At 45.7% G+C, this 144,179-nt stretch overlaps 1 protein-coding gene, 3 long non-coding RNA genes and 1 pseudogene across 8 annotated transcripts; 3 read left to right on the top strand and 2 right to left on the bottom strand.

Annotated features, from left to right (window-relative positions):
* Nucleotides 1–1,623: 1,623 nt before the first annotated feature.
* Nucleotides 1,624–77,798, bottom strand: Slc44a3 (solute carrier family 44, member 3). 5 transcript variants are annotated; one of them, NM_001439428.1, is given in 15 exon segments: nucleotides 1,624–2,059; nucleotides 3,060–3,296; nucleotides 6,606–6,743; nucleotides 28,854–28,937; nucleotides 32,255–32,411; nucleotides 40,421–40,586; nucleotides 52,623–52,809; nucleotides 53,451–53,575; nucleotides 55,272–55,361; nucleotides 56,813–56,973; nucleotides 69,917–70,010; nucleotides 70,799–70,935; nucleotides 72,191–72,333; nucleotides 77,024–77,128; nucleotides 77,524–77,653. In NM_001439428.1, coding segments are annotated over 15 exon segments (1,956 nt in total). In that variant the 5' UTR covers nucleotides 77,551–77,653; the 3' UTR covers nucleotides 1,624–1,954.
* Rps26-ps10 (ribosomal protein S26, pseudogene 10) lies at nucleotides 59,161–59,544 on the top strand (annotated as a pseudogene).
* LOC134485681 (uncharacterized) lies at nucleotides 77,698–86,579 on the top strand. Its single transcript, XR_015676840.1, has 2 exons — nucleotides 77,698–78,518; nucleotides 79,651–86,579. It is a non-coding gene; the product is annotated as an uncharacterized LOC134485681 (long non-coding RNA).
* Nucleotides 86,580–113,197: 26,618 nt separating this feature from the next.
* LOC147996516 (uncharacterized) lies at nucleotides 113,198–115,559 on the bottom strand. The gene is made up of 3 exons (XR_015676845.1): nucleotides 115,488–115,559; nucleotides 114,246–114,333; nucleotides 113,198–113,430 (listed from the first exon to the last, which is right to left on the bottom strand). It is a non-coding gene; the product is annotated as an uncharacterized LOC147996516 (long non-coding RNA).
* A 3,801-nt stretch (nucleotides 115,560–119,360) lies between these two features.
* On the top strand, nucleotides 119,361–123,411 carry LOC147996517 (uncharacterized). Its single transcript, XR_015676847.1, has 2 exons — nucleotides 119,361–119,485; nucleotides 120,133–123,411. It is a non-coding gene; the product is annotated as an uncharacterized LOC147996517 (long non-coding RNA).
* Nucleotides 123,412–144,179: the final 20,768 nt, after the last annotated feature.

Below are 144,179 nucleotides of genomic sequence, written 5' to 3' on the forward strand. Positions count from 1 at the left end.
TTGGGGATTTAGCTCAGTGGTAGAACGCTTGCCTAGGAAGCGCAAGGCCCTGGGTTCGGTCCCCAGCTCCGAAAAAAAGAACCAAAAAAAAAAAAAAAAAAAAAAGAAAGAGAATTACATATTAATATGCTCTGAGTGTGTTGTAAATTGATCCTGAAGCCCGGCGTGGGATGTGCTGTTTGATCAGCTGGGGGGGAGTCGAATCCATCAGCCTTGACTTAGTGTGGGAAAAGGACAGTGCGGCCACCGAGGGAAGCTGCTTGGTCACCCCTCTGACCTTGTCTCAGTGATTTCTTCCGATAGGGCTGACTGGTGGCCTTGGGTGATTTTTGTCTGGATGTTGAACCCTCAGAAATGTTGGACTCTTCGCTCTTCCTGGGATGGCTGGCTTTGATGCTTCAGGGAGTGCCCTGTGAGTCACTGTAGGAGACTTAGGAGCTAAATGAATTCTGTGGTGCTATTAAAGAAGAAATTTGCATCTAAAGTGGTCCTGAGCTGTCAGGCTGCTTCTTGTCAAGTTGCAGAGGTGGCTAGGAAAGGGAAAGGAGGGAGCCTTGTCTTACATCAGGCACTGGCCTGCCAAGTTGGTCAGATTGCGCCTCCTATTAGGATGGGAGCTCCACACAGCATCTGGGCCAGCGAGGTGCCTGCCCTCATTCGTGTTCAATCTTTTGATTTGTTTAAGGCTTTAAAAAGGAAAAGCTCTTCTGTTTGGGTGTGTTTAAAAAATCATTAAAAACTATGAGACAAGTCTCAGTTTGGTCAAGGGTTGAGCAACACTGTTCTGGTTGCTGACTTGTGAAACTCCCGCCTGCTTGCAGCCCTGAGTCTCTTGTTCCACACAGCCTGTCCTGTGTGTGCCTGCTCCATACCTTCCCTTCCTCACTAAGCTGTAACTCCAGTGCTGATAGCCTCTTAGCAGGTGTCCAGGCTAGGAGAAATAAGAGACTCCTGCCCTGCGTAAGAGCCAAAGATTAGTTCCATTTCTGCTAATGAAATCTTCCTTTTAAAAGAGTAAAACTGGGGGTTGGGGATTTGGCTCAGTGGCAGAGCGCTTGCCTAGGAAGTGCAAGGCCCTGGGTTCGGTCCCCAGCTCCGAAAAAAAAGAACCAAAAAAAAAAAGAGTAAAACTGGAAGAAGAAAAAAGTAAAACGGATTAATGACCTCACAAACTTGTGTGTGTGTGTGTGTGTGTGTGTGTGTGTGTGTGTAAGAGAGAGAAAGAGAGAGAGAGAGAATATGAATACACATGTGGAGTCTAAGAACTTGTAGCAATTGGTTCTCTCTTTACCATTGGGTCTAGGGGTATTCAGTTCCTCGGATTGGCAAAAGGTACCTTATCTAGTGACCCAACCTACCTACCTTCCTTCCTTCCTTCCTTCCTTCCTTCCTTCCTTCCTTATCTATCTATCTATCTATATCTATCTATCTATCTATCTATCTATCTATCTATCTATCTATCTATCTACTTGGTCTCTATGTAGCATTTAGGCTAGCCTTTAACTCCTGAGTATGTAGCTCAGGCTAGTCTTATACTGGTGGTCTTTGTGCTTCAGCCTTCTCAAGTTTTGAGTTATAGATGTGTGTATAGATGTGTGTCCCTGTGTGCACAGCCATATCATGCCCTTTTTTAAAGATTTATTTATTTTGTCTATGTGAATACACTGTAGCTGTCCTCAGACACACCAGAGGAGGGCATTGGATCCCATTACAGATGATTGTGAGCCACCATGTGGTTGCTGGGAATTGAACTCAAGACCTCTGGAAGAGCAGTCCCTGCTCCTAACCGCTGAGCCTTCTCTCCAGCCCCAAGTTGAGCCTTTTAAAGCGGTGCATATAAACATGGCTTTAACATTTGTCTGGCTCTAGTTCGTGAAAACAGCTGTAGACTGCTTTGGTGTCATAGGTGGTCAGAGCATGATCGAGTTCTCCAAGTGCAAATGTCTCTTGGCCTCTATCTCACAATGGGCCGGAGTTCTGTCCCCTCTTCATTTGGTAGTGAGTTCTTGTGTCCTTGAGACCTGGCATTGTTAAAGTGGTCGGTCCGTTTTACAAAACTCTGAAAAACAAAAGAATATAAAGTACTCCAATGAAGTGACTGCAGCGTAGCCCTAGAGGTTTAGGGAGTTAAATTTTAAAAGTTTTCCAAGTGTATTGAAAATATTTATGTGCAGAGTAGGGTAGATTTCAAAGCAGGTTTTTACCTGTTTACAAATCAAGGAGAATAAACCAAGTTCGCTTTAATGCGGCCATCAGAGTAAGATAGGTAGAAGTCATATCTTACGTTTCTATGAATGGTGGGCACTTTCATATTTATTCATTCATAGGAAATGTTGAAATCCAGTACCTGCTGAAACGACAGTGCTTTGAATGTTTAAGGCCCAAAGAGCTTAACACTTAATGTTTGTGGCAACCAGATGAAAGAAAACTACTAAAATATTACTTGACCTCCCTCCCCTGCCAAAACAGCCAGAAAGGAGTGTTGAGATGTGCCCTGTCTGCAGAGGATAAGGCAGATGCTCAGCAATTTACTGGGTGTTGCAGAAAGCTGTTGGAAGCGACTGCCTGCTAGTTCCAGATACAAGCCGCTTTGCTGAGGGTGTGCCTGGCCAGCAAGGGGCCCAGGGCCATAGCTCTGTCAGTATTGGCACAAGAAGTGAGCTGTCTGCAGAGCGATGCTCTATCCAAAGCTTTGTGGGTATGCTCGGAGTTAAAAAATGCTTTACATAAACATCAACTGTCCGAGACTATCCTAGAGGCCTGATCAGGCTGTTGGTGTCAAAGATGTACCGGCTACTGCTGTGTCCACTGCTATGCTACTGTGGAAGAGCCCACAGACCCCATTTTAATCTCACCACTCGAGAGGGGGTTTCTATAGGGAAGTGGTCCAGCGTCTGAAAGCCAGGCTTCCCACCTCCCTGGTGGAAGTAGAAACTCTGGACCAGAAATGAGGCTGGGCGTGTCTCCCTCGTGTGTGAGTCTTCAACACTTGGGGAAGGGGCGCGGAGGAGAAGGGAAAGGAGGAAGGACATTACAACAGGAGATGAAATGTTGCTTACCAAAAACCCTGGGTCCATAAAGTACGGTTTCTCCGACGATCCATCATTTGTTTCCAGGTCGACAGCAAAGCACAGGAAAAGTGCATCCAGCACAGTTTCGAACACAGATAAGAAACTGTGAGCTGCTAAGTAGGCGAAAAAGGCAACCAGCAGCAGAGGGATGGCCCATACCTGGAGCGCACGGTTGTAGTTAAACGCCATCAGGCCCCCGAAAACGCTGAAGCACACCACCAGCACCTGGGGAAGGGGAGTGTTGAGAACCTTTATAAATAGGGCCGGTGAGCTCTCTTACCAAAGGGTTTGGGGTCTCCCCGCCCCCACCACACCAATTACAAGTAATGCTATTGTGTGTGTGTCCTAAAGAGAATTTGACAGGATGAAACAGAAGAAAAACAGGAAAACGGATGGAAGAAAAAAAATAACCCAGTTAGAGCTGGAGAGAATATGTCCTTTATCTGTTCCTGCCTTCGTGTAAATGTTATAAATGCGTCAAAACTTTCATTGTACTCCTCACCACAGTATGGCAAAATCATTGGGATCCTCGCTTTAGAAGTGCGTGCGCATGCGTGCGGTGTACGTAATCCTGTGGATGTGTGCGCTGTGTGGAGGCCAGAGGCCAATGTCAGGTACCTTCCTTGATTGCTCCCCACCTTATTTTGTGAGGCAGGGTCTCATTGAACCCGAAGCTCTCATTCATTTGTCTAGGCTGGCCAGCGACCTCCAAAGATTCTCCTATCTCTACCCACCTTCCACCTTCCAGCACTAGAATTAGACACGTAACATCACAACCATCTTTTATGTGGTGTTGGTCCTCATGCACAGACACTACCAACTGAGTCACAGCCGCTTAAAAGCTTTCTCTAGCTCTCTCTTTTGTTTTTGTTTGTTTGTGTTTGTTTTTGTTTCTTTGAGACAGGGTTTCTCTGTGTAGCCCTGGCTATCCCGGAACTCTGTAGACCCTGCAGGCCTCAAACTCAGAGATCCACCTGCCTCTGCCTCCCAATGCCAGATTTAAGGCGTGTGCCACCATGCCTGTCTTCTTCCTTTTTTTTAAATACCCACTTTTATACTACAAGCAATTGAATTAATTTCCTAAGTGATTGGTTTTACCCTCTGGGCACTAAATGGAATGGCTTCTCTTTGCTAGTGTGCAAGATAATTGGATTCTCCGAGGCTTTTGTGACATGTAATTACTGTTTCCAGGAACACACTTCTAGGGCATGATATACCCAATTTCTTAAAAGATGTGACAGCCCACCTGGGGCCGCCGTTACTCCTGGATGCCTGTTATGGTGAATATGGAATTCCGAATGCTGTTTCCTTCAGAAGCCTAAAGTCATTGATTATTCCATATAGGGATGATATACTTATGGGAAATCTAAGAAAATCCGCATTCAAAGTGAAATGATAATAATACACTAAGAATTATGAAACTGCATCCAAGAGATATTTTTGGAACTAGAAAATGCATCGCCCACGGTTGAACTAAGGTAATAGCATTACCAAATTGCATCCAGTCTTACCTCATTTGACTGTTTTGAAAGGCATAATTATATTGTGCTTCTGTTACTGTTGTCACATGAAGCATCTCTGGGGCCAGGTGAGCCTTAAATGTATGTGTAATGAGCACACACACCTGTGAGAGTCAAGCATGTCTTAACTTGCTTGAAGCTAACTATGACAGTCATGCACCAGACTGCGCACGCAGCAGCATAGGATCCTCAATGGGGCACACTCACCATATATGGGATTGTCCAGGTCACAGCTGGTGACTAAGATCTTGTTCACTTGTGGGCATTGCCAAAAACTGGTGATTACATCAGAGAGGGAGGAATGGTTGAAAGAACTGAGGGTTTAGCTTTGAACACAGAAGACATGGTGGGAAGGGTCAGAGTCAAGAATCTAAACAGCGTCTAAGTCGGAGAGAGAAAGAAAGCCAACGCAGCGGTTCAGAGCCTTTGCTGCGCTTGCAGAGGACATATGTTCCGGCTCCAGCATCCAAATCAAGCTGCTCACAACTGCAGTTCCAGGGACTCTGGTATTTTCTTCTGGTATCCATGCACATGATGAACATAAACATGGACACATACATAGGCTAGACAGATGATGGGTGGATGGATAGACAGATGACAGATGGATAGACAGACAGATGATGGATGGGTGGGCAGACAGATGACGGATGGGTGGACAGATATTACGGATAGATGGACAGACAGGTGACGGATGGATAGACAGACAGATGATGATGATGGATGGATGGATGGATGGATGGATGGATGGATGGATGGGTGGGTGGATGGGTAGGTGGATAAAGATAGAGATGGGGAAGAGGCTTCCTTTCCAGTTTCTGAGATTTTTATCTCACTAATCTATACATACTATAAATTATTTCTTCCTAAGGTAACACATATATGCCTCTAGGACTGGATGGTCTCAGCACATAAGCATGGGTCAGTGGAAGAGGGATCACACAAACTGAGCCATGTAGAATCAGGTAGGCCCACAAGATGAAAATTACATAGAAAAAGGTATAGAGTGTAGCACAACATAGAGAGCCTTCTAATTTGAGCCACGACCCATCAGGCTGGTACATCGCCTTCATCAACATTGTGTTTATAACCCCTACACAAGTGACACCTTGGAGGTCTCCTCTGGCCTACATCATAACCTAGCACATTTTTTACTTTTTATTCTGGAGACTAGGGTCACTAATTAGTTCAGGCTAGCCTTGGCCTTGAGTGCTTCCTGGCTCAGCCTCAGGGTAGAGTGTGTCACAGCATAGAGAGGATTACAGACCTGAATCACAAGACCCTGCAGTTCAAAGCTTCCAAGTTATGGGCTCTGTCCTTTACACTGCAAGCTACTGGAGCATTAGGGAGCCTCTTTACCGCACAAGGCATTTTAGAAAGATAGTCAAGTAACTTCAGAAATACAATTAGCTCCATTCAATTTGCTCAAATTCGTTTTTCTCTTTTTATATTTTTGAGACAGGATCTTGCTATGCGGCTCCAGCTATCCTGGAACTCACTCTGTAGACCAAGCTGTCTTCAAACTCAAAGATCCACCTGTCTCTGCCTTCCAAGTCCTGGGATTAAAGGTGTGTGCCACCATGAGTGGCTTTCGGATTCCATTTTGTAGATTTACTGCCCTTAAATAATGTACAAACTAATCAAATTAATACAACCTCTATGCTGTAGGACCAAGAGGCAGTCCACAAAGCCTATGCATTTCTGAGGTTAGTAGTGTTCTTATTTTAGACAAACAAAATCAGGGATTGGAATAGCAGAGTTGGTCAGAGGCAGAAAGATAGACTGTAGGGGCTGTGGGACCCTGAGAACATGAAACCTTAGCTTCATCTGTGAAACAGGAAGCCTCACAGGATCAAGAATGGGGGACTAAATGAGGGGTGAAGCATGACAGCTACCCCAGAACAACAAACATGGATCCCCTTTCAAGTCAGCCTCCATATTGTCTAATTTGTTGAATTCCAGGTTCTGGTATTTATTTAGTCAGTTTATTTATTTAGTATTATTTAGTCCATCTCACCTTTCCCAGGAAAATGATAAAGTTTCCAAAGCAGTTAACAGACGTGAGGTGACTTGAATTCTTGGATATGATTGTGTGCGCGTCTTTTGCTGATGTACAAAAGTCCGTCCCATTAATGGCAGCTGCGGCATACGCGTCCTAGAACAGAAGGCAGTGGTTACAAATACAGTGGTTCGTGTCATTTTAAGGTAACAGAATGACAATACAGAGTATGTGACTGTATTGTGATCATAGTCAAATGTATTTCCATACCGTTTGGAAAATGGAAAAGGACCTCACGTCAATACTGCAGGCTGCGTGTCCTACCACACACATGGAAAGAGTGAGTAGGTAGAAGTTATTTTTTAATACACAGTAGAGTTGGAGGGCAGGAAAAGGGGTTCAGGTACCAAAAAGAGAGCAGACCCTACTGACTTGTGAGCTGAACCCAAGGCTGCATCTGCTATGGAGTTAGTGAGGGCTTCTGCGATTGAGATCTCCTGTGCCCAAGAGATAGTGCTAGTTGTTTCTAGAGAGCTGCATTTCCTGTACAAATTAGGGTCGATGATTTGAGACCAACCAGCCACTTGGAAAAGCACTTAAAAAATAACCTACGATGTGCCAAAGAGTATATCTGGGGTCTTGGCAAGAACAAGACAGAAATCATTCCACCAGGCATGGTGGATCCCCACAACAACTGGACTGACAGAATCGGGCTCCCCAGAGCAGGACAGAGCCAGGAGGATGCATAGCAAACAGAACTCTGCCCTGAGGACAGTGGGGAAGATGGCTAAGAGGCGGGCTGAAGGCACTCAGAGGAAATGGGACACGGGCCCTAGGGAACAGCAGGATGGTACGAAAAAAGGAAGAAACAGATAGAAAAACTGAATAGGACTGAAAAAAAAAACCCACACAGTTTAAAGATTATTTATTTGGCTTTTGCCTTTAAGTAAACATTTTATGTTGTTACATGGCTTCTAAAATTTTATTTTTTGATAACTCAGTTTTATGGGGGATGTGTTCTACTTACGTGCAGGAAGATACACTTTGAATTTAGCCAAGAACTCAAGAAGTGAGATGTACCTACTGGCTATTTAAAATACTCTGTTATAAATATGTAGCAAACATCTTAATTTCGTGATTTTAGATAGGTTTGGCTTTTTGTTTTAGTTTGTTTGAGGCAGGGGCTTACACAGTGCGAGGCTGGCTTCAGACTCACTCGTCGCCAATTATGGCCCGGACCTTCTGGTCCTCCTGCTCCTCCCTCTCAAATGCTGAGCTTCTGGGCCTAGGGAGTCACTCAGAGTTTATGTGGTGTTGGGAACTGAAATCAGGCCTTCTCATAGGCGAGGCCAGCACTCTACCCACTGAATTCTTTTTTTTTTTTTTTTTTTTTTTTGGTTCTTTTTTTCGGAGCTGGGGACCGAACCCAGGGCCTTGCGCTTCCTAGGTAAGTGCTCTACCACTGAGCTAAATCCCCAGCCCCTACCCACTGAATTCTATCCCCAGCTCAGACTCATTCTTTCAAAGACTGGAAACCAAGATTAAGGGCACTTTCCCAAAGCCCCCTGATGAGTCAGGAAGACAAAGAATCTTTTCTTTAAACTCCAACTGTCTGGATTTCACACTTCATCAGTTTTCCTTAGGCCAGAACTCAATTTAGAAGCACAGGGGTTACGGGAAACAGGGAAGCACAGGGCCTGTAGGCCGGCCTGTCCTTGGGCTCAAATCCTGACTCTTCCAGTGAGGAGACACCAGGCATGGGCTGTGACCAGCCCCTCAGCTCCTTTTCCTTATCCAAGCGGGGAAAGAACACCTACTGATGGGAGGTTTAAGGACACATGCCCGAGGAACCCAGCATCTGGCATTACGTACTTGAAGACTGATCGCCCTCACATAGCCAGAGCTCTCCAAAAATGTCGTCATTTACCACGGAGCACAGAGCAGCATCTTAAGCCTCTTGGCAGGTGGGGGTCTGGGGGTGGGGGCAGTAAAGCTCTGTGTTGTCTTCATCCTCACAGGAATCCAGAGGTGACCAGCCTTGTGTCTTGGACCTATCCTGGTGCCTTCTTTTCTCCCTCTCTCTAGTCAAGTTCTGACCCAAGCCCACAGGCCCAACACCTTCACCTTCTACCGATTCCTAGGGACATACATCCTGGTACCTATGGGGGAAGGGTAGTTGGTTTTTGTTTTGTTTATGTTTTCTTTTTGAGGGAGGATTTTTCTCCCTATTGCCTCACAGTCAATTTGGTGCCATCCGTCACTCATAAGCAACAAAAATAGATTTTGTTCCTCCGCTAAGATGATTAAAAGTTAAATGGCACATGTGTCGGTTCCACGGCTTTCCAGGAGGCTCATAACCATTTATCTTTTCTTTAACATCTCATGGTCCACTGAAAGAGAACACTAAAACCACATCGACAGGGAAATTATACATGCCTTCCTGAAGTGACTACAGTAATAGCATTTTACCGTGAGATCCCACCCTCCCTGCCACATCGAGACGGAGATTAATGGCTGGCTGAACGAGGGGTGGGGCAGCATGGCCGGAGATGCAGGGTACAGACTGAGCATCCTGCTGTTTCAGTATTAGTGGTCCACGTGGATGCCTGAGCAGAAGTTGTTTCCTTGGCAAGCATCTGGAGGATGCACCGCACCAGACTGTCCACAGCATGTGCACCATGTCTGAGCTGACGGCCTCAGGGCCATGTGCTAAGGGAGCTACAGAGGTCTTGTATGGTGAAGGCCAGGAAGCAAGCACAATGGGTTGTTCATGAGAACAATTAGGGGCGGACCTCCCCACCCCGACTCCCATGGTTAACCTTTCAGCAAGGAAAAGAGGGTAATGGTTAAACCGCTCTAAGTCGATGACCATGTAAAATTCACGAGTGAATTTGATATAGGGTCTCATGTACCTGATCTCAGATTTATCTTCAGCTACGACAACTTTGAACTTCTGATCTCCTGTCTCCACCTCTCAAGGGCTGAGGTTACTAGCATTGTCTGGATGGGTAAGCACTCTACCAACCGAGATATATGTCTAGTCCAGGTCAAAAGATTTAAGATTTGGCTATCTATGTTGTGCTTGCTTTAGAGAGGAAAAGGAAAAGCATGTGAAATAAGGGCAGGGGAAGATCACAGGGAAAATTTGTTTTCTGAGGCCTAAAGCACGTTTTGTTTTTATTCTACGTTTTCTCAATCACTTAAGAGATAACAAAGAGGGGCTGGAGAGATGGCTCAGCGGTTCAGAGCACCAACTGCTCTTCCAGAGGTCCTGAGTTCAAATACCAGCAACCACATGGTGGCTCACAACCATCTGTAAAGAGATCTGATGCCCTCTTCTGATGTGTCTGAAGACAGCTACAGTGTACTTATATAGAATAAATGAATAAATCTTAAAAAAAAAAAGATATAACAAAGGTAGTAGTTCTCAATCTGTGGGTCACAACCCCTTGCAGTGAGGACATATCAAATGACCCTTTTCACAGGGGTTTCATATCATACATCTTGCATATCAGATATTTACATTACAATTCATTACAGTAGCAAAATTATAGTTATGAGGTAGCAACAAAGATAATTTTAAGGCTGAGGGTGAAGAACTGTATTAAAAGGTTGCAGGGGGTTGGGGATTTAGCTCAGTGGTAGAGCGCTTGCCTAGCAAGCGCAAGGCCCTGGGTTCGGTCCCCAGCTCCGAAAAAAAAAAAAATAGAAAAAAAAGGTTGCAGTATTCAGAAGGTTGAGAACCACTGCTATAGCCAGGAATTAAGGCTGAAAACCATCATATCAGAACTCTGCAAGACGTTCCCACACAAGCCATAATGCCCACAGGGCCCTACTGCACTTAGGGTCAATGCGGTGTGACGACACATCCACCAAGTACACTGGTGAAGGGGCCGTCACAGACCAGAGTCTGGCCCGAAGTCAAGAAACTGCTCTGAGCACAAATGCCAGGACCAGGAGCCGTAATTCTTCCCAGATGCTCTGGCTCCTGAGCCCCACCCCACCCCACAGCAGATGTCCTATGGTGTGTCCCAAAACAGTTTGACACAAACCCAAAGGGAGCTTCTTATCTCATCGCTGTGGCCTTTAAATGGTTTCTTCAGTAGGCAGGGCTGCAACTTCTTTGTGGAAGTAAATCCTGACACAAGTATTCACTCAGTACATACTGTGCTCCACGTTCTAGACAGTTCCTGAACGCGCTGATTCATTTAATCCTCCTCGCTCCCAGCCAGTAGGGAAGCTCAGAGCACCCAAGCACAACGCTAGATGGCATGCAGAGTCACCCACGTGACACTGATGTCACATCACTCCGGACCTCTGACTCACCTAGGTCCATCTGCAGGAAAACATTTACATTGATGTGTGTTTTGGGCATTTCCTTCGAAACAGCAGTGTGGTGTGCTGTGAGATCTTTCTTTGTGACCTGGCAGGACGGTTCTGTAGGAGGCGGCTGGGTTTACCACTTATCCCCTAAAGCCTGCGGAGTAACCTCTGCCAGGTCTTGCTCTCCTCATGAGCCCTGTTTTTGGTCTTCATAAAAAGACGTTTCAGTTGGCTTTAAAGTTTTGCATTAAAGACTCTCATGGTTGATTTGGGGAGATGTTTCAGCAGCTAAGAGGGCAGCATGAGGGCCTTGGTTCAGATTCTCAGAACCCATACAAACAGCGGTGCGAAGGGGCTGCAGAGGTAGCTCAACGATTAAGAGCATCTACTGGCTTCAGTGAGAGGAGGCGCACCTAACCCTGGAGAGACTTGAGGCCCCAGAAGTGGGGAGCTCTGGTGGATATGGGGGTGGGAGGAGGGTGGGAAGGGGTGGGGTGGGGAGTAGGTGGAGTGGGAGGGTGGAATGGGATGAGGAACAGTGAGAGGGTGGATGGGGGTGGATAATGACTGGACTTTATAAAAGATTTAATAATAATCATAATCATTTACTATTCTTACAGAGGACCTGAGCTTGGTTCCTGGCATGGACATGCCATCCCACAACCCTCTGTAACTCCAGCTGCAGGGATCTGATGCTCTCTCCTGGCCTCTGCAGGCCCGAGACATGCATGTGGTATGCGTACATATATGCAGGCAAACATTCAGACACATAAGATAAATAACTCTTTAAATAAGAAAAGCTGAGGGTGGTCACACAGTTCTGCAATCCCGATGTGGGAGAAAGCGGCAGAGATAGGAGGGTCACTGGATCTTGCTGGGTACCAGACAGCTCCAGATTCAGTAAGTGACATTGTCCTGTAGGGGGAGGGTGGAGAGCCATACATCAGGATACCTGGTGTCCTTCTCAGGCCTCTATGAGTGGATATGTAAGTGTGTGCCCATGCACACACACATACCCATGTGCACACACACACACACACACACACACACACACATGCATGCATGCATGCACACATGTGCCCACGTGTCTATGAAGTGGTTCACAGTGAACCGGGCACCCTCTTCTGATCATATAACTTGGGCTTAACTCAGTAAATTAATCACAGTAGGCACTATTATTCCCATTTAATAGAAAATTTTAATCATCGTGCTGTTAGGTAACAGAAAAGGCTAGATTAACTCTTTATTTTGAGAGAGTTCTCCAAAAATATTAACCTACAGAGAGGTTTCATTTTCCCCCTCCTTAAATCAAAACTGAAGCTTGCACAGCCTGGCCCTTAGTCCTCTGTCCCCTGAGAGCACCCATCTGTCCTCCCTGCAAACTGAACCTGCAGCGACTTTTGATGGCAGAGCTGTGAACTTGAGCCGCTATTGACTCCTCATAAAAGTAAATAGAGCTTTCCTCCATGGAGAAGAGAAGGGATTCGCCCCAAAACCCCCGCCATGAATAGCCAGCTTTATTTCTGGAATGGCCTCTCTGAGTTCTGATTTTATTCACTCAAAATAAAGTAAGAACTCCTAAAACAAACTTGAGTAACCAATACACCCTCAGACCTCAGAGATGCACAGGGGTAGCTGAGTCCACACGCATCCAGACGGCCTTCTGAGGCCCCTAGAAAAACTTGCAGGAACTAGTCCAAGCCAGCTTCATCTCTGATTTTATCACAAACACATGGAGAGGAAGTCAAGGCACCCGACAAAGGCGCCCGGGCCTTCCCGGGCCTGGCATTTACCAGCGCCTTCAAGAATTCACTGTTTACCAGGCTGCAAACCACCAGCAAGGAGACTGAGAGGGGAGCGCTGCCAGCTCCGTCCTCCTCAGGGGTCCTGCCAGGAGGGAGGCTGAGAGTCACTCCTGCCAAGACAGCCAGAAGCAGGCCATACAGTCTTGTTTGCTTTTCTGAAATGTATTTGCTTTTGGGCTTAATGTCCAGAATGGCCTTGTTCTCTCCAAGCTCATCATTGGAAAAAAAAAAAAAAATTAAGCATCCCAGAGACAGGAAAGGAAACGACTATGAGTCTCAAGACGCCTGGGGGAAGGACACCACCTCCTTTGCCACCCCACATTCCTTGGCAAATACGCACAGTTGAAAGGACGGGCAGGCAGGCAGACAGACAGACAGATTAGCACAAAGGCAGCAGAACTGATTTCTACGAGGTTTTTCAATGGAAGTAAAATGTTGCCAAGTAAAGAAAATGACGTTCAACCCCCACTGAAGGAATATTTGAGTTTCTCACAAATATTTTCACACACAAGAATTAGCTTTCTGAAACCCCTCTTCTATGAACTTATTTAAATTTTATTTATTATGCTTGTGTGCGTGCATGTGTGGGCGCACATGCACGAGCTCCTGTGTGCTCACACGGGCATGCGCATGCGTGTAGACAGGTCCTATGGCATGTGTGTGGAGGTCCAAGGACAACACACAGGTAGTCAGCTCTCTCTCTCCACTGTGGGTCCCAGGACTGGAACTCAAGCCGCCAGGCTTGTATGTAGCAGGCAGTGTTCCCCAGTAAGCTACCTTACTGTTCCTAAAACCCTTTTTAAAATCCATAGAACTCATGTTAAAAATCAAACACAATGAACCAGACCTAACAGCTCATGCCTTTAACCCCAGCATCTAGAGGCAGAGGTAGGCAGATCTCTGTGAGTTAAAGGCCAGCCTGATCTACAGAGTGAGTTCAGGGCCAGCCAGGGCTACATGGTGAGACCTTGTTTCAAAACAAACAAACAAACAAACAAACAAACACAAACAAACTTGGCACATGAGTTTTGTAATCACAGCATCGAGAAGGCAGGGCCAGGTCGGTCCCTGTGGCTCACTGCCCAGCCAGCCTGTCCTTCCCGGTGAGTTCCAGGCCACTGGGAGACCCTTAACAAAGGCGGACCGTGCCAAGGAGTGACACAGAAGGTTGTCCTCTGGCCTCACATTCTGTGCGTATATGTGTGCTCACACCTTCAACACACACGCATTAAACCAACATGAAAACTGTTGCTTTAAGATAATATTTTTTAGGCTTGTTAATTTTAGGAGTTTGGGGGAGGCATCAGATTCCCTGGAACTGGACCTATAGACTGTTGTGAGCCACTATGTGTCTGCTGGTGTTCCGACCTGGGTTCTCTAGAAGAGCAGTCAGTGCTCCTAACCTCTGAGCCATCTGTCCAGCCCCATAAAAACGATTATGAGGGTTAAAAGATTTATTTTCCTTAGCACTGTGTTTTAACTTTAGGGAGCGTTGACTGTGATAGTTCTCTTTCTCTCTGGCTTCTCGACTTCATGGTTTTTGGTCTTGTCCTGTCTCTGCCAGGGTCATGAACATGTAGGACCTCTTAAATGAGAGCCTCCATTTCTGACCTGAACCAGCATGGCCCCAGGTAGGCCATCTCCAACACCCATGCTCTAGCCCTCAACCCTGGTCTGTTGCAGAACCCCACAGTCCCTCTGACAGGATGCCTTCCTGAGCCCTATCCTGTCTGCAGGGAGGGTTGTCCAATTCTACTGAGAAAAAACCATCGTCAGTAGGCTGTGGCCAGGGAGACATGGCCAATGTGTAGCATAATCAAGGAGCAGACATCTCGTATTGTGAGAGTCAGATCCAGGGCAAGCCAGATCGGATAAACTCATCTTGCTGTGCTTGACCCTTGGCTGATGTAGGAAAACTCTGTGCCCTGCACTGCAACCATGTGACTCGGAGTGGCCAGGCAGGTCCAGAAACGAAGACTGTGAAGTCTGTTACCGGCACCCCGGGTCCTCCCTGTGATGGCAGCCGTCAATCTCATTTGACCTGTGCATGTCAGTGCAGTAAATGGGCTTTCGTAAGGACCAGTTAAACTGTGGGAGTGTGAACTGGGAAGTGTGGGGGTGGGAGGCTGGCATGGCTGCTGATCTCAGGCTTTATTATTAATCAGGCTGGGCCCTGGGTAATGGAACCATGGCTCACCTCCTCCTCACCCTCATCACTGACAAGGAACTCGGGCTTGGGGGTGTCAAAGATGACCACATCTGCTGTCATTGTCATCCCGGTAGAGCTCCTCAGCCTCCCAGCCCCCGTTTTCTCACTGTGACTGACAGCTACCTAACACTCAGAGTCCCTAAGAAGATAAAATAGATGGTATGTGTAAAATGTTTAATCCTGATGTAAATACAGTACTTGTGTGTGAAACACCACCACCACCACCACACACACACACACACACACACACACACACACACACACACAGAGATGTTTACCCTGGGGCTTGTTTGACTATGCCACTTCCACAGACACCATGGAATTCATGGGCATTACGTGGTTGGTTCTTTATGTAACACTGGTGAGGTTTGGTCTTGTGCTGTCTTGTAAGGCTCAGTGCAGGCCCCAAGAGCTGGCTGTCCCAGAGAGTCTGTGTGTTGACCCAATTGACACTATGTGACCCTGCCCCCAAGTAATTTCTGACTGGTAAATAAAGATGTCAACAGCCAATAACTGGGCAGAAAAGTCATAGGCAGGTTTTAGGGTTCCTAGGCCTTGGGAGCGGGGGTCAAGAGAGAACCAGGGGAGAGAGAGAAGTGGAGAAGTCACCACGAGTTAGAGTCCTCAAGAAAACATGGCCCTGAGGGGAAGGGAAACTTCAGTCAGGATATAATATGTGAAAGAAGAATCTAAAAAAGAAAGAAAGGGGCTGGAGAGATGGCTCAGCGGTTAAGAGCGCCGACTGCTCTTCCAGAGGTCCTGAGTTCAATTCCCAGCAACCACATGGTGGCTCACAACCATCTGTAAAGAGATCCGATGCCCTCTTCTGGTGTATCTGAAGACAGCTACAGTGTACTTATATATAATAAATGAATAAATCTTTTAAAAAAAGAAAAAGAAAAGAAAGATGGATTTTCTAGAGAGATATAATACATATTTACCTCTTCTTTTTGTTATAATAAAAATATAACATTCAATGTGTTGCCTTGATCAGTTTCTGGGTATCAGGTTAGCAGTGCATGCGAATGCTTGTGCACAGATCTCTAGAACCGTTCAGCACAGACAACACCCATAAAACATGGATTCCCCAGCCCTGGGTAATGGCTTTGCTACCTTCTGAATCCATGAGTTTTAACTTCTTTATATATCTCATATGATGGTGTGATTATTTGAATATCGGATGCCCTCTCCACCCCCACCCCAAAGACTCGTGCATTGAAGGCTTGGCCTACAGCTGGTGATGCTTGGCCACACCTCATCAGTGGATTACCCTGGGGGCTAAATGTTCTACGAGGGGTTGTGGGAATGTCTTTGAAGTACATAGCTTGTCCCTAAGCTCTTACTCCATTTTTCTCTCTGCCTCCTGTACATCATAATAAACTGAACAACTTTCAAATACTCCCCCATGATGTTCTGCCTCACCTAGAAGGGATAGAACCTATGATGGGCTGAAAATCCTGAAACCATGAGCCAAAATAAAACCTTCCTCCTCCTTAAAGTTGTTTCCCTCTGGTATTTCGTCACAGTGATGACAAACTGATTCATTCAAATGAAATGACGTGGCAGTTGTCCTTTTGAAGTGGATTATTTAACTTAGCATATGCCTTTCAAAATTTATACTTTCCTTAGCAAATAACACTGAACTTTCTTTTCTTTTCTTTTAAAGGCTTTATAATATTTCACTGTATGTGTATAAACACTCACTCACCAACCTCATGGACATGAGGTGACATTTCGTGGTTTTGACTTTTATTTCCCTAGATGTTGAGTATATTTTCATGTGTAGTGTAGATTCTTCGGACATATGTCTTTTCAAATCCTTTGTCCATTTAAAAAATTAAGTTATGTGACCTGCTGAGCTGAAGTTCTTTTTTTTTTTTTTTTTTTTTTGGTTCTTTTTTTCGGAGCTGGGGACCGAACCCAGGGCCTTGCGCTTCCTAGGTAAGCGCTCTACCACTGAGCTAAATCCCCAGCCCCCGAGCTGAAGTTCTTTATACATTGATGATATTACTCCCTTATCACATGTGACTTGTGGCAATGTTTTCCCAGTCCAAACATGGGTCTTTGACTCTGTGGATCACTGCAGACTGTTTCGTAGGATTTGCAGTTCTCAAGTTTAAGGTGGACCCTTCCTTTTTTTGGGTCTGTGTTGTTGTGTCATGTATGAGCAACTGAGGCCCAATCCAATGCCTTCTGCACCCTTCCTGTGTTTTCTTCCAGGGGTTTTTGTTTTTTATCATTTAAAAAAAAATAAATCTACTTGAATGTATACGGACACTTGGCCTGCATGTAAGAGCCCTGCACATGGGCACCGCTGAAAGGGGACCAAAGAGCATCTAGATCTGGAGCGACAGGTAGTTATGATCGGCCGTGAAGGTCCTCGAAATCAAACTTGGGTCCTCTGGAAAAGCATCCAGTGCTCTTAACCTCCGAGCCATCTCCCCAGCCCAGGGATTTACAGCTTCAGGTCTTACTTTCAGGTTTCACTTTATTAAGAGTTGGTGTTAGCATGCTGCCCGGTGAGAGTCTTCTGCATGCAGACCGCAGTTTTCTCAAGAACGTTTGTTGGGAAGCCTGTCCGTTCTCTATGATATCATTTGGTGTGGCTAGCCATATGTGAGACGATGTATTTCTAGCTTCTCTGTTCTGTTGCAAAAGTCTACCTATGTAGCTAATGTGTACCTTTGTTTAGGCAGTACTGTGGCGTCCAAATTATGATGCCTATTTGTACGACATGTTTTCTTTCTGAACCCCCGACACCTGGCGGCTGGTCCTCTCATTTCAATGTACCCTCTCCACTGCTACATCCACTCTAAGCTGTTCCCCCAACATTCAGTCCTAGATAAGGGCAGTTCTTTTGAACTAGTACTTTTTCTTCTCTTGCTTTACACATTCCCAGCCACTCTCTGTAAACGAAATAGTTACACAAAGGCAGCATGAACCCAGGGCTGGTGTTGAGACCATATGAACCTCCTTCAGGCCGCAGACAAGTCTGGAAGGTCTGTTTGGGTCAAGCTCCCAGGTACACACTAGAATAGGGCACTTACGAGACTAGCCGCCTCTTGTCCCTTGGACCTCCCCACCTTTCTTTGCTGTTCCTTTTATGGTGAGAAGTGTGGCATGGCACGGCAAACACCCCAAGAGAACCCTTCTCCACGTTCACACTGGGATGCACCCCGATGAAGTCATTTAGTGCAGCTGTCTCATTCCCCAGCAATCTCACTAAGGCTCTCTTTACCCCACCCCTGTGCCAACTGAAGCGGTCTGTAAAAAGCAAAGAAAGGGTAGATAAAGCCACAACGGCTGTCAAAGGCTGGATCCAACTGCCAAAGCCTTCAGAGACTCCCTAGCCCCACCTACTTAAGACATGCAATGGAACTAAATTTATCCACACCACTCCCCCGCCTGCTTTTCAGAGAACTTGTTTCCTGTGCCTAGAGCAGACGTCCTCAACCTGTGGGTCTCAACCTTCAAACAGGAAGTCACCTAAGACTAAGAAAACTCAGAGATTTATATTACTATTCACAACGGTAGCAACGTTACAGTTAGGAAGCGGCGGCGAAAGTAACTTTGTGGTTGGGGGTCCCCGCAGCATGAACTGTATTAAAGGGTCACGGTATTGGGAAGAGAGAATCATTGCTCTGGAGAGATGAGTCTCTGAGGGGAAGGGCTGCTGCTGTCTCTGCCGGGTGCAGTGTTACGCAGTCTCTTTCCAGCGCAGCATGCTCTCTCCTCCCTACAGGACTCAGACTCTACTCATCCCCTGAGGTGCTAAGTGTGGAGTGAGGGTGTATGTAGCACCACCAGTTTAAGCTTCTCCCCAACCAGCTTACTAAGAAATGAGGTGGTGAGACTCGGACTATGGTTATTTTATTTGGCTTTGACAATTACTAGGGGGCAACACCCAATCTACTCGTTCTAACTGCTGGCCTGGCTACTTCTCCTCATGGTGGCTTCCTTCTCTCACCTTTCATTCTTCCTCCTTCTCCCTATCCTCGTTGCCAAAAACCTGTGGAGACTTCCTGGGAACCACAGCTGTGGGAGGGGAGTAGGAAGCCGTCATGAGGGGAGACGGACCATGAGCATGTGGTCAGGAGAGACAGCAAGTATCAGGGGTACACAGGTGGGGAGACAGCCAGGCCAGCAGTTGGAAGAGAAGATTAGAGGTTACCCCTCAGTAATTGTCTTTTCTTTCTTTCTTTTTTTTTTCTTTTTCCAAAGTTGGGGTCTGAACCCAGAGCCTTGCGCTTGCTAGGCAAGTGCTCTACCACTGAGCTAAATCTCCAGCCCAACCCCTCAGTAATTGTCAAAGCCAAATAAAATAACCATGGTCTGAATCTCACTTCTTTGTAAGCTAATCGGGAATAAGTTTAAATCGGCTTGTATGAGTTACATGAGGGCAAAGAGAGAATCCATCTACCCCTTTTACTAACCTTCTCCCAGCTTTTAACCCTGCAATGTGGAACGTGGAGGGAAGAGCTTCCCAATATGACCCGAATGTCTTGGAGCAGAAGGTGTGTGGTCAGGTCTTTCTTCACCTGCAGAAGGAAACCCCGCTAGGCTAAGGGACAAGGGAGCAGACCCGGTGGGATCTAACCAGTGGTTTCGGTTACTATTGTCTTAGCAAAAGAAGCATAGGTAAGAGCCTGCCTTCCATGACCACCTTTAGGGCTTTGGTTTATCTAGGAAGGAGGAAGTTGCATAGATGTGTTTTTTAAATGAGCTGGTAAGCTACTGTTCACAAATTTGGACACATAAGACCATGTAGTGTGGCTTTGTAAAAGAATCCATTTCCTAGAGAGGGCCCACAGAGCCATGAAGACAAACCGATGTTTTTTTTCCCAAAGGCAACCTGTGTTAACTGATACCTGGGATCACCTGAAACCTTGCACCCTCCCAAAACAGTGATTCACCTTCCTGCACGTCTAATAAAACCAGAACTCAACGTCAGACATGATACACTGTTCCTCACACCTCTGAGTTTTGGTCTTTGATCAGAGATGAAGCTCAGGTGGTGGGAGTCTTGTGGGATTCCAGCATGGATTACTGACAGCCAGATCACAACTTTTATTTCTTAATCATTGTGACTCACCCCATCTCTTATTTGTTCTTAAGAGTGTGTTCTCCAGCCTTGGGCAAACCACTTCCGTCTCAATGTCTGAGACAGAGATAACTGGAGGGAGTGCTGGGGAACGCACCCACAGTGGATGCCTTTCTCCTTCCTCAAAGGCAGGAAAGGGAGGGTTGGTAAGGACTTTGGAGGAGTCTCAAGGAGACTCTGATGGTCGGTTTTTCCACCCCAAGAAAAAGACCCGACATGGAGATATATGAAGAAATCTACTTCCTATCAAAAAGAAGATTAGATTTGTGATAGGAGCTGCTTAGTTGTTTAATTCCATTTTCCAAGTCAAACGGATTTGGGAGACATCAGCAATCTAATCTTTACATTTCTTTAGTATTGTTGGATTGCAGAATGCTCCTCTTGCACTCTGAGCACCCTTTTTTTAATCCTGACCTATGAACACAGGAGCTCTGTCTTTTGATGCAAAGAATCAAGGCGCCTGCCACAGACACAGAGCTGTTTCAAGGAAGCATGTAGGAGATCAGTATGTGGCTGCTAGATCCTTCCCATTCAACACTGCCACAGCATGTCCTTATTCATGAGGAAATAGGGATTTGCTGACTCCAGTGGTAGTTTTCATAGATCAACATTTAAAACCCAAGGGTTCTCATCTGCTATTCCCAGCATATCTAAGACATGTTTTGACAGGAAGGTAAGAGCATACGTTGGTGGCTTTGTGTTATACATGAAGCTCACAATTAAGAAATGACAGCCCCTTCGATAGGGTGATGGTTTTTAGACTTGTGTTTCTAGAAGCAGTCCTAGTTACTCTTGTTAGGCCATGTCACCAACCTTCCTGAAAAAATGGGAAACAAGAAGGCTTGATGGAGAAGAGACAGGGTCAGACAAGCCTGTCTCCTAGAACTGATGGCTGGCTGGGCCTATTTTCTCAATCAACAGGCATAGTCATACTCTGTCCTGAGCTCGGGTTTGGATGTAAGTACTGGACCTGGAGTTGGGGGAAACATCAGTCTGCTTTGGGTTGTGAGAAGCGAAAGTGCTACTCTGAACATTATTAATTCTGCTCTCCTAATGAGTGAGGAATTCGGTGCTAGTGCCTGGGTCTGGGGACCAGAAAAACGGCTTAGGTGAAACCCCCCCCATGGGTACTGATATCCCTCAACTGAGGGGATTAGATAAACAACCTCATGAACTCAGCAGTCTTCCGAGTACCACAGGATACAACCAAGAGCTTACAACCAGGAGTTCTCACACACTCAGCCATGGGTCAGTGATGGTAACGTTAATGGCTTCTGTTTTATCTCTGTGTTATCCATAGAGCTAAGAATATTACAAAAGTGCTTTCGTCAACTGTCATAACCCTGAGAAACAGGCACTTTAACCATCAACTTCTCTGGCACACTGACTTCCTGTATTTGGTGATTTGGTAAGCAAAAGTCACTGAATCCTCCCTGTCCCTCACTGAATAACAAAGCCAGACAAATCTGGGTGACCCCTATTCCAGGATTCAAACTCGTATTTTCACTAGTTCTCTGAGGTCTTTCCTTCCACAGGTTATGTTCTCAGGGTCCTAGCCCTCAGCCATCAGTAGATACCGTCTCTCTGTTATAGCCAAGAACATTTATGGAACATGTAAGGAGAAGCAGACGGCACACTTAAATATTGGTGTATTGGCTTAATCATCCTTCCTGTCTGTGAGGTAGCCATTGGGACTTTTGTTTTATATTTGAGAAGACAGAAGCTAACAGGGTGAAGGGTCCTCAAACTCAATTCTTATTCTCATCCATTGCTGGGGAAATGGAAATGTGGATTCAGGTCCCAAGAGGGGTGAGGGACAAGGAAGAGAGAATGCTGGTAGTTGGGGGCACCCGTCTTCCAGAGGGATGGAGAGGAGAGGTAGGAGGGGCGTGGAGCAGAAAGCTGTGAATCTCATCCTATCATTATAGGGAGATCCTGGCCCTCCGAGGACCAAACATCCTGACCCTTCTGCCCTAGCAGCACAAATCTGTCTTCCATGTTGCCCCTGTGAAGGGTCAATGTGCATATAGTTCTGATCACCTCACACTGGATAATGGGACACACTTACCCACCCTCTGCCTCTCAGCAAAGTATAGAAGGCAGGAGAAGACACAGGATAGAGATGAGGGATGGAAGTACTCTGCCCACCTCGTACCCTTGGATGAGGCACTGAGTTCTCTGTCCTACAGATTTTGTTGTAATGAAGGAAAGGTGTCTCCTGATGTCTGAATTGCTGGGGGACCTAGCCTGTGGAAGGAGTTCTCCAGGACTGGTAAAAACCCATGTTTGAATCACGGAGCCAGAGTCACCCAGATTCTCCTGGTTTTGTTGTTTAATGGTCAAGAATCTCCTTTCGGAGAATAAGTCATTTCTCCTTGGGGAAGAGGCAGACTTCAAGGGTCAGGGTGCCTGATGGGGAGCAGAGCATTGGCTTGCCCAGCCCTCTCCTGGCTCTCTTGGAGGGGTGTGCCCTGCTGTTACAGAAACTGAACTCTCATCTCCAGCTTCCGCTCTCTGGGTATAAGACCTGTGAGACAGTGGCTTGGTGCCTGTGATGTAGGGTGAACCATTGACAAGCAGTTTATGGGATACTTTCCCCATGAACCAGCTGGTCTGGTGTTCGAGGTGGTGTTTTCAGGCTCCAACTCTTGTGTCTCTCAACAGTAGTGAACATTTGACAAGGAAGAAGGAAGGCCTATTGTGTTTCCAAAGCTCAAGAGGCAATTTGCTTTCCTTTTGTCTAAGTCCTTAGAGTTTAAATGTTATCATCTGTTCGGAAGAGAATCATAACAGTTCACCCCGCGAGGGCTGATGGGTGAGGCCCACTGTGGTTAATACAGGTGAAGTAAGAGTGCTTAGCATAGCATCTATAAGAAACCAATACACAGCAGGCATCCTTGGCTCTGGGGGTAGCACGCTTGGGAGGAAATCAGAGTCATTTATGCGGACTTGCTTGGCTGGGTCCCTCTGTATCACTCCACCTCCCTCCCTGACAGTGCTGCAGTCCTTCATTTAATAAATCTCAATTGTTTCTTCCTCAAAGTAGAATCTCAAGTTGGGAAGGACTTCAAGGAGTTCCCCAGGACTGGTAAAAACTCACATTTGAATCATGGAGCCAATGTCACCCACATTTTCCTGGTTTTATTTAATGGTCCAAGGTGGCAGCTGTTTCCTGAGCCTTTCCCCTAGAACTGAGGGTGTACCAAGGTCCACTTAGAGAAAGGCACCCTGGGGCCTCACCCTCTTAAGCCCTGACACTTGCAGTGTGCTCACAGCAGGTGCGAGCTGGTCTGGAACCAGCACACAAAGCCCTACCCACTCAGCTGCAGATCCTGAGCTGCACACCGGGATGCACAAGGATTCAGTTCCTCTTCTTCCAGACAATCCGGGGCCTCTGACAAAGAGGAGCCTTAATTCCTTTCTATCTAAAGCAGGGGTGATAACATTTGTCTCGAGACAGCTGCAAGCGGGGGATTATCACTGACTATATACAAGCCTTCATGCGAACTGTCAATATGGTCGCACATGTGCTTTCCCCTCCAGACCGAGCACACAGGAGGCACCTCCCTAGAGCTCTCACAACAGCTGGCTGCCCAAGGATAGCTCTGAGGCAGCCGGCAGGGGAAGCAGGAAGCCTGAGCCACCTCCGCCTTACAAAGAAAGGCTGCCTGGATGCTCTATGACCAGAGTTACTATTAGGGTCACATTGCTTTCTCTTAGGCCTCTTTCCATCATTCACAGCATCTATTGAAAGATGTTTCCCGCTGTTCAATGTATCCTTCCCCTGAGATGCATGTGTTGCTCCAGAAAAGGGGAAGAAGTGTCAGTGGAGATCTGCCACCCTTGGCTTGTGATGACCCAAAACCTGATATGGGGATGTCATGGGTGGAGAGAAAGGCAGACATTGAGGTGGCACTCACTGCACAGACCAGGGACAGAGGCTTTAAGATTTCGAAAAGTCAAGTTGACTATAAAAGCTTGGAAGACAGGCCAACTTTATGTTTATTGATAAAGTGACTGGAAGGCAGACAGGGAGGGAAGAGTGGATAGGAGGAGGGAGGGGAGTAGCAAGCTCTACTCAGCACTGTCTGAACTTTTCTGACAAACCTGTTGGTTGCTCAGGAAGGGCAGAGCTGCCCCATGCTTTCATGCAAATGCCAGGAAGCAACAGTTTTTGCACTGGCTTAGCTTGTATCCAGATGGATGGCAAAGGAAGGGAGACTGCACACTTGACAGTCAGTCTGCTACAGAGTACGCTAGTGCACCTGTCCCCTCCTCGGGGAGACACACTTGTCTTCCTGTGTGATCACCTATAGAGAGACAAGACAGGTACAGTGCCGGGCACACTAGTACTCGCCCACTTCTAAGGCTGCCCATAATGGCTACTGTCTGTCCCGAGTGCCACTCTTGGTCATATATGGTGTTTTTCATAATCCAGACGCACTCCTGGCAGAAACCCTCTCTAAGTAGACCCAGAGATGTAGCTTTGTTTAGTTCTCAGATATGCTGGAGAGCCCCTCACCCCAAGATTCCAAATGTCCAGCACAAAGATGTTCACGACCCCAGGGTCAGCCTTGCCGTGGATTAAGAAGCATTTGGAGATGGGGGTGGGGTGGGGGGAACCATGCTGACTTGGAACCCAGGAAAATAGTCAGTTCCTAATCTGGGTTCACAGGCACCTGACAGAGTGGGGTGGCATCTCCGGTCTGAGCTAGGTATCCCAACAAGGGTCAGGAGGCTCTCTATGGATGAGGGAGTTACTTAACCGAACCCTTTCAACCCACAGACTCTCCTGAGGCTGGGTGGCCAGCTCAAGTTACACAAAGCAGGAAGGGGCAGAGGCAGACAGCTGCAGGACAGAGCAAGGCTAAGGAGCTGCCCTTTGCTGGGAGACTGGACGCTTTCAAACAGTTTGGGCATCACCCGGAAGCTCACTTTCCACACCCACTCCCACTCCTGCTGGAAGAAAAAAATAGAAGAGGAAAACTGCTTAAAACAACAACGAGTAAAAATTTAAAAAAAGTCAGAACCAGATACCCAACAAAGGCTGTACGTGGACCCCTGGAACTGGACAACACTGGTGATGTCTCTCCCAATTTGTATCCTCTCAGCTCTCTGCCGACCTAGGGGCCCAGACTTAGAGAGTTGCCAGGCACCACCCCGATAGTTAGATGCCACAATAGACGAGAGAAAGCAAAGTAACACACGAGTGGTGGTTCATAAAAAGCAAAACAAGCAAACAAAAAAACCCAACAACTCTCCCCCACCCCCCACACATGTTTTAAACAATGGGATCTACTTTACTTGTTGGTTAAAAAGCCCTTCCTTGTACACAAGAATAAAAATCTAATGAAATTTTGTAACTTTCCTCTAAAATTTGAAAAAAAAAAACTATTCTAGCATGTTTTCAAATTAAGAAGCATCTGTGGAAGTGCTGTGGACCCCCAGTGTACTTGGACTTAAAGGGGCAGTGATCTAAATAAGGGGGGCGGGGGCAGATGCTCCGTGTGGGAGTGGGAGGCATTCCCATAATAAATTGGGTGAGGACAGTAAGAAACAGAAGGCAGGCTTTCTGGCTGAGTGGTTAGCAGCCCGGATCCCTGGGGAAGAGTTGAGCTGGGTCCCTGGAAGGTGTTGGTAAGGGAGCAGGAAGCCTCTGGGCTTTGTTGCCATCCCAACTGAGATGAACTGGCCTCTGGGACCAGAAGCCTGGACCACACTGACTTGCCTGAGGAGGACAGGAGGTGGAGTGGGCCACCCAGACAGCGTAATAGCTCAAGTGGTGGTTCTGGGACTGTGGCTAGAAAACCTCCCAGTGGTAAATCTTGGTTGTGGAGGCCAAATGACTCCTAGTTCTGACACTGACTGTGGGCCTTATTCAATGGGCCTCATCTCCATACTCTATGCCATTCAGGATCAATCGGCAGTTGGTGCCAATAGCCTGCCGTCAACATTATCACTGTTTTATTAGCTGGTGATACCCACAGATACTTGATTTACCAAGTTGTCCTTCTCTGAGCATCTGCAATTTTTAAAAAAAAATTCTTACCATTACATACATGTCTCATGCATGTGTTTCTTTCTGCTACATATCCACATGGTTCCCCTATTATGTCCAGGCTCAAATGGTTGCACACAACATACGTGAATAAATGACTTTTGCACAGATGAATGTGCGAGGCGACACAACTGCCTCACACACATTTGGTATTTAGGAAGCAGAGAGAAGTAAATGACAAAAGATGAGTTCTACAAATGAAGCACCATGAGGCCTTAGGCTGGGTGTCTACAGAAGGCAGACACTCTACCTGCCCCGGGTCCCCAGTCTTAGTGAAGACGGGTGAGGCTTAGGAAGGAGCGATGAGTCACAGCGGCCTCCCTCGGAACTGCAGGGAGAGCATCTGGGTGCTGAGCAGGACAGATGCATTTGATCCTCTTCCAGCTTCCCGAACCTCCTCCCCATCAAGCAGAGTAAAGAAAACAGGCTTTGGCTGTTTCTGTATCTGATTTCCAGGCACAGAGATGCCCACGCTTCTCCCTGCCCCCATCATAGCCTAGCCCAATGGGATTAGACTATCTCGCAGTCTAATCTAAATTCATTTCTTCACTTTGAACTCACTTTCCTTTGTTATGGCCAGATGAGACTGACAGCCCATTTTATCATCGTTATCTCCCCGACTCCCCACTCCCCTCCTCCCTCTCTTCTAGCTCTTGTGTAACTCAGACCAGCCTTGAACTTTGAGCAGCTGAGTCTAGCCTTGAATTCCCCGATCCTCCATCCTCCCACCTCCATCTCCACAGTGCTGGGACCACGGGGTAGCCCCCGCCCCTGCCCCCCGGTGTAGGCAGTGCTGGGAATGGGCTGCATAAGCTAGGCTAGCCCTCTATCAGCTCAGCCTCCTCTGTGCCCCTTCTCCTTGGTATATTATGATCTCTGTGCCATAGGTAAGAACTCCTCTGCCCAAACCCATGGTTACTGACAGGATTTGGGTCTGTGCTCCAGTTTGAGATATATATATATATATATATATATATATATATATATATATATATATATATATATATACATATACACATATATACACATATATATATTATTTATAGTGGGAATATATATATTATTTATAGTGGGAATATATATATTATTTATAGTGGAAATATATATATGTGTATATATATATATATAGTGAGAGAGCTTCCTTTTTTTTTTTTTATAAGATTGCCCTTTCCCATTAACTATGGCAGTGTCTGTATTACTCTTTTTGAGTGTCGATGTTCTGTTTTTATTTCCCTCTGTAGCTCTGTCTCCTGTGTCACATGATGGCTAATCTTCACTACCCCTGCCTTCCTTCCTAAGCGTTTAACTCACTCTCATAAAGCCATTTAGGTCCTTCCAAACCCTTCTCTCCCGTCAAGACTCACTTCCATTTTTTCTTTCTGTTCCATTCCTCCCCCTTCAACTCCTCTTTCCCAACCTCCTACTCCCAACGGTTCTGATGCAACGAAGCCATGACAGTCAGTGGAGGCCATGGCTTACAGCACAGACCCTGAGGTCGGAATCTCAGAGAGCCACTCCTGCTTGTCCCACTGACTCAGAGCTGAGCAAGACCAGCTTTACCCTTATGACCCGGTACAACCACTTCCACTGTGGATCTGACGAGAGGCTATCTTATCTTATATCAGTGGGCCACGCATCTCAAAGCCTTTATGCCATCACCCAGTGTTCAGATTCATCCACACAGCTTTGGGGAGAGGCCTGGCATTTTAGTCCTTGAGTATATCCACCAGGCATGGCTTGACTTGCTGTGTGCCCCACCTTTCTGAAAAGGACGGCATTGTCTTATTGCATTTTATATATAGTGGCTTGTGGTATTTAGGTCCAAATGCATTCTAAAGCATACACCCAGATTCAGACTTAAAAATAGAACAGGGCTTTAAAAAAAAAAAAAAGAATGCCACACTTTCCCTGTATAATGAAAGGTATTCTAAATACCACTTATAAGACATCAAACATAGATGGCCTAATTAGCCCCTTTACTTCTGGTGGAGCATCTGTTAGGAAGAGAGATCCTTGTGCACACTGAAATCATAAAACAGCCTGCTGTCTTACAAAAGGCACAGCTTTGTGTAAATGTGACTAAGGGTTATTAAATGCTCCTAAATGAGCTACAGAAAAATAAAACATCTACTTAAGTCTCCACCAACTTGAAAGATTTTTAAAGAGAATATTTGTAGCTTGAAGGGAAGGGCTGGTAAACGATAGAAAAACTGGAAATAATCTTCCTTGTTTAGAAGAATTGTGGTTCCCGAGACACTGACATTTGCTCTTGTGTGACAGATATTCTTTATGCTCAAATGTCAAAAGGCTTGTGCCCCTTTTTTTATTTTAGAAAAAAAAAGTAATTTGTTCAGAATTTGACAAGCTGTTGTAGTATCCTACAGTTTCAAGGTAAGGTGGGGGTCTGTAAACCACAGCCCTAGGGAGGGGATTCACTCAGTCTAACAGACTCCTTCTGTGCCTTCCTCAGGCTGCAGTTAAGAATGGCGTCTACAACATTAAATGAGTGGAAAAGGCAAAAGAAAACTATTTCTTGGCATGAGGAATCACACGATGTTCAGATCTCAGAGTCTATCAATAAAGTTTTATTGAAACGCAGCCATGTGCGTTTCTTCACATTTTGTCTGTGACTAAATGATAGCAGCATTGAGTGGACTTGACACACTGCTTGACTGAAAAGCTGAAATAATTATACACTCTGCCTTGAAAAATCAGCCGATCTAAGCAATAGAAGCCACCCTCAGACCCCCGGGGGAAAAAAGGAACTTACCTGATTGAGATGGTATGGATAATTGGTGAGACACCAAAGCCCACAGTAGCTGCATCTGAATTCACCTCTTGGCCAAGCACTGTGCTGCTGAGATCAGGTAGGTCCAGGCCACAAGTCATATAGGGAGATGACAGAGAGAGAGAGAGAGAGAGAGAGAGAGAGAGAGAGAGAGAGAGAGAGAGTAAGCAGCTTGTCCGATGTAAGGGCTGTTTCCATTTGTGGGTCTATGTACGGGTGAGTGTGTGTGTGTGTGTGTGTGTGTGTGTATGTGTGTGTGTGTGTGTGCGCGTGTGTGTGTGTGTGTTGGGGGGTATCGGTGGTGGGGTGCAGGGTGGGGGTATGGGTGGTAGGGTGCAGGGTGGGGTGGGGTGGGGTGGAGTAGGGGGTTTCTAGAGCATTTCTCCCTCTTATGCAAGCAACTGGACTATTTGCACTTGCTGCACAGAAAGGGAAAGGGTTAACTGGTATTCAACAACAAAAGAAATTCTAATCTTTTTTCTTTTTTCTTTCTTTCTTTTTTTTTTTTTCCGGAGCTGGGGACTGAACCCAGGGCCATGCGCTCGCTAGGCAAGCGCTTTACCGCTGAGCTAAATCCCCAACCCCTAAGAAATTCCAATCTTATAGTTCTCTTTACTCTTCATCTGCCTCTAAGTGTTTTAAATGGTATAGTGTGTGTGTGTGTGCGTGTGTGTGTGTGTGTGTGTGTGTGTGTGTGTGTGTGTGTTTTCTGATAGCCTAAGCTGGCCTTAATCTTACTATGTAGCTGAGGCTAGCCTTGCACTCCTCCTGTGTCTCCTGCTTCTGCCTCCCAAATGTAGGTAATTTAGGTATGAACCACAATGCCTGCTACATTATTTTGTTTTATTTTTGAGACACAGGTGTTGTTGTATAGCCCAGACTAGTCCTGAGCTCTCATTTCTTCTGCTTAGTCTTCAGAAGACTGAGATCAGAAGCATATGCCTTCACACCTTGCACACTTTGATTTTTGAATTCAAAGTTTCCAAATTATTTATTACCAAAAGGAAATCCAAATCGTATATTGTAGATACTAGTCATGTGTCCACATAAATAATCACGTTTAACGTCGGGGAAAAGTAAATCCTATCGTGAAGTTTTCAGACTGAGTTTCAGAGGCAATCAACCTTCTGAAATCTGAGTGTGCAGCTTGAGAGTGAATTAGCTGGGGAAGGGTGGCTCTGAGTTCTGCCTACTACCTATTGTTTAAAAAAAAAAATCTCAGGTTAGAGAGCTGGCTCAGGAGGTGAAAGTGCTCAATACCACGCCCGAGTTAAATTCTTAGGACCCACAGCTCCTTTCTCCAGATGACAGACAGACAGACAGACAGTTAAATTTTGAAGATTTAAAAATAAAAACCAAGTGAACTAGCTGGGCAAGGGTCGTTTGCCAGGTCTCACCTACAGCCTGAGTTAAAACAAAACAAGCAAAACACCCATAACAGCTAACAGCTCTCAACTGGCCTACTCGGTCTTACAGACATTTTTATCCCAGTGTTAATTCAACTGGGAAAAACGACAGGTTCCAGCTTGGCAGCGAATGAGACTATTTACATAGGGGAGATCACAGGCGAGGTTGTGAGAGGCGCTGATGCTGTAGACATAGAGCAGACCCGGAAGGATGCTGTGAAGACCTGTGAGAGGTCATATTTTACCTCAGTGACATCACTGGGAGGGCGTTTGGCTGCCTTGCACACAGGACTCTGGGAAGCGATGAAGCACCCTTTAGACCTGGGTCAGCGAGACTTCATGTCTCCCACAGATTTCTCTTTGGGTTAATGGAGGCTGTTTTCCCAAAGGCCTTAAGATGCCTTGCTCAGTAAGGGACAGCAAGCTCTCAGATGTTCATTAATTTATTATTACCAATTACTAATTCACATGTTAAATAAATGAATACATGCATTATTAAATATATGTATTAGCAGCCAATAAATTAGTATACACACATGTCATAAATATATAGTAATAAAATATATATTCAGATGTGCTACATCTGTACAAAATACCTGACATGAGTGTATTTAAGATAAAAGTAAAATATGATTCTGTGCTTCTAGAAACCCTTTGCTGGGGCTGGAGAGATGGCTCAGCGGTTAAGAACACTGGCTACCCTTGCAGAGGACCCAGGTTTGATTCCCAGCACCTACATGGTGGCTCAGAACCATCTGTAACTTCAGTTCCAGAGGATCTGATGCTCTGCTGGCACATATACTCAAACAGGCTCACACACTACATATAAATAAAATAAATAAACCTTAGGAAGGAAGGAAGGAAGGAAGGAAGAAAGAAAGAAAGGAAGGAAGGAAGAAAGGAAGGACTACAGTAGCATACTTAGGTTTGCCCTGGACCAGGTAGAACTCTCTTTAAGTCTCCCAAATGTAGCCAGGCAAGACTTGAATAGGAACCACAGGAAAACAAGTCATAGTCAGCTGCTCAAGCAGTAAGGTAAGGAGGCCAGTGTGCTGTTCAACTCATTGTTCCTAATTCATACTCTAGGCTGAAATCTTGATTGTCGACTTTAAAGTATGGATAATTTAGATTTCTGTTTTTAAAAACAAAAATACAATTAACTTCGAGCCAAGCAAGCCGGCATGAATCTTCCCCATTTATTAAGGCCCTGTAACTATACCCAGAGGGCTGGAATCAGGTCGGTGAAATTCAGAGCAGGTCACAAACGCTCAAGGTGGGAACAGAGGCAGAGAAGGATTGGCATTGTGTGAGTGCAGGAAAGTTGGGGAAAGTCCAGGCCTCCCTTGTGTGGCAGCTTAGAGACGCCATGAGAACAGCTGTTTTCCTGGTGTTCTGGTTTCCACCGGCTTTCACAGCTAAATGCGCATGGAAATAAAAGCCGAGGAGGAGAAAACGCCAAGTACAAAAGCCCTACAGTTTTCTGTCCTGTGAGCTGAAATGTAGGTCAGCTTGTTCATTTCTCACTCTCAAGTGTGCATGAGTGAGCGCAATCATGTGTGTATGTGTGTGTGTGTGTGTGTGTGTATGTGTGCGCACACACACACACACACACACACACACAGTCTTCTTTCCTGGCTCACATCAATCACTTCCCATGGCATCCACTGGAAACACAGCAGGCAGGGAGTATCTTGGCATCAAAACAGAACAACTGTCATTCCTACTTCTTAACGCATCTTACTTACAAACAAGCCCGAGGAAGAGTCACAAGCATTAGCAGAAATTGCTCTACCGGATTCAAGCATTTACTCAGCGTTTTAATGAGAAGGACTCCAGCTAACACACAACTAACTACTCCTTCCTCAGCCGGAACAAAAAGCAGAACTTGGGAAGCGGGGTCTAAGTCCCTGAATGAGGCCAGCACGGGGACCTTAAATTTCCAATCCTTAACTGGTGGGCTTGAGGGTGTTGTCTTACCCGCTCTTTCACGGTGCTATAAATGTACATGAAAATGACTCTTGGGATCCTTGTCACAGTGAGTAAAAGTGACCCTTTCACTGCAGTTCCTTGATGGTAGCAGAAAAGTGTGGAGAGAGATGAAAGGATTGGACGGGCAGGAGGGTCATTTTGATTCCTGGGAACAGAGGAAAAGAACATTTAAAACTCGCAGTTTCAAAAGCAACAGGAAGGGTCTCTCTGGTTCAGATCCTCATTGGCATTAACAACCTGTAGAGCGGTGACGCGGCGAGCACTTGTTGAGATTTTTATCCTCCTTGGTAGCCAAGGTTATCTTACATCTTGGGCTAATTCACTTTTTTGGGGAGACAGGGGGATCCGTGTGTAAAAAATATACAAAACAGAAAAAAATATCAGTGAGCTAAAATATATGTGTTTCTGTCTTGTAGTTCTTGGTCCTTCCCTCTGTCCTCTGGTTGTCTGTTGACATTATTTTCCTTTGCAATAGATTGTCTGTCACATGTTCACTGTTTAAATGACAGAGGGACCTGTGCAATTACTGCCAGTATTAACTTGGTGATGATAGCCATCAAGTCACATGATCAGGACCCAGGCCAGCAGAGGTAACCAAGAGCTTTTGGTTTGAAGGGAAGAATCGACAAAATTGGGCCGTTTAGCTTCTGCACAGCTTCGAGTTCCTTTAAACCAGCTGATTTCTTCTCCATTCCTTCAAGGTCACTGAAGTGTGAATCATTTACTGGACGTGTAAAACAGAGTCCCTAAGAATGAGTGCAAGTCACAGAGCAAGAAGGGGGAAGAAAGACCAGAATGGGAGCAGCCCTCCCTCTCCTTCAAACCTGAAAGCGAAAGAAAAGAGAGCTGACATCACCCTTCTGCTGACCTTCTCCATGTGACCCTGAGTTCTCAGCGATGCTGTTCTAGAAAAGGAGGCTGGGTTTCCCAGAAGTAACTACGCGGGCTCCAAGTAAAGCTTGCTTTCTTTAGGAAAGATTCCTCTACAACCGGCCTGGCCTGCTAAGTCACTATGAGTTAGGGTTTTGACAATGGCCTGGGATCTGAGGGAGGAGGAGGCCTATAGCCAACAAGGTTGCAAGAGTTGGCATCAGCCGAAGTTTGCTCTGAAGTCATCCAGGAAGAGAAAGGGACAGGGCAGCAAGCCGGGAGCAAAAGTGCAACCCGGCTGCCTACCCAAAACGCTCTGTGTCTCCAGGTGGCTCACTTGGTAGAGTACCTGCCTCACATGCACAAAGCCCCGAGTTCAAGAGTTCAATCCCCAACTACGTATGACCGCTGAGTGGTGGTCTATAATTCCAGCAGTCAGGAGGAGGTAGAGGCAGGAAGATCAAAAATTTAATGTCATTCTCCCCTACAGAGTGAATTTGAAACCAGCCTAGGCTACAGAAGATCCCGGGGGTGGGGCAGGGTGAGTACAAATCAATTTTGTCATTTTGATTTGATACTGGAAGACTAGGCCAGGAAATTCTGACACATTTTCCCCATCTCCTCTTTCTTTTTCCTAATGTTTACTTTTCCACTGAGAGTTGTAAGCTTTCGAACTTACTGCAGCGCTTAAGAGAGCGAGATGCAGAAGACGACACCTGCTTCCCATCTGCCTAGGAAATAAATGACTCACAGGCCACTGTTACGGGGCCTTGAGCTCTGGTCCTCCAGGTACTGAAGTCTGGGTGTAGGCATCAGATTTCTAAGCAGGTTTCACCCGCAGTGGGGATAAACCATTTGGGACAGAGGAGTGAGGGACCCTGCCTTCCCTCCTGAGTCACAATGCTAGGGCTGAGCTGGAGGAAGACACAGAGGTTTGGAAGCTGGGTTATCACATGATGAGAAAGGGAACTTCAATAAAGGTCCTTTTAACCCAAGCCAAGAGTCACTCAATACCTGCTTTCAATCTGAAGCAGTCCTGCAAAGGAGAGACTAAATAGAGTGTCTTTGAAGTCACCCCCCTTTCCTATAGTCACCAGGGATACTAACTGCTATTTCTCCCCACTGCACGACTGGCTAGAATGTGGCAGCTCTGTCTTCCTCGCAGCCAACAAAATCTGCCTTTAGGAAGAGGATCAGATTACTTTCCCCTGAAACTGAAAATAATACTAATCTCTGGACCTAAGCATAGTTTGAGAACCGGCTGGTGGCGCAATGTATGCTGGGTAACCAGTGATACCTTTACAGGAATCTGGGGATGATTGAGAGTACCTTTAAGTCAGGGTACACACATAGTGCTTTACAGCCACACCAGCCCCTTCAGGGCCCTGAGAAAAATAGTTTTAGACCAAGCCTAACACTCTAGAGAGACGCTCCAACATTATGCAAAGCCCCCAAATCTGAGTCTCTGGGCGGCATAGGACAGACGGCCTCCAGCAAAGCTGGTAGGCAGTAGAACACAGTGTGGCCACAGCAAAGACCATGTCTCTTCCTTGTATTTCTCTCCCTCTCCCTCCTTCCCTCCCCCTCCTCCCCTGTGTGTTCCTACACGTGGAGTTCAGAGGTTAACATGGAGTAGCAGCGGGGCGGGGACCATGTTGTTTCTTAGGTGCCATCCAAACCTTGTTTCTCGACTCAGGGTCTATCACTGTCCAAGGATCTGCCTATGCGACTGCCTATCTCCCTTCCTAAGGCTGGGATTACAAATCTATACCACAGGGCTAGAGAAACAGCTCAGTGGGAGAGTTATAGCTAAAAGCTGGATGACCTGAGCTTCCTCCTTGAAAGCCACAGTGAAGGAGCAACCTCAGCAAATTGTCATCTGACCTTCACACCCATGTGTGCATATGCGTGCATGTGCCTCCCCCGCCACCCAGTACATGGAAAGTAAATAAATACCAATGTGTGATGTGTGGCTTTTTCATGTGGGTTCTGGGGTTTAAACTCAGGTCCCCATGCTTGCATGGCCTGCACTTTATTGACTGAGCCTAGTTCCCCACTACCCCGACCCACTGCCTTTTCTGAGACAGAGGCCTATATGCCCAGGTTAGCTAGCATCAAACTTATCCATGATTAAGGATGGCCTTTAAGCTCCGGATCCTCCCCAGTGATGAGATTACAGTATGTGTTACTACTCTTGGCTTCCCAAAGACGGTCTCTACTGATGCCGTCTTCGGGCAAATTTTTTTTTTAAAGCAAGTGCGTTTTAAAGATGTAGTTACTTTTATTTTATGTGTATGAGTGTTTTTGCCTACATGTCTGAATGTGTATCAAGTGCGACCCCGAGGCCAGACGTAGGATCCTCTGGACCTGGAGTTAGATGCAGCTGTGAGCTGCCATGTGGGTGCTGGGAACCAAACTCAGGTCCTCTGCAAGGGCCACAAGGGTTCTGGAGTGCTAAGCCACTTCTACCACTGCACAAAATGGAAGCTCTTTGAAGGTAAGTTTTACAGACTGCCCATATCCTCACGCACAGTGCTCTCTTCGTGAACTCTTCAGCCCTCTTACAGCTCCGGTAAGTGACAAGGGTCAATGCCCAGGGTCTGTATTACAATTCTGCCCAGTGTAGAAGTACGGCCTAAGTGAACTGTGAGCGGTAGATGAGGAACAGGCTGGAGGCATCACAGTGAAGCAGACTGCCCAGAGGAGAGTGGGCTCTCTGTGTCCTTGTTCTGAGACAGGATTTCTCTGTGCAGTCCAGGTTGGCTTAGAACTTGCTATGTAAACTAGGATGTGGTGATCCTCTTGCCTCTGCCTTCTGAGTATGCCACCATGACTGGCTGAGAAGACTCTTTAATCATTGAGTAATTGTAGTGCTAAAAATGAGTTATCATGCATTTTACTTTTTATTTTTATTTTTAATGTATGCGAATGTCTGCCACACGCCTGTAGGTTTCTAATGGAGGTGAGAAGAGGAGCTGGGGTTGCAGGCTGTTGTGAGCTGCTTGTCACCACTGGGCCACTCTTCAACCCATTCATGAATTTTACTTTAAATTCACTTAAAATCAAAATAATAGTTAAGGAACTAAATAGTGCTGGTAGGCTTCAGAAATCAGCAGTTTGCTTCATCTACCCTTAATTCTCCCTCTCTCGAGATGATAGGACTAACCTCCACACTTTAAAACTATAGGACCTTTTTTAAAAAAAGGTTTATTTATTTATTTATTTATTTATTTATTTATTTATTTATTTATTTATTATATATGAATACACCATAGCTGTCTTCATGCACACCAGAAGAGGGCATCTGATCTCATTACAGATGGTTGTGAGCCACTAAGTGGTTGCTGGGATTTGAACTCAGTGTTCTTAACCACTGAGCCATCTCTCCAGCCCCAGACTATAGGCTCTTACTGACTTGCTTTTTCCTATGGGATCTTGCCTGTTTTTTTTTTTCTGGTATTAAGGATTGAACCCAGGGTCCCACGCATGCCAGGCAAGTGTTCTACCGCTGAGCCACCCATTCAGGCCCTCCTAATTTTTCAGCTCACGGCTCTGCTCCCATCTGTCTGCCTTACTCCCCTCCCTTCCCCCAGATAAACCTCCTTTATATTACATCTGTGGCATAGCATGCTTTCTCAGGGGGACACCTTGGTATGGGCCCGCCAGGTATCCTCCCCTCCCTCACGCCCTCCCCCTGATATCTCATAATAGATGTCCCATACATCCAGCCTCCCCGACATCACCTTCTCACTATTCCTCAACGACACTAATTTTTTTATATCATATCATTAGTACATAAATAAAATGTACAGTGAGGAAGGGCCATTCCCAGCTGATCCGAGTAGCAGTGGTCGATTATGTTGTCTTTTCTGTACAACTCCAGGGTTTCCCTGCCTAGTTTACTCAGGACTATCAGTGGAAACATCTTTCCTAGGAAGGAGGTGCCAGGGAAATCTTTGGGGATTTTGTGTGAGCGTGACTGTATTGACCCTTGATCGATGGTGGGTGGGAACCGGTACAGACCTGGAGGTCAGGGACCTCTGTGTTTAGACAGTCCTCCTCTGATGTTTTCTGGGTTCAGAGCTGCTGCTGACTGTCAGAATGTTAGACTTGATTCTGAGACTCAAGGCTGTGTCTGATCTTTTCTCATTTCCTTTGAGAAACTTCTGGAAACTTTTAACTTATGAAACTTCTGGAAACTTTTAACTTATGACCTCACCTCCTGAGGTTTCTTTGACATTCTTGCATCATCATCATCATCATCATCATCATCATCATCATCATCATCAAAAAGATCTATGTCGTAGTGTATGTCTGAAGTCAAAGACCGTCAGTGGAGGAGGCAAGTAGGTCAGAGAGAGTCAAGGTAGTCCTCGAAACACAGCACGTTTGTTGATTGGGCTAGATGAGACTCCACCTCAAAAACAAACAAACGCCAAAACCCACCCACCCACCCAAACTACTTTTTCTGTTTGCTCTTTCTAAATCTCATATCAGTCAGCTGGGGGGCTCCTAAATAACCCTAACATTTTATCCTATCTCGTATGTTCCGGTTTGTCTTTGTTCGACTTTCAGGAAGAGCTCTTCAGCTTCACAGTGAGTTGAAGCATTCAACAGAAAATTCCTACTTTTGAAATTGTTCATTATTAAAGGGTCTTTCTCATTCTCACAATACTCGTTTTTGTGTGAGGAACTTTAGTTTATCGGTTCCGTATTTCTTCGCTCCCTATGATGACATCATTGGTGCATCCCGTGCACTGCCATTTTCCTTTGCAGCTTGCATTGTGTTTGTTTCCCCTACATTCCTTTTGTTTGGTTTCTAATCTCTTTCACTTCCTTTGTTTGCATAATAACCACTAAAAAAACAGCTCAAAACACACTTGGATGCTGTGCTGGTTTGTACATGTTTGGCCCAAGGAGGGGGCACTATTTGGAGGTGTGGCTCTTTTTGAGTAGTGTGGCCCTGTTGGAGTAGGCGTGCCATTGCGGGCATGGGCTTTAATACCCTTGTCCTAGCTGCCTGGAAGCCAGTCTTCTCCCTGTTGCCTTTGGATGAAGATGTAGAGCTCTCAGTTCCTCCAGTCCCACATCTGCCTGGACACTGCCATGTTCCCACCTTATTGATAATGGACTGAACCTGTAAGCTAGCCCCAGTTAAATGTTGTCCTTTATAAGAGTTGTCTTGGTCACGGTGTCTGTTCACAGCAGTAAAACCTTAACCACGGCAGATGCTCAGTGGGAGAGAACTTGCTTGTTGCTGGGGAGTGCCACTGCTGGTGTAAGAGTCTGGAAGTCTGTTTCTCTGGGGATCACTCCCTCATGTGGCACCTGACTTGGGTTCAAAAGCTTTTCGGACCTGTCCCCGTTAGAGGACAAACCTGGCTGCCATCACCCTAGGAACTGAGCTGTGGGATGTGGGGAGGCGTGGTTATAGGGTCGTCATCATCAGGGCTTGGACTTCCCCTTGCTCTCCCTGCTTTAGTACATAGCATTGCCCCAGCCTCTGCTGGGCCAGATACCCCACGAGCAGACCCTCTTCTGGGTTATAGCCCTGGAGAGCAAAGGCCTCTTCTCTTTCGATGGAAGAAGAAGGATTTAGAAACTGAAGATTTAACATCTTTGGAAGCACATTTTGTTTTGTATTTATTTGTATTTTTAAATCTGTCTTTCTAAATTTTTATTTATTACTGTTGTGTGCCTGTGTGTATGCTGTGTGTGTGGAAGCATGAGGGTATGGGACGCCCTGGTGGAGGTCAGAGAACAACTTCTGGAAGTCAGTTTCTCTTTCTAGCATGGGCTCTGGGGATAAAACTCAGGTCGGTTGGCACTTTTACCTGCCGAGCCATCCGGCTGACCTTACAGCACATTTTATACTTGGATCCTGCTGCTCTGGCTTCCGTGTTCAGCCAGCATCCTATTTGCATGGCTGCACCCAGCCAATACCCACAAGCAGACCTAGCTTTTCTTAGTTCGCTTAGTCTTGTTTTCAGTTTTCATCACTCGGCTGAAATTTATTTTATTTTTTAAATTGTCATCCAAAGTCACACTGTTCAAGGCTGATAGTTCTCATTGGCTGTCATTGCTTGTCCATTTCTTATGGCCTGTGTAATTCTTTAATGATGGAGTGTGGAGAGAAGGTAAGGAAAAAATCAATACCCAGGAACCACCGGGCCTCCACATCCAAGTCCTTGCTGGAAATGTTTTGGTCTGGTTATACTAAGATTACAGTCAATCTCTCTCTCTCTCTCTCTCTCTCTCTCTCTCTCTCTCTCTCTCTCTCTCTCTCTCTCTCTCTGACAGATATTACCTGTGGGCCAATTTGGCTGGACAGATCTTTGTTCTTTACAGGAGATCAAGCAACCCCCATCTCCTGCTGCTTGGAGGCTCTCAGTGCCAACCAAGGGCAGCTGTACTTTGTGAGTTCTCCGGAGTTCCTAATGATGTGGTTCCCAAAGGGTACCACCATATTAAAAGCCCACACAGTGGCAAGTGTTCAATGGCATGAATCATGGCTGCTTCGCCTTTTTACTTCAGAAAGTTCATGTTTATCTACTGATGTTTGGTCTGAGAGATTCCAGGAGGGTCAGCACAGCCAGGAGTAAACTGCCTGTTCCGTGCAACCCTGTCATTGTCTTGGGCTGGCTCTTCTGGCTATAATTTGAGGAGAGTTATATTCAAGAGATGCACATGGCCCAGGTATAGGTGAGTGGGGGGTGGGACGGGACTGGAGGAACAGTAGTCTCAATTATTTTCCTGAGGCAATGTGCTAAAGATACTAAAAGTAAGTAATTAGTTCACTAGTACTTTAAGGACATGAATTATAGTTTACAGTTCCTTCAGGGTGTAACATTATTTTCCAAGTAAATATTCTTCTGATTTTTTTTACAGAGATAGAATAATTGATATAGCTACTGGCATGTATTTAAAACAGACCCACAATATTTAAAGTCTGAAATTAATAAGAATGGATATTTACAGGAGAATACAAGCTTTTCTTTTAGTATTTTTAAATTCTAGGCAGTATGATTACTTTGCTGTCTAATTTCTTTCTACATTTTGTAGTTTAAGCAGAAGAGCCTAGAAATGTGTGAGGTTTAAGGGAGACTATTTCCTCTGACCAATAAGTGAGCCTAGAGGCAAAATTTTAGCTGTCTTTTTTTTTTCCTTTCATAATTCTTGTTACTCTCTTTTAAGACTTTGAGTAAAATCTCCCGAATATCTTCAGCGATGCATATACAAGCCAAAGCACCCAGACAAACCTCAGGGATGAAAGGCAGGACTCACCTGTTGAAATAACAAGTGACCATCGCTCCTGCTACAGTCATCCGCTGGCACGTAAGGATGAATTCACTAGTCCAGATGAGGCCAATTAAATGGTACCACCACAGATACCGAATGCCTGAGAGAGGTTCATATTCCACTTGGCCACCTTCCATCACCTGGGCAGTACCTAAAGTTTATAATACAAACACAATTTACACCAATAGCTCCCTCATCCTGGAAGATGGTTCAACGAACCATGTCTCTTCACGCTTGGTCTTTGGCAGCATGCAAAAGGCAGACGTCGAAGTTTCAGTCCACACACCAAACACTAGGAATTTAAGTAGTACAAACAACAATATTGACAGTGGCCACAGGGAATTTGTAAGACAGTTGACATACACCCTAAAACTCATTCTCCTTTGAAGGTGTGAAAATGGGCTCTGAAGAGTCTAACTTTAGTGATGTCCCATGATTAGTAGAAGGACACCTCGCATTTTCTTGTGCGATGTGGGCCAACTATGTTACATTGACAAAAACACAAAAAATCAAGACTATATTATAGAACTTTTCACCAAAACAAAACAAAACAAAACTGTAGGCTCTATAAAAGAGACCCTTTAGAATCTTCTTTACTCAGATTCCATTTACAGTTTAAGAGTAAACCCTCTTGGCACACGTAAAATGCCTACTTTCCTTGGTTCAGATCTCAATGTTAACCTTGTAGAAGCCTGGGACACCCTATATGGCTTCTTAGAATCTTAGTCTTGCCTGCGTACTAATTCCTTCTTGGTAGTTTGAGCATGAAGTGATATAATCTGGAAAGTTTCTGAGATAAAGCCTGGCCCACAAAAGTCGCCCTCCATGGGTGATAACAATTATTACTGTTGTTCTTATATGATCATTATCCTGTAGTCCAGGAGCACAATAGTGCATTAATTTAAGGGCAGTAAGGGTACACTGATAATGCTCACTGTTGACATGCTTTCCTTTCCTTTCTCCTCTGACCTGAAGCATCCTTAGATATTGGTAGATATTACAACTCTTTACCAACCCTGCAGACATTGGTACACCAACCCCCAGCTCTGTGCCTGTGTTGATTTCTACGTGTTCTCCCATTAGCTTTTCAAGTAAACTACTGTAAGGAAGAAACGAGTGCTTTGATCTTGGGTGACACCTACAACCCACCTGTGATTTAAACATGTTTTTGTAGTTCTTGTCGAAGCTACACGTGGACATTCAGTCCATCCATTCTTTCGCCTTTAGACATTCACAGTAGAGTTCACATAGCAAGGGGAAGGCTGAAGATAATTATGTGTTAGGCAAAACCGATTCCACAGATGAAGGCTGGTCTCCATTCCTTCCTCTCTAAGTTCTGTCAAACAAGATGGCCACCGTGGGAAGTAGCTGGGCAGCTTGCTTTACAGAGAGAAGCCAACAGTGGTCTACTGACTGTCCGGTTCATTTGGCTTGGAAGCAGATGCATTTCAGGTGGGCTCAGAAATATGTCTGTGTCTTTCCAAAGCTGCCATGTTTTAGAAAGGCGTTCCCAGCAGCAAGGAAATGACCCTCGTGATGACAATGCCCCCTAGATACATCAGGCCAGCAGGCTTTGAGAACTACACTCTGACCATCGGAGGTACACAGGGCCTGAGAAGCAGCGTGCAGTTCCTTTTTTGTAAGACCCTGAGTGCCAGCAGCAAAGTATGCTTTGGGTACAGAATATTTACAGAGAGTGGAGTGGGAGGGTCATTTTTCTCAGACAGACAGAAGGCCAGTAAGGATGCTAAGAAGGGACAATCTTTCCTCTTGGCTGCCCTGCATGGCCATTGCTACACATTTCCCAGCTTGTCACACTGGTGACACCAGTCAGCAAGTGGAGCACCTGAAGTGATAAATCAAGATGCACTCAAAGACTTGACATCTTCCAAAGAACCCAGAGGCTGTCTTGACGAATTTCTGTGGTTTGAAGTGTTAAGTCTCCCCTTCTCACCCCTTGTGCGCTGCGATTGGGTATGCTTACGTGTGTGAATGTGGACACATGTGCCATGCCTTGCATGTGGCAGTCAGAAGTTAACCTTCATGTATTGGTCCTTGACTTTCTACCTTGTTTGAGATAAGTCTCTTTATGCCTGCATAAGCCAGGGCAACTGGCACATAAGCTTCCAGGGCTTTGCCCATCTCCCCCTCCTCCCTTTTCCTATGGCATTCTGGGATTATAGACACTTGCACTACCATGCCCAGCCTTTATGTGGGTTCCTGGGATCCAATCACAGATTGTTAGGTTTGCACAGCAAATGCTTGCACCCCAGGGCCATCTCCCCATCTCCTGAAGCTATCTGTTGTTTGCGCCTCTGTAGCTGTTTTGCTGAGCTGTTTACAGATGCTCATCAAGATAGGCTTGTTCAGCTTCTCATGGCACTTGTTGGTATTTTGGAGCAGATATTTCTGTGTAGAATGTAGTGATTGTTTAATGGCCTCGTGGGTGTTTGGGAGTATGCTTTGCCCCTACTCCTCATTTATGATAATTCAATAAACCATCATATGATGCCCAAATGCCACCTGGAAGGAGACCACTGCAATAGAGCCACTGCTTTTACCAGATCTCTTAAAGGATCAGGGACTGTGGCTTGAATGAGAAAGCCCCGGAACAGAATGACTGTCACAGTCAGTGGTCCAGAGCCTGAGGGTGGGGCGGGCATGCTTATGCATGCAGGGCTGCCCTCTCCTGGATGGGCCTTGTTGGTGCAGGCAAGATCCCTCGAGGCTGACAAACCAACCAACCAACCATGGAACCTTCTAGAAATCTGCTTTTTACTGTTTGCTTAAGGATAGTAACAGCTACTTCTCACTCTCTTGTGATTCCATCACATCTCGACTCTAAATGCTATGTACTAGCAAGTATGACCAGCAGATAAGGGGCTAAGACCAGCAAGTGCAATGCAGGGTGAGCTACAAATGAATCATAGGTAAAATGATCCCAGTGCTGACATTAAACACTTACAGAATACCGTGCTCGGGTCTTTGGATGGACATTAGCTATTAGAAGCAAAAATGGAAGAGACAAAAGAACCCCAGGTACCTCCTTCGGAGAGTCTGAGGGACTTACAAGCGACCATGTTTGTTCATTCATTTTGTCTTCTAGACAACTGCTTTCTAATCTCTTCTCCAACCACAAAGCCAACAACCTCACTTCCTGGTGCTCAAGGAAAAATGAGGCAATCGGAAGACTTCTCCTCATGTCACCTCCCCAAGCGTACTTACCAATATGTCTGGAATTTAACCCCAGTTCTTAAAATGGTAAGCTGCCCTTGAGCCTGAGGCCAAACCTGCCACTAGATCTCCTGCCCCATCCAAATACTCCCTTTCCTGAACCATTATTAACTGTTCTCCATTAAAAAAAAAACCAAAAAAAAAAAAACCCAAAAAACAAAACTACTTTGGACTCTTTCCTTTGTTCTGCCTCTTTCACAGTTAAATCCTTCCAGATCCATTCTCTATATTAGATCTTCTAACTCCTTCCCTCCTACCCTTTCTTAAGATATGCTGATCAAAGCCTCTCTACAACGATCACAACGGTCTGACCTCCGAGATGCTGTAATAAGTCATTGCTGGGATCTTCATTCCTGCCTTAGACCCTGAACCACTCAGATGCCCGGCAAACTCTTTCCCAGAATACTGCCTTTGTCTTCTAGCTCTGGCCTTCACTTTCAACCCACCTTGCTGTCCTTTCTCATCCCCAGAGCCCATGTATTAATTTTTCAAGAGCAAGGCTGAGCAAGTGCTCTACCACTGAGCTACACTCTGGTCTTCCAGGGCATCTTAACAGAGAAATGTCACCGTTCTCCTACCACCTCTCCTCCACCTCATCAGACTCCTGAACATACAGGTAAACGTCCCTTCTCCCTCCCATTTTCCCTGCTCTCTGAGCCCTCTGGGCCAGGCCAAGCTGCCCTGTTCAGCCTGCTAGCCCAGGGGGACCTCCGTTCTCCTGCCACCTCTCTGCCCGCATTCAGACCAAAACCATTCAGATGGCTAACGGCCCTCAAAAGAACACAATCAATAAAACCCAGTGAAGCATGACACCTGCAAAGCACAGCTACCCGACTACAGCTAGCCCTGGACATTCTAACATAGCATATCTCAAAGCATAATCCTTTCTCTATCTACTCCCAAATCCTGTTTATGTGCTCCTTCTGAACTTCAGACGCAGATAATTGCTTATTAGAAATATCCATATAGTTATTAAAGGCAACTTCCCAAATTAATTTCTACTCATGAAATGCCCTACTCAACCCTTCTGCTCCATCTCAGCTGATGCCCACCGCATCCTCCAGCTGCTTGAGTGGCCACGCACACCAACTCAAAGCTTCGACAACTCCTCTGCCTCCCTCCCCCACCTATCACATCGTCACATACTACACCCTCTAAAGTAGTCTCGGAGCCCAGTGGGTCACAAGGCCCTACACAGACCTGGTAGCCATTCACCACTCTCTCCCTCCACCCCGTGTTACTGCTGTTAAAATGAACATCGGGTCCTGTCTCTGTTCTCTAAACTTCCCATCTCACAGCCCAGAAGAACCCCATTTCTTCTCTGACTACCTTCATGAATCTGTCTCTCTTTTAATGACACCATTCTAGCTAAATGTGCTCCCTTCCTGTCCCCAGAACCCTGTCTTCTTCATGGTCCTCTACTTGGGATATTCTTCCTTCCCTAAGTCAGCCTTGTGGCCCTCTACACTGCTTTCAAGTTTTTGTTCAAGTGTCTTTTGTTCAACCCTAACCCTAACCCAACCCTAACCCAGCCCTAACCCTAACCCAGCCCTAACCCAACCCTAACCCTAACCCAGCCCTATGGCCAAATTAAAAAGTTCCAGTCTCCTCGGGTATTTACTGTTCTCCTTTCCTCTTACCAACTATTATAGCCATATATATATATATATATATATATATATATATATATATATATATATATATATATATTGTGTGTGTGTGTGTGTGTGTGTGTGTGTGTTTCTCTGTCTTTTGAATAACGAAAACTGTGTTGTCCATGTGTTTGTTTCTTTTTGTATTTTTCAAGACAGGATTTCTCTGTGTAGCCCTGGCTGTTCTGGAACTCACCCTGTAGATCAGACTGGCCTCGACCTCAGAGATCTGCTTGACTTGTCTCCCAAGTGCTAGGACTAAAGGTGTGCACCACATAACCCGCTGTGTCTACATATTTTAACAGGATTTTTAACTTACAGTAAATGCTGAATGAGTGGATAGATGTGGAGATGGACAAACAGACATTCTTTAAATGACATATTCTATTTTTCAGTTTTAATTTCATGTGCATGAGGGTTTTGTCTGCATTTATGTCTGTGTACCACATGTATGCCTGGTGCCCACGAAGGCCATAGAAGGTATTAAAAATTTCTTGAACTGCAATTACAGGTGCTGGAGTCACCATCTAGGCTAAGAATTGAACCTAGGTCCTCTGGAAGGAGCAGAGACATTGTTCCAGTTCCCAGCATATTCTATTAAAGATCTTTGAGATAACTCTCTAAGATCTCTCTGAATAAAATTTATCAAGTTACATAGCCTTGTTGTTGTTGGCAAGTTTTAAAGCTTTTTTTTAGAGTCTATAGTGGTACACTGATCATTGTGAATGGTGGATTCTTAAGGGAGACAGACCAGCTGGGTAGGACAATTTTCAAAAAGGAGCAGACACCATCCCAAAAGACTCCATTTTCTAACATGTTCTGTATATTTTCTTGGAGATTTTTCAGAAAATTGGCCCACGGGTCCTACTGACTCTGGCCTTCTGACCCTCAGCCTGGCCTCTGCCTCTGCCTCTGCCTCTGCCTCTGCCTCTGCCTCTGCCTCTGCCTCTGCCTCTGCCCTGGTTGTAGGGCAACTAGGGAAAATAAGAGGAAAATTCCATTGTCTTGAATGTCCAGCAGACAATTACCCACTCAGATATGGCATACGGAGACAAGGGACAGAGAAAGAAAAAGGTGTCCCTTGTGGACTGCTGTCTATCTGCAGGCAAGGGCAGGCACAAGACAAGGGGAAAGCCTGTGATTGGACAGTGGAAAAGGAAGGCGGGCTGAGTGCAGAGAGCACAAAGAGACAGAAGGAAGATGGAGGAAGAGAAAGACGATCTAGATTCCAAGTGGCTTTAAATAGCCACAGGCAGCTATGAGTATCTTATAAGGGATGGATAATTACAGAACAATTTGTCTTATCTAGGTGGGCAGTTCATATCAATATCAGTTTGCTCTGAGTTCATATATATATATATATATATATATATATATATATATATATATATGTACATGGTGATTGAAATGTGAGGGTTCACCTCACCAGGGAAGTACTGCTGCTGACCTGGTGGCCTGGGCACTATAGGAAAGCAGGTCAAGTAAATCATACAGCCTCAGGGTTCTCGCCCTGTTTGAGTTTCTGTTCTTACTCCATTGTTTTGGGGTTTTTTGTTTGTTTTTTTAAATATTTATTTATTTAATGTATGTGAGTATACTGTAGCTGTTTTCAGACACACCAGAAAAGGGCATTGGTTGTGAACCGATGTGGTTGCTGGGAATTGAACTCAGGACCTCTGGAAGAGCAGTCAGTGCTCCTAACCGCTGAGCCACCTCTCCAACCCTCTTACTTCCTTTAATGATGGACTATAGCCTGAAAGCATGAACCAAATAAACCCTTCCCATGCCAAGTTGCTTTTGGTCATGGTGTTTTATCATAGCAATAGACATCTTAACTAAGACAACAGCACGCTTTCTTTATAGAACTGAGTGTTTTGGGACATATGATATATTTACCCCTTTTGCTGAAATAGACTATTAACTTACCACAATATTTCAAGTACTCAAAAGCATACAGTAGGCACACATAATATGTCTCCAGAGCTAAGCACATAATGGACAATGAGTATTTGTTGGAAGAAGCAAGAATATGAAAACCATGCCCAAGAAATACTTAAGTATGCATGCCCAGGGATCTGTAGACAACCATCTAAGAAACAGACTACTAGAAACAAGTTCAAGAATACCTAGCTTCTGGTTGGGCAGTGGTGGTGCATGCCTTTAGGTCCAGGCCCTTGTGGGGCTGAGGCAGGTGGATCCCTGTGAGTTTGAGGCTGGCCAGTCTACAGAGCAAGTTTCAGGACAGCTGGGGCTACAGAAAAACTCTGTCTTCAAACAAACAAACAAACAAACAAACAAACAAACAAACACCTAGTTTCTGAGACAGTTTGTGGTGGAGAGCTGGGGAGAGTTGGAAAGGGAGCAGATTCCAGGACAGATAGCCCTGGAGCAAGGCACAGAGTGGGGTCAGCTTTTCTCTGCAGCGGTGAAATGACCCGCACTTCTGAAGGACAAGGGCTACTGCTGCCTTTCTGACTTCTCTCTCACCTCATGTTCCTGCAACAAGGTCAGCCACCTGCAGGCTCAGTAAAACCACTTCAATTATCTTCTACATCTCTGATACATTTCTCTGATACTATGTTCTCAAGTACGCCAAGCATAGCAGAGGTGGGGGGGGGGGGGGACACAAATTCTGCACACAGCTTAGGCTAGCGTAAGACATTCCTACTCCGTGCTAATTCCTACCATCAACAACAGATGGTCCCGCATTTGCAAGGCAAAGCTCTCCTTCAGTTCAGCCTCACATCATTTTTCTGTTGAACCAATGCAAGGGGAAAGAAGAATTAATTCCCCAGGGAATCTGAAGCAACCTGGATCCCAGATCCTTTGAAGGGAAACCCTGTGTGAGCCTTCCAAGCACAAGCATTAGAGGTTGTGATTGCCCCTTTCAGCTGGGGTGTGGACTTGGAGGTACCTGCTTCTCCCCACAGTGGGCCTTTTCTAGTGTTGTCCACTCTGGGCTTCTAGACCACCTTAGTGCTCACTGGCCACCCAGACCATCAGACCTCTTTTCTATTCTCATCAGCCCCTGCTGGATAGCTACATTGTTCACCTTTTGTTCTATTTTGAGTTTTGGTTCTTATAGCCCAGACCTTGTGTTTTGTTCCTCCAGCTTTAGCCTCCCGAGGGCCAGAGTGAACAGATGTGCACCACATCAGTCATCTCTATTTTGTTGGCAAGTCCCAACAGACAATAGATGTCACCAATGCTAGGGGTGTTCATATGCTCTGCTGAGAAGACCCTCAAAAAGCCAGTCTTGTGAACTAGTTAACAGATGAATGAAGACGCTTGGGAAACAGCTGATGTGAGAAAACATGACCTGCCAAAGGTCACTATATTTTTTTTTCACATTTTTAAAAAGATTTATCTAACGGGGTTGGGGATTTAGCTCAGTGGTAGAGTGCTTGTCTGGCAAGCGCAAGGCCCTGGGTTCGGTCCTCAGCTCCGGAAAAAAAAAAAGAGAAAAAGAAAAAGAAAAAGAAAAAGATTTATCTACTTGGGCTGGAGAGATGGCTCATATGCATAAAATAAGTATAAAAAAGGTTTATTTACTTATTATATATAAGTACACTGTAGCTGTCTTCAGACAATTACAGATGGTTGTGAGCCACCATGTGGTTGCTAGGAATTGAACCTAGGACCTCTGGAAGAACAGCTAGTGCTCTAAACCCCTGAGCCATCTCTCCAGCCCCCACATTAAATTATTAACTTATTCAATCATTAGCCCCAAAGAAAACTCACAAATATTTACCTGCTCCCCTCCCCAGGACACACAATTTCAGTGTGGATCACAGGAAAATCCCGTCCTCTTATATCACTGCCTGAGAGGACATTAAAGGACACAAGGAGGCACTGTGCACTGCCCGCCTGCATTCTCTGGTGAGCATCCTTTCCTGAGATGTGGAAGTCGCTCGCCCTTCTCAGAGGCACGGCTGGGGCATCTTCTGAGAGTCAAACATTGATGCAGTTGCTGGCCTGCTTGGCTCAGGGCCGAGCCACTGACACTGGACGAAGAGGCCTTGGGGAACAATGGGAGACTGTGCTCTTGGGCAGCCATGAGTGTGAGCCGGGAGGGCAGGTGGTAGCTCTCTGTGGTACCTGCTCTTCTGTGAAGCCCAAGATCAGCTTACTTGGAGACCTACATTCGGTTCTAAATGCTCAGTTTTCCTTTCTTTCCCTTAGGCTCCCCTCATCCACGTCAACTGAGCTCTTGCACTGACAGAAAACTATCATGTTCTGATATCACTTGGTGGCTGAGGGGGAAAAGGCTGCTTTCAACCAAAGAATGACCTCCTGCCTTCACTCTGGGGCCTGCGGACTGAGGCTCGTAGCTCTCTTGTTTGGGCCCACGCAGGAGAACGTCACGGGATGCCAAACTAGGAGCTCAATTCCAAGTTAGTGCTGTAATTCCATGATGTCACTCTCAACTCTCAGGATTGGGTCTCTTCCTTCTTCTCTGGGACCAGGCCCTTTCCTCACCTGCACTGAGCCTAGCTTTGCTCTTTCTGTGTGTGCTGATATCCTGGCAATTTCCAGCCTATCCTCTTGCACAGTGGGGTGGGTGCTTTGTTCATGAAGTGAGGCAGGTAGTGGCAGGGATATAGGTGTCATTCGAGAGAGCTTCGAAGTCAAGAGAGCCGTGGCTCATTCTTGCTGCATGATTAGCAACTGATGAACTATTGGATCTGGCTTAGAATTGGAGAAGAGCAGACAAGTTACAAGGGGGTTGTGGTGCTGGAGAAGGAGAGCATAGGAAGTTGCCTGGTGTGGAGTTAGCTAAGGGCCTTTCAGCACAGAGTTTGTTTCTTCCCTTTGCGTGCCTTGGCCACCACCCTGTCTTCTCACAGATCCGAGACTATCCTGAGCTAGAGAAAGGCTCTTGAGTCCCCCTGTAATACAGACAGGGTAATAGACCCTGTAAATTTTTAACTATGCATGGCCGGCCAAATGGAAACTACATTTCCCATCCTCCTTTGCAGATAGGGGTTATCACGTCCCTTGGATCTGCTCACTGCAGGTAGGTAGTGCAGCTGTGACCTCTGAGAGAGGATGCTCCTATTCCTTCCTGTCACTTTCCTAAAGGCTAAAGTGAGACACAGTGGTTGGAGCTCACGTGGCTCTTCCAACTATGAAGTGGCGAGGAAGAGCTGAGATTGTGACCTGTGAAGGCACAGGGGTCTTGGGTATGTTACCTTACTTCTTCCAGCGTTCTCTCCTTTCTAGACAAAGTTCATTCTGATTTTTTATAGTCTGTCTGTTTGACCAAGGTTCTTCTCTGGGTAGTTATTGGTCATTCACCGAAGGCCTTCAGAGGCCTCCAGCAGAAGAGGCTGCTTCTTACCACATCTTGGAAGCTGGATAAGTATGTCTCTGAGGGCTGCGACTCCAAGGAGCCTGTGCTCATCTTAATTCCGAAGAGCCACTCAACTTCAGGGGAGAGGGAGGGGAGCCAAGTTCACTAAGAATCCAGTATACTGAAGTTGTGACATGAGCCTGCGGTCAGTACTACAGAATTACCGAGAGCATGTACTTTGCCTCACAGAATGGAGTAAATAAGGGAGAAGACATGACTGAGAACACATTAGGGAATCGCTCCAGCCGTGTTGCCGTGACATCGACCCCAGCTCTTGGCTGTCTGGTAACAGGCTCATAAAGGCAACTTATTGCTTGTCCTTGCTGCAGGGTGTGAGTTGGGCCGTCACCAAACCAAAGAGCGGAGTCAAGCATTTTCAGGATGATCTCACTGAAGGTGTGGTCAATTGCTAGTCTTTGAATCGTTACTACCCCGAAAAGATGGATGGGCTTCAGCTAAAGATAAAGGAAGGTCATCGGGGCTGGGGATTTAGCTCAGTGGCAGAGCGCTTACTTAGGAAGCACAAGGCCCTGGGTTCGGTCCCCAGCTCCGAAAAAAAGAACCAAAAAAAAAAAAAAAAAAAAAAAGGAAGGTCATCACTGAGCAAGTTGTTTCTTCTAGCTGACGTGTGTGTGTGTGTGTGTGTGTGTGTGTGTGTGTGTGTGTGTGTGTGTGTGTTTATGGAGGTCCACACGTGTGTAAGCAAGCACAAGCAGAAGCCAGAGGCCAGCCTCAGCTGTTACTCTGCAGGCACCATCTAATTCGTTATTGAGACAGTGCCTCTCATTGGGCTGGAACTTGACGGATAGGACATGATCAGTAGGCCAGGCTATCCACCAACCAGGGAGTCTCAGCTCCGACTGGCTTTACCTCCCCAGTCGGGTTCTGGTGATCAAACTCAGGTCCTTGTGGTTGCAAGGCAACCCCCTAAGAGACTGCACTGACTCCCAGCCCGCTACATTTCCTCTGCACGGTAGGACTTCCTCAGAGAAGGCAACAGCTGAGCGACACGCCTGGCATAGGCTCTCGGCTTGGTTTCAGATGGCACTTTGAATGATACTGACGTAGAATGTAAATACCCTATGGGGAGCATGACAAAATGTATATCTTTGTATCCGTGACCAATCTGTCTGCTTGTCCACCTGTCCATCCACCCATGTACTTTGTCCTGCCCCAAGTCAAATAAAACGAGAATCTCTGATTGTCTGGTCCACATAGTAATGCAGTGAAGCTGATTCTGAGAAAGAGTGGTGTGGAGAAGCAGCCTTGGGAAACAGCAGGAGAATCGAGGATACATTGTTGCCTTTCACAATCCTAGCAATTCAAACTTAGCAAAGAACTCGTTTTTAAACATAAGCTGGCCTTGCTGAAAATAACTCACTTAGCAGAGTCTACCCTGGATTCTGTCATCTGTGATGCTAGGAGCTGGCAAATCATCCTGGAAAAGGTTTAAACCTGGAGACTTTTCTGTTGTTTGTTCGATTGTTTTGAGACAACTTTTTATATAGCCAAGGCTAGCTCAAACTTCCTAGATAGCCAAGGATGACCTTGAACTTCTCATTTTCCTGCCCTCACTTCGGGAAAGCTAGGATTATAAGCATGTGACATTTCATTCCATTTATAAGGTGGTGGGATTGGTCCCAGGCTTTCATGCCTGCTGGGGAGAGTCTCTACCTACTGAATTATATTCTCCAGCCCCAGATTTGAAGACATTTACCTGAAGTCTTCCTATTGGTTTTGGTTCGTGTTATACAGCTTTACCTAAGTGTTTACCTAAGTGACTGAATCTATTGTCTCATGAAACCCAGCTTTTCCGAAGCCAATACCAAAGAGTTCCCCCAAGACAGATGCCCTGGCTCCGTCACTGTCCCTACCAGATGCCTCTGGTTGCACAAGAGATTTGGTGCTCACAGGAATCGGCTGACCATGCTAAAATGGTGACGCTTACCTGCGGTTCCCAGACTCAGCAGCACAGCCACCCAGAGGACCCAGAAGAAAACGAGGATGGCAAATGTCCACAGTGGCTGCAACAGCAGGAAAGGACATCTGCTGATTGCTTTATTTGTGACTCGGAGAAGCTCAACCGTCAATTTCACTCTCTTTCTGAGGGTGAAAATCAGGGCCAGGAGAACGACCTGGTGAGAGAGGGAGGACGGAGTGAAGGGATGCACCAGGGTGAGGAACTGGGCGGGGCTGGACAGGAACGCTGTAACTGTCTCGAGCAGTTCTCCTTGAGGACATTCACCACTTCTGTTATAACTGAAATGATACATTCCTAACCACTAACCGAGCCCCTACTATGTACGGGTCCCTGTGTGAGATCCCACAGTCATAATCGTGAACGAGGCCTGAGACCTTCCTAAAGGAGCCAGCCAGAGTGGGAGGAGGTGAGACTGAGGCTCCTTAAAGCTCAAAAGAAATCTATTTTTTCCTCTTCCTCGTCAAACACTCAGAGACGGGTTAGAAATAGGCAAGAGAACATGAGGTAAAAGGTCAACGAGTACATCTCAAATCTGCTTGCTATGGCATCTTGACTGGGTTTCCCCTCTCCCCATAGAAACAGTTATAAGTCCCCAGGTCCAGGAAACCACGGCCTTCCACCCATGCATTGCTTAGCCTTCTCTACAATTCATTCCATGGTCAAGTCACTTGGTTTGTCTCTATCACCCCTAACCCCTCCATTCTAACCCCCAATTCTCTCCTTATCTACCACAAATCCTTTGACCTCAGCTCTCTCCGGAAACAGTTCTCCCCAAGGTTGCTTTGGAATGCTCACTGTCACGACGGTGGTGATGACAGCAAAGGCCAGCATGCACTTCATATTCTCCTTTTCTGTGTCCAATTCTGTACTGAGGTCATTGGTGTAGTCATAATACAGCCACCAGAAGACACCACAGACAACTAGAAAACAAAGCGACAGCAGACTTGGCACATGTCCTGAGATATCACACTCACACACACACACACACACACACACACACACACACACACACACACCAATATAACCACTCAAAGTCCAGCCTGAGCCAGTAACAGTGTTCAAACAGTGGATCCTAGATCCTCAAAAGCTTTGTAGCCCATCACTTATGTCTGGGTGATCTGGAGAAAGCCAGGTTAGCCCGCAGAGAACCTGTCTATCCTGGGGTAGCTCTGGTCTTTGGCAGACACAGGGACCTAGCCAACAGGATGAGTCAGAGAATGATCAGGAAGGGATGGCACCAAACAGAACACCATTTACTCTAAAATCTAAAGTGTTCACATAATGTCTGCTGGTGAGAGCTCTGGGGCTAGGGAGCTGGAGGCTGGCTTTGAACTCACAGAGGTGGGTCATTTAAACAGCCCATGGAAATAATGTTATCAGTGTCCCCCTGTGAAGACACACTGATGCAGCAAACACTCTGCATTTGTGCAAAGACATGACCTTAACACATTACTGTTGTAACTCTCTCCCCAAAACTCCCAGGGATATTCACAGTCCATTGACTGGTAAGGAAAGAGTACACAGAGTCCCCTGGTTTTTGTTCCTTCTCTGCCTTGCCCCGCAGATAGGCCAGAGCCTTTGTGTGATAACCATGGGTTCTCTCAGGCCCAAGGGATATGTGTAGCATAGAATAAATCCTTCAAAATGAAATTTTAATAAAAAGGAAGTTTGAATTTCTTCAGTCTCCCTGCACCAAGCTTTTTATATTTGTTTGTTTGTTTGTTTTGAGACAAGGTCTCTCTATGTAGCACTGGCTGTCCTGGAACTTGCTATGTAGACCACACTGGCCTTGAACTCATGGATATTCACCTATTTGCCTCGGCCTCCCCAGTGGTGGGAATAAAAGTGGGCATCACCACGACCAGCTGGAATTCTTCCTTACAGTGTATATGAGTACCAGAAAAATACATTTTGGTCTTGTTGTTCGTTTGTTTGCAGCTCTGGGGATTGAACATAGGGTCATGTACATGCTTGGTAAGACTAGCACTGAGCTGTATCTGCAGCCCAGCGAGATGGGCTCCAGCACCACTCAGTTAGCAGGCTGGTCTCAGGAGCTACACAGTGGGGTAGAATCAAGGCTAGATGGGGCATTAACTCTTTGGGAGGCAGAATCGACTCCCATTGTCCTTTCTGGGCCTGGATTTCCTTATATGTGAAAGGATGAGTCTAGACTGTGTCCCCTTTTAAGACTCTAGTTAGTTAAACAAGAAAACCAACTGTGGTGGTTTGCATATGCTTGGCCCAGGAAGTGGCACTATTAGAAGATGTGGCCTTGGAGGAAGTGTGTCACTGTGGGGGTGGACTTGGAGACCCTCCCCCTAGCTGCCTGAGGATGCTCAGTCTGTTCCCGGCTTCCTTCGGGTGAACATGTAGAACTCTAAGCTCCTCCTGCACCATTGCCTGCCTGGATGCTGCCATGCTCCTGCCTTGATGATAATGGACTGAACCTCTGAACCTGTAAGTCAGTCCCAGTTAAATGGTGTCCTTCATAAAAGTTGCATTGGTCATGGTGTTTGTTCACAGCAGTAAAACCTCAACTAAGACACCAACCAACCTTTAAATTCTATACTTAACAGAAAGGCATTCCAGTTACTTAGAAAGAATAGAAATACTTACACAGCAATCCCAGAATGACCAAGGAGATGATAATGTGGACCAGGAGCGTTGAGATGAATCGGAAGGTGAACAACATGGCCAGAGACAAGGCTGGAAGGTAAGCAAAGCACATGAAGCCCTAGGACAGCAAGGGCGGAGGGCAGCTGGGGAGGAAGGGTGCTGAACAGCAAAGGGATCAAGCCCAGAAGAGTGACCACTGACAGGTTTGCTCAATATCAGGGAAAACTACCAAACACCAAACACAAAGGCAAGCTATACCCAGGGAACTCGCCTAGGCCTGTGACACATTCACTCTGCCATTGAAAGCAGGTTCTGAAAAGGCTAGCGTTCTTTGAAAGTTTAAATAGTTAAAGATAAATAAGTAAATGAATTATTCCAGGGGCTGGAGAGATGGCTCAGCGGTAAGAGCACCCGACTGCTCTTCCAGAGGTCATGAGTTCAATTCCCAGCAACCACATGGTGGCTCACAACCATCTGTAAAGAGATCTGATGCCCTCTTCTGGTGTATCTGAAGACAGCTACAGTGTATTTATATATAATAAATAAATAAATCTTTAAAAAAATGAATTATTCCATAGTACCCAGAAATTATATTTTCCCTACAAGTCCAAATTAACGATTCAAAAATCAAGTGTTTTGTCTTTGGTGCTGGGCTATGTATGGTTCTAACTCTCAATGTTCTCATGAAATCTCAAAGAAAAATGCCTCAACAATGAAAACAATCAAACTTATAAAAGTATTTATTTTTTCTTGAGATGGGGTTTCTCTCTGTAGCTCTGGATGAACTGAAATTTGTGCTGTAGACCAGGCAGGTCTCAAACTCAAAGATCTGTCTGCTTCTGCCTTCCAAGTCCTGGGATTAAAGGCATGCACAACCATCACCCAACACAACTTAACTTGTAATTATTAAATAAACTGGATATGTAAGATGTTGCATTTTATTTTCTAACTGTTGGGCTTTTAGCGTGTGGGGTTTCTGAATATTTCTGTGACTATGAACACTAATTCTCCCAAATAAAACAAGGTATTGCTTATAGATGCGTCTGTAGGGTGGGTACAAACAACAGGATTTGGAATCAGACCTGGGTCAGAGTCTCAGCCCTGTCAGTAACGCTGGGTGTTGCATCCGATACCATCAGGGATACTCGCTCCTACCCTTCCCCACCCAGCAGCCTTCTGGTCTAAGGGATCAGTGGAAGGCACATGGGCCAGCAGAACCAGTGTCCCCAGATACTCATACTTGACATGGCAAATACACGACAGTATTTATTTGCCTTTCTCTTAGGTAGAGTTAACAAAAGACAGGAGCGGGGCCAATATATTAACTCAGCTCTACACGGTAGCTTCCTGGCTGAGAGTCCACTGGTCTTCTGTTCTTCCAGCCCCCTGTCTATACCTGAACCTTAGAACGGATGTAGAAAGGAAACAGATCAGCTCTATACTGAAGTCAAAGCTGTCGAGTTTCATTATACTTCGTACTTGAGTGCTAGAACATTCAGCGTTGGACACACAGTTACTAGATAAGATCAACCGCGAGTTACCGAATACAAAGGCACACAAGCCGAGGATGGTGTCTCTTCCTGCCATGATTCCACTTAGAATCCGATGGAGAGCGTCGGCATCGTTCAGCAAGACCGATGCAAACAAGGAATAGCACTCGGGGGTCTGAGGGATGCACCGGTTAAATAAGGGGAACGGCTTGCTGAGAAGAGAAGGCAGAATCCGTGGTAAAGTGCTTCATTATTTCTAAGAAATGTTTATATTAAAAATTCCAACCTCCCCAAACCATAAGCTCAGAATTTATAAAAAGGACTTTATGACCAGTGACACGGCTCAGCAGGTAAAAGCACTTACTTGGCTCTGAAGATGATCAGGATGTCATTCCCTGACTTGCACATGTGTAGTATAGTGTCTGCCCCACATATGCATGCTTGACTACAAGCACACGCAAACACACACACACACACACACACACACACACACACACACCACACACACACACACACACACACACACACACACACACACACACACACACAGACAACTTAAATAGTAAAAAGTTTAGCAGCCTTCTTACAAAGCACATGTTAGAAAGATAGGCAGCCAAAAAAAAAAAAATCATTGTTTTGCTAGAGTGATTGCCTGATACACATGATAAGAAACCAATTAAAAGAACCTACAGAGGGCTGGAGAGATGGCTCAGCAGTTAAGAGCCCCGACTGCTCTTCCAGAGGTCCTGAGTTCAATTCCCAGCAACTACGTGGTGGCTCACAACCATCTGTAAAGAGATCTGATTCTTTCTTCCGGTGTTTCTGAAAACAGCTACAGTGTACTCATATGTAATAAATGAATAAATCTTTAAAAAAAAAAAAGAACCTACAGAAGCCCAAACACTAACAACCTCCCTCTCTGTCTCTCTCTCTCTCTCATCTTTGTGTGTGTTATATGTGCATGATTGTATATATGTTTACATGTACATGTGCATGTGCTTCTGTGGGCACATGTGTGTGTAGGTCAGAGGAGAGATATTGTCTCCCTCTCTCATTCCACCTTCTTGAGACAGGGTCTCTTCATGAAACCTAGAGCTCACCAGTTGTTTCGACTGGCTGGTCAGTGAGTGCTGGATCTTTGTCTCCCAGCTCAGGGTAATACATGCACAGCCCTGTGGCTAGCCTTTATGTGGGTGCTGGGGATTTGAATTCTATCCGCACACTAGAGCAGCAAGTACTTTACTCCCTGAACTCTCTCCTAATCCCAATAATTGTGGGACCATGAAAGGCAGCCTGGCTCCTGGTTGAGCTAAGGCTTGAACCCCCGGTAACCCTGAAGGAATGGTAGGTGTTTCGACTGACTCCTAGAAAACCAGGCCCCTGTCACTAGCCACAGCCCCTCCACAGGTAGAGGATGTGACCACATCCTCAATCAAGATCAATCAATGGAGATCAAGATAGATCTCCATTTTAATGAGGTACTTAAGGGCCTGGAGGCTTAGCCCATAACCTTTCCTTCCCAGACATTCTTCCCTGCAAAAAGTATTTAATCTCAGGCCTACCGTGAGAAGGGGGTATGGTTTTACTCATCCACTTTCCACCATGACAATAAATGTCTTAAAACCATGGACTGCGCCTTTTCACCGCAATCTGCCTTGGGGAGCCATAGAGAAGACCTTCACCTATCAGAGTCCTTGTCTAATTTCCCACAGGCCTCTCTGCACTCCCAGCCATGACCACAGCAAAGCCAAGCCCAAGCCTACAGCCCATCAGCCAAAGGACTCCTCTCCTGTTCCTTCCCATGGGACCAGCTGGAGCTCCCTCTTTCCCCCTCCTCCCTGGGCTCGCAACCCCAACTCTGTTCTCAGCTTTTCTGTGGCTTCCAGTGGCCCCTGGATGCCCAAGAGCCTAAGAACCCTACAGCCTGGCCTCCTTGCAGACCCGGAGACCTCCAAGCCAGCTCCAGCTGTGTCCCGTGCCTCAGATTGCCCTTCCCCACCCCCAGGGTGGTCAACTTCCTACATCCTGCCTTCCTAAGCATCTGAGCCCTGTGGTGGAACAGACGTGGGGACACCCCCACCCCCATAACCTTACAAATAATGACATTCCTTTAAGGAACAGTTCGGGGATGGACTGGGTCAACCAAAAGCCACACTAATGACAGTAAAGACTCTCTTCTGTCCTCTTCAGAAAGTGAAGCAAAGCTTGTGATTTGGACCTTCAGTCAGTGTGAAAGCTAATCTTTTCTGGGATCCTCTCTCTAAAATGTAAACACACATAGGAAGATCTAAGGAATCTTCAGGAACCACAGATACCTTCCTAGGTTCTTCCACTGCCCTATGGGCCCTAAACAGTGGGGATAAGACTCTGAGGCTAAGAAGTGTTAGATTGCTCTCTTTCAAGTCTTGGCTCCAAGATGACCATAAAAAAGAGAAACAACAGTCATGCCAAAAAGGGCCGAGGCCATATGCAGCCAATTCGCTGCACGAACTGCGCCCGGTGCGTGCCCAAGGATAAGGCCATTCCTTATCCTTGTTTGTCGTTCGGAACACTGTAGGAGCTGCTGCAGTCAGGGACATATCTGAAGCAAGCGTCTTCAATGTGTATGTGCTTTCCACGCTCTATGTCAAGCTGCACTACTACGTGAGCTGTGCCATTCATACAAGGTCGTCAGGAATCGATCTGGTGAGGACTGAACACCCCCACCATGATTCAGACCTGCTGGCGCTGCACCACGACCTCCACCAAAGCCCATGTAAAGAGGTGATTTCATGAAGGCAGAAAGAAAAATAACCTTGGAAAAATAAAACGGAAGTTATACTTAAAAAAAAAAAGCAGTGTTGGATTATTTCACAGATTGTTGAAAACCAGGCAGCCGCCATTTTGTGAGATGTATAAAGAGGAAGCAGGGAGACAAAAGAAGAGCTTCTGAAGCTCCTATTGAAGTCCAACATGGACCTGTGGGAGAACCTTCCTTGGGTGGTCACACTATTATAAGAAGAGTTCTTGAATCACCCAGTAGTGATTTAGCAGAAAAGTAATACAACAGGAAAATTAAAGTTGAAGTTTTGAAGGGGTAAAACATCACATGGTTAATTCTAGAGGGACCAATGGACAAATCTTTCTTGTGCGGAGCCACTGAGTACAATTCCTCGCAGGCAACCACTGTTTTTAGTCTCATGCACTTTATTTTAGAGACATCTGAAAGCCAATGGAAATGTGATATGGAAATCCAAATGGAAGTTTGCAATTGACCTCAAGATAACAAAAATTATACTTGAAAAAAGAGGCCAGGCTGCACCGTGCTGAGCTGGCCAAAAACAAAGGCAGGAGGGGGGCGGGGGATGAGTTAGCCTTTTCTTAATGCCAGCATCCACATCAAAGGCATAAAAGGGTTGGAAGTTGATGAGAAGAGCGTTTTGAAAGATAAATGTTTAATTTTGGAATAATTTTAGAGCTTCGGAAAAGCCTTAAAGCTGGAACAGAGAGTCCTGTGTACCCTTCGCCTGCGCTCCCCCGATGTTAATGCTTTACGTGCCCACGGCACATTCCGGAGGGTTCAGCCTTAGCTTTGGCAGTGTGCAGTCAAGGAAACTACAGCTTTTGTTTTGATTCTGTCATATTCCACCAGTGTCCTTTCTCTGTTCCGGGCGGGATCTAACTCAGGACATCAAGTCATATCTGGTTATCATGATCCTCTTTGGTCTGTAACAGCTTCTTGTTTCTCATAACTTTACCATCCCTGAAGATTCTCGGTGGCCGATTTGCCAACTTCCTCTCCACTTGTAGATTTTCCCTGCTATTCTCTTATAACTAGACTGCTGTTCTGGGTTAAGAGAAGGCATCGCCGTAAGATGACATGCCCTTTTCGTAAAACCCCATCAGCGAACTTAGCCGGTCTGGCAAACGTCACTGTGAATTGCCCTTGATAACTTCATTAAGGCTGTTGGTGTTTTTCACTCTCCAGTCTTTGGCAATGGGTCCCTAAGGCTTGCTTGCTCTCAAGGGTAGGAAACTCAAGTCCTGCCTCCTACAGAGAGAAGTATTTACATTATCTGTGACTATTTACTTGTCGATCACAAGATCAGCCTACCCCTTTCTCTTCCTGTCCTTCTTACCCTCTCCTCTCCTTCCTGCATCATTTCTTTATATTCTGGAGCGTGTCAAGTCAGGGCCCAGGACCGGGGAGGCAAAGGCAGGCAATCTCTGTGAATGAGACGCCAGCCTGGTCTATGTAGCAAGTTCTAGGGCCCTGTCTCAAAAACTAAAACAAACCAACCAACCAACCAAACCAAATAAAGCAAACCAAAACAAACCAAAGCCCACCATTGCTAGTTAATTTTGGTTAACCCCCCAAATGGCTTTCCTGGTGACATGCTTTCAACAGAAGGACTTTGGTGGGGTGAACAGGATTGTGACTGAGTAGACAGAGTTAGACTAAGGGCAAATTTCTGCTTATGAAGAACCTCTCCTGATCCCCCTGCCCTCAAAGATTAAAAACCTTGGGCAAAGGCATCAGTTCCTGGTCAGTCCACACGGCATGTATCAGATCAAAACCATCCCCAACCCCCAGTCCTGACTGCATATAAACTTGTTTTGCTTTTCTGACATTTTGGTCTTTTCTTTGCCCTGCTCCCAGACCCAGAGACGGCCTTGGCAACTTGATCCCCAATAAACCTTTCTTTCTACCCATGTAGTGGTCCAGCTCAGTTGTCTTTCTACCCATGTAGTGGTCCAGCTCAGTCTTTTCACTATGCCCTTGCTTACTGGCAGGACTGCTGTGATCGACCAATTCCAGCGTGCTCTTTAGGTGCAACCCTCCTTGCCTTTAGTCTACACTACTAGTGACAAAGCTGTTTCCCAAAGTTACTTAGAACAGTTCCTTCCACCCCCTCCAGTGGGGCTGCCATATATTTATTTATTTTCTTACTTTTAGACAGGTACTCTCTATAGCCCTTGATCTCATGGAACTCACTGGACAGACCAGGCTGAGCAGCGCTGGTTTCACGGTGTGTGCCGCTGTGCCCTATCATGCATCTGTAATCCAGTTAGGATCAGTTTTCACAGTCCATACATTCTGCCCCGGGATATCTGACCCCCTTGGCTGATTTTTTTCACTTGCATAAACATAATTTCTCTCCTGTTCAGGTGTCGATAAGGACAGCCATTGTCAGATCGGTGCTTTTGTTTGAGTTTGTTTTGTTTTGGGGAACTGTCATGAGACTTCATGACAAGAAGGAGGAAAATGAGAACCACTTCTAATTCTCCCACGTTGCCAGATATAGAGGATTTTAATGGAGTTCAGTGTAGAGAATCCCATGGGCTGAGCTGTGAACCATTCTGTAACATCTGGAGGGCAGCGGCTTTGATTAAGAATTCTATGCCACCATGGCATTTATCAGGGACAAGGGACAAATGAGGGCTTTCTGACTCTGGGTCTACATAGCTGGATTTTATTGACCCTGTCAAAGGCTACACGGAAGGTAGTGGAGGCTTCAGAGTGAGGCTGCAGACCGAAGAGGACTTCCCAAATGACTAGCGGGAGTGGAGAATACAAACCATTTAGTACCTAAACGTAACCAGAGAAGATTCAGGAACTGCCCGTGTTTGGTTCAAGAGCAAGGACTGTGGAGGATGGACTGGTTTCACTGAGCAAATTTAAATACAAAGAAGGGAAGAAAAAAATCCAAATTCTTCCTGGCTGTGTCTTGTGTTTTGTTTGAGTGATATAATGCCTCTGGAGCGATGTACACACGAGTATAGATTTGTGCGTTACCTATCTGTAAACATAAATCATACCGCATTTCTCCTTTGAAATGAAAGGCAGTACACTACACAGTGATCTATTGTTTACCTTTAGTAATGTGCCTTACAGTTCTATACATATCAGAATATGAGGGCTTCCTAATTTTTTAAAAAGAAATTTAATTATGTATATGTGTGTGCAGGCGAGTACAGGTGCCAGACGTTGGATCCCTGGAACTAGATTATAGTTGCTTGTGAGCCACTCAGTGTGATGCTGGGAGTTGAACTAAGGTCCTTTGCAAGAGCAATATTCACTTTTAAACTCTGAGCCATCTCTCTAACCCCTGGGATTTTCCGGTTTTACTGTTGTAAAATTTGCAACATGCAGTGAGACTTTTGGCAATTACATACCACTACCCCCACTATCAAGGCAACGATAGGCCCACCCCAACGCCCACTAACTGCCCCTCCACGTTATTATTTCATTATGTAGCCAATGCTGGCCATGGCTGCAGGGTATTTAATCACGTTGGGAATCCCGGATTGTGTTATTTACTGGAAAAAAACTTGTTAGTAGTTGTGGCTCAGCCCTAGCACACACCTTTAATCCAAGAGCTTTCTGCTTATTGTAAAGAGGATTAAATAAAGCCAACCAAGAGGTGGAGCAAGCAACCAGTTCACAGGGGAATGAACCATAGAGAAACCAATGATGGTGGTGAGAGTGGGCTGGGGGACCACAGAGAGTAAGAGGAAGTCAGGAGGATGGATAGAGAGTCACACAGGAAGTAGAAAGGATGGGGCTTCATTCTGAGGGGATTTTGAGACTTCGTGGAGGTCGGGAGTTTAGTTTTGGAATGTCCAAGGAAGTTCAGCTTTTACCCCAGCACGTGGCTCCCAAGTCTTCACTGGTAAAATCGAATGTGTGAGGTTTTGTTAAAACCAATAGGCATAAATTTGTAATTTTTCCGCCTGCACCTTCCGTGTGCTGGGATTGCAGGCGCGAACCACTGGGGCCTGATTAGGATGCGGACCATTTTGATAGCCGCAGTAAGTCCCGTCATTCTCCTATGGAGCTGGTTGTTCCGTTCGATTGTTTTCAGGGAAAGGCTGCTGTCAAGGTCATGCGGCCGAGGATGATCATGCGTCCCTGATTCTTCGGCTTGGTTACGTTTTGCACCATTGTGCCTGGTTTACACTGCGCTGGGGATCTGTACCAGCTTCATGCCTGTTAAGCAATGGCTCTACCGACTGAGCTACTGATACAACTTGGGTTTGATTCTGGCGTCGATATTGTGGCACACACCCTTGTGTCAAGTTCCTTCCATCAATGCGCTTTCAATTCCCGAGCCCATCACGGGTTGCGCCTGCTCCCATCTTTTGCCGGGTTCTACTGAGCTGTGTGCCCTTGTGTTACTACTTGAAAGTAGATACCAGTCAAATGTGTCTCGCTGCTTTTGTCTTTTCTTTAAAAACCTAAAGCTTTATTGAAAGACATCTTGGTCCTTTCGTTCATGCATTTTAAAGGTAATGTTTATTCTTTAAGACGTTTAGTGTATGTGTGTGCATCGTAAAGTCTAGGGGACAGCCTCAGGTCTTGTCTTAGACATGGCGTCTTGGTAGGTTTCTGTTGCATTCACCAAGCTGGCTGGCCATACGCTTCTGGTATTCTCCTGCCTCTACTTCCCATCTCCCCCACAGAAGCACTGGGATTACAGATGGACGCTCGTCTGCATCCGGCTGGACACGGGTTCTTTTTTTTTTTTTTTTTTTTTTTTGGTTCTTTTTCTCGGAGCTGGGGACCGAACCCAGGGCCTTGCGCTTCCTAGGTAAGTGCTCTACCACTGAGCTAAATCCCCAGCCCACGGGTTCTTAAGATTCAAGCTCACCTTCAGATGTTTATGCAGCAAACCTTTCTCCACTGAGCCATCTCCCCAGAACTGTTCATGTGTCTTCTTAAGCTTCTTTCTAAGTTTCCTTTTAAAAAGTTTTGATAAAGATGGACTTTAAAACATTTTTATTTTGCTACGAGAATCCAAAAAGATGTTTATTTGAGACTGGAACTTACAGTGTTGACCAGGTTGGCCTCAAACACAGACATCCACCTGCCTCTGCATCCTGGGTGCTGGAGTTAAAGACGCACCACTATGTCTGGCTCGGAAAGACAGTTGACCCGTGTTTTGTTTCTTTGCTCAATTTGCTAAATATTTTATAGAACCTCTGGACATTTCTAGACCACTGTTACTCACTTTAAAATAAACATGCTTTTTCTTTTTCCCTTCTGTTTCTTTTCCTTGCCTGTTACCTTTCCTAGGCCTTCCATTTCAGAGATGAATAGATGTGTTTGGAATAGACACCCTTTCTTCTTTCTAATCCTAAGATTTCTTAGATTTGTTTTTCAAATTAAAATTTTATTTATTTCAGGCTGGCCTCCTGCCTCAGCCTTCTGAGTGCTAAGACTACAGACATGGGCTTCTACGCATGGCATGTCTCTTTGTGGCTTTCAGTAGGAGTTACTTTCAGACTGAGAGAATCCTTGTCCGCTTCTAATGTGTTCTGGTTTCTTTCTCTATAGAAAAACCATCCACTGGATGTCTCCCTGATTGATCTAATCCCACTTACCAAATAGTTCACATTTCCCCATCGATTCACAATGTTTTATCATGCAGTAAGTTCCCATATTTGGATCTAATCCTGTTGGTCTGTCCATTGACGTAATGATAAACTAATAGACCAATAAACAAGGATAAAGTCCTTTCATGTTGGACCGCGTGATTGACAGAGTACTTTCCCATCCCATTTGTTTTCCTTTCAGCGTACCTAAGGTGGCACTGAGGTTTTCCTCCTGTGGTTCGCATATCTTTCTTGTTAAATTGGTTTCTAGGCACTTTCATGTCTTTCTATGTGATCTTTGTTCCTGCTGTAGCAAATTAGAATTTTTTTTAAAAAACCACGAACACGGAGATTTCAGTGCACTAGCCATCCCACACCCAAATGTGTTCTGTTGTTGCCCACGGGGGGGCTTTCCAGTTGGTTCTCTTAGTTTCCCAGGTCTATGATCATCTCCTCTACAGACCAGTAATCACTCCTGGTTCCTCATTTCTAAACCTCTAATTTCTTTTGCTTTTCTGCCACCAAACGATTTCACAACACCAATAAATTGGAAGAGTTTTAAAAGCAAATGTATTCTTAAGTCTCATTAGGGTTTCTTGGGGCTGGGGATTTAGCTCAGTGGCAGAGCGCTTACCTAGGAAGCGCAAGGCTCTGGGTTCGGTCCCCAGCTCCGAAAAAAAGAACCAAAAAAAAAAAAGTTTCATTAGGGTTTCTAAAAGCTAAGAACAAACATGGACTTAATGCTTTTTCACTCATTTGAGGCAAATATTATTCTACTCCAGACCTTAATTTTACACATGTGACTTTGCCAACATGTGTGTGTTTTGTGTGTGTGTGTGTGTGTGTGTGTGTGTGTGTGTGTGTGATTCATCTAATCCTGTGCTGAGAAAGAAAGACAAGAAGCCACATCTTACCTTGAAGGGGGGCACCGAGAAACATGTAAAGTTTGGGTCTTTTATGTTGGGTTCCTTCCTAGCTGTCTACTGAAAGTGACCATCATTAACTTGGCCAGAGTTGCATTAGCCCACAGCCTGAGGTTTCTTCCAAATTTCTGCATTTCATCACCACCAGCAAAAACACTCCAACTTGCAGGAAGTAATCTGGAGGACTGCCCAGATAGATGTGGGTACGTTTGTATGCGGATTTCACTCAAGCAAATGACACAGTGTCAAACAGGAGGCTAGAACTAGGACTCAGTTGGGGGCAAGAGTGTGGGGAGCATCTCAAATCTTTTTAGATTTCAAATGCATGGGAGACTCAAAATATGGCGCTATGCTAACACTACACTAGTCACCAAGGCAAAAAAAAAGAAATTTTTGCTTGTTATCATCTGTAGTACTTTTTCATTGCTTGTCAGAGCTCATGCACAGGTGCACACGCCTTCTTGAAGCTCACCCACTGCTCTAAAAGGGCGTGTTGTACCTTCCACGATCGACACAGGCAGAAGGAACAATTGATGTAGTCAGAAGAAGTATTTAGAAAATGTTCTTTGGCCTTATAGCCACACTTCTCATGTTTTGTAGCTTTTAAGGCTTGGCACAGCTCTTCCACGATAAATATGATAATTTCCATCTTAAACAAACGCTTCCTTGTGTAGGAGAAGGAAACGGCGCCCCCAAGCCTATTTTTGTCTCTCTTGCTTTGTCCAAAAAGGGCTAGTCAATCCCTTCTTCTGTCTGCACTTGGAAAGTTAGTGTTGGCAAAAAGTCTGCCCTGGAAGGTGAAAAGGTTGGGGCTGGCTTCAGAGGGAGAGGAGGGGGTGGCTCCAGGACATGTGATACATCTTTCCCTCCCAGCTTGGGGTGAGCTTAAGGAAGCCACTTACTAGGTTGTCCACGCTGAACTTGATTGTTTGTACTGAATTACAGAAACCAATGTGGGCACTGCTTGGTTTTGAATGCCAGCATTTCTACTTGCACATTGGATGGGCTCAACCTTTCTCTGATCAGTCTTCTCATCTATTAGATTGATGCTTAAAGTTTAGACACCCTGTGAGGCCCCAGAGAATCAGCACATGTCGGAAGTTACAAAAGGAAGCAACAAGGAGGAAGAGCGCCACCAATCAGCACCATGTTCAGCACCTGTGTCATCATGTAAGCCTCCCATGGAATCATGGCTGCCATCCCAGTGACACAGAGAGGACAGTGGATCCAACTGTGTTTACATGGAAACTTCGGAAAAATTCCATTCTTGGGGCTGCGGTATATAGCTTAATCCACAGTCAAGTGCTTGCCTTCTAAGAGCATTGAAAAAAATTGAAAGAACATGTGCCAACATGGTGGGCTGGTGGGCACACACTTGTCATCCCAGCACTGGAGAAGCAGAGGTCAGGTGTCTCATTGGTGAGCTCTAGGCCAACAAGACCCTGTCTCTTAGAAGTGGATGGTGTTTCTGAATATGACTCCAGAGTTTCTCTAGCCTCTGCATGCTTACATTCAAGGGTACGTACACACACACACACACACACACACACACACACACACACACACATTCTCTGTTACTGTCTTTGACACTGTCTCTGTCTGTCTCTCCCCTTTCAATTCTAGCTGCAGGCACACTTTACAGCATTGCTAAGAAACAATATCCCCGTGTCCAAGCATTACATAATCTCTAGCCCATTAAAATGCTCCAGATTTTTTTTTGTTCAGTTGTGTTTCATTAAGACAAGCAATGATAACCACATTTTAAAAAATAAAATACTGTGGAAGTATTTCTGTATTGAGTACTTATCTCTTCACATAGTTCCTTCCTGTCCAAACTACCTTACACTAGCGTTCATTTTAGGAAAGAAGGCTACAAGATGGCGGATTACACCTGGACTCCCATGGAGTTAAATCCTGCTTGTCTTTAGGACTGGCAAGATTGATATTTATCAAACTGTATTTAAAACCAGTTAGAGGACTGTCATTAATTTTAGTATAACATTTTTTATTAATTCTTTGAGGATTCCATGCAATGTATTTTGGTTATACTTCCCCCCACAACTTCTCACAGATCCACCCAACTAGATACATAACTTTGTCTCATGGTTTTCTTCCCTTCCCTTCCCTTCCCTTCCCTCCCTTCCCTCCCCTCCCCTCCCCTTCCCTTTCCTTCCCGTCTGTCTGTCTTAAGGTCCACTGCATCCAATGCATGCTGACCATATACTTCTTGATGTGGGACCACCCACTGAAGTGTAGCTCTTCTATCAGAAGCCATGCCCTATTGAGAAAGAATCCTCCTTCTCCCCACGCTCTCAACTGTCAATAACTCCACAGCTAGAAGTGAGGGCTCTTGAGCCTCTCTCCTCCTCACAGAATGTTGACTGGCTATCTCTACAAAGATATTTTTTAAAAAGTTTATTGGAATAGGAACTATCATAGAAATCACATATAATAAAAGGAAGTCTTTTTGTGACCTTTCTATTTGTTTTACACACCTATGTAGGAAGTTGTGTGTGTCCTGGGTTGTGACAGAGTTGTAACAGAATACTCTTTACTATGTGGTTCCCAAGCTAAAGTATCATCAAGCTGTGCAAGCTGGTCAGGGCAATGTCTTGTTCTACTGAAATTATTGTTTCTCATAAGATTTTTTTATGGAGTACTTATTCATTGTAAACATATTTATATTTTCCAAAAGAATGGGTATGAATGGGCATGCAAAGTCAAAGAACTTAATTAGTACACCAGAGCATCCTGCCTGCCTGGAGCTGTAGCCTTGTCCACTGGGCAAATGTGAGTCCCTCACACCAGCACTGCTTTGTTACAGCTCAATAAGCACAAGAAGCCTGCAGCATGCCAGGAGCAAGTAAGACACTGGAAGTTCACCCAGGATGTTCATAAGGACCTGTGCTTATGGGTTCACTGAAAGAAAAATGATGACACCTGCTTGGCCTTGCTCTTCCAGGTCTATTTCTTGATATATATATATGTGTGTGTGTGTGTGTATTATATATTATAATTAATATATAAATTTAATATGTATATATAAAATAGCTTTTAAAACTTCAGTGTACAACCTTGTGTAAAATTCTAATAAACTTAACTTGAATACACAGAAATTTTTTTAAAAATTATTTTTATGGATTTTTGCCTGCATGTTCATATGTGCAGTCTATGTGTGCCTGGTGCCAGCCCAGGTCAGAAATGGGTGTTAGATCTCCTGGGACTGGAGTTATAAGTGGTTATGAGATGCCATGTGGATTCTGGGAATAGATCCAAAGTCCTCTGCAAGAGGGACAAGTACTGAGATGTCAAGAAACCTCTGAGCCATCTCTGCAGACCCTCAGGCCTAGTTCTTTGGCATAGTCTGAACAACAAAGACTGTTGTTGCAATGGAAAAGTAGATGTTGATGGTTTCTCTTTAATAGTAACAAAGAACTGAGGAAGGACGAGTGTACAGTAGCCTTGTCATAAAGTCGTTCATTTGATAATAATGTATGTATTTGTTGTCACATTTCTTACGTGTGTGTGTGTGTGTGTGTGTGTGTGTGTGTGTGTGTGTGTGTAGAAGAGATGGTTTTCAGGAGTGGGTTCTCTCCTCACATTGTGTGTGTCCCACACGTCAAACTCCGGTCACCAGGCTTTGTGGCAAGTGCCTTCTGGTTGTGCCATCTCGATAGCCCAGCACTAGTATTTGAAGACCACAGGGACCTTTACTTTTCGCCTTACTTAGTCATTGTGTGTATTGTGCAGAGTAAATAGCCCCTCCTTGTTTGTCCCCGGTTGGGAGCGCAAACTGTATCTCCCTTTTATTTTTACAATGTATAGCAGAGGAACAGGCATCATCAGGACTGAAAGCCTTTGGTCCATCAGCTCTTACCTCGGAGGAACCGGGAGCCTGGGACACAGTCTATCTGCACTTGGACTCTGAGTGTAGTTGAAGGAATTCAGACTATACACACACAGGAAAGAGCCTGGAAGCAGAAGACACACACACACAGGCTGTTTTCATGTCTTGCATCCATCTTCCTTGGAAAGCCAGTAAAGAGACCACAGCCATTCTACCATATCAGGAAGGAGTTTGAAGGTATAACCCCAACTCATGGAAAGAGCAGGTGTGCCGTCCAGGGTAAACTTGGGTTCCTTTCTCTCCCAAGCCCCAAATTCAACACTGAACTGTAGGGCTGGCACTAGAATGACTTGAAGGTTGCCTGGAGGTGATTTATTATAGGAGCTTGAGGTTTTTAATCCAGCTTTGGAAATACTCTTAAAGATCCCGCACTCCATTTTATAGACAAAGCTCACACGTTGTCTTGTTTTGTTGCTTTTGCTTTTTCATTAATGTAAGTCTGAACCGTCTGGACCCAGCGGTTGTAGGACAACTTCTGACTCTCTTTCTGATCAGGGAAAGTGCCCGCTGAGCTTCACAACTTCATCAAAACCCCCCAACACCAGTGATTTGTCTGTGAACCTGGAACCTTTGTCTCCTGTCCCCCTTTTAGTCTCTAAGGGAGACCTTTTACTACAGGGAGCTAGGAGCACAGTCAGCAACCAGGGGTTCACATAAGTCCAGAAAGACTCTAATGACATTGAACAAGCTCATGAGAAAACAATTCTATTCCTTTCCACATAAGGGGTGCAGCAGGGGTGTCTACTTTGTCTCTTTTCAGGGAAAGTAGCTTCAGGATAAGTTATGTTATCTGGGACTCTAAGGGTTGCTAGTCCAGGTGATGTGGGGAAAGAATGGGCCTTCAGCACCTACCATTGATGTTGGCGAAAAGCTGGACCTCTTCCAGGGTGTCCAGCTGCTTCTCGGGACAGCTGGATACACAGAGGGCCATGGGACCACGTCCCCTGTCTTTGACTTCCAGATTGCAGGCATTCATAAAGAACACATGTCTAGAGATGGAGGAAATTAAAACATGTCTCAGGGCACTGGCTCTCATTGGTTTACCTGTGGGCTTTGAAAATATAGCCCATACCACCACATAGGGGGCACAACAAAGGCAAACTTTGTAGCCTAGTGCTTCTAAAGAACTGAACACTTAATTAGCCAACTAGGAGCATCTTGTGAACCACGTTCAAATGTGAGCGAACATTTCGTCTTTAGACTCTGCATCTGAGAGGTGGGGGAATAGAACGAGAGTTACCTGAACACGGAGGAAGAGAAGAGTTAGTCAAGCTGCCCACGGTGTGCTAGAAGCTGGCACATAAATGCCTTAATGGAAACTGTTCCAAAGTGTTCCAATATGTTTCAGAGAATGGCTGGCAGAACTCAGGGAAGTGACCAGTGGGAAGGAAGGGAGCTGAGGTTGGGAAATTAAGACAGCATAAGAGCCAGGGCAGCCTGGAGAGCTTGCCTGTGGCTACTTAGTCACAGAGCTGGCTGTCATCATCAGTTGGCAGCTTGACTTCCCAGCTCGAGGTTGATACAGGCTGCTAAAGTCACAGGACCGTAGGGGAGGAGCCCTGGGAGCTGACCGAGACGGGGGCACGTAGTGGAGGGGTCTAGAAGCCTCTCTCCCTCCACTGGGGATGGGAGGAAGTTTGTACAAGAGAAATAACGGGACAGATTTTCTGGGTGGATGACGCCCACAGACTTCATTTTGTTTAAAAATTTAAAATTATGTTAAAATATACATCCAGTTTGCATCCTTAACCACTTCCAGCACACAGCTCAGGGCACTAAAGGCACAGATGGTTCTGTGCAACTGTCCCTGTCCCCAGGCTCCAGAAACGGTTCCAATAGACAAAAACTACTCATCCCTCCTCTTCCCCCAACCCCGGAAACCACCAGTTCATTTTTCTTTTTTCCTCCAAAGCATAATGCACACTACCTGTCTGAGTCTGAGACACTGTCAGGGGAGCTAAGCCTTGATTCATGCTCACTGGAGCCTTAGAACAGCCCGGAATCATAGGCACAATTACCAGTTTAAAAAGATGAAAACTGGTCTCCGAGAGGCTCGAGACTCTGACCCAGATCTCAGAGGCTCAAAGTGAGCCCAGGACTGGCTGGCTCTGTAGCTGCCTGCTTTCATTTTAAGACAGGCTGGCCGCGGTTTCAAATAAGAAGCGTTGCCAAGCTTTTAAACGAGCACGAAGTTTTGAAATAAAGCCCCTCTCCAGGTTGGAGACCTAACTCCAAAAGACTTACTTTTTTAGAGTCATGTCCTGCCCAGAGAGGGGGGCGCCTTCCACCGGAGAGTTCCTCTTGCCACACACATTGCCAAAGCTGTCATATCCAAAGAGGAGTCTTCCTGCCGCCCCGGCCACCACCGAGTAACCCATGATGAACACCTGGCAAAACCCAAGGGCATGTGACTGCCGGGCCACAGAGAAAGCCACCACCCCTCACATCCCTAAAGACACCAGTGTGAAACAAGCAGATAAACATGGAGCCTCTGGAGCTCCACAGCCCCCCCCTTCCCCAACAGCCATTCCAGCCAGCCAGGTAGGGTCTGGCTCTGTGAATGCTGGAGTAGCCGGTGTAGCGGGTGGGCAGCAGGGCGTCCTAGCGCACCCAGATTCCCCTCCTCTTTATCGTCTTCAAGAGGCTGCTGATTTTTTTTTTCCTACCAAACTTGACTGGGACAACTTCATTTTATCCCTTCCCCATGTCTGGGTTATCTAAGTGCATTGAGGCTGTGCTAAAATTTTCCTGTGTGCCTATTTGTGTGGTAGGTATGTTCTCATGTGTGGGTGCACCTGTGTACATGCATGTATATGTCAGAGGTCAAAGGTCAGAGGCCAGAGGTCAGAGGATAACTTTGACTATTGATCTGCAGACAATATCTACTTGGTTTTTTGTTCTTGTTTGTTTGTTTGTTTGTTTGTTTGTGGAGTCATGGTCTCTCTCAGGTTTAAAACTCACCAAGTAGGCTAGGCTGGCCAGCCAAAAGATCTGCCTTCGCCTGTCCCCACCTCTGATCAAATTCATGTCCTCTTACCCAAAGTAGCCACACTTAGTGCCTGAGCTACCAAGCATCCCGACTTTCTTTATAAGGTGTTCTTTTCATCTAATTTTAGAAAATCCTTTGCAAGGCTACACAGTTGATACAGATCAACGCACTACTCACAGTCCGAAGGAGTATTTGGGTTCTTGCTTAAATTTCACAAAATAAAAAACTTATAGAAAAAAAAAGATTTTCGGGATTTTTCAGTTTGGCGATGGGCATCTTGCAATCAACAGGTGTTTTTTGTTATTTTGTTGGTAATGGTGTTTTTGTTGCTTTGTAAGTCCACTTTTATAGGGAATTCAGAATCTTTGAAATTTCAGTCCAAACACCTGTACCATTCATACACATCTGATCGTCCTCTGCCAAGATTTCTTAGGAGCGTGTGGTAAGTTTACCAGCCTTTTACATACAGAATGCCACCTGAAAGTATATGGTACTCCTGGCAGGCTTATTCAGGGACAGAGGCTGTGGGACACTATCCATTCACATGAGGAATGGTCATATATTCCAAACCTAGGCTCCCTTAAAGCCAATGTATTTCAGAGGCTCTGCATTCTTTGTCAATTTTGAAATAAAAATAACCAACAAGCCTGAGCAGGTGTAGCCTGAGCAGGTGTAGCCTGAGCAGGTGTAGCCTGAGCAGGTATAGCCTGAGCAGGTGTAGCCTGAGCAGGTATAGCCTGAGCAGGTGTAGCCTGAGCAGGTGTAGCCTGAGCAGGTGGAGCTGAGCAGGTAGAGCCTGAGCAGGTGTAGCCTGAGCAGGTGGAGCCTGAGCAGGTGGAGCCTGAGCAGGTGGAGCCAGAGCAGGTGGAGCCTGGGCAGGTGGAGCCAGAGCAGGTGGAGCCTGGGCAGGTGGAGCATGCTGGAAAGCCCAGCTCTAGAGGCAGAATAGTGAGGGTCAGGAGGGGGTTATGACCAGCCTGACTTCAAGGCCAGCCCAGGCTGCACAAGACCCTGTCTCAAACAAACAAACAAACAAACAAAACAAAACAAACAGACAAAAAACAAAAAAAATCAAAAACAAAAAGCCCCCAAGAGTATTAAATAATCTCCAATTGCTCAGTGTATACCAGAGACTGTTACCAGGGAACACAAAGATAAACAGAACCTAGTGCCTACCCTCAAAATCCAGCCCCCAGGGTGGTGGTGGTGGTGGTGGTGGTGGTGGTGGTGATGATGATGATGATGATGATGATGATGATGATGATGATGACTGGTGACTGTACTCAGTCAAGGTTGGACAAAGAGGCTCAGCGGAGGATACCAGACTTAGTGGACCACATAGGGGAGGAGACCCTTGTTCCTTCCCACGTCTCAAGTTCCTCCTCAGTTTCATTATTGAGAGTTCTAGGCTAACAGGTCACCTTTGCTAAGAGGAAAGATTGCTCCTTTTCTACTTCAAGGCAGTGTACGGAAGTGTGGCTCAGTGTGTCTATGTGTGTGGCTTGCTTGATAAGTTGATCCAACCTCAGCAACCTCTATCTTCCTAGGCTAGAATATGAGTCTTGATGTCATCTGGACTTGGGAGTGGTGTGTGTATGTGTGTGTGTGTGTGTGTGTGTGTGTGTGTGTGTGTGTCTGTGTGTGTGTGTGTTTGACTACCTCACCGGAGATTTTTCTAATAGCAACATTATATTTTCTATGTATCATGACTTCACATGTGACATCTCCTTTGGGAAGTTTGGGAAGGGTGAGGGTTAGGGTTTACTTGAGTTCCCTCCACACTACTGTGAACCATCGCTGCGGTTTTAATTCCACACAGGAGGTAGCGAGCAGTGTAACGAGACCCTTGAGAAATGGACCTCAAAGAATTAAAACTTTCTCAGGGGACCCCAGGTACTCCCCGCCACTACAATCCACATCTCCCAGGAAGAGCCTTCACTCTGCACTGATATCTGTCACACAGCCCAAGCCACATAGGAGCATTTCCTGGCTGTTTTCCTGGCTTCTAAAACTCTTAACAGAAAAGGTGGAAAGAAACTAACAACTTTCTGCCTCCAGTTCTGCCCAAAGCTGTAAATGAACACACTTTTCTTCACCAATGCCTGGATTTCTTTTATTAGGCTGAGGCTGGCCAGCTCCTCAGGGTCTGGACTCCAGTATAGGAAGTGTGTGTGTGTGTGTGTGTGTGTGTGTGTGTGTGTGTGTGTGTGTGTGCTGTGGGCTCAGATGCAGTCACTCCGAGCTGGGTCTGGGTAAACGGGAGTATTGAAAGATGACTGGGAAAGGGTGAGGTGGGAGAGGACACGGGAGGGTAAGTAGAGGCGGGGAGCACTCGAGCTTCAGACTTGCTTTCTGCTTCTGTGTTTCACACAAGCATAAGCACAGGCTGGTGCTCTTTCTGTTTGCAGGGACCAGTTCTGGTGGCAAGCCTGACATCCTCCCCAAGCCTCTTTATCCAGCCCCAGCCAGGGGTAGCACCATCAATAATCCTGTCCTACACTTGGCCAATCGGTATATCCACTGAAAGACCCGGAAGTGGAGCAGTGGATGCACTCATGAATGTGTGCACACACGAGTGCGGGTGGGCACACACACAGGAACACACACACACAAACACACACAGGAACACACACACACACAGGCATGCATGCACGCAAGCACCACACATGCATGCACGCGCACACACACACACATTGTGTCCTGCTTTAAACAGGTATTGGAAGCTAAATTTTCTTTGCAGACGATGAAAGCAGCCAGTCAGCTAAAAAAGAACTCTTTTGCCCAACACAGCAAAGAGAACCTGGGCATATGGAAAACTTTACATTTATCTTACAAACAAAGTATATACTTTCTCTGCAGCTTCCAGCTCAGGGCTTGCAATGTCTCAGCCAGCTCATAATTCTTCAGGCTGGGAAGGGCCATCTATGATCTTCTCCCTAGGCAGCTGCTAGCCTGAGAGTTTGAGCGGTTAAGGGGGCAAGGGAGGATCATTAAATAACATTAACAGCCCAAGGTCAAAGCTGTAGACACAGGAGGGACAGCTGCTCCCTACATGGACATAACAGCAGGACTGGAGAAAAACAGCAACCGTTGATAGGGAAGGCAACGAGGCTTGGTAGGTACACGGCCTTCTCTGAGCTCCTTAAGGAGAGTTTGGAGGGCCTCAGTACGAGCAGAAGCAGTAGGAGCAATAACACATTCAGGCCCAAGCTTCCACTGTGTCTCTAACTGCATCTACGCAAAAACCATTTGGAAAGTTAAAAATTAAATAAACGTGTTCTTTACTTGGAAAGAACAAATGTGGTTTCCACAGTCAGTTCAAACTAAAGTCGTTTTAACAAAGGTAATTACTATTAGGCAGATATTATAGGGCAATGCGAGTTAATCATTCACTATGTAGCACACAGCACGCCCCAATATGGCATGGGCGACTTCATTAGCACAGCCTTTGAACAAGGCGAATGAAGCTCTAAGAACAAGAGTGGCAAGACTCAGCTCCAAGAGACTTCCTGGGCAGGGTCTGGTGGGGAGCAATCACGTATACAAGTATGCTATGGGAGGGTTGCATCGTTGCTAAACACAGTAGATCAAGGACGTGTGTGTGTGTGTGTGTGTGTGTGTGTGTGTGTGTTCGAGCATGTGGGTGTATGTGGGTTTGTGTGTACATGGTTTAAAAAAATCTCTTTCTTGGCCTTTCTTGATTTTTCCCTTTGTTAGAAAACAGCAAACGTTGAGAAATGCTTGACTTGGGTATGGCTGATGTGAAAGGACTTCTGCTCTGAGAACTTGGAAAGCAAAGGAATGCACAGCCCCCTTACTAAAGAAAGGCCTTGCTGCAAACTGTGGTTCTCCATATCCTAATGGAATTACCCAATACATCTTTGGTCTCTGGCAGGAAGACAGTCTTCTCAGAGACTTTAGGAGATTGTGAAATCCCAGAATAAGAATTTCTTAACTCATGGTCATTCTAAACCAATCGCAGGAGTTTGTCCTTGCAGCATAAACTTTAAACCATTGGCATCTAAGACACACTTGTATCTGGACTCACAAACACCGGGGACTTAGGCCTGCCAAGCAGCCAGACTTACCAAACCAGTCCAAAAGAGAAAGAACAAGACTAGCCACGCCGTATCTGTGCATTTTCTATAAATTTGGGGTCGCCACTCTCTCTGCCTTGTTTTCTCTGCAGAAACCTTCCAGGAAAATGGAGAGTTGAGAAAAGCAAGAGAAATAGTCAGGTGAAATCAACCGAACCCAATCCTATCCAAACGCTGCTTAAAGTAACTTAACTTTGTCACTGGATGCTTTCTCCTGGGGAGACCTGCTCTCTGCAGGATGAATATGAAATCCCCCGGGTACCAAGTTCTTACTGGAGTTAAGACACCCCCCACCCATAGTCCCTTGCACCTTTCTGGCCCTGGCCCAACACTTGTGTCAGGTACTGTGTCGCCAGGACCAGGTGTCCTTAAAGGAATAGTGTCGCTGAAAAAGTGACTGGTCTCCCAAGGGATAGAAGAGCCGGAAGCGTCCTGTCTGTGCAGGTGCCTGCAGAGGACGCTTCCCTCAGGGCCCAGGTTGTCGCCCTTACCAGGTACTCTGCGCCCAGGCACTGCATGGTACACTCTGCAGCTGGGATTGGCAGCGGTGGTGGTCGTGGTGCACTCGGGATAGAGGTGCGGCGACCAGGCCAGGTGGCCCAGGAGGGGCGGGCAGGGCGAGCAGGGCTCCGCGCCACCTAGCGGTCCGGGACGCTGGTCCCCCTAGGCCCGCCCTTTCCGTGGTGGCTTTAGCTGGGAGGACCTGCTTAGAGCTGGGGTGGCACCCGCGCAGCCCCGGTTCCCAGGAAGTGCACCTGACCACTGTGCACCGCCTGGGCCGGTTGCCAGTGTCTGGAGTTAGAAGTAGGGCCTCAGGGATCATTCCTGAGGGCGGGGAGCTTGCAGGGGTGTGTCCCACACAGGTAAATGGTGCTTTGTGTGTACAAAATCCTGCCCTGAAAAGCTTCACCAGTTTTCTGCGAGGCGCACCGAATTGCCGTCTGTTTTTATTCTTGATCGGGGAAACTGAGGCACTGGACAGCAATGGCGTTCTGAGAGACACTCTGCCAAAGGGCTCACCATTCCAGCTGCTATTTCCACAAGGCTGAATCTTCTGCAGCGTGGGCCCTGAAGAAGTTTGAGTCCCAAGAACACAAAACTTTCAGATGACTGATTTGATATCTCCCTCTGTCTGTGTCTCTGTCTCTGTCTCTGTCTCTCTGTGTGTCTGTCTGTTTTATGTCTCTGTGTCTATCTCTATCTCTCACTCCTCTCCTGTCTCTGTCTATCTGTTTGTCTCTGTGTCTCTGTGTCTATCTCTACCCTCTTTCCTGTCTCTTTCTGTCGGTCTGTCCATCTGTCTCGGTGTCTGTCTATCTCTATCCAGTCTCTGTCTGTCTGTCTGTCTGTCTCTTTCTCTCCCCGTTGTGTGTGGGACACTCACTTCCCCTCCTCTTTGCATCGTCATCTGACTGTCCAGTGAGCATCCTTTGAAGCATACCGGGCGTTTGTGTTCCTGGCGACAAGTTTTCTCTTCAGCATTCAGGTGGGTACCAAAGCACTGCTGAGGTGAGGAATTAGACGACTGCAGAAGACCTTCCTTCTCAGTCCTCTTTCAACTCTTCTACCTGCCCTTCCACACCCTCGGTCTGCTTCACCCCATAGGGTAGCACTGGATTGAGCAGCAGTCAGTAAAGCGTTAGAACTGGGGGCGCGAATCAGGTCTGTGCAGTTCACGTGCGTATGGTTGTGAGGCCCTGATCGACAGGCATGACCGACCACCCACACCTTTAAAGAAAGTGGCTGTCTCTCCTGCCCAGCACCCACCAACTGTCAATAGCTCCTCGGCTAGCGGTGAGGACTATCGAGTCTTTCTTCACTCCACAGGGCAGCATTGACTGGTTTGATCTTGGGCAGGTTCTGATCAGGCAACCGGAACCACTCTGCATTCCTAGGTGCAGTAGCCCCGTCTTGTTTCAGAAGATCTTATTTTGCTCTGGATCTCTCTGACCTTTGACTCTTACAGTCTTTCTGCTTCCTCTTTTGGCATGCTCTCTGGGTCTTGTGGGAGTAACTAGGTGGAAGAGTTGGAGGTGAACAGCATCAGAATATTGCATGTGTGTATAAAAATATAAAAGGATCGTATAAATATTATATTAAAAATAACCAGGGGGTGGCTAGAGGGTAATGATACTTAATAGAGCTCTGGTGGGTGGGGCGGAATTCCTTCTATCTTCCTCCCACTCCTAGCTCTCAGGACCTTCCTGAATGCATGCTTCTCAGAAGGAGTAGCTGGAACTCCAGGGGACCCTGAATCCCCCCCACCCCCGCATCCCCCTGCAAATAGACACTGCAGAACTACAGAAAGACCACAGTTGTCACAGCGTATCAAACACATCGGTACTAGAACTGATGGATGGAGAGGCTTAAATACTCATGGGATGTATAATTATATTTACAGCGATGATCATCAATGAAGCAGGAAAATAAAGAGGAAACAGAACAAAAAGAGCTCTGCTAGGCACAGAGAATATAAGGATCAGAATGAAAGCCTATTGGCTCCATTTTGTAACCGTGTGGGTTAAGCTGTGGAAGAGACGTGGCTGAAGCTGAGTGAGTGAATGGAGAGGCTGCAGTGTTTGTGTGACAGTCACATCTCTTGTCTCTTACGTTTGAAGGGCCCGTGGAGGCATGAGCGGCCTGGTGAAACTTCCTACTTTCATCCACCACGTATCTGCGCCCGTCTCTTAGATGTCTCTTACGTCTCTTATGGTACACGCCGCTCTTGAGAAACCATTTTCTTCTTTCAAAGTGTGAAGGCAATTCTTTGTGGATCTCTGAGACCTGGTCCTGAAGGGTGTTACCTGGAGATGCTCATTGGAGAAAATGCCGCCGCGGGGTAGATGTGTTTCGTTATATATAACACAAGTCGTAACGCTGAGAAGTGCCACCGAAGGACATGCCCAGTGCCCTCTCTTATGAGATAGGAAGAGGGAGAAATAATTTCCAAGGCACCTGGAAACCCCCCTTCCCTGTGTCTTCTCCACTGATCAATGTCTTAGTAGGTAAACCAAAATAAAAGTTTGAATATATACAGAAGGAAAACTTAAAATACCCCAAAAGAGGACTCGTGACTAAAAACTCCGTCAGTAGCTGTGAATGCCCACTACTGGATCCTATCTGAATCAAAGGCCTCGGAGGAAGAGCTGAAGGAGGGTGTTTGAAGACTGGGAAATGGCATAGGACAGAGAGAGACCTGAAGGACAGATGTCAGCCTCTTAGTGACTTCAGACTGGTACTCATTGTCCACTTGTGTAAATGTCGTGGTTGGCGGAGCTCATTTGTCTGCTCTGAAATGTGAGAGTACGCTTGCATTTCATGATTCCAGAAAACAAGAATGACATCTGCGTTTGCTTCGAACCAGGACTCTCATATAAATCTCAGTAGTGATTAATATATATGGATGTTTCTAGAAAAACAACCTAAGTTTTATTTCCTGAAGTCTTGCTGCATTTGATGATGTTTCAGTGGGCCTTTCATGACAGTGATAAATACCACACAAACATCACCTTAGAGAAGGAAAAATTTACCTTGACTCAATGCTTTGAGGCTTCAGTCTACCATGGCTGGAGGATTTAGGGGACAGAAGAGCTCTCTATGATGGCCAGAAAGCAAAGAGGAAGAACCAGGTGCCTTCTCCTTCTTCATGCTTGTCTCATCTGAGTCCCCTGCCTTTGGCTGGAGAAGTCGACATTCAGAGTGGGTGCTCCCTCATAGTTAATCCTTTCTGCAAGCAGATAAGCCCAGAGGAGCGCTTTCCTACTCCTAGGCGTCTTTCCATGCTACCACGATGGCAAGGTTAACTAGGACAGACTCCCTATGCCATCTTCTCCTCCTCCACCCAACAGTTAACGTGTCCGTTTGGAGATGTGTAGAGTTGCAAAGTCAGGAAAACCACTACCCACCCTCACAATTGGCTCTGATTTAAAAATTCTTATATGGAGATCTTCTCAGGAGAATTATCTTGAAGCCTGTAATCCAACAACTTTTTCCCCGTTCTTTGTGAAGTGAAGCCAAAAGAAAACAGAAGGAAGGAGGCAGGGGACACGTTGGTGTGCACAGAGAAAGAGTAACTAATTGTTGTGAGTGAGAAAACCTAGGCTAGAGGGCTTTTCCCAGCTCTGAAAACCTATGATGTAAAAACACATGGTATTTGTATAAAAACTAAATGCCGGAGGCAAGTAAACTTCAAGTGAAAGAGAAAAAAGTGGGAGAGAGCTGACCAATTAAAGCTAACACTTCTGGCTCAGTGGTAAAGAACACAGACTGCTCTGCCAGAGGTCCTGAGTTCAGTTCTCAGTAACCACACGGTGGCTCACAACCATCTGTAATGGGATCCGATGCCCTCCTCTGGTGTGTTTGAAGACAGGATAAATAGATCTTTAAAAAAAGCTAACACTTCTTCTTTGAAGAAAAAAACTAGGAAAGAAAAAGAGGTAGGACTCTGTCTGGTAAGATCAACAGAATAGGGATAAAGTATGCATAATCTCTTATTTGGAAGATTCTAGATGGCTTCTAACCACAGGGCAGCAGTGCCATGTCTGTGCTTTGTTTTTTCTCTACACAATTATTTTCCTTTGGCTCTATAGCATTTATTTCCCTCTTAGTCCATATCCATGTTTTATGCGAGCTATATTATAGCACGAATTAGATTCTTTTTTTTTTTTTGGTTCTTTTTTTCGGAGCTGGGGACCGAACCCAGGGCCTTGCGCTTCCTAGGTAAGGGCTCTACCACTGAGCTAAATCCCCAGCCCCACGAATTAGATTCTTTCATAGGCCAGCATGTACTGTCTTCAGGAAACCTTGAAAAACCTTGCCCCGGAGGGCTAATGTAATTATCACTTTCTAACAGCAGATGGCACTATAGGCCAGTAGATTTTATTTTTTCTTCATTGATTCTGCACTAGTCATCTTCTACGTTTTGGTTATTCACCTATTAACCATTATTATTTTTAAAAATTTAAGGCAGATTATATTCCATATATATGTTTACTTCAATGCTGTACGTGCCTTCAAAACCTGTTAAATTGATGCTCCTCATAAATCCTTTAAGTTGCCTAACATATTTAACATATTAGGAAACTTAGCATTCCTAGTGGTTAACTGATGTGTTACCTTATTGCTAATGAAGATGGAGGTTATGCAGACTCAGGTGTGAGGCCAGACTCTAACACATGCCAACTGTCTGAGCTGGGTCAAATTTAACATATCCGTTATCGGCTTCAGTTTTCTTGTCTTTTAAAATGGCCGACTTGGATGAGTCTTGTTTTTCTGCAATGTAAGTGGGCTCCAGACAAGTTCCGTGACTTCTGGCTGGTGTTGAATACTTCTTGAAACATTTAGTTAACTGCGTGCAATACCAAACAGACCCTTTTAATTGGTAATAATTGGGAGAGTTTTTCTAGACCATTATTTAGTGAATTAGCTTGGGAGGGGAGCTGTGTTTATATAAGACCAAAGTTATATAACTTTGACTCCCACCAAAGTATCTGCTCCTGGTCTCTAACGCTGTGGTTTCAGGGAAGAACTTTCTGGAAGGGCTTCGAATTGGCATATTCCAGGGCCACCCAGACTTATCAATGTGAAACCTCTGATCCGAAATACGACCTCCCATAACCCGCTGGGCTTGTCTTCATTGGCTCAGTTCCTACAGTGCTTGCCTTACGGTGATTCACGTATCGGGTAGGGGAGAAAGAAGCCTGCAGAGAAGTCCCTCTGCCCACTCTGCTTTCCAGCCTGTCGTACATCTTCCATCTGAGGTGGTTTCCACTTACGTGGCAGCTTCCCCCTCATTGTCAGGGAGGAGACATCATCTGCACGGTGTGGAATCGCAGAGGCGAGAGAGAGCTCCAGACGGGTGAGCGCGCATTCTGGATAACTGAAGTTTACTTAGCTGAATTCTGCCCCTCCCTGAAATTCACGCATAGACACCCCAGTCCCCAGGGTCTCAGCGTTTGGAGATGGGGCTTTTAATTCAACCCTTTACATTTCGGGGTTAAAGTGGGGTACTTAAGAAGGGCTTCTGCCTATCTCCTGTGGCGCTGGACAAGTAGCTCAGTCGCAGGAGTCCCTGTCTGGCTTGCAGGAAGCCCCAACTTTGATTTCCAACACTGCACGCTCCTGTAACCCCAGCACTTAGGAGAGGAGGGAAGGGGACAGAAGTCCAAGAGCAGTCTTGGCTCTAAGGTAAATTGGAGTCCAGGGTGGCACAGGTGAGACTCAGTCTCAGGGTTTTGTTTGTTTGGGTTTTTTTAGTTTTTCACAGACAAAGGTTTTTAGACGTAGCACACACAGAACAAAGGCCTCGTGAATTCATAAGGGGAAGGCATGCAACTCAAGGGTCTGGGAAACAAACAGGCATTTTGTACTTCAAGCCTCCAATGCTGTCAAGAAGTACCTTGCTGTTGTTTAAGCTACCCAGCTTGTGGGGTTTTGTCACGGAAGCCCTAGAAAACACACCAAGCACTATTCGCCGTTCATTCACTCAACAAAAGCACTTTGACAGTGTCCTGCGTTCTAGCTCAGACTTAGTGCGCCTAATACTGTGAGAGGTCCATGTATGCAGTGGTGGACCTGAGCAGTTCACGAGGCTGGAGAAACAGGCTTGGGGTCCTCCCCACACCAACACATCTACGAGCAGCACCCAGGGATGTCCCATCCCCTCAGCCCTGACCTGCGTACGGGCACGCATCACTCACCAGTTTCTGGTCACACTTTCATGGCTTCAGTGACACTTACGATGCCCGCTTGCTTGATGACATAACTTTGTTCTTTTTCGAACATGTGTCTTGAAGGCAGCTTAGGGTGCCAAAAACCTTGAATCTGTGCATCTATCCATCCATCATTCATTCATCCACATTTCTATGTACTTATTTGTGTCTACATGCGGATATGATCTAGCCATACAAGCACGTGCATATGGGATTATATATGAATATTTGTTGGCAGGCCTAATGTTACTACTTCTGTAGGTTCGATCGCCCACTCTGAGTCTATTTTTCTGGACGTATATTAAATATGAGGAGACAAGGCCATGGTGAAGTCAAACGCAAACAGTGGTGGATGTCGGCTCATGATGGAGCAGGGCAGGGTGCAGAAGTGAGACCATCTGCAGGTGTGAGTTAATGCCGAGCACAACTGGGGTCCCAGAGCTTAAAAGAATCTTTGAGCGTAAGGAGATACAGACCGTGGCCTCCTCTATTGACACAGTGTGGTAATTCAGGGGCAAATAGCATTTTGATGAAACAGCAGAATGGCTTCTTTGCACAGGGGATAACGTGCTCTTTTTCCATATTGACAGAGCGGGTGTTAGAAGCATTCGTGATGCCGGGAGATCATTTTGAGGGTTACCGTGAGCCACATCATGGTCACTTACGATGCCCCGAGCCTTGCACTGAGGCATGTAGCTCCTCCTGGCGTCTCCATCCCACCCTAGGGCTTTCCTGTATCCACCACTGCCCCTGTTGTACACACCCTTTGGTATTTTCTCCTATTAGTTAATTGATTAATTAATTAATTAATTAGAAACAGGGTCTCATGAATCTCAGGCTGGCCTTGAATTCACCAAGTAGCAGGGGATAACCTTGAACTCCTGCTCCCAAGTGCTGAGATTACAGACATGAGCAACCACGACCATGTACGCAGCTCTGGGGATAGAACCAAGGCTTCACACGTATGGAGACAAGCGCTCTGTCAACTGAGTGACGGCTCCACCCCCCTTTTCTCTCTACCTGTTCCAGTATCATTGTTTCTGTTTTCTTCCACCTCTCATTTTGAACTGTTTTCTCTTACAAGTTTTAAAATTTAGAACCATTTCCTTTTTTGAGTATTTTTATTACACACACACACACACACACACACACACACACACACACACAGAGCGTGTAAATGCCTGGTGCCCCTGGAGGTCAGAAAAGGGGGTCAGGTCCTCAGGGAGTGGAGTACAGATGGTTGTGAGATACCATGTAGGGGCTGATAAATGAATTTGGGTCCTCTAGAAGACTAGAAAGTGCTTTAACTGCTTAATCATTTCTCAGCCTCCTTAGAGCCATTTCCAAACAAGGACACGCTCTCCCCTTTTGTTAACTAAGACAATTAATGGATGATTCCTCACCCCACCCTTTCTTTCTTCATAGTTTGGTGATTTACTATTCATTTTTAAAAGCTTGTTGCTATTAAAAAAAATCACGATATTGAATTATCTGCTAATTAGAAACAGCACAGAACCAGAATAGTTTTTCTGCCTGCGCTCAAAGATGTTAGAATAAGATCTCACACATTCAGCTTTCCCAGATGAACGATTTATAGTTTTTAACTGCAGTCGTTCTCATCTGTTCACGTTCAACTCTTCTTGCTGTTGTAATGGCCCTTGTCTGAGGCTTTGGTGGGGCCTCCTGAGCTGATGGCAGACAGTGGACTGCAAGTCTGGACAGTGAACAAAAGGAGATACGACAGTGCCGGTCACGACCCCACTGACTGATCGGAGAAGACATCTGATTGGCAGCAGCTGGCCCAGACAGTCTCCTGAGGTGGGCTGGGTGACAGGAAAGGAGTCTGGAGCTCCTGGAATCCTGAGCCCAGGCACCTGATTTCACTCCCTGAAGTCACCAGCCCTGCTCTGTGGACTTTCACCCAGTCCTGCCTCCAAATACTTACAATTTAACCCAGAAGATGTAGCCAGATGACTTTAAACAGAGCACATGAGCCTCAAACTCTAAGTAATTATTTACAAGACAAAGTGAGCAGCTGGCGAACTCTACCCTGCTAGGCGGAACGGGGTCCTGCTAGGCGGAACCGGGTCTCTCGGGCAAAGCTCTTGCTAATCGGTTGATTAATGAGAGCTGAGCCACGATTTCTCTTCTACACTAAATATACAAGGCATCTTGTGTTTTGTTTGAGTGTTCTGGATTTTTTGTTTTTTCCTCTGCGACAATGGGATCCAAAGAGAAACCCAGGAGGAAGCGAAGGATGAGAAAACGGATGTTAGGATGTGATCACAGAAATCGTGGGGAGAGAAGCCCCGCTGTGATCGGAAGGATGAGCCGGCCAAAGTGTGACTTCTTTGAGATATAGTTAATCAGCTCCAAACGGAATCTAGTGGAGCATTTCGTAGGCTGGAAGCCTTGGAAAACAGCATCTTAAAACTGTCTCTTAAATGTATGTTTAGGCAAAACGTCATCGTCTTCCTTGGTTTAGTGCTGGGGACTGAACCCACGGCTTTAATCACCTGAAGCATTTGTTCTGCCACTGAGCTCAATTTGTTGAGTAAATAATCAAACTTGAAAGGGAATATTATGTTAGAAAACGTATTAGAGCAACAGTGAGGACAAGGTACAGTTCCGGGTAGCAAATTCAGGGGCCTCGAGATCCTGTATATCGCACAGAATGTGTTGTAAAGTGAAAGACTATGTAAACAAGAAACAGAATTAATTATCGTTAGAGCAAGTTTTCACATAGAGACAGGAATAGAATAAATTTACAGCAAACAGTGAATTAGATTGCAAATAATATAAATAAAATAAATATCAACAAAATAACTATAAACAAAGAGAGTCACTACATGTTTGCGCTGAAATGGTAGCCCCAAACAGGTTTCCATTCCATCACCAAAAAGCCTCACGTATATAAAGGGAAATGCCTGTTAGGTTACTAGAAGAGCCTGCATGGGATGAGCTATGAAATGGTACAAAGACTCATGACTGTGGGACATAAATTCAGAGCTCTCTGAATCCAAAATTAAAAAAGATATTGCATTTTCTGTGAATACGTTCAAAATTATTCTTAAGTATAAATTTAAAAGCCTTGGGGGAAAATACAGAAAGATGGGCAATGACATAACTCTCAACTTCTCCAACGAAGACTCCTGGACTTGTAGGCAGTGCCAACATCGAACGGCCCCACCCCAGGTTTATTTGCTTTATTTTGGAGATGGGGTCTGGCTAAGTTGCCCAGGCTGGCACTAAAGAGGTCTCCCTGCTCTGTCTGTAAACACCTTGGATTACAGGTATTCTCTGCCCCATCCTGACTTCAACTCCAGATTTATTTTTAAAGACTTATTTTATGTATACAAAGGCTCCATCTGCGTGTACACCTGAACACCAGAAGAGGGCGTCAGATCCCATTACAGATGGTTGTGAGCCACCATGTGGCTGCTGGGAATTGAACTCAGGACCTCTGGAAGTGCAGTCAGTGCTCTTAACCACTGAGCCAGCTCTCCAGCCCCTAACTGCAGATTTAAAAATGAAGATCCCATGGAACATTCCATTCATGGACACAAAACACTGTAACCGTTGATATTTCAAACTAAGGTGGTCTAGTGTTGGAGAGTGTGAAGACTTAGGTATGCTGACGTCTGAAGTGATGGGTTGTGTTTCTCTTGTGAATGGCGTCATCTCCATACCTTCACCTCCTGTCGTAGGTCAGTAGGAAGCAGTTCACCTCTAGAAAACAGACTATCCTCTGCCCTTTACTGGTTTCATAACACAGGACTATTGACTAGCTCTTCAGGCCTCAGTTTTCTTATCTGTAAATTGGAATAACAGTACCTAATGCTTTGCTATGGGGATTAAATGAAATTATCTGTGGTGGGCTTGCTGCTGGTGCACACCAAGCGTGCAGTAGATGCTAGCTGCTGTTTTTCTTACTTTCTCACTGCTAGCTGCTGTTTTTCTTACTTTCTCATTCTAATCTTATTTTTCTAATTAAACCTGTGTATCTGTTCATTTTTGAAAATGACTTGACTTCATTTTGGTATGTAAGTATAGTGAATCCATACTGGGAGTGGGCACGATGCCATCCTTAGCTGAGGAGTTACCTCCATTCACTAGCTTCAGGGAGAGGAAGGTCAGTTTTCTTTAAGGGTGTGACCCCTGGTAATTGACCACAGTCCAGGACAGGCCCAACGCTGAAGAGTTTGGGGCAACGCAAATCGGACTAGATAGGTTTAAAGATACACACCACACACGCGCACACACACACACACACACACACACACACACACACAGAGAGAGAGAGAGAGAGAGAGAGAGAGAGAGATAATACCAAGTTGAGTTGTTGGGGAGGCAGGAGTAGATCTAGGAAGGAAATATCAAGATACATTGTATGAAATTCTCAAAAAATAATAAAAGCTATATTAATTTGGGATGCCAGCTTCAATGGAGGTGATTAGAAAAACGGAATCAGATGTACTTATCAGTAACCATCTCATCACTAAGTGGACTCATCAGGTTGTACTACACACACACACACACACACACACACACACACACACCACACACATACCACACACATACACACTACACACCACACACACATCACACACATACACACCACACACCACACACACATCACACACACACCACACATACCACACACATACCACACACATACCACACACATACACACTACACACCACACACATCACACACATACACACCACACACCACACACACATCACACACCACACACACACACATCACACACACCACACACACCACACACACACCACACACACACACACCACACACACCACACACATCACACACACACCACACACCACACACACACACACACTACATACCACACACACACCACACACATACACACCACACACACACACCACATACACACACCCCCCCACCACACACACACCACACACACCACATACACACACACCCCCACCACACACACACCACACACACTACACACATACACACTACACACCACACACATCACACACATACACACCACACACCACACACCACACACACATCACACACACACCACACATACCACACACATACCACACACATACACACTACACACCACACACATCACACACATACACACCACACACCACACACATATCACACACCACACACACACACACCACATACACACACCCCCACCACACCCCCACCACACACACCACACATACACACCACACACCACACACACACACACACTACATACCACACACACACCACACACATACACACCACACACCACACACACACACCACATACACACACCCCCACCACACACACACCACATACACCACACATACACACCACACACCACACACCCCCACCACACATACACACCACACACCACACACACACACCACATACACACACACCCCCACCACACCCCCACCACACACACCACACATACACATGTCACAATAATAATTAAAGAAGACATCACTGGGCAGCAGTGGCTCATGCCTTTAATTCCAGCTCTCGGAAGGCAGAGGGAAGCAGATCTCTATGAGTTTGAAGACAGCCTGGACTACAAAGTGAGTTCCAGGACAGCCAAGGCTACTCAGAAACTCTGTCTTGAAAAACCAGAGAGGGGGCAGGAGAGAAGACATTACAAACTCGAGAAGGAGTTGGTTGGATGCACACGAGGGGTCAGAACAGAGAGATGGTGGAGTGGGAATGATGTAAATATACTACTCATGCATGGGAACCTAAAAACAAACAAATGTTAAAAAAAACCCACAATCATTTCATGATTTTAGATAGCTTCTTTTCCTTTTTTAATTTTACATATGGAAAAACTGAAGTAATTTTATACACACAAAAACTTTGGGCTGGGAGATGTGCTGGAGAGATTGCTCCATCAGTAATGCGTGTCACAGATGTTACAGAGCCACGTGGAAAGAGCAGGCCCAGGAGCACAGGCTTGCAACTCCACCCTGGGGAGGTGGAGGCAGAAGGGTCTCGGCGTTTGTCGGCCAGTCCATCTAGCCTACTGCGAACTGGATGGTGCTTGAGGAAGGATGCCGGAGGTTCACCTCTGTCCCCCACACGCATGCACACATCTGCACTCGTGTACACATCAACCCCTCCACACACATGCCCAGCAAAATTTTATGTAGAAAATGTTTAGAATTATGTCTATTCATGATACCCAAAACTTGAAAACCCTGTGCATATCTTTTAAAGTATGTTACTCATACTTTAGTTACTCACGTGTTTTTGAAAATACGATAGCATGACGCATGTTTATGTCCCCGTCCCAGGGGAAGGACAATTTGCTCATTTGTGTCTATACCATGACTACCACTACCTAAAATAACGCTACAAGAAAAACTCTGGAAGGAAACTTACTAACATGTTAATAATGGATTCTGAATGGAGAAACAATAGAAAACCATCCTTTTCCCATTCATGTCTGTAATTCCCATTGTCTTTAACAATGACTCCCCCTACCCACCCACAGTGCCAGCTGAGGTCCCTGTTTGTAACTCGTGGATAAACAGAACAGCTCAGTTTGAACTGTTTCCTTTGGACAGAATGCCATTATCAGTCTATGAGACCCACAACCCCAAGGTCTCATACAAGGACAGGGAGTGGCTCTGAGCTTTTACAAGAGCACAGTTGAAGGCAGATGGTCCTCAGGGCTGATGTAACTGATCAACTGGGAACAAACAGGACAGCCTGGAGAAGGAGGTGGGGTCTTTGCAGGAGTCACAAAAGGTACAGAAATTCTAGAATCAGGGCAACAGATTCCAGAGCAGAGGTCATTGTTTAGTTGGGCAAAAATCCCATAACTTTATCTCTTTAAAGACGTAAGCAAAATCCGGCTAGAAAAGGTTGCTACTGTTAATCTTGCCTTTGTACTATTTATCTTAGCCCGATGCCATTAAATTAAAACACTAGAACCTTAAGATAGAATTATAAACCTTCAGAATTTACACTGATTTATCGTCATTCCTTTCGAACTGTACAAGGGAGGGCATGAAGTTCATGGAGCACCTACGCCTGCCATTTGTGAGGGGAACTCTCCCGCCTCTGGTGTTGATGGAGCCGCAGTTTCCCCGAGTGGGATATTTTACACTTGTTAACTTGCCTTGCTTCAGGAAAGTCTTCTGAGGTAGATATAACTGTTGTCTGGAGAAAGGCTTCTTGACCGAAGTTGCACAGCTGGAATGTGGCAGAGTCAGGACCGGAGAGTCCAGGGGGTAGGGTTTGAACTCTCTTTCCCACAATGTCAAACCACTCACGAATTAGGACTCACTGAGGTGAGATTACACTGCACTGTTATCGGTGACTTCTTTTCCAATGACCCAAAAGTCATCCCAAGGCAATAGCTGTAAGTCTGTCTCACTTTAAAAATGGCTACATTGTATTTTGTTACATGGATATTTTATACACTTTTCCCTTTCCTTTTTTTAATGGTGTGAGTGTTTTGCCTACATGTCTGTATGTTAGTGCACCTCTTGTGTCCAAGTGTGTACAGAGGCGGAAGAGTGTGGGTGTCTGGAACGGAATGAACACGAGCTCTTGACTGATGAACCACCTCCCCAGGCCCCTCCCACTCTTCCATTTTATGAATTTTTTAATAGTTTCTCCCATCCTCTTTTTTCTGAGACAAGTTCTTACTATGTATCATTAGCTGTCCAGGAGCTCACAGTGTGTCCCACGAGTGACCTCTCGCTGGCAAGAAACACGGGGGCACATAGAAATCCTTGCTGTGACCAAACTTTATTTTTATCTTAAGGAGGAAGCCTCGTTGCGCCAACATGGTGCGCTTATATACACCCTAGCGCGGCGCATCCACACCTGATTGGTTGTTTACCCATGATCTCATAAGGCACGCCCCGGAGTGGGCAAAGACCTGGCACGAAGGCACTCTTGCACATGCGCACAGTTAACTTCCTGAAAGGGAGTCAGCTGGCGAGGTGAAGGCTAGCACCATCTTGTAATGGCGGAGGCTATCCTGGCCTTCCACGTGGGGCGCAGTGGAAGCCAGCGCCATCTAGTGGTGGCGAATGTTATTGCGGCCCTCTACAACTGTGTAGACAGGGCTGACCTTGAACTCAGTGATCTGGCTGCCTCCTTCTCCAGAGTGCAGGGATTAAAGGACTGTGCCACAACTCCAGGATTCCCCCCTCCCCTTTAAAGTCCACTTTAAATGTCCTCCTGCTGAGCCCTGGCTGACTGTCCACCCGCTCTGTAGCTCAGGTTAGACATGTGCTATCTCTTGCCTCGTCTCTCAGAGTTCTGGGGCTACGCTCGGGAGTCCCATGTGCAGCCACAGTTGAGAAAACCCCTTTTAGCTGGTTATTGTAAATTAGAGATTTGCTTAATGCTAACATTACAAAACACATTTGATTTGGTATTCCTGCAAATTTGATGTTTATTTTTTAATTTGCTTGAAAAGGCATCTGACTATATAAAGTGAATATTCTAGCATGGCTCGTACAGTTGTCATAGCTCTGATTGTTAAGCTTATGTTATGTCCAAGGGTCACTCTGTTCAGATTTCAGTCCTTTTGTGTTTTTCAGAAGCCCTGCGTGGTGCAATGTGGAGTCTTGACCTGGGGGATTAGAGGGAGCCAGCAATTCATCCTGCAGTAGGCTCCCTAGCTAATGTCTATAAATAGTAGTATGTTAGGAACATTGTGGTCAGCTCGTGATCACATGACTTAGGGCGGGGTCCATGTCAACGCTGTTGTTTCTGGATCCTCCACTCCTTGGCTCATTCGGGACAATTTATTATTTGTTGTGAGCATTCATTGTCTATACCAAAAATAACAAGGGAGTTTAGGGACGCTTAACCGGGTTTGAATAGACTGGTTAAGCACCATGCTCTAAAAGTTCACAGTGATCTGAAGGTTTAAGGCAAAGTAATAAACTGGAGGGAGAGTCTAACTTCGGCTTAGAAACTGTGAACTGCACAAGTCCATGCTCCTCGAGTCCATTGCTTGATTCTGTCCATCTGTGTAATAAGATAGAGGCATCTTTCTATTACTGATGCTGTTTTCCTCTCAGAAATCCATCACGTGGTCCCCAGCCACTCTGGAGAAAGCTTGGGGAATGTGGGTGGGTTGGGCTGCTGGCTTGAGCATTAAGCAGTAAGACTTCTGTCCCCAAACCTCAGGAGGACAAAGCTGAGATAGACTGCTTTCTTTCCTGTCTACTCTTTGGCTTCTCCTGAATGTGTACAGGAGGGACAGTCACCAGAGGCTCTCAGAGCACTGGCTTCTGTCACAGGCCTGTCCTGGAGAAACAAAACTAGTAATCGGTCTGCATCCAGTGGTTATCCCAAGCACCAGGAGAGCAGACAGAAGGAAATGGATTCCAGAAGGATTCAGAAAATCCATGCATGATGTATGTGGGTCCCCGCAGACCTGGTGTTGAATAGACCTGTGTTTGTCTTCAGTCAGCTATTGGCCACACCTGGCAGTTCCCTGGGTTCCTCTGCTGCTCTTTCTAATGATTTGTGATGAAGAATTAAAATCTGACTTTAAGCCAGTGAACTAGACTTTCACAACAATGTCAGCTCATAGCAAACATATCAACATCATTGTCGATGTGAAGTGCCAGCATATGGTAGGGTCCTGACCCAGCATGACATACATGATAGAGTTATTAGAAAGAGACACCCTCACACAGCCATGTGCACTAACACCCGAGATCTTAGAAGACCCAGCAGAGAAGCCGGGAGGGCGTTGGCCTGTGGTCCTTGACACCGTACACACTAAAGGTATGCTTACTTGTCAGGGTAACACAGCCTTGGCAGAGATGTATGACGTATGTATCTGCCATTAGGCTCCACCCCTTGCTAACGTACCTATCCACCACTCACTGAAGCAAGAACAGGAAGTCCAGCAGTCTGTCATCGAGGCTTTTTGGCTCAAGTCATTGGATTTCCCTCTTGTCGTCTGTGCTCACCAGACAGAGTTCAGTGATCAAGTCATCAAGCATAGACATCAGTCTTTCAGAGCAGAAAACAAGGGAGTTTTATATCCTGTTGGGTCACATCCTGTTCACAGTGGCAGGAAGTGGGGGGAAGAGCCCAAGGCAGTCGGGAAAACATGACTTTCAGAGGAGTTTGCACGGAATGTGGATGTGAGCTTTGGTGTAAAACTCTGAACCACACTGTAATTGGAAGCTCATACATCATGGTTTGGGGAGCCCTTAGATGCTTGTCTGATGAAACCGGCTAAAGTCACATCTTTATTTGTCTTCATTGGACCTAACATTATGCATATGCAAAGAAAGAGTCTTATTGGTCATCTAGAAATACGTCACATAAGCCATGACTGTTGTCCCTAAAAATAGAGATGTAACGTTGGGGATTTCTTAGTGACAGTCCCTCGGACCACGGGATCACGGACGTCGTTCAGAAGTGGGGATGTTGTTTTTCTTGATGGGAAGGGATGTGTGTCAAGAGTCATGGACATCCCACAGAACATTGCCTGGGATGGAGGTGGGGTGGGCAGCAGGCTTGTGCAGAATTGTGGCCACACCATGTTCCGTGCTCATGGCATAACATGTCTCTCTTTGTTTGGTAGTGGTCCCCTCTGACCAAAGAGCTGCTTCGAGAGCAGCAGACGTCCCTGTCCTTCATGTGCAACACTGTCATCAACCTTAGCACATCTCACCCTCTCCTTCACTTTCCTGTGACTGGGGCAGCATGAGAGCTCTGGAAATCTCCCACGCTGCTCCTCAAGGTGTGACCGAGGGGGAAAGCGGTTGCTGTTTCTTGGGCTTAGGTGCATAAATGGCACCCACAGGAAGCTACCTGAGTGGTCCCTCCTTTCCTGGGCTCTCTGGTAACTCAGAACCTCTCTGTCTAAGTCTAGCTAGTGGGACTCAGGGTGTTGGTTGCTGGTCCCAAGAATCACTCTTGAAGGTTTAAGAGCGATGTGCTGAGAGAATCCCGTCTTCCCCCTAGCTTCTTCTCGTCTCTGTGCAGTACACGTGCTGGGAGAGTCGGTGGGAATTACTTTCCTAGGCTCATCCAGATGCTATCTGTGAGTGTGAAGAGAGCCCATGGGGATCTCGGGTTGCAATTATTAGGAAAAAGAGAGAGGAGATCCGAGATTGATATAGAAATGAGTTTTAAATTATACTTTACCATTACAGCTCTGTGGCATTTCAGCTTGAAATATGAAAAAAAAATGAGGTTTATGGGTTGCTGACTAAAGAGAATACCTTGGGCAGAAAATTGATACATGAATTTAGAATCACTCAGATGTATTCTCAACTGCTGTCGTCTGTCTAAAAGCTCCTGATATCAGGTCAGCAGGCAAAACTGTGTGCTTCTGTTTGTACATAGCCACTTCCTTTTTTCCCTTTCTTTTTTCTTTTCTTTTCTTTTTTTGTCTCACTGCTTTCATTCTTTGCGATGTATGGGAGCGAAGATTCCTTGTGCTGATCTCCATAGTGTGGGCTGTAAGCAGAGGAGGCATTAAACTCTGGGCTCACAGCTCATGTAATCCTGCTTCCAGGAAGCTGGGGCTCTCCTTGGGGTGCCTCACCTCGCTCTAGGTCATACATTCAGGAAGTGATACAGCTAGAGCTTACTCTGGGCTGCTCAAATCTTTCTTCTTGAAGCTCAAGTTCTCTTCTCTTGTTATACCTCATTATCTTCCAACACAGATCCTGGGACAGATATGAGGGAGAGAAATGTCTTCTAAAGTGGATCCTTCTGTATGATCTCCGTATTTGTTTTATTTGTATTCTGGTTTGGAAGCTCCCATTGATGCTCACTAGTTGTTTCAAGCTGGGATAGTCACCACTGGACAAGCTTGGTTACGGAATATAGCTTTATGTAATAGGAAAAGGTCTTTCAGAATTGTAATCCGGAGGAAGAGAAACGTCATGAGTTTCCGGATATTTGGGTTCCCCATTTTTACCCCTCCCCAATGAAATATTTAGTTTCCAGTGGGATAAAAAAAAACCCGCCTAAGGATAAAAATAGTTTCCTTTGTAGCTTTACCTCATAAAGCAACGACACATTATGTCTTTTCGTGGAAAGGTCTATTTCTAGAAAGAATGTGGAGCACCCTCAATGTCATGAGTAATTAGCATTTGGCAAGACGAGGCTTTCCACAGACAATTGCCCTGAGCCCTTCTTTGGAAGGTTTATGCCCCATCACCCCCATAATTTGTACATGCTAGGCCATGGTATGCAAAACCGTATTTATTTAAAAACCCAAAACATAAAACTGTAAAGAGCTGTGGAAACTGCTTAATTTTTAGATAATGGCTTGGCAATTTAGATGCCACAAACGGAGCAAAGAGTGCATTTCTCCTGGCTTTACAAAAACGCAACCGTAAGAAACTACACGCTCACCCATCTTCACCCAGGGAGGTGATGGACGCTGTGGGTTGCATGTGGAGTTTATGAAAGCGGACACTTGGGGCTAGTGGATGGGACCGTCCTGGGAAGGCAGTGTACACTGTCCCCCACCCCGGGGCTTCAGCTCACAATCATTCACCCTTTTGTGGTGGCCCAGTTTCCTCTGGATCCAGAAGCTTAATCAGCTAACTGTAAAGGCAGCTGGGATTGGTTCCCGACTCCCTTCTGGAGTATTCAAATGAACACCAATACATGAAGATCGACCAAGCATAGAGGTGCTAGACCTAGAGCGGTGGTTTTCAACCTTTCTGAGGACGCAACCCTTTAACACAGTTCCTCGTGCTGTGGTAACCCCCCACCCCCCGGCATAAGATTCTTTTTTGTTGCTACCTCATAACTGTATTTTTGCTACAGCTATGTATTGTAATGTATCCTGACATGCAGGATATCTGACCCTTGTGAAGGGTCATTCAAACCCCAAGGGGACGGGACCCACAGGCTGAGAACCGCTGACTGCTGGGCCTCATGGCTTTTTCTAGAGTTTTACAGATGAATGTGGATGCCATAGGAATGGTTCTGAGTCAGGAGAATAGCCCCCACTCTGCTCTTGAACCATTCTATGGCTCTCTTGGGTCTTAGGAATTTCTGCTGGAAGATAATATTTCATCTATCCAGAATCTCAGAGATGTTTTGACCAAATAATTTGGAACTCTTATTGTCAGATACTCTCCTCCCTGGGGAAAAACTGGGTAACCTCTAACTTGGAAAAACAAAAACAAAGGTGAGAGAAAAGGATGGAGAAAATCAATCCTGAAATACATTAATAACTATTGTTATTGATATTAGAGAAATAACAAGTAGCCTGACTGAGAGTTAGGTCTCAATGGCTACCTCCACTGTAGGTAAAGCCACACCTACAGTGTGGCTGAATTTGGTACCCGGCGCTTTTCAGAGCTGTGCATGTCTTACTCTGAATTTCTTTGCACAAACAGAACACAGTTTGGCTCAGATTTCATCCACCTTAATTGAAGTGATACTTTAATTGATAGCTCAAGTATGTTGAGATTTACAGATTTAGAAAGCAATCATGACTATGCCTTCATTTGGGTTATTTGTCATGAAAAAACGAAAACTCATTTGAACTGTGTATAACTTCCCCACAGGAAGAAAGAAAAAATGTGTGGTGTGTCCAGGTGGGCCACACACACATGTGCCTGAGATTCCGCAGCTCTGCCCTGCGTGTGGAAGGATGACAGGTCAGGCCCCAGGTCAGGCTTACTGCAAGCCTCGTTTAATCCGGGGGAGAGAGACTCAGCTAGGAAGACGGGCCCTGCAAACGTCATCTTACCTCCAAGTCATCCTGGTTACAGGCTTGGAAGGAAGAGAGAACTCAGGACAGAATGCTCTTGGTTCCTGAGATTCTATTGCTGTTCATTCTTCCGTGCTCGTCGGATGTCCGAGCCAAAGGGAGTGATCACAAAACAACCGTTTTAAAGGCAAGGGGATCAAAGGCACACCACAGAGGCCTCTGTGCTTTCTCATAGCTGCTTCCCCCTCGGTTCTCACAATAGGAAAAATAATGTATCCTTTGGAAACCTAAAGCAAATAGAAGAGGGCTGCATATAACACTAAAATCTCCAGCCCCAAGGAGCTCAGTTCTTTTTAAAGATCTGGTATAATGTATTCTTTTATCAATTTTTTATTAGTTTTTAGGTATTTCAGTATATTTTTATCAGGTTTATCCATCCCTTAATTTTATATTTTATATTTAATTTTTAAAGATTGTTTTTGTTTGTATGTGCACCCCATACATGCAGTACCCTAGGTGGCCAATAGAGGGCACCAGATCCTTTCAGACATTTGTGAACCACAGCACATAGATGTTGGGAATCAAACTCAGGAACCCTACAAATGTTCTCTCTCTCTCTCTCTCTCTCTCTCTCTCTCTCTCTCTCTCTCTCTCTCTCTCTCTCTCTCTCTCTCTCTTCCTCTCTCCTTTCTCTCCCTCCCTTCCTCCCACCCTCCCTCCTTTCCTCCCTCCTTCCCTTTTTTCTTTCTTTCTTCCTTTCTGTCTTTCTTGATAGGGTTTCTACCCTGGAACTCTCTATGTAGACCAGGCTGGCTTCGAGCTCACAGAGGTCAACCTGCCTGTGTCTCCCCCGTGCAGAGAGCTATGATGTGAGTCACCACGCTTATCTCAGCAAATGCTCTTACCTGCTGACTCATCCCTCCAGCCTGTTTGTTCCTTTCTGTTGGGTTAGCCTTATGCTGTAAAAACTCTGATGATTCCTTTACAGAATATGTGCTTTGCAAATACCTCTCCTTAGGCTGTCTTTTAATTTTTTTCCTCAGAGTTTAAGTGATTCATCAAACATAAAAATTATACATGCCAATGGTGAAATCTTGTATTTATTTTGATACATAACATGTTGTATAAGTTTAAATCTTGCTAACCATATGTGTCCCCCCAAACTTTTAACATTTCTTTAAAGTGAGTCCTTTTTTTTTGAAATGTGGAATGCATCCTTTAATTTTCTTAATGGCTCCTTTGGAGTAGCGAAGCTTGATTTTGATAAAGGCCAATGTCACACTTAAAATTTATAGGTCATGATTTTGGTGTCATGGCTAACAAATGTTTACATAACCCAAGGTGGTGGCATCTATTTTTTTCTAGAACGTTTATAGTCTTATGATTTAAATTTTGATTATTATTCATCTTGAATCGTGGAGCTGGAGAGATGGCCTAGCGGTTAAGAGCACTGGCTGCTCTTGCAGAAGTCCCAGGTTCAGCTCTCGGCACCCACCTACCTGTAATTCTAGTTCCAGAGGATCCAGTGCTCTCCTCTGATGTCCACAGGGAGCACTTATTCATATGGTATACACGTGTGCATGTAAGCAAAACACATGAAATACATGAAGAAAGAATAAACAAATCTGTCCTCCATTTTGAATTGTATGTGGGGTGAGGCGAGGGCCTCCTCCTCCTCCTCCCCTTCCTCCTCCCCTTCCTCCTCCCCTTCCTCCTCCTCCTCCTCTTCCTCCTCCCCTTCTTCCTCCTCCTCTTCCTCCTCTTCCTCCTCCCCTTCCTCCTCCTCTTCCTCTTCCCCTTCCTCCTCTACCTTCCTCCTCCCCTTCTTCCCCCCTTCCTCCTCCTCTTCCTCCTCCCCCTTCCTCTTCCTATTCCTCCTCCTTCCCCTTCCTCCTCCTCTTCCTCCTCCTCTTCCTCCTCCTCTTCCTCCTCCTCTTCCTCCTCTTCCACCTCCTCTTCCACCTCCTCTTCCACCTCCTCTTCCTCCTCCTCTTTCTCCTCCTCTTTCTCCTCCTCCTCTTCTTCCTCCTATTCCTCTTCCTCCTCCTCCTTGTCTTTTATGGTTGAGACAAAAGCATTGCTGGCTCAGGAGTCGCATACCACAGTGGTATCGGGGCACATGCTGCCACATCTTGAAGCTCAGCTATCCTGGAGCCATAACCTGACTAAGGTTATTATGATCCACTGTCACTCTCTACGCTGTCTGTTCTCAGCATCCGCTAAATAAGCAAGCTGAAGATGAGGCAGGAATGAGGCAGGACCAGCATTCTTCTGACCTTCCACAGTGGTATTGCTCTCTGCAGAGCCCCTAGGGATGCGGTATTGCCTCTTCCTGCAGGGAGGTTACAAGTTCAAGGCTTGCCTGGGCTGCAGAGTGAATTCAAGGTCATCCTGGAAAGTGCAATGAGACCCTTGTTCACTTCCAAACAGAAGGTTTAAAAGGACTGGAGTGCAGGGGTACAAAGCTTGTCTGGCATGCAGGAGACAGAGGTAACAGTCCCCATTATTGAAACAAAAGAGGAAAGGAAACATAGTTCCGACATCAGAGCTACCTTTCCTCCATGGTGCATGTCTTTGCAGACCCTCTACCTGGAACCTTTCCTCAGCAAACCACAGCACTAAATGCAGAATCTCTGCTTTGCAGACCACGACAACCAATTGGGCCTCATCTAACTTCATCTATATTCGTTCTTCTTCCAGTTCAGTGTGTTTAACTTATTCTTTCATATATTACATCCCCGACCTCAGTTTTTCTCCTACCTCTCCTCCCAATCTCCCCTCTACCTCTTCCCCCACCCCATATTCTTAATGTCCATTCCCAAACATAGTCCCTAGACTTCTGTCCTTATAGATTGGAATCTAAGTATATGTACCTTTTCTTGGGATGTAAGTACACCTTCTTATCGATCTCACTTTGTACCTCTTCTTTGGGACTTGAACTTGGGAATTTAGAAGCAATGAGGACCAGGCAGTGGGCCTTGAGATCACAAGTGTCTGGCCAGGTAACTACCTCAGGAAGGTTCATTACAGTTTCCTCAGGCGGGGGCAGTCACAAGCTCTCCACGTGGGAGTGAGAGGAAAGGCTGCTTTTACTGGCAAAGAGTGCTCATTTTTTTTTTTTTTTTTTTTTTTTGGAGCTGGGGACCGAACCCAGGGCCTTGCGCTTCCTAGGTAAGCGCTCTACCACTGAGCTAAATCCCCAGCCCAAGAGTGCTCATTTAGTCCCTGTTTTATTTGTCTAGGAGGAAATTCCAGCTCAGTCATTTGAAGGACTCTGTCTTGACCGGGAGATGTCGGTACTAAGTCATGGAGAGTCTCGTTGAGTTCTGAGTTGTCTTTAAGTACTGCCTAGTTAGCTGTTGGCCTAGGCAGCTGGCTGGGCTCTCTGTATTCCCTTCAGGTCTAAGTTCTGGTCCCAGCAATCCTTGGCGAGCATGGAGCCAGTGTCTGGAAGTGCATTTTTAACTTACTGCTCTTCCTGCCCCATGCCTCTGGTCTCTATTGTTCTGGTAAGGAGTCTGCTCTCCACTTTACCAAAGCTCTGGATAAGAAAGACGAAGCTTGGTTTCTTGATTGAAATAAGGGGTTGGAGAAAATGCAGGGAACGTTAGCACAGTTACAAGTTTCAGCCCCAAATTACACCGGCGATGAGATGATTACATCCCCGGAATGCCCTTTCCCCAAATGTATAAATAAATACACAGCTGCATCTACAATTCCCCAGAGCCAGGCATTATTCCCCCACCCCCACCCCTGCATCTCCTTGCCAGTCGTGGAGGCGAAGGCTTATGTTTGGAAGGTCGTAAGTATTACAGTCTGTGTGACTTTCCGCTTCTGGTACTAAACCTCATGTGTGACTTGTGGAGATGGCTGGCACCCAAAAGAAACAGGGACTTTGTGGCGAAAAGCTGCATGGGAGGCTTGCTGGCACTGCCTCAGCTGCTGGGCCACCTCAGCCAGGCTGCCAAGCGACTGTGGATTGTCCTGAGATTTTTGGGAAGGCTGGCCCAGGTTTCTAAGAAGAATTCTTTCCCACCATTTCCCTTGCTGGGCTCTTAGCAATTCTGCCCTTTCCACCAGCAGTCAGACACGTTAGATGACTGAAGGGTGCACTCGGCCTGGTGTCCCCCACATCAGAGAGGCAGCAGTGAGTCTGTGAGGGTCCCACACTCTCTGTCCTTGGAAGGAGCTTCCTATCAGCCCCTCGCCCCTGGCTAGGTTTGCTGAGCCCAGAAGAAAGAAGAAAGCGATTCTCTGCAGGCTACTAGAAAATGAAGCGGGAGGAGCCGCAGCCCAACCTCACCCTGCTGGGTCCTCCTAGCCTTTCTTTGATGTAGGAATGTCTGCTTGGAATGTCTAGCCTATTCTGTCCTGATGAAATCCTACTTAAACTCTGAAGCTCCGTGAAGAGACCACATTTTCTAGGAATTGACTCACCCTGGTTCCTATAGCTTTGTGGTCCTATCTTATCATAACATATCAGAGTGAGTTGTTTATCTGCCTGAGTGCAAGACAAAATCCTTTAGCCCTTAGGGTGGTGTCTGAACACAGAGACAGCAGGGACATCTTGATACACTACTACTGATTAGCTAGTTAGCAAGTACCAGGCACAGGGCTGGGACTCATTGTTTGTGACATTGCTGAATCCCCGTGACATTTTTACAGGAAACTACTGGTCTCATCTAGTTGGGTGAGGTATATTGAGCTTTATAACCTGTTTGAAGTCTCATGGGTAGTAGGTGGAACTAAGATTCGAACCCACATTGTACAACATTTAAAAGAACACCACTTAATCAAAGGTATAGCATTTTAAGAAGACGTTTGAACAGAAGACCGAATCATTCTGTTGATGCACGGGCACACTCTCCCTTCCCACTGAGCCCGGCGGGGCTGCTCCCCATTTCAGTGAACTCTGAGTTCCGCAGGGGCTGCACTGATTTGTGCTCACCAGCAGTGTAAGCAGATTCGTCCCCACCCCCACGCTTCACTAACACTTCTGCTTGTATTAATTATTAATCATTAACTAATTAAACGCTAACCATTCTGAAATATGGTTTTGACTTGTATCTCCCTCATGGCTAAGGATGTGGAGAGCATTTTCCCCCCATCCATTTATTCCCTAATTACTTCAGACCTTTATCGAGTAGCTACTACGGCAAGATACAGAGGTTAGCACAACATGACTCGAGTCACATTGAAATTTGCCCTTGCATTAAAGCACATCCCTGTGACCAAGAGAGGTAAGGGTGTTGGGGCTTCAGGAAGCCTCAGAGAAAAGAGATTTTGATGGGCACAACACAACAGTGGTGGCTATGAAGCTAATATGTGAATGGCTTGTAGTTATTTTTAGAAATTCCCTGGGTGGGAAGCATGATCTTAAATATACATATTCAATATTTAATGTATATATAAATATATACCTATATGCATTAATTATATATACTATACATACTATTTAAAATATAGTACCTCTATATTAAAATATATTTATATAAATTATATAGTGTATATAATTATATATTTATAATTTATAATTGTTAAATATTATAAATTCATATAAATGTATGAATATTACATTTATATTTTAATATGACATATAATATAATATACATATGTATTATGTAATATAAGGTATACATGTATAATATATAATATAACAATATAACACAATAAATAGATATTATATGTAATAATATATTATATATACATATATAGAGAGAAATGAGCAAATAAACTGGATCCACGCTATAGAAGCTCCTGGATGGACTAAGGCATGGTGTATTTGATGGGCTGTAGGGACTTCAGCAGAGGTTGGGGAGTAGGAGAGCATGGTAGGAGGCAAGAAGAGAAGCCCGTGGGAAGCTATGAGGATGACCCACGTGAGGCTCCTCGAGCATCACAAACCTTCTGACTTTTTGCTTAAGGGTGTGACATCATGCTCAGACTAAAGGCCCCGCCAGGGCCAGTCTGTGTGTACTGCAATCAGGCGAACCGACAAGGCAGAGGCGGGGACGCCACTGTACATGTGTGTACCCGCTCTGCAGGAGCACAGAGAGAGGGAGAGGGTTGCAGGGCTTGGCAGAGGTGGGGACGCCACTGTACATGCGTGTACCCGCTCCGAGTTGGTGCTTGAGCTGAGAGTCTTCTATTTACTGGGAAAGAGGTGGGGCACGGGGTTTGCCAGGAGGAACCAAGCGGAAGGCCTGTGGAGTGAAACTTTCAACAGGACTGGGTCTGTTCTGCTTGCTTTGTTTGTTTGGTTTTTATTGTTGTTGTTTTGCTGAAAGTAAATACTTCTCACTTGCAGAAAAGGAATCCTGAAGTACAAAGAGAAAAGGACCTACAACCCATTGCCTAGACATGATAATTTTGAAAGTGAGATACGGGTGTTTGTGATGGCTGATCTTCCTCATCAGCTTGACTGGGATTGGAATCACCCAGATACTCAGAAGTGTGTAGCATTAATTGAGGGGAGAAGTCGTACCTGGAACACGGCTGGCACCATCACGGGGACCCAGGTTGAGGAAAAAGGAAAAAAAAAATAGGAAGCCGGACGAGTGCCCGCATCCACTGTTTTCCTTTCCACCATGATGTGAAGAGGGAAGAAGCCTCAGCCTCGGGCTCGCACTACCCCCCTGAGCTGCTGCTGCTGTGCCTTCCCTAGCAGAAGAACTGCATCCCAAAAGCAATGAGCCAGGATAAATCTTTCTCCCTTAAATTGCTGCTTATAACAAGGAGAAAAGCAAGGGATCCAGTATCTTTCCACCTCTCTGTTACTGTAGGTGTGTGCTTGAATAACAAAGGAGTGTGCACGTGTATTGTACACTGTGTATAAACATACATGTCTATACACGCATACATGTATACACACACATACAGCATAAACAGACATTTATAAAAGTCTGCTGAGATGTGCCCATTTTATTTCTATTTACATGGACTCTCTGGCTCTGCCAGCTTTAGGGATGACAAAACGTTACATTTCTTCAATGTCCAAGCAGTGCGGAGCTAGGACACAGCGCCTCATAGGACAGTCCAATACTTTCTAGAGATCTACAACTAATCCCTACATATTCTTGTGCCTGAGCCGATGCTGGCTGCTTCCCATCTGCTTACTGACAGTGTATCTGTTTAACTAGGAGGGAAATATGGGTAGAGGATTCCTCCCAGCTAGACAGTAAACACTCCCTGGGCTGGTAACCTTACCTCTCGGCCTCTGCTCTGTGCCGGTGCTCTAGATAATACTCAGCACACAGTCGGTGTCCAAAACTGCCAATGACAAGTTTTGAACATTTTTTTGATGTAGCAAAGCACACATAACAAAAGGAAACCTTCCCTTCATCTGTGGTGGATTTAGAAGACAAGGAAGAACCTTTAAAGAATAAACAAGGTTTCCAGGGAGTTAGCAAGGGCCCCAGCATCTGAGGACTTCAAACAGACACCAGAAGGCTTGCAAGGGATTCCAGGTCTGGGAGGGATCTTAGACTAAGGGACCACTCACAATTCTTCCAGTGTAAAATTCTGCCACAGAAAACTTGTTATCTGTCTTTTCTAATGCATTATTGTAACGTGTGACTAAGCAGAACGCAGAAGACTCCACAGGAGACACAGTCACAAATGAAAATCATATTCTGCTGGGATCTCAATATCTGTGGATAAGAAAGGAGATTTCCTGAGAAGCCCGCAGGATGCTACTGCCGATAAGAAGCAGATAACGTTCAAATAATGGAATTTCAAGTAGTATTAAATGTCAGGATGTGTTTAAATATTTGTTCTTTAATTTAATATACTAAATCTAAAGTTCACATCAACAAACAAAATAGCCAAGACTTGAGTAAGACAAGTTAAAAAAAAACCCTCATTTTTCTTTTCTTCCCCCCTTTTCTTTATCTTTTTATTATATTCTTTTACTGAGTCTCATTGTGTAATCCAAGTTGATCTTCAAAATTCAGCCCTTGTAGGTATATGCCTGTGAGTATCTGCTATAATCTTTTTTCAGACACTCCAAACAGAGGTGAAAAGACAGCTGCAGTAGTTAAGAGAACTTGCTGGTCTTCCAGAGGACCCTGGTTCAATTCCCAGCATCCACATGGCAGCTTACAACCATACGTGTGGTTCACACAGACATACGTATACTCAAAATACCCACATAAATAAAATAAAACAATTAAAAAATCTTTTAAAATTAAAAATCTGAAACAAAGAAAGCCCAAATGTTTTATTTATACAATAAATCTAATAACATTTCATTGGTTAGTCTTAAAGTTCAAAAGTTTTGTCTATTCCTTCATTCAAATATATATGAGGAAAGGAAATGAGGCTACAGTGAACAGCCACAATGAATAAGGCTGCAAAAACTCCAAAGAAAATAAGATTATCATATATTTGAACACGTTTTAAAACATTTGTTGTAAATTAACAGGCACCTATTAAATAAAAATTTAAATGTGGAAATTGTAAAAACATCAGCTGTAATTATCATATAACCACTGCATATTAATGTCTTCCTCCTAGGGTTCTTATGCATATACATTTAAATTTCTAAATTTTTGTTATTTGTATGTGTGCATGCCTATGCATGGGTGCGTGCATGCCTGTGCATGGGTGCGTGCATGCCTGTGCATGGGTGCGTGCACACTACTGCACAAATGAGGACATTACAGGACAACCAGTGGAGGTAGCTTATTTCCTTTTTCCATGTGGATTCCAGGGATTGAACTCATGTCACCAGGCTTGGCAGCAAGCACCCCTACCCACTAAGCCATCTCACTGGCCCCATGTACAGTTTATGTAATTATACTGTTTCTGTAGGAGCTGTTTTGAACTTCCGCTCATCCATCCTTAGATAGAACGGTAGGAATATCTTACTTTGTTGGGATAGAAACCTTTCTCTCTAGAGCTTTGGTTCCTGTGTCTCAGCTTTTCTTCGTGTATGTTAAATGGAACTCCTGAATTGAAAAGAAGTTTTAACATATAGGGAGTGGTTAAAAACAACAAAGAAGTTTTAAAAACACTATTTTTAGATTTTGAATTTGGTCATCATAGTGTTTAGATTATAAAGTTAGACTACAGCTTGCCAGCTGAGTACCCAAGCTGGTTCTAGACACCCAGTGGGGCCATTGGCTGTAAAACCACACCTAACTTAACAATAGCTACTCACTTGGCCACTGTTTCTTGATAACCCATTGCCTGTTAGTCTCTGTTTTGGTCACAGCTTGTTCGCCGTCCATCCTCAGTAGGTCAGTTAATAGACAGTGTGGTATGAAAAGCAGAAAAAGGAGACGTATTTGGCGTGGCCACGACGTATCTGATTGCTGATCTTTGCATTAAGTTGAGAAGCCTCTGGTACCGGAAGAGGGAGGCTCCGAAGTGCCCATCACTATCTCTGTGCCTTTGTGTTGCAAACAAAGGGCCACGGATGGGATTCGTAAGGTACTGGTTGGGAAAGCCAAGGCGAGTGAATGAAAGCATAGAATTCATTCTGCGGGCAGAAGCTCAAGCAAGCCTAAGGCCCAAGAATTCCAGTTTCCATTTCAGAGGGAAGGGAGGAATTCTCTGAAGGGCTGGCCCTTTCATTGTAAGTGATTGATTTTCTTTGCTGGAGGGGGCCTGTACGGCCCTTACTGCAGTCCCAATGACAGCCTTTCTTGGTTGACTTCCTTGTGACTCACAGTCACAGGCATCTTGTCACGTCTCCCTGCCTCATCTGCACTTCTGATAGTGGGTAAAGGAGGGTTTCAGGAAGGCTCAGGCCTTCTTTCTGCGAGGCAACCCTCTTAATCCCCCCAACCCTGTGGACACGGAGGGAAAAGCCAAGTCTGCGCACGCGCAGTTTTCCAGCCTCTCCAAGCTGTGTTCTATTCCTTCAGAGTCCTAATCACAGCTTTACCGGACTCATATTAGTTCCTCCCACACCCACTTCATGACCACAGGAATCTATTTTGTTCACCTCTTTGTGACGCTCGCGAAGTGCCTGGAGCAGTGAGGAGCCCGCCGTATTGCAGTAATGCAGCACACCAAGTGGCACATGTGTCCCACTGATCAAATGTTAAAAGATTACAAACTTTTTATCAAAGATGGTTACTGTCTCTGAGTGGAGAAACGCTCTCTTTCTGAAGGGCGTGGCGCACTCTCCCGACTGCTCCCTCCGCCTGAGGCAGTCTGAGCCCTTTCCTCACCTGTGAGTTAATGGGGAGGAGGCTTCTACCTTTCTAACTTCTAGCAAAGCTACCTTTCGGCCACTTTTCATCTGCCCTGAAAACTTCTGTCAACCTCTCTTTGTCACATTGAGTCAGACTCTTGGGACATACTCTTGGAGGCTGATTGGATGTGTCCGCTGACACACATGAGTAAGGAGGACACAGTGTGTGTGTGTGTGTGTGTGTGTGTGTGTGTGTGTGTGTGTGTGTGTACTCGCGTGCGTGTGTGTTTGTGTGTCCAAACAAGAGGGAGGCCAGGTCCCCAAAGACCTGTTCTGATCCCAGTGAATCTCAAGGACAAGAACAAATTATGCAGCAAAAGTAGATGTGTGGCTGGAAGAACCAAGCCTATGAGGACCACAGACACCCAAGAGACCATGTCTAATTTGTTTGCTTAGGGCAGGGCCTCACTTCCAGGTACTGGTTGGTCTTAATCACTGGCCAGAATATGTGTTGACATTTGTTCCAGGTGAAACAACACTTTCTCTGCCCCATTGTGAGCTTTCTCACCTTGGAGTATCTACAAGAGCAGTTACTCAGGATGTCTCTGAGAAACCCCACTCCTGACCAGCTGACGCTAGGAAGGTGGTGAGAAATCACTGGAGACATCCAGTGACTTCCTGGAAGAGGTCTCTTTGAGAGCTGTGCAACTTCCCTTTGTAATCGAACTCATCTTTGTTTCTGTTCTGTTTGTTTGTTTTTAGAAATGAAAAGACTACTTGCCATGTCCCAGGGAAGGGAGGTGAGGGCAGAATGGCATGCCTAGGGCCTGGAAGAGGTGAGTGGAAGAAAGATGGAGAGTCCCAACACCTCACAGTGGAGAGAATCTGAAATGGGCGGTTTGGCTAGTCTCCCTAAGTCATGGAGGTGTCTAAAACTCACCATGAAAATACCTGCTGGGGCTGCAACCTAATCCCCACAGCTGTGTGTGGAGGAAGAGACCTTTATAAACTTTGGATAGTTTTTCTTTAGGGCGGACTTGTGGGCAGCAGGCCCGAGAGAGGCACACCCAAGTTCATCCTGTTCCTCAACACACCAGGGCGCCTCGCCGCCCTGTCCTTTGTGGACAGCAACTCTTCTTGCAAAGCGAAGCTTGGGCTTCGTTTCATTCATAGGTGCAAAGCAATACGGCTGGGCTCTGTGATTGGAACACTGGTAAACTAGGCGTGGCCAGCAGCCCTCCCAACACCTCATGTGCGTTCTGCAACGATGTTCTCATCGCTAAGAGAGGGCAAAGATTTAAAACATTCAGGGGCCGGGGGGATAGCAAGCACCCAGCATCCATTTAGAAAGCTGTGAGTGATAGCACATGTTATAATCCCATTGCTGGCTATATGGAGAATGGTGGACTTATGGGGCTCACTGGCCAGTCAGTCTAAATCAATCAGCAAACCACAGGTTCCGGGGAGGGACTTTGTCTCAAGACACAAGGTGGACAGCTCCAAAGGACACTCCAGCTTCCACAGCACCCGGCCCATTACATGTGTACCTGCACATATTCGAGCGAGCATATTCACTGACATACGTATTCACAAATGATCTAAACCATTTAAATAAACCCGACAGGTAAAGTCGCTATTTCAGCCTTCTGTCTGATGACCCACTTGACCTAGCTTTGATGGCTCAGGCTCCAGGACGCAGAGAAAACTGCTTTGTCATTTCGTTCCCACCTTTTTAACTCCTTAAGTGGAAACATGGGCAGAAGGGACTTTCTGATTAGCTTGGCCCACTCCCTGCATTGCCCATTGCAGCATATGTGTCCAGAAATGTTGTCTAAGGCATGACATCCCCCTGCTAGTAAGAATAGGAGCTGTACCCACGACCTGGGGGCCCTTCTGGGGTCCAGCTCAGCCCTCAGTCTGCTACCCCCGGTTGCTTCCTTCCCCATATCTTGCTGGGGGGCATTTTGTTACATCCTGTCCCCCAAGCTTCCATGGGTCTGTCACCAGCACACAGTGTTCTCTGAGTAAAGGGTACTTAAGAAAAGTGTTACCCAACTTTTTGTTTGCTTCGAGGTGTGATGTCGGCTTCTGGCAATGTCTTAGAAATGTGTGGGGGACTCTGCAAGGCACCCTCTGTGCCCTTCCTGGTTTTCAAGGACTGGGGCAGTGGTGTCACCTTTCCTGATCAGAAAAAAGCAGGCAAAGCTTGTTTCCGCGGTACAGCGCCCCACGAAGAGGCCACTGTGTAGTGACGAGTAAAGGGCCAGATCTCTGGACCTTTTTGGAAAATCATCTTCACCACTCTGGGGAAGAAGATAGGTTTATGGGGTTGGAGAGATGGCTCAGCGGTTAAGGGCATTGACTGATCTTCCCAAGGGCTTGGGTTCGGTTCCTAGCACCCATGTAGCAAGCAACTCTAGCTCCAGGGGATCTGATGCCTTCACGTAGTCATACATGGGAGCAAAACACCAATGCATGCAAAATAAAAACAAATAAGTTGTTTAAAAAAAAAAAGAAAGAATGAAGTTTGTAACTTATGCCAGGGAAGCGAGCGTTTCTGTTCCTTTTCTAGTGCTATGACAGAACACCATGACCGAGGCAACAGAAGAGTTTATTGGGGCTTTTAGTCTCAGCGCGTGGGTTCATGACCATGTGACAGGTAGCAAGGCAGCAGTTGGGTAGGCGTGGAGCTGGAGCAGTTGCTGAGAGAGCTCACATCTGATCCACAAGCAGGAGGCCGAGAGGGCTAGCGGGGAATGACACAGGCTTTTGGGACCTTATAGCCCACCCCTAGTAACACGCTTCCTCTAACAAGGCCACACCTCCTAATCCTTGCCAAACAGTTCCACCAACTGGGGACCAACCATTCAAATATCTGAGCCTCCGGGGCACCAGCTACCACTGTGCCATGCTCACTTCTCTATGCCTCCGTTGTGCATCTATGATCCCAGAGAGGCGAGTGAGGCTCAACTTCTCACCCAAAGCCACATAGCCAGGAAGTTACAGAATCTGACGTTAAGCTGGCTTACCCAAGCCTCTAGCTCCCTCAAAGGTGAGGCTTGCTTCTGAAGATATGGCTGAAGGTTGAGGCCACGTTTCCAGAAAGGGGAGGAGGGCACTTGTTTATTTCTCCCTGTGCCTGTTGGTCTTGAGTGTCAGCACGATGGAATTCAGAGTCATCAAGGGGATATGGACAATGTTTTCAGAGATAACTATGGAGGGAAGTCTACCCTACACGTCAGTGGTACCATCCCAGGGGCTGAATAAAAAGATGAGAGGAGGAAGTGAGCTCAGCACGAGCTTCCCGAATGTCCATGAAAGGGAGTGGCAGCCTCTGCTGTCACCACACCTTCCCTCCTCCTCTCTCCCTGTGTCTCCTGTTGACCTGGGTCCCTTCCTTCTTTAAGTCCTTTGGTCAGGCACTTCGGAATAGCAATGAAAAGTTCCCAACACATCTCACTTCTGGTTTCACTTCCATGCCACGAGAAAGGAGAAGGCAACCACTTTCATCCGCCTCCACTCGCTCTCTCCATGTTTGTACCAGGGACCACAGTGATGGGAGGGACTGGACTAAGGTGCCGTGGGGTGGGGCATCATCGTCAGGCTTCGATGCTGGGTTTTGTGCTTATTTCAGAGAAGAGGGATGCTGCTGACAGATGTTGAATGTTTGAGTCCATTTCAGAGAGGAGGCTTAGTCTCTGTGGGAATAGTGATTGGGGCTTGCAAAAGTCCTTTACAGCCATGTAGCACGTGAGTAATATGTGGATACTCACGGCATGTCATTACCCTTTCCCAAGATCTTAAATATAGTCCATAAATAATTTCTATATCTTTGAAAGATTGCTTTCCCCCTCCCTCGGTATTAGGATAATAGGAAAATGTGACCGCCCTGCAAAGAAAGCCGAACTCTGTACAATATTGACATGTGGCTTTTAAAAAGGAGTTTACTCATTTGATTTTATGTGCGTGGCTGCTCTGCCTGCCTGTCTGTCTGTGCATCTCATGTGTGCCTGCTGTACGGACTTGAAGAGGGTATCAGATCCCCATGAACTAGGGTTATAGATGGTTAGAAGCCACCATGTCAGTGTTTGGAATTGAACCTGTGTCCTCTGCATGAGCAGCCAGTGCTCCTAGCTGCTGGGTCATCTCTGCAGTCCTCACTCATGCTAATTTTTCTTTCTTTCTTTCTTTCTTTCTTTCTTTCTTTCTTTCTTTCTTTCTTTCCTTCTTTCTTTCTTTGTCATATCAACAGGAATTAAAACACCCCAGTTTTAAGAAAACTCATGGGAAGTCACTGACTTTTATTGTGAACCCTTGTAGTAATAGAGAGCAGTTCTGATGCTAAGGTCCTGTTCCCCAATTGGTTATTGATCTGTCAGTAAAGAAAGCCATGGGCCAATTGCTGGGCAGAAGGTACAGGCGGGACTTCCAGGTCCTGGGAGGCAGGCAGGGAGGGGCATGGAAGGAGGATGGGGTTCGCCATGCTTTGGAGAGAGAACTAAGAGCCGTGTGGGCCACACAGGTCAAGGGAGTTTAGAAACTGACGTTTAGGGCAGGTGGGAGAGACGGGGATAAGAAATTGATAAGGGCTTGCTTTTCAAGGCAGGAGATAGTAGTGCCCAGCAATTGTGCCAAGATGGCAACATGAAAAGGTACAACTGTGTATGTGTCTTTTATCCATTGATTCAAGGGAAGCCGGGTGGGGGCTGGTAGTGTGGTCCAGATCCTGGAGCAGAGGCAGGTAGTGTAAAACTACACACAACAAACCCTTCCAAAAGGAAGCAGCAAAAACAAATGAGAATGTCCAAGATTTATATTTGCTTGCCTCCCCCCCTTTTTTTATTGAACTCAGGGCCTTATGTGCACATTAGACAGTTACTTAGCCACCTTGCTTTGGGGATTGTGAAAGGGTATGGTTTGAAAATGAACCTTAGATGCTTCTGAAAATATGTATGACTGCAGGGTTTACGTGCATGCACTTTTACTCTAACACCGAGTTTAGTACAGGTCACCCAGCCAAGGAGGAGATCCACAATGCTGCCAGATGTGACCCTCTTGGCCAGTCTCACTCAAACCATGCCACTGGATATTAGTGCTTTCTGTGCAAGCATGAGGACCTGTGTTTTGGTCCCCAGTGCTCATGAAAAAACAGGGATAGCTAGTCATATCTGTGACCCTAGCACCAGGGGCAGACAGGTAGAGTTAGACAGATCCTGGGAGCTTGCTGGCTAGCCAGTCTGTCTGAATGGTAAGTGCGGTGAGAGACCCACTGTCAGGGTAATAGGATAAAGAGTGACAGGACAGGAGGACATTTGCCATCCTCCTCTGGCTCCTGTAGACTGCACAAAGCCACATACATCATACACACACAGTAAGAATTTATGATTTATGTTTGATAACATGGGAGAGTTTTCTCATGCTAGCTTGGCAAAGATGGGGGCTTAAGAATGTGTTTCCAGAGCCTCGTGTTAGAGATCGACCTCTAGCCTCACTTTCCCGCGGGAGCCAGGCCTTGAACTCAGGTTATGGCAAACACTCTGACCTGCTAGGACATGTCATCAACTTGGGACAAAGCCTTGTGTATCCCAAACTACAGTAACAGAATTAACAAATGAAGATTTTCGGTTGTGTATTTTTTCTCTCTGCATTTTCTTTTTTTTTAAACATTTATTTATTTTATGTATATAAGTACACAGTTGCTATCTTCAGACACACCAGAAGGGGGCATCAGATCCCATGACAGATGGTTGTGAGCCACCATGTGGTTGCTGGGATTTGAACTCAGGACCTCTAGAAGAACCGACAGTGCTCTTAACTGCTGAGCCACCTCTTCAGCCCTCTTCTGCATTTTCTAAGCAAGATAATTTTATTAATTTGAGGTTATTTAATTGGAAGACCAGGAAAGAATTTGCAAAAGAGCCCTTTAAAGTCACAAAAGTTCTTCCTAAGACGTACATGGAGCAAACATCTGAGCCTAGACTGTTATGTGGTAAATGGCAAGAATATAATTCAGATTCAGTTCTTTTATTCGCCCTGTTACTTTATCTCACAATACATTAAAAGTAACCAATGAATAGAAGGGAGATAGGAAAAGCATATAAGCGTAAAACATTTTTATATGAAAGTATTTTTACAAACTAAAATAGGATTTTGGCCTAAGGCTAAAAAAAGAAGAAGGAAAGAAAAGTCTTAGTATAAAACCAAAAGTAAAAGTCTGAGTATCACAAGAGGTTCAACTTGGTCACAGGGATTTTGTGTACATAGACTCAAGCTTGCCGAGGTTAGACTCCTGCAAGACCCTGAGGTTTGCAGAAGATCTTCATCTGTTCTTGGTAACATTTCCACAAACTACCTTAAAGAACAAATCTTTATCAAGATTATGATGTTTTCGGCCTAGCTTGCCAACTTTAGCTACTTAAAAAGCTGAGTCATAACAAAATTGGGATTTATTTTTAAAACAGTTGTTTTTGTCTAAGCTTTGCTCAAAGTTCAAACTAAAATCCATTATTTCTTTTTTAAGGTTAAATTAAAAAGAAAAAAAAAAAGATTCTCCTGGGTGTTCAACAACTAAAAGCAGGAGGCAGAGCCCAAGAGGGTAAAAAGGGACAGAAACAACTTTTAATATGTTTGTCATTTTCTTCCAAAGTCATCAGGGGGTTAGCAGACCTGGCTAAAAGGCCTGGCAGTTCTGGTAAATTGTTTATCTTCTTCATCTGAGAGGCCACGGAGTGCTGGACTGTTGCCACAGATGTATCTGCAAAGAAGAGAGTTGCTGCCTCCAGCCAAAGTCCCCTAAGTGACCAGGGATGGTCACATGGCCAACAAAACCCTGATCAACACAGCAGGTTGTAAGCAAGCACGAAGGGGTGGGGAGGAAGTAAAGCACCTCTGGGGGCCCCCTCATAGCGCCTCCTAGTGAGTAGAATGACCTCCCCTGTGCAGAGGGAAAGTTAATTTTTATCCAGTTACCTAGCCTTGAGCCCAGCAAATAATAACAATAATAAGTGATAATAAAAAACAAAATTTGAGTCAGTCCCTTCCTGACCTGGTTCAGACATGGGACTTGGTACTCCCATTAGGATACTCATTAGGATAACCAGCTTCAGTCATTTAAAGACACCTCTCCGAGTCTTACTAAGTAACCCAACAGCTGCCAGAGTCCACGATGTTGCTAACTGAGCTCACCTCTCCTGGAAGCAAAGGCTATTTTCCAGCCAGTGCTCAGAGGGAAACAAGAGAGCCCGGTAGAGAAGTGAGCCAATGGAGGACATAACAAGGGACCAACTTCTACAGCAGCTCCACACACTCGTGACACAGCTCCCGACTTCAGGATTGTTCATGTGGGAGGTGCCCTCCTGACATCTAAGCTCACCCATACTTTAGTCCTGCTGGACAAATCCTGTCTTGAATGACAAAAAACCCTTCACATGTTCTATTCTTCTGTTAGAACTCATTTGTCTGGCTCCGAGTAAATACACTCCAGCTCTACTTAGTGACTATTTCTGAAGAAGAGCCCCATCACGCCCCATCACCCATTCACACCCCATCGCCCTTCACCATGCCCCATCACCCTTCACCACGCCCCATCACCCTTCACCACGCCCCATCACCCTTCACCACGCCCCATCACCCTTCACCACGCCCCATCACCCTTCACCACGTCCCATCACCCTTCACCACGCCCCATTACTCTTCACCGTTCCCTATCACTGCTGCGTCTCTCACGGTCCTCCTCAGGCCTCACTTGTACTTTACACCAGTCCACAAAACGCTTATCTTAGTACTTCCTTCAAGTCTCAGGCCCCAGAGGACCCCTCACCACGACTCCCACTGCCAGGCATCACGGGGCAACTGGCAGACATGAATTGACCAAATCTAAGATTGTTTCCTGGATTGAGGCTCTCCTACCTTATAGAGGCTTCTGAAGGAAAAATAAAAACCAAATCCTCTGTCCCACAGTGCATCAGGCTCTAAATTTTCCTACCAATTTCCCTAGTGGGTAAAGAGTTTGTTATGAAATCTAATGTGGCAGCATGGGGTGATGAGGCCGGCCCATGCCAAGGTGTCCCCCTGAGAAATTGCACCACTCGACAGACCTAGTCTAAAGGAAATTTATTTGGGGGAAGAGGAGGGAGAGAAGGGGTAGAGGCAGTCTGATGAGAGCAGAGCTGTGAGGGTAGAGAAACGGGAACAGAGAAGGACAAAACCTGGGAGAGAGAGAGACCAGCTGGGAACACATGGGAAAAGAGAAAGAAAAAAAGAGAGAGAACTGGGGTATAAAGGCAGATGTTTTATAGGCCAGGCCCCCTGCACCTGGTGGCTGCAGGTAATGGCCACAGGTGATGACATAAGCCATTGCTAGGTCCCTGGGAGGAGCCTAGCGGAATCGCCTGTAAGCCAACGGGCTTCCCTTGCCCAGGCCTTCTGGTCCTCTCATTGCCAGTTTTCGTTATCCCTCTAATAGGATTTCTTTTCCTGCTTCACGTTCTCAATCCCTACCTTCTCAACAGACTGATCAAGTTTGCTTCTTCCGGAGTTCAACAGACCCGGTCAGAACAACTCCTAAGTAACTTCTCCAGATGGCTTTGGTCCCCCGCCCCTTTTTAAAATTCTGCTTTGTGTTTTTGGCTATTCCTCTTTAAGCTCTTGGTGCTATTGGCACCCTCCACATTGCAAGCAGTTGCGTTGCAGATGGTATTGCCTCATGGATAATAACCATCAAAACCCAACTCACACCACCAAGAACATCTCAGTCTCCAAATGGGGTCACAGCATGGCCTTGGACATCGTGTGGTAACAAACCCCTCCCATTTCCAAAATGCCCCTTGAGCCTTCTATGCATCACCGTTCTGAAGCCACTGTGCTGAGTCAGCAGCGCTCCCCCCTCCCCCAACCCCCAAGCTCTGACGCTCCAGAAGTGAGATTTTTGTCCCTTGTTAATGATTTGACTTCATTGATCAACTGGGGGTGGGTGGGAGGAGGGTATGGAGAGATGAAAGAGACAAAAGCCGAAAAATAAAAGTCCCACACTTTGACAATCAAGATAGGACCGTTTGGAGCCTAATCCCTAACTCCCCGTGACATCTTCTTACACAAAGGAGGAGTCTCGAGAATAATTAACAAGAAAATGAGAGGTCTGCCAGACTACTCAAGATACAGGCCTCAAGTGAATCCCAATATGATAAGAACAAGTGATGTCCCCTCAACTGCTACAGTGAACTTCAGCCCCTTTCCTGAAGCAACACTCTCTTCTGGGAAGTTGCCTTCTATTCTCCCTCAGTGGCCAGTAAATTCTCTGTCTGTGCTGTGCTAGACTCTTTCTCCGTCAGGATGTCAGGATCACTGCTCTTCTGCGTGTTCTTTTATACGGCAAACAGTTGTGTCCCCGTCAGGAGCTCGTCTGGCAGTGTCCAAATGCAGTGGCACGAGTAGCCCATATGTGGACAGGGGTAAAGTCATGTAAAGCGCGAAGCAGCCTAAGCAGAAACACCGACTACATTTAGGTGTTGTCTTAGCAAGGGTTTCTATTCCTGCCCAAACATCATGACCCGGAAGCAAGTTGGGGAGGAAAGGGTTTATTCAGCTTACACTTCTATGTTGTTCATCACCAAAGGAAGTCAGGACTGGGACTCAAGCAGGTCAGGAAGCAGGAGCTGACACAGAAGCCATGGCAGGATGTTACTTACTGGCTTGCTCCCCCTGGCTTGCTCAACTTGCTCTCTTAGAGAAAGGGATAGCACCACCTACAATGGGTCCTCCCCCCTCGATCACTACCCTCTCATGGAGGCATTTCCTCACCTGAGGCTCCTTTCTCTGTGATAACTTCAGCTTGTGTCAAGTTGACACACAAAACGAACCAGTACTGGTGTCACTGCTGAAGTGAGGAATGCTTTGACCCCAAGCTCATCTCCTCTCAGATTTGTTAGCAGAGAATGGGAAAAGATCCCAGGCTGCTACTTGGCAATCTAACACTGATCACCACCATGACCTTGACCAGCAAGGCCCAAGGCAACAAACTTGAGCCCCAGGACTAACATAGGTAGAAAGGCAGCCCCTCCCTGCCCATGCTGAGAAAATTCCTAGTCTACAAAGAGTGTTCGCATGTCGAGCGGAGAGATGTTAATTTCCACACTTCCTGACCTCAACCCGTGAGAATGGGTGTGAGTCAAAGCCAGAACTTAATAAGGGACCGATCCTCCGAGGCCTTCACACAGTGGCCGATGTTCCTAGAAAGCAAGGGGACATCCCTCGATCTGTTCTAGAACATTCAGTAAAATTCACTCAAGCACGTGATTTACCAGTATGTGAATGAGAAAATTGGGGAAGGCAGGCAGGATACTAAGAAGACACTCTGCTCCAGCATCAACAAACGGAAACAGCATCACTTAGCATAAAGGAGGAAATGAGGCAAGACTTGAAAACAAGAAGTGGTCATTTCTGAGGGGGTGGGCTCCTTAGTGATGCATCATTAGTCCTTACCTAAACCGTAGGTTATTTCCTCGATTGTGATATCAGATGACAGCGGTGTTTTTATTTCATCTTCATCCCCTTCTAAGCATTGGATTAGTTTGATCCTGTGACTCCTTTCCATCAAGTCCCCTCTGTTCTTCATAGATTCCTCTTTGAAGAACCCGTCCAGGTTCATGAAAGGAGAGCTCCTCTGTGCGTCTTAGTCTGCCGCTGCCTGCCCAACCTGTCACCATGGAAGATCTGGCTCAGGAGTTTTTAATCTGGTCAAGAGGCTCGGTCTGGTATAAGTTGTCTCTCTGAACTCCCACTGGGATAGTGACAATTGCTCCTCAGAGGCGGGAGCTGGAGGAATTAGACACAATGAACGATGTATAGAAGGGGCCGAGTAAGACCCGTGCACATAAAGAGCGTTCATAGCACGCAGGCACTTGGCATCCGAGAACTTATTCTCCTGAGGCGTGATTGGTGCTTGGAAGGGGAAGTGCAGATGAACCGAGGTCAGAGAGACAGGTTGGGTGTTACAACAGTCTGGAATTGGTCTCTCATCCGGGCACTGGCAAAGTGAATTCAGAGTGACCTCGTACGCATTTTGCCGATTACATTATATCTCAGGCACAGGTCTACTCAGTAGGAATTCACACCCTTGGTGTGTGTGTGTGTGTGTGTGTGTGTGTGTGTGTGTGTGTGTGTGTGTGTACGTGTACAACAGTGTTCTAGGAAGCTTATACTTCAGAAGTGCCCTCTTTAAAAACCTCTATGAACGTTCTCTGTGAACTGCAGAGCCCTTCCTGTTGGCGTACTTGATGCTAGAAATGGGTCAGCACGGACAAAATTAGTAGCTTTGAAATCAGCACAAGGGCTGATATGAAAGGGCTTTCCTTAGTGTGCTAGATGGTGCTAAACATACACAGCTCATCTAAACCCTTAGAGTAGGCCCTGCCCTTGCTGGAGAATATATGAATGTAACCAGTGCTGTGGCTCCAAGCTGTAAAACCCCACATCTGGATATGGATTCAGAAGATTCCAGTAGTTTGGTGCCTATTATAATACCAATTGGATTCTGCCTTGATACTATATATTCTGTTTGCCTCAATGGTACTTAGGCACTGCAGTAGCCACCTCTTAACCACAAAGGAGCAGACCCAAGGACCACACACTCCTCAACAAGTTAATCTAAGCCTAGTGGCTTAAAACAACACCACTTACTTATTATCTCCCTGGTTTCTATGAGTCAGGATTCTGAGAGCAGTTTTTGGCTAGAAGATGTCCCACAGGGATACAATCACATGTTGGCCAGAGCTATAAACTATCGAGCCTGGCATGCGGCTGATGGACCCACTTCAAACATAGGTGTCTGATATGCTGGAGGGAGCGTTAGTTTTCGGCATGTTGGCATCTCCTCGGCTTAAACACAGCACAGTGGCTGATCTCCAAAGGTAGGCATCCTGACAGAGAAAGCCAAGGTAGCCCTGGGTCACCTAAGCAAGGAAGCCATTTCCCTCCACAATGCTGCCGAGGGTTTTCCATGAAAAGTCTAGGTTTGGTTTGGAGGAGGGAAAATATCTTGACCTTTCTGTTTTAAGATAGTCTTCTATCCAAATAATTATATAAAATTTAAGAAGAAAGGGGAGTAATAGGTGAACAGAAATGTGAGCCCCGATGTCCTTTAAAAATGCCTTATGATTTTCCATTGAACTTTTATTAAGTCAAGAAAAGCAAGGCTTTTTTTTTTTTCCTGGCTGCCTCAAACAGGAAAGGAATCATCTAACTCCCAAGAGCGTTTCTACCAAATACCTTTTGCCTGACTTGGAACAGGGGAACCTTCTAGGGAGACTGATCTACAGACAGGCTCGGGGACAGCAGAAGGGAGTGGCTCTGTGCCTAGCCCTTGATGGCTGCTGCCTGAGGTAGGGGGAGTGACCAGAGGGGTCCATGAATCGGCAGGCAGCAGCAGAGAGAACAGCCCTGGGTTTTGCATCTCTGTGATTGGCTTCCGTTGGTGTGACTGGCTTTCCTACACTGCTTCACTTCCGCTAAAGCACTGCATCTCCCTGCAAGTGATCACTTACCCTGACTTTCACAGATACAAGAAGCGAGAAACAAGAAGCAAGAAGACTGTCTTTCTTTTTCCTTACAAATTCACCTTGAACTCTCAACGCATTGCTTAATATGATGAAGAAATATTCTTCAAATACTACAGCTGCCATCCCAGTGGCCTGACTGCCATTGATTGACCCCAACCTCCCAGCCACGGACGTTTTCAGAGGAGCAAGCCAGTCGCTGGGCATATACACTCCTCTCAGGCCAGAGACCAGGCACACTTAGGAGGGGTCCTGGAGGCTGGACAAATACTGCCTCAGAAACTGGTTGAACAAAAGAACTGAACCCCCACTTAGAGAAACTAGAAACATACTGGCAGCTAGCTCAGGTCTCTGTGAGATGTTCCTTTTTTTGTGGTATCTTCTGTAGGTAAATATTGGGGCATGACTACAACCAAAGCCCTCTGAACCCCCAGATCTGCATCTGGACCCTGAGCTTGGAGTCACACTCAGCTGAGATGTGAGCACAGATAATGCATGGGGTGTTTTTATTTAGCTTTTATATCTGAACATTAAATTCTTTAAAATGCCTCACCGTACACACAGTTTAAAAATGTCCAGTAACTCCCTGAAGCTGTGCTTGCTTTGGATATGAAGAACTCCATTTTAAGAGTCACATATTTTAGAAGACTTATCTTTATTTTGTGTGTCTGGGTGTTTTGGTTGCATGGATATATGTGCACCATGTGCCTGCCTAGTGGCTATGAGGCCAGAAGGGAATGTAGGAGGTTCTGGAACTGGAGTTACAAGGGTTGTGAGCTGCTATGTGGGTGCTGGGAATTGAACCTGGGTCCTCTGGAATTGCAGCCAATGCTCTTAACAGTTGAGCCATCCCCTAAAAAGATATTTTTTAAATATTGAAAATTATGTCTCACCGTGTAACACAGGTTTGTCTGGAAATTGCTATGTGGCCCATCCTGCCTTTGAACTCATGATCGTCTGGCCACTATTTCCCAAGTGCTATGATGAAGGGCATGGGGCACCATGTCCTGTTAGACTCCATTTTTATTCACAGAAGCTTCTCAACCTTATTAAGTTGAACAAAATGGCTGAAAGAATAGATGCACCATAGGTGGCCTTAGGGATCCCACACCTATCCGACCCTGCAGTTTGACTTGCTTGGATTATGGGTTCTTTTTCTTAGCACCTGTGAATAGGTTCCAGGAGAGGAACATGGGCCTACAGAAGCAGGCAGAGTGTCTGGCAGAGTACCTGCTAGCTCTCAGGATGGGACGTCCAACCATCTTAGTCTGAGTCATTTCTTGGCACTAAAGTCAGGAAAATTCTGGGCCCCAAGCTATCGCCGTGTCTCAGGATAGCTTGGACTAGACCAGGTGGGTGTTGTGGAGCCCAATAGCTAGGTTAACGCTCGAAGCCTAGTACTTTACTCTCTGTGCAGCCTTGAATGACTTAATGGCTCTGTGTCTCAGTCTTTTCAGGAATAGAAGTGGGGAGAGTGATGCCTGTGTTTTTCAGCATGAAACAGTATGTGTAGACTGCCTTGGGTTTGTTGTGCACATAGAAACTGCTCATATATGTCAGCTATTACAGTGGCAATTATCATTATTTAAACACATGGGCTTCATTTCTCCTTAGAAGTGGGACAGGCAATTCTGTAGAAGCAACAAGGAAATGTAGGTACCTGATGTGTCTGCCCAGATCTATCGAGAAGTCGCATGGTATTACTGACAGCTTAAGAAAGTGGAAGCACTTGTGTTGTGCCTTCTGGAAATTGTTAGATCAAAATAAGATTGTAAGGGCTGGGGATGAGCTCACTTGGTAGCGTGCTTACCCAGCTAACACAAAGCTCCTGGTTCGATTCCCAGCACTGAACACATGAGGAATGGTTGTGCAGAATGATAATCCTAGCATTGAGGAGGTAGAGGCAGAGTAAGACCCAAGGTTTACCTGTAAGCCTCACCTGCCCAAGGACCAGGTAACTTCCCACAATGCTGGGAGTTGTAGTTCTTAGAAAATAACAAAGCCACATGGGAAACTACAGTGGCCATACAACAGGGGTCTTATTACCACCCAGCTGGGAATTGCAGGGCGTGGTCCTGATCTAAGCCCATCCTGGTCAGTATTTAATTAAAGCTTGCTTCACATTTGGCTCAAAAATAGTGGAACTCATTTTCCTTGCAAATCTCAGGATTAACAGCAGGAGGACCAGAAGCTCAAGTGTATTGTCCATTACACTGTGAGTCTAAAGCTTGCCTTAGATATTTGGGACCTTGAATGCCAAAAAAACACCCCCCTCCCCCAAAAATCACCAGTTGCTAGCTTTAAAAACCTTGGCTGCCTAGAGGACCAAGTTTTAATTATCTGGAAAATTCTGAAATGAAATCCTTTGATGAGAGAGGTAGGAAGCCGAGTAGGCCTTGTAGGCATCTTGGGCTGGACTGAAAAACTGCAGACTCTTCTGTGAGCTGCAGGGAACTTTCCTCGGCTCCCACCCACCGGCTTCAGGCACATGTGTTTTCCATCAGTGTTATTAGTGGCTGCTTTTCAATCCCTCATTTCCTATCATTTAGCCTGAAAATATTTGCTGAGTCACTTGACCTCACGGATCTTCCGAAACAGTAGTCACATGACCAGAAACCACTGTAGACTTATAGCTTACCTCCAGGCAAATCTTGTTTTCCAAACTTGTTTGAAGTGTTGTTTTCAGATTTAGACACAAGGCATGCCCTGTAGCGAGAGACCTGGAACTGCCTGGCCTGGCTTCATTCATAAAGATCGTGTTTTCTAAGTGAGGAAGGCAGCTCTTCATCAAGTTCTGTAACAAAACAAAGGCGGGACCACCTTATGACTGAGACTCACAAAGGATGGTCTGGTAGGCTAGGCCTGGAGAGAACAGGAGACTGAAGGTCTGACAAGACGAGAAAGGACTTGAAGCTTGAGCCTGGAGCATGTGCATATGGAAGGCATATGCAAAGGCAATCAGCACGCATGGTGGACTGACAGGAAGTGAAGCAGAAATAGGGCTGTTATGGACTGAATCTCCACGTAGACACACGTTCTGATCACTTAGCTCCCGGCCTACAGCAGTACTGGGAACGCTGTAGTGGTTTTAGGAGACTGGTTTAGGATACGTCTTTGAACGTTGTACCTGCCCTTGTCTCTGGTCCAGATCTCTCTGCTTTCTGGTCCATAATCATGAGATGCTATCCTACGTTCCTGTCTCTCACCACCAGGCCCTCCCCACCATGGCTAGCTTGAAACTCTTCTGAACTCTGAGGCAGAATAAATGTTACTTCTCTGAAGTTGTTTCTGTCAGGTGTTTGATCACATCAATGCAAATGTAACAATGCAGTTCGTTTGTGAGGGACAAGAGACAATAGACTCTCAAGTCCTTACTGCGTGAACCCTGCTACCAGCAAGGGTACCCCCTCCTCCCCCTCCACCTCAGCAAGGGTCACCCCTCCTCCCCCTCCACCCCTAAGTGTTCAGAATGTCCTGTGCCTTACCCCTCTATCACACAAGAAAAACATGTCGCCAGGCGCAAAATAATGCCTGGCAATCTCAAAGGTAAAAGGGGGAGACGTTTCTTTTAAAATGCTATTCTCTAACAAGATTTGTCATAGTTTAGACCACACCAACAACCTAATAAAATGTGTATTTAGGGGGCTGGAGAGATGGTCCAACAATTAAGAGCATCTTCTGCTTTTGTAGAGAACCAGGGACACAAACACTTGCAACTCCAGATCCAGACCATGATGACTCTTCTGACCTCCAGGGGCTCTGCATGCCCATGATGCACATACATACACACTCAGGCTCATACATATGCATAAAACATGCAAGTATTACAATGCTTGTTAATTTTCCTTTGTTGCTGGGTAGCCGAGTTCTCTGCAATCAACCTTTTTTTCCCATCCAACTAGACTCTTGCCCGAGACTTCTATTCTAGTCTCGATTTTTATTTCTATACTCACTAGGGTGAAAGTTCCCTTAAATCCCACATCAGAAGAACCAAAGTGACTGGGGGGAGCAGGGGATGGGGTGGGGTGGGGAACAGAAGGATCAGCTAAGGGAGCATGTAAAGTGAGTTATGACCACAGAGCTGAAGCTGCATTTCACTCATGTAAAGGAAGGCTTTCTGGCCACAGTTTGACCCCAGGAAGGTATGTGAGGGAGGGAGGGAGCCTTCGTCAGCCATTGCATGTGAGATACAGTAAAAGAGCAGAGCACGGGCGGCGGGAGACAGTTACAAAACAGAGATGGGAGTTGAGAATAGGAAGAAAAGAGACAAGGAGAGTCTGGGGATGTAGAGAAGGAAGGTTTATCTACATTTCCCTGTATTGGGAGTCGACCAGCATGGGGACAGTAGGCTGGGTGATCATCTAGCTAGAACTGACATCATGAATAAAGGGGAAGAGAGCAGTGGGGTGGAACAGCCCAGAAGAGAGCAAAGGTTGAATACCTGAATGCTTGTATGCATAGGGAAGAGACTAATTACACTGTTTTCTCATCTCCAGAGGAAAAGTCAACATCCTGTACAGTTTAGATGGGAGAAAAAATAACCTACAAATGGGAGGCTGGGGACGTTCTATTTTCAGGTGGATTTTGTTTCCAAGTTGGAGGCTTTGTATCATGCCCTCATGATGGGAAGATAACATAACGGCCTCCTTCCTGCCCCATGCTGGGAAGCCAGGTCAGCCATCCCTGGCCAGTGGTTTCCTCTTTCAGCAGCCTTGTCACTTTAAGGAAAAGCAGAAGTCCTTGCAGCCCTTTGCCTTTGAAAATGGAAATGGCTGTGCTAAATCTCTTTGTGAACACCAGGTCTGAATGGGATTGTGTAACTAGTTGTGTAACTATCAAAACCAAATCTCTTGGGGTGGCTTGGGACAGAAGCTCATCAAAACAGTCTTGGTAGAAAAAGATGCAGAATGGCTTGTCACTGAAATACAGGGACATACATCTGCGAAGCGCACGGTTAGGCAATTCCATTGTTGTGCAAACACCAAAGAGTATATGGACAGAAACCACCACGGTGGCTATGACACCAGTGGGCACTGTAATGTCATGGGGCCATGCCTGTATATACAGGCCATCCACTAAAACGTCCTCATGGTGCACATGGATGCACTCAAGCCACTCAAGCCACAGAGCCTCACCTGGAGACCCTACTTCTCTCAGGACTGACTACTATATTAGTTGCTTTTCTTGGTGCTGCTCTGACCAAAATGCCTGACAAGAAAAAAAAAAAAACTTCAAGAAAGATCTATTTGGACTCATGGATTCAAGAGACACAGTCAATCATGGGGAAGCCGAGGTGGTGGCTGGGGCAGCTCACTCTGCAGAGTCAGGAGCTTGTAGCACAGCTTCTTACAGCTTAGTGGATCAGGAAACAGAGAGAGGCCCTAGGCACATGGAGGCGATGACCCTCAAGGCCTGTGGACAAAGTGTGCTAGTGAGCTGCATAGCGATGAAGTTCTGAAATGCAGCACCTTCAGCTGGAAACAAGTGTTCACACGAGCCTGTGCAAACACTCCCTATCCAAATGGCTCTACATTCCATTCTCCCACCATGCTGCCCGACAGTGCCCCAGTGTCTTACTCCCAGGTCACAAACAGCCAGATCACGTCTCTGTATCCCAATTTTGCATCCCTGTTCTGAGGACAGAATCATAGAGTTAAAGCACAAAGCACAGGAAACTTCGCTGTACCAGGACAGGCAGATCCAGACAAAGGTGTCATAGACCAGGTAGTCACAACCTAAAAACATTTAAAACATCACAACAGGCTGAAAACCCGAGTCTCCCCCGAGAGTGTAGCGTCTATCAGAAATGAAGAGACAAGGAGTACATGGATAGGCCTAAAGAATTTCTACCCCCAAATCATTTAGAAAAGTCAACATTAGAGACCTTCGATGCAACTAAATTAGGGATTGAGGCAGCCAGCAAAGGGAACACAGGCCAGCCCTCAGCAGTCTAGAAGCATAAAGTCAACCAGTCATCATTTCTAATAACACAGGAGCCCGCCACTTCTGAACCACCCCAACGGCATATTTTTAATGGGCGTTGATATTATATTTTTCAAAATATTTGTCCATTGCTTCTTGGCCTTTTGGGTAAGATCAAGTGTTTAATCAAAATATTTGTCCATCTAACTGAAAGACTTCAAAGTTATTGACATAATATTGGTTGCAGTAGTCTCTTATTATTTTTTTTAGCATTTTCAATACATCTTTGTATGTGTGCATGTGTATGTGTATTTGCACGTGTGTGCGCGTGTGTGTGCATGGTATGTACGAGTGCCCCACAGTGTGCACATAGCAGGCAGAGGACGACTTTCCTTCCATCATGTGTGTTCCTGGGAGTGAACTCAGGTCATCAGGCCTAGTGACACATGGCTTTAACCACTGAGGTGAAAACTGGCCATCTGCTGGCTTTCACTGTGGGACTGCTAGGGACGGTCCTTGTTCATACATGGCAACTGCACGTTGTGTCATCTCTCTTTTTATCTTTACTCTGACCAGAAGTTTATCTGTCTTATTGCTCTTTTTAATGAAGTTGCTTTCAGTTCATTGCTTTTATTCTTTCACCATAATTTAGAAAATGTTTATTAAGGTTCCCGTACGGGGCCCAGGAGCAGCAGGACCCCCACGCCTGAGACACCGCCGGAACCTGAAGGAAACAGACCGGATAAACAGTTCTCTGCACCCAAATCCCGTGGGAGGGAGAGCTAAACCTTCAGAGAGGCGGACACGCCTGGGAAACCAGAAGAGACTGCACTCTGTGCACATCCAGACGCCAGAGGAAAACACCAAACGCCATCTGGAACGCTGGTGCACGGAGGCTCCCAGAAAGAGCGGCACAGATCTTCCCGGTTGCTGCCGCCGTGGAGAGGACTTAGGCAGTACCCCACGAGCAAACTTGAGCCTTGGAACCACAGGTAGGACCAACTTTTCCCCTGCAAGAAACCTGCCTGGTGAACTCAAGACACAGGCCCACAGGAACAGCTGAAGACCTGTAGAGAGGAAAAACTACACGCCCGAAAGCAGAACACTCTGTCCCCAAAACTGGCTGAAAGAAAACAGGAAAACAGGTCTACAGCACTCCTGACACACAGGCTTATAGGACAGTCTAGCCACGGTCAGAAATAGCAGAACAAAGTAACACTAGAGATAATCTGATGGCGAGAGGCAAGCGCAGGAACCCAAGCAACAGAAACCAAGACTACATGGCATCATCGGAGCCCAATTCTCCCACCAAAGCAAACACGGAATATCCAAACACACCAGAAAAGCAAGATCTAGTTTCAAAATCATATTTGATCATGATGCTGGAGGACTTCAAGAAAGACATAAAGAACTCCCTTAGAGAACAAGTAGAAGCCTACAGAGAGGAATCGCAAAAATCCCTGAAAGAATTCCAGGAAAACACAATCAAACAGTTGAAGGAATTAAAAATGGAAATAGAAGCAATCAAGAAAGAACACATGGAAACAACCCTGGACATAGAAAATCAAAAGAAAAGACAAGGAGCTGTAGATACAAGCTTCACCAACAGAATACAAGAGATGGAAGAGAGAATCTCGGGAGCAGAAGATTCCATAGAAATCATTGACTCAACTGTCAAAGATAATGTAAAGCAGAAAAAGCTACTGGTCCAAAATATACAGGAAATCCAGGACTCAATGAGAAGATCAAACCTAAGGATAATAGGTATAGAAGAGAGTGAAGACTCCCAGCTCAAAGGACCAGTAAATATCTTCAACAAAATCATAGAAGAAAACTTCCCTAACCTAAAAAAAGAGATACCCATAGGCATACAAGAAGCCTAGAGAACTCCAAATAGATTGGACCAGAAAAGAAACACCTCCCGTCACATAATAGTCAAAACACCAAACGCACAAAATAAAGAAAGAATATTAAAAGCAGCAAGGGAAAAAGGTCAAGTAACATATAAAGGCAGACCTATCAGAATCACACCAGACTTTTCGCCAGAAACTATGAAGGCCAGAAGATCCTGGACAGATGTCATACAGACCCTAAGAGAACACAAATGCCAGCCCAGGTTACTGTATCCTGCAAAACTCTCAATTAACATAGATGGAGAAACCAAGATATTCCATGACAAAACCAAATTTACACAATATCTTTCTACAAATCCAGCACTACAAAGGATAATAAAGGGTAAAGCCCAACATAAGGAGGCAAGCTATACCCTAGAAGAAGCAAGAAACTAATCATCTTGGCAACAAAACAAAGAGAAGAAAAGCACACAAACATAACCTCACATCCAAAGATGAATATAACAGGAAGCAATAATCACTATTCCTTAATATCTCTCAACATCAATGGCCTCAACTCCCCAATAAAAAGACATAGATTAACAAACTGGATACGCAACGAGGACCCTGCATTCTGCTGCCTACAGGAAACACACCTCAGAGACAAAGACAGACACTACCTCAGAGTGAAAGGCTGGAAAACAACTTTCCAAGCAAATGGTCAGAAGAAGCAAGCTGGAGTAGCCATTCTAATATCAAATAAAATCAATTTTCAATTAAAAGTCATCAAAAAAGATAAGGAAGGACACTTCATATTCATCAAAGGAAAAATCCACCAAGATGAACTCTCAATCCTCATCTTCGGTTGGTTTATATACAAGTGTGCAATTTCTAGGCTTGAAAGTAAAATGATGCTATCTGGTGCTGGAAGAGGAGCCTTATTTTTTATTATGGCAGCTTGCTATTTTTGTAACATGGTGATTTGGTTGAACACAATAAAGTACAGTAGTAACTGAAAAAAAAAAAAAGGAGTCCACTGTCTGCTGATGGTACAGACTGCCAAGTAAGGTAGTGAGCTCCCTGACCCTAGGTAAGTTTAAAGAAAGTTAGATAGCAATTACATTTTAGAAAGAATTCTGCACTGAATAAAAAAATTGAACTTAATAATCTCTAAAATTTTCTATTTTTCTAGTTATTGAATATTTGCCAAATGCTAAAGGCCATATCTCTGAATGTATGACCCACATACACATATATATTCACATATGTGACATTTTATGTATACTCAATTAATATTGTTAATTAATAACCTAATTAATATGTTAATTATAAGATATAACTATAAGATAATTATGAAAGGAGAAACAATGATTAACTCTATAGAAGGAAACAGCAATTCTCAGTGATGGTGATATGCTTAAAACAACTTGAAAATAATTCAGTTCTTGAAAGCAAACCAAATATAATCTTTCTTTGAAATATGTAAAAGGAGAAAAAATTCCTCCCTTTTTTGAAATGTAAAATTAATGTTTTCTAACACTGTGTGTATGTGTAAACTACAATCAAGCATACTTGTTTGTTGCCTTTTTATTAAAAAAAAAAGAAAATGTTTATTGAAATCCATACTTTATTCAGACTTCCCGAGTTTTCCCTAATGCCTCCAGAGTCTTTCAGGCTTTGCCTGTTAGGGTGACTGAGGTTTATCTAATGTTTTTCCTCGTGGTTAAGCGGGGATTATAAGGTTTCAGGAAGAACACAGACATAAGGCACCAAATTCAGCACGTCAGAAATAGAGCGTCAAGACCTGTCACTGCTGGTGTCGGTTTTGGTCACAGGTCACATTTATTCACCATTCTCTGCCCACCATTAATGATGGAAGGAAATCTCTGTGTGCAGTCCCCACTCTTAAGGAGTCAGGAGGGATGGTTCATTTCTAGGAGGGCAGAGTATCTAAATCAATTACTTAGAATTCATCTACAATTTTCTCTCCTTCATTTAGACGTTCCAGTAATCTTGGTTATCAATTTTCACTTGATTCATTTTGTCCAGGGGCTGTACTTTGGGTACATTTAAAGGTGTTGACACTTGCATTGCCAGCCACAGTACGTTCTACATGCATTTGCACAGATGCTGCTATTTCTGCCTCTGATAAAGTGAACGCCCTCCACATGTCAACTAGGTCAGGCTAGATGGTTATCCTCCAAGTTAAAATCTTGAGTGACTTTCTTTCTGATGAGATTTTATTTCACTACTGAGAGGAGGTGAATTATCTAGTTTTACGTTTGTATTTGTTAATGTCTCCTTGCAATTTGGCACATACTTGCTTCCCTTTTATTTTGAAGGAATGTTACCAGCAATATAAAGGTTAGGGTTCCTCTGTCTTTTGCTAATTTAACCCTCTGATTATTGTTACAAACTCTTCTTATCTCTGGTTACATTTTATGTTCTGGAATCTGTCTCTTCTGATATTAGTACAGTCACTTTTAGTTACTGTTTCCTCCTTTTAGCTTACGTATGTTACTATTGAGTTTCTTATGGACCACACTGCAGGGCTTCCAGTCTAAGACTGGATCCACTGCTCTGGACCGGAGGCGAGGCAGAGCATCAGGGCAGTGGACAATCCTGGCTAGGATGCTTACCTCCAGGCAGCAAGGAGGCAGAGATGGAGCAAGGAGTCAGGACCAGGTATAACCTTTAAAGACTCATTGCCAGCCATCTTCCTCCAGGAAGCCTTGTCTCCTAAAAACATTGCCAGCTGTGGGTGAGGATGTTGAGCTTGTGGGGAGGATTTCAGATTCAAATCACAACTCTGTGTGTGTGTGTGTGTGTGTGTGTGTGTGTGTGTGTGTGTGTGTGTGAGAGAGAGAGAGAGAGAGAGAGAGAGAGAGAGAGAGAGAGAGAGAGAGAGAGAGAACAATGAACTTCTCATATACAGAGCAGGGAACCCAGCCTGAAACAATGAAGAAGTGGTAAGAGATGAGTTAGAATAGCCCTTGGCAAGCTAGTGCGCACCTTGATGAGGCAAGGGTCAGAAAACACTGGCAAAAGGTCACAGGTGAAAATGTCGTGCCATATTGCCTAGCATTTTTCTGCTACTAACAGAAGAACTGAAATAGGCACTGGTTAAAGTTGGACAGGGATGGCTACTCTACTGGTTGAATGCAATCTTCATCACATGCACAGATTATCTTAAATAATGTTACCTACCAGTGTTGGGGTTAGTGGAGGGGGCCTCTCTGGTATTCTCCCATCTCCTTCCCCCTCTTCCTCTCTCCAACCCTTCCCTTCCCCTCCCCTTTTCCTCCCCTCCCTTTCCCTTGAGGCAGCATATCGAATGGCCCAGTAAAACACGACCCTTACTTTCCCATCCTTGCCTGTACCTCTGGAGTGCTGTGGTGATAGCCTGCACCACCACTCTTGGTGTATGCAGTGCTAGGGGCCTAACCCAGGGCTTCTGCACACGAGGCAAGCAGTCTCCCAGCTGACCCACATCACCAACCCAAACTCTGACATTTTGTAACCTTAGACAGAATCAGGCACACCCTTTGATAACACCACTGTATGTATTTCTAGTCTTCTAGGATGATGGATGGTGTTGAACAGTAGCTGGTAAACCACCCAGGAGGAGGCAGAAGCACACTAAGGTCTCCTTTCGTTACACATGAGCAGGAACATGTACACTCTTGGCATGCCCTGTAGTGACTCATTACAATGGAGACCATGGCCACCCAGGTGCTTAGAGTGCCCGCATCTTCAGGTTTGGGTCTCTATGGTGATCCTCAAGTGGACGTCTGGCACTGGTCGTTTCTCCATCCCCATATGACTCATTTTGGTTTACTTTTGAGGGAGCAACTAAATTAGGCACTGGGACTTTTTCCTCTTGCCAGAGTTTGAGGCTAACCACAAGATTCTAAAGTCCCTGGATGCCGGCCAGATCTTGGAGATGTGCTCCAGTATCTGACTGTCCACTCCCTGGAGTATTACAAGTGGTCCCCGTGGCCCAGCATGCTCACTCTGTCTGTGTCATCGCTGATGTTATGGGAAAGAGAACAGTGCCTTTGCACAGCCTCAGTGGTGGCTAGCCCACTCAACTTTTAGGGGGAGCCAGATTCTTCCCATGATTTGATGATGAACCCCCTGGGAAATGTCAATGGCTGAACTACATTTTTTAAAAAGAACTTCTCAGTTTATAAATGATTAGTCATAAAAGCCCTGCTATCTCTATTTTCTATTGCTCATGATAAATCCTGATAATTCAGCTAGAACGATTTTAATAAAAATAGATATTGATTTCATAACCTGCAATCTTGTGAGTTTTTCTCTTTTCATATTTGTTCATGAGGGAAGGAGTCTTCTCTAAATCCAATGTTTTTAGGGATCAGGCAAGAAGTTCTCTACTGTATTCAGGGTTATGGGGCTTCGGAGTTTCTGTTTTGGATTCTGGAATCCAGTGTCTGCTCCCCTAAGCTTGGAACTGAATTTCAAGCTCATTACTTAGCAATCATGTGCTCTTGACTGACAACAACATCTGGGGTTCCATGTACTCATCTGTAAGGTGGAAGCAAGATGCTTATCCCCAATGACTCCTAAGCGGAGCCTGGTGGGGGTTAGGTGTGATCATGTAGATCAGGCCCCAACAGCACTCAGCGAGGAGGTGGTGGCACTAAATTGCTATGCGAAGGGGCCCATTTGAGACACGCTGGACACAAGAGATACCCACCGGAAGTTCCTTCTCAGGAGAATCCCACAAACTACTCCTGGGCATGTGCTAATATTCACTTTAAAAAGCAGCTGACAGGGGCTGGGGATTTAGCTCAGTGGCAGAGCGCTTACCTAGGAAGCGCAAGGCCCTGGGTTCGGTCCCCAGCTCCGAAAAAAAAGAACCAAAAAAAAAAAAAAAAAAAAAAAGCAGCTGACAAGCCTGTAGTCTCAGTTCCTTGGAGGGATTAGAACTATGAATCTGAGGTCACCCTGGACCACATAGTGAGGTCCTGTCTCAAAAACAAGAAAAAAACATGAAAAAGAAGAGTTAAGATCAGATCGATTGAAAACTTAAGTGCAAGTTCTGAAGCTGTCAGGAGGAAGCTGTCCTGCCTGGAGCCGTCAGGAGGAGCTCTGGGGAAAGCTCTCACAGGGTGAGCAAGTTCTGGGAAGTTTCCTCAAAACACGTGGAACAGGTAGAACAAACCAGACTACGTTGACCTGTAAACCTTTTTCTCAACAAAGTAGGCCAGGATCTGAGTGAAGAGAACCGACAGAATGGAAGACATTTGCAAACTGTGCCTGAGACGAGAGGCCAGCAGTCGCAAGAGAACTCCAAAGACGCAGTGAAGTGAACCAAACCACCCAGCTGAAAGACTCGCAGTAGGACCTACACAGGCACTGCCCCAAAGGAGACATACGAATGACACGCGGGCCATTAAAAAATGCTCAACGTCACCAAACCTCAGAAAAATGTAAATCAAACCACACTGAGATATTGTCCCTCCCAAGCAAGAATGACAACTGTCCAAAAGTCACAGGGAAGTAGACACTGACTGGAAGTGGAGGAGTGTGTGTGTGTGTGTGTGTGTGTGTGTGTGTGCACGCGTGTGTGCACGTGTGTGGTGTGTAAACTAGTACAGAGATGAAAATGATATTACAGATCCTGAGAAACAGAAATAAGAATAAAATCATTGTATTATCCAGGAACCTCACTGTTCTCTTTATATATTTGAGAGAAACTTGGCCAGTGTGTTGAATAGGCATCTCCCATGTTTATTGCATCATACCAAGAAGAAAGGGAAGCAGCCAAAGTGTCCGGTAACTAATGAATGGATAACCAAAAAAAAAACATGGTACATATACAGCAAGGAGCATCCTTCATCCACAAAAAGGATAAAACCGTGGTATCTGCAATAAACGTATGTGGAACTGGAGAACGTTTGGCTAAATAATCTGGTGCAGAGAGACAAATTCCACATGCCCTCGGTCATATGTGGAATCTCAGAGAAACCAAAGCAGACTCTCTCTCACACAGAGAGCCATCTTACAGAGTAGAATGGTGGCACCCAGAGGCCCGGGACATCACGGAGGGGGGGAGGGAAAGCCAATCGATGGGAGTTAAGTTGCAAGGGGACCACGGGATTCTGGTGTGTTATTTATTGTACAATAGGGTGGCTTAGTTAACAATGAACCATCCATTTCCGAAAAGCCAGAGGAGGGGATTTTGAAAGCTCTCACCACAGAGGACAGATGTCTAAGAGTGACATTTTAGCTAGATCGAAATACTGTATAACACCCACATGCAGAGTCCCCACAGTGCCCCATTACTGCTTTGTATCAGGTAACAGCAACTCATGGGCTGAGGACGCAGTGCAGTGACAGCATTCACAGAGCATGTACCTCAAACCCAAGTCAGCAAAAACCGTCTCTGGGCAGGCCTGAGCGCAACGCTTAAGGGACGCAGGCCCATACATTTAAAATATCAGGACTGTTCATAACAAGGATGCAAGACAACAAAAAGTATGTGGAACGTGCTGTCTGTTCCATCCCAGGGGAGGTGCCATTGGCAGAGCTGGGTGGAGGGCAAGGGACAACTCTGGGTATTTCATTATGTCCCTCCCCAAACAAAGACTTATCTGGCTTCCAAATGTCACTAATATGGATGCCTGGGTGCTTCTGGGTGTTCTCGCTTGCCAACATGCCAGTGGTGTAGAAGTCGAGCAGCCCTGATTTAAAGCTCTTACCCCTGGCGACAAACCTCTCAAGCATAGAACAAGGAGACAAAGCACCACCAGTGGGGAGCAGATTAGGTCTGACGATTTATGAAACCCTGCTGAGTTTCCCCTGCAGACCTCCCTTCCGATTTAACAGAACCGCATTTTCTAAAAAGCCACAAAACTTTGCAGTAAAATAGAGTAATCTTTTTACTCTTTGTTTTACAAATCGTGTAAAAGGCCTCAACTGGTATTTACAGTTTAGTATAATTATTCTATTTCATAGACCGTGAGATGTTAGATTTTTTTTAAAAAAGATTTATTTATTTATTTATTATCTATAAGTACACTGCAGCTGTCTTCAGAAACACCAGAAGAGGGCATAGGATCTCATTACAGATGGTTGTGAGCCACCATGTGGTTGCTGGGATTTGAACTCAGGTCCTCTGGAAGAGCAGTCAGTGCTCTTTACCGCTGAGCCATCTCTCCAGCCCGAGATGTTAGATTTTAATATTTGAAGGATATTGGCTATGTGTGTAGGTTGATAAAAGCTCAGTTTGGGGCATGGTAGGCAGACCTGATTGATGATGGGCCTGCTCCGTGATACAGGCAGAGACAGAGCCATGGTAGAGCAGGAAGAGAACCTGGAAGAAAACGCAGTCATTTGCTTGAGGTTACAAGAGCAGAGGTTGCCAGAACCGGAACTTGAAGTCTTCTTGTGGCTCAAGGACGTCCTGCATTTTGGCACGACCATATAACCTCCTTGGCTTTTTGGCTCTTCGAGGCAAAACACATACATAAATTACAGGGTGGATGAGGGACAGAACATTGCAAAAACTGTGGGGCCAGGGTGGGATACTCAAAGGAGAGATAAGGAGATATAACTTGGCGAGAGGGAGGAATACGGCCTCCCCCACTCCCCACATCCTTGTGGTTAGATGGAGTTAGGTTAAGATCCACACCCTGAGAAGAGTATGACTTTGGAGCAGAGAAAGAAATCTCCTGTGGCCGGGCTAAGTTCCTTCTATCACAAATTAAAGCGACGGGTGAAGAAATGTCCATTTAGGGAGATGGTCTGTGTGGGTGGGAGGGCCTGTTTAAGAACACAAGGTAACTATGAGGCAGGGCACAGCACAGGGCCACTTCTCCAGTGGCTGCATTTCTCTAGTCCGCTCCCCTCCTCCGTCCCTTCTTCCCAAACATTTGGATGGAAACCTGAACCACACATCGCCTCCAGTTACTCACTGATGACAAAACAAGGCTCCCTCCAAGGCCATATCCTTCAGCAGCTGCTGGCCGCCTCCTGGGAACGGTGCTTTCTACCATCTGGATTCGTTCAACTGCCTCTGAGGCCAAGGCACACTTGGGCAGTGCTGACTCTGTGGAGGAGGGAGGTGAAAGGAGTGGGCTTGGGGACTGAACCATGTGAGCAAGTCACTCCCTGTGCCCTTTCAGACAAGGACAGGCCTGAAAGGACTAACTACTCAGGCCTGCATTTTGTTCCTGGAGAAGGCAGCACGAAGGAAACACCAATTCTGAGAAACTGGAACCACAAAATCAGTGCATCGTAAGGCAGCTGGTCGGTTTAGCGCCGCTTTGGGAGGAGACTGTAGCCATTATTTTCTGCAGCTCCCCAAAGCTGCACTCGATTGGACCCGTGTGAACACTTGGCCCACCGTAGGCCAATCATAGCCTCTGTTTTAGAAACTTCAAAATGGTGCCTGGGCGAGGTCGAGCATGTTCAGCAGACCCAACAGTGCAGCTTTGTCGGTTACGTTACGCTTTTCTTTTGTTCTTTCTTTAGTCAGTTTTGGGACCGGATCTTGTGTCACAGTTGAGGCTGGCCTCAGTTCTGTAACTAGGCTATGATGGCCTCGAACTCAGGATCTTCCTGCCTCATCCTCCCAAGCACTGTGGTTCCAGGCATTGTTGGCTGGGCCAGGCTCTGCTTTCCATCCGGGACCCAGAACAAATGAAGCTTCCTCCGGGAAGCCCTCTACGACTGCACTTTCCACAACTCATTTCAGAGTTGTGTCCCTGGGTCCCCACTCCAAGCAACCGCACTACGGAGGACACCAAATTGTGTGTTGTGGCTGAGGTAATTGTGTGAGTGTCTCCCCACCTGGAGGAGGGCTCCCTGCGTTAGTCCAGTTCTGGTAGAGTCACAGCGTTTGTCAACTGGCTGAAGAAATGAGTGAATTTACAGGTCTGTGCCCTCCTGACAGGCGGTACAAACACAGCCTTCCCTGCTCTGCCTGATAAATTCTACCAGCTCCGAGATATCCCAGCCCTGTTCCAGACTTTTCCAACGGAGAGTTTTTACTGGCTAGTAGGCTATTACCAGATGGAGTGATGCTTTTTTTTTTCTCTTTTTTTCGGAGCTGGGGACCGAACCCAGGGCCTTGCGCTTGCTAGGCAAGCGCTCTACCACTGAGCTAAATCCCCAACCCCTGGAGTGACGCTTTTAAACACATGTTTGTATGGGTGTTTTGCCTGGATGTACAGAAACCATGTGTGCCTGGTATCCGCAGAGGCCGGAAGAGGGTGCCAGACGGTCTGAAACTGGAGTTACATATGCTTGTTAGCTACCTCGCGGGTGCCGTGAGTTGAACGTGGGTCCTCTGGAAGAGCAGCAGGTGCCTTTAAGGGCTGAGCCATCCCTCCAGCCCTCTGAGTAGCAATGGTTGGTGGTATTTTACAACTAAGATGGATTAAGAAGGTGTTGCTAGTAGTGACTATAAGATTCATAATCGCCTTAGATCTTAAAAAGTGTGGTGATTAATCGTCATGGTCACCTCAACAGGGTTTAGGATGCTATGAAAAGACACCGTAAGTGTGTCTCTGAAGGTATTTCCAAAAGGACTTACTCAGGGCAGACCCAGCCTGTTTATAAGACGGCTCTGTCCCAGGAGCTGGGGTGGGGATCTCAGACTGAATAAAAGAGAGCAGCATTCATCTCCCTCTGTTCCCTCACACTCCTGTCCCTGTGACATCACGCTATTGCCACTGTGACTCCACCGCCATGATGGACTATATCCCCTGAAACCGAAAGCCAAAATAAACTCTTCTCTCCTCGAGTTGCTTTTGTCGGGTCTTTTGTTGGTGTAATAAAGAAAAAAAGTAAACACAACTGTGGATTATTTATTTCTGTGTGCCTTCCTGTCTTCATTTCTCTCAGCTCTTTAAAGAGAACTCTTTAACTACACAACCCCTTCCCCCCTCACAAGAGGGCAAAGATTGCTGAGTGAGATGCTGACTCACGTTACCGAGTAAGATAGTGAGCGATGTGGAGGGTGGATGAGCGGAGGAAGGTCACCTTGGAGGCTGGGGCTAAGAGAGCTTTCCCTGGGGGAAGGAGACAGGAAGGAAAATGGAAGGGTTCTATTTTTAGTATTAAGTAAATGTTTAAGCATTCCTATCTAAGTTTATTCTCTGTAATGACATGTGTAGAGCTGGGGAAAGAATGGACTTCTTTTCAAATCACATTTTTGTTATTGTCTTCTTATTACTCTGAGGCCAATGCACAGGAATCTAAATTTTATTATGGAAAAAAACCCTAAAAATAGACAAAAGGCATGTTATAGACAATATGTCCTCACCTAGTACTTTGATCTTTCTGCTCTGCTCTGCCAGAGAGAGCAGTGTCCAAAACCAGTCAGTCTGTGGTAAGCAGAGACAGTCAGGATAATGAACAACTAGATTTGGAGGGCAAAGGTGAAAGGCCAAAGACACTGTTCTCACCTGGGGCTTGTAGATCAAGGTTACCCAGGCCTCACAGGGGTAGGATGGAGTATGGAAAGGGGGAGCTGAGTTTATATAAAAAAATCAGTGTGTAGACTTGGTAGCAACCTTATATCACTATCACAACTAGAGTTTATTCAAAGAAGTCTCTGAAATACACCCAGAACCCCTCAAAGTGGCTACAGATCTTAAAATCAGAAAGGAAAGGCTCCTTGACCAGAAAGACAGCACACCAAATTAACTGTGGGGAGATAGGGGGCCTTTTAATCGTAACAGTCCCTGAGGGTCCAGACATTGCCAGAGGACTGAACTTGGAAGAGAACAAAGGGAGAGCAAGGTGGCTTGATGAAGGAAGGCATCATTTTGATGGCCCACAAATATTCAAGCTTGAAGCCTTGCTCACCACCCACATTAAAAAATATTGTCTATCTATCTATCTATCTATCTATCTATCTATCTATCTATCTATCTATCATCTACTTATTATCCTATTATCTATCATCTGTTTCTCTATTATTGTGCCCATGCATGAGTGCACATACCTTGACAGGCATGGCAGAGGGAAATTTTGTGGTCTCGGTTCTCTCTTTCTACATGGGTTCCAGGGATCCAACTCCAGTTACCAAGTGTCTTAGATACTTTTCTGCTGCTGTGAAAATACACCACGATCAAGGTAACTTACAAAAGAAAGTGTTTAATTTGGTGCTCATGGTTTCAGAGGGTTGGCGTCTATGACCATCATGGTGGGTTGAGTGGCAGCGGGCAGGCAGGGATAGCCATGGAGCCATAGCTGAGAGCTCACAGCTTGGGATACAATAGAGAGACACTGGGAATGGTGTGAGAGTTTTGAGTCCTCAAAGCCCAGGTCAGTTATACATCTCCTCCAACAAGGGTACACCTTTTAATCCTTTCCAAACAGTTCTACTGACTGGGGAACAAGGATTTAACTATATAAGTCTCATTCAAATCAACATATCAAGCTTGCATGAGTGCATTTGCTCACTGAGCCATCTCCCTGGCCCATCGCTAACATTTAAAATAATATCGGGCTTTATTTTTGTTGTCTGAAGAACAAGCTCTCCAGTCTCTTAACTTGTTTGGCCTACTATGTGACTTCATTCATTTAATTCTACAAAATATTGTGCATTGCTGTGTGTCAGGGACCAGGATAGGCTCCATGGACAAAGGGTGAACAGATAAACATCCTTCCTGCCCACAGGGGTCTCATATTAGCCTGGAGGAATCAACTATATGACTTGAATCGATAATGAACAGTACCGTCAACATGACTGAGGATCCTCTAGGAGACAAACCTCTAGGCATGCCTGTTTGTTGAGGCTTGGTCTGTTGCTATATATTATAATGTTAAATTCTGTATTCCGAGACCTAGTTGCCTCAAGATGAGTGAATTCTCATGTATGTAAGCTTTTGTTGTGCAAACCTTGGTCCTTAATTTAAAACCGTTGGTTGACTAAAGATGCCTAAAGCCTGTAGCTGTGCAGAAGAGAGGTAAGCGAGAGGCAGAGACTACAAGGAGAGAGCAGAAAGGAGGAAGAGGGCACCATGGGCTAAATGATCAAAAGTGGGGGTAGAAACCCCCAAATAATATTAACCGCAACACTTGTTAGGGAGTTTCTAAGTTGGGTTTACTGAGGTGGGAAGCACCATTCTGTGGGGTGAAGTGCTAGACTGAATAAAAAGGAAGTTGCCAGATGGTAGCGCGTGCCTTTAGGCCCAGCACTCAGAGGCAGAGTCAGGTGGATCTCTGTGAGTAAGGCCTGGTCTACAGAGAGGGTTCAGAACAGCCAGGGCTACACACAGGAAGGAAGGAAGGAAGGAAGGAAGGAAGGAAGGAAGGAAGGAAGGAAGGAAGGAGGAGGGTGAGGGTGAGGGTGAGGGTGATGATGATGGGGATGATGAAGATGATGAGGATGATGATGAGGATGATGGGGATGATGAGGATGATGAGGATGATGAGGATGATGAGGATGATGAGGATGATGAGGATGATGAGGATGATGAGGATGATGAGGATGATGAGGAGGATGATGATGAAGTGGTGGTGGTGGTGGTGAACTGAGTGCCAGTGCTTATTGCTCTCTGTGTCCTGGCCACAGATGCAGCATGACCAGCTGCCTCACGTTCCTCTCACTATGCTTTCCCTGCCATGACAGGCTGCGCCCTCAAACTGTAAGCCAAAGCAAACCCTTCTTTCTGTAAGTTTCCCTTGTCGGGTGTTTGGTCATATAACGACAGTAACATAATTCTGGGTCCTCGGGCACTGGCCACCTTCCACCTCCTTGTTCCTGTGGACTATTCTTTGGCTCTTGTTTTCAGGAACTTCTAGCAGGCACGAAGAAAGGCTTGAACAGCAACTTGAAGACAAACTAGAGCATGTTAGTAGAGCTCCTGGCCAGAGCCATCCTCTGTATCAGTGTGAGCAAATTGTGTGGATCTAGGTGAATCGGGAGAAGCCGGATGGGTCCCAGGACAAAGTCAGGAAGTGATTACAGTTGTCTTCTAAGAAAGCAATAACATCTTCCAGGCCTGCTTCAGAGATACTCGAGCCTGGCTTCCAGCAAGGCTCATGAGAGCAGCAGGGCCTCTGACAGACACTTCTAGGAATGGAAGGAGTGGTCACAGGTGAACATGGAAAGTCGTGTGCTGAGCAGTTACAGAGGTAAAAATGCTGTAGCTGTGATTTCACGCTGCATCAGCCAGTTCCTTTACGCTCTGTAGAGAAATGGTTAGGATGCACTTGATTTCTACTGTAGTGGGAATCATTGACACGAGACACAGGAGAGCAATTCCTGCCTGTAGGCGAGTTCCAGGTCAGCAAAGTAGACGACCATAGAATAAAATCAGCATGGTGGATTGAGTGTGTGTTATCTGATTCCTTTCTTCAAGGCCAGCGAACCCTAAGAAACACTGCCTGGTTTCTGTGATTCTCATCTCTGGTGTGTATACAAAACTGGATGCCTGTAGACCAAGAGAGGCTCACTCCCACGTGGAGAGTCCCTGCGCTAGGATGTCTCCCCATCCAGGTGCTCCTCCCCCTTTATCCAGCTCACTGTCTGAGGAGCCCACCCAAGGCCCTTGCTCTGGAGCTTGAAACACTCTCCACATCCCAAGGAACAGAAGGACAGTAAGGCAGAGTCACTGACCAGCCCAAGACTGACATGCAAAGCCCTATGTTGGATTACTGTGGCTACACTTTCTCTTAGGTTCAGGCTTCTGCCCTTTGCACCTCCAGGCTGACAACCTATTGGCAACATTGGTGTTCCCTAGCACTGAGCAGACATTAACAGATAATCCTTTAGCAAGCTTGCCTTTAGTTTTAACTAAATTTACTTAATTAATACATTAATTGTGTGTGTGTGTGTGTGTGTGTGTGTGTGTGTGTGTGTGTGATCTGACTCCCAGACTCTGAACCAAACTAGAGGTATTTCTGAAGCTTCTCTCAGCTTGTGTTCTAGTGAAAAGCTTTTGAGCAAGCACTTTGTAATGTTTAAACAATCAATAATACTTCCCAAACTTTCTGAGTGCCTGGTATGTGTGAGGGATTGGGATAAACTGTTGGTGTGATGCAATCGTAATAGCATCTCTTTTGTTACTATTTTAAAATACTTGCCTGCCTGGAAATCAGTGTCCCTTATGGGAAGCATGTTGTCTGAGATCCCAGCATGGGCAGTTAAAGGAAGAAGATTTATTCCTAGACGAATTTCACACTTTAAGCATTCATTCTTTTGTGTTTTTATTTTTTTAAGACAGGATTCTGCTGTGCATTTGAAGCTAGTCTCCAACTCCCAATCTTCCTGCCTCAGCCTCCCCAAGGCTGGGGAATTGCAGGCATGCACCACCACACTTGACTTTGAATAGCTATCCTCCATGGCCTCTTATACACAATGAAGGTATTAATACAAGAAGGATATTTAGAGAATAAAGAGCTACAACACTGAGGTTTGAGTAAAGCAGGACATCATGGAGGACACCAGAAGCTGCCCGTAAGAGATTAGCGTGACTGGGCTACGGAGTCTGGGTGTGAGTGTAGCCGTGGGGTGGTAGGAAAAGGTTGGTTTGCCTTTGCTTTTAAGACAGAGCTGATGGGGACCACCACTGCTGTATGGAATGGACAGAAATGTTATAGTAAGTCTGGAAAGTCAGTCCCTACAGTGTAGCCACAAGCTCCCGACCCAAGTACAGTCATATGCAGCTCACTTCCCAAGTTATCAGTCCATCTTGCAGAAGAGACAGTTTCATGGATAACGAGGAAGCTCCAGCCTCCCCTGTATCCTTTTATGATTCAAACCCTACGTTTCTGAAGGGCTTTAGGGGGCGATCATTCTTTAAGGGACCCCACCCCTGACATTGTGGTATAGTAGTGAAGGAAGTAGATTCCAGTTGCTGGGTCCTGGAGACAGGAGAAGCCTGGCATGGGGACAGGGACAATGAGGCAAAAACACACAGAGGGGACAACAGCAAGAAGGTGGAGACTTCAATGGTAGGATGCAATGAAGATCACAACTTGGATCCAAGGTAGGTGTGGGGGGTAAGGAGACAGGAGAGCGGTGGCAGGTAGGGCAGCATCTGTCTCAGATGAGGTGTGCTCAAAGCCAAGGGGGTGGCTTTGAAGTTTTTCCAGGAGAAGCTGGAGCCTCTTCCTTTGTTTCTGTCTTGGCAAAGCAAAGCAGAAGATAGACCGTCTATCATGTGGATAGCTCACAAAACCATGCATCTGAAACGATGCATTTGAACTCTATGTTTTGATGGAAATATGAAATATTCAACATAAGAAAACACCCTGTTCATACATAGTCCTGTTCTGTCATATCACTGCATAAACAGATATGTTTCTTTCCAGCCCATTTTCTGTGTGCACGTGACAGGATGAACTCATTTTTATTTCTCTTTCGTAAGTGAATTCAGAGTAAGTTCCACTAAGTCAGGACAGGCTATCAGACTTTTGTACATGGTTCAGTGAAGTGCCTGTTCTGCAAGCATAAAGTCCTGAGTTCAATCCCCAAGCTGTGGAGAAAGCCAAGGATGACAGTGCATCTGCAATCTCAGCAATGGAAAAACAGATACCAAGGATTCCTAGGGCCTACTGGTCAACCAGACTACTCGATCCCTGAGTGACTTTATTTAATACGTAAGCTGGAGAGACACTGAGGCAGATTGACATCAACTTTCTCTTCTGTAATACACGTATGTGCATACACACACACACACACACACACACACACACACACACAGATTTGTAATTCAAACCCAATATTCACACAATCCTTATTACACGTTAGGTCCTGTTTTATGGGGATGGCTGTTTTAATTCATACAATTCATGATGGCTATCCTAAGTTGCTATTATCATCTCCATTTTGCAGGTGAGGGCTGGCAATCACTTAAACATGGAAGAGTGACACTGACAACACCAATCAGATACTGTGAGTTTACAGTAGCCAATAAACATGGACAAAATTGGGGGTGTGCTGCATCTCATTTAAATAACACAAGAGTAGGGAAGTCCTTGTTATTGTGACCCTCTCTCTGCCTTCATAGGCTATGGACCATTTCATTCACTCTCTGGTTTCATGGTGTCACATAAGCAGAGCAGTTCAGTCCAAGGGTCTGCACTGACCCTGTCTGTTTTAGTGCTGCCTATGTGATGTTCAAAACCACATGAATCTTACTTGGAAAGGATATTCTATAGGAAACCAAAGCCCCCAACCCCCGCTGCATCCAGGATGTAGTTCAGATTATCCAGTGAACTTGTATTAAATTGTTGGAGGTGGAAAACCATCAATGAAATGGCACAGCACTTTCTTCCTTCTGATATTTGTGACACCTATTCTGTTT

Source organism: Rattus norvegicus, chromosome 2 (assembly GCF_021556685.1).
Source record: "Rattus norvegicus strain SHRSP/BbbUtx chromosome 2, alternate assembly SHRSP_T2T, whole genome shotgun sequence".
In the NCBI taxonomy this organism is placed as follows: Eukaryota; Metazoa; Chordata; class Mammalia; order Rodentia; family Muridae; genus Rattus; species Rattus norvegicus.

What these genes read in the sequence shown, in the direction of transcription:
- Slc44a3 (XM_087620493.1), bottom strand. Translation starts at nt 77,550, where the DNA reads ATGCAGTGCCTGGGCGCAGAGTACCTG. An exon ending in CAGGACATGACTCTAAAAAA is followed by an intron (nt 70,936 to 72,190) that starts GTAAGTCTTTTG and finishes CTCCATCTCTAG; the next exon opens with ACATGTGTTCTTTATGAATG. An exon ending in GTCACTTGTTATTTCAACAG is followed by an intron (nt 32,412 to 40,420) that starts GTGAGTCCTGCC and finishes CTCTGTTCCCAG; the next exon opens with GAATCAAAATGACCCTCCTG.